At 35.4% G+C, this 137,463-nt stretch overlaps 26 protein-coding genes, 1 long non-coding RNA gene, 2 other non-coding genes and 1 pseudogene across 34 annotated transcripts in view; 10 read left to right on the plus strand and 20 right to left on the minus strand.

Annotated features, from left to right (window-relative positions):
- The first annotated feature begins 6,618 nt into the window (after positions 1–6,618).
- On the plus strand, positions 6,619–7,836 carry LOC147570483 (F-box protein CPR1-like). Its single transcript, XM_086664600.1, has one exon. The coding sequence runs from the start codon at positions 6,619–6,621 to the stop codon at positions 7,834–7,836; it is 1,218 nt and encodes a 405-aa protein (XP_086520726.1).
- A 436-nt stretch (positions 7,837–8,272) lies between these two features.
- LOC147570484 (F-box protein CPR1-like) lies at positions 8,273–9,614 on the plus strand. The gene has a single exon (XM_086672733.1). It carries the CDS (start codon positions 8,306–8,308, stop codon positions 9,545–9,547), a length of 1,242 nt encoding a protein of 413 aa, XP_086528859.1. The 5' UTR covers positions 8,273–8,305; the 3' UTR covers positions 9,548–9,614.
- A 1,578-nt stretch (positions 9,615–11,192) lies between these two features.
- Positions 11,193–11,771, plus strand: LOC147570485 (F-box protein CPR1-like). Its single transcript, XM_086664609.1, has one exon. The coding sequence runs from the start codon at positions 11,193–11,195 to the stop codon at positions 11,769–11,771; it is 579 nt and encodes a 192-aa protein (XP_086520735.1).
- A 1,452-nt stretch (positions 11,772–13,223) lies between these two features.
- LOC147570486 (B-box zinc finger protein 19-like) lies at positions 13,224–13,743 on the minus strand. The gene is made up of 3 exons (XM_086664620.1): positions 13,678–13,743; positions 13,371–13,601; positions 13,224–13,289 (listed from the first exon to the last, which is right to left on the minus strand). The coding sequence occupies exons 1-3, from the start codon at positions 13,741–13,743 to the stop codon at positions 13,224–13,226; spliced, it is 363 nt and encodes a 120-aa protein (XP_086520746.1).
- Positions 13,744–14,220: 477 nt separating this feature from the next.
- LOC147570487 (leucine-rich repeat protein 2-like) lies at positions 14,221–16,040 on the plus strand. 2 transcript variants are annotated; one of them, XM_086657033.1, is made up of 7 exons: positions 14,221–14,532; positions 14,622–14,754; positions 14,846–14,917; positions 15,034–15,177; positions 15,334–15,405; positions 15,518–15,589; positions 15,773–16,040. In XM_086657033.1, the coding sequence occupies exons 1-7, from the start codon at positions 14,457–14,459 to the stop codon at positions 15,840–15,842; spliced, it is 639 nt and encodes a 212-aa protein (XP_086513159.1). In that variant the 5' UTR covers positions 14,221–14,456; the 3' UTR covers positions 15,843–16,040. The 2 variants fall into 2 exon arrangements, with proteins under 2 accessions (XP_086513159.1, XP_086513160.1); XM_086657034.1 differs by lacking the exon at positions 15,334–15,405 and having other exon boundaries at positions 14,276–14,532.
- A 1,175-nt stretch (positions 16,041–17,215) lies between these two features.
- Positions 17,216–22,728, minus strand: LOC147570488 (casein kinase II subunit alpha-2-like). Of its 2 annotated transcripts, XM_086657035.1 has the most exons (11): positions 22,574–22,655; positions 21,916–22,524; positions 21,530–21,659; positions 21,151–21,345; positions 20,817–20,974; positions 20,222–20,312; positions 19,274–19,339; positions 18,364–18,446; positions 18,009–18,072; positions 17,848–17,916; positions 17,216–17,574 (listed from the first exon to the last, which is right to left on the minus strand). In XM_086657035.1, exons 2-11 carry the CDS (start codon positions 22,197–22,199, stop codon positions 17,515–17,517), a joined length of 1,200 nt encoding a protein of 399 aa, XP_086513161.1. In that variant the 5' UTR covers positions 22,200–22,524; positions 22,574–22,655; the 3' UTR covers positions 17,216–17,514. The 2 variants fall into 2 exon arrangements, with proteins under 2 accessions (XP_086513161.1, XP_086513162.1); XM_086657036.1 differs by having other exon boundaries at positions 21,916–22,728.
- A 375-nt stretch (positions 22,729–23,103) lies between these two features.
- LOC147570489 (transcription initiation factor TFIID subunit 4b-like) lies at positions 23,104–30,097 on the minus strand. Of its 3 annotated transcripts, none has more exons than XM_086657039.1 (16): positions 30,051–30,097; positions 28,850–28,930; positions 28,661–28,763; positions 27,539–27,990; positions 27,330–27,425; positions 27,184–27,231; positions 26,435–27,088; positions 26,131–26,249; positions 25,889–25,979; positions 25,624–25,759; positions 25,422–25,477; positions 25,282–25,338; positions 25,031–25,174; positions 24,709–24,774; positions 24,198–24,453; positions 23,104–23,616 (listed from the first exon to the last, which is right to left on the minus strand). In XM_086657039.1, the coding sequence occupies exons 2-16, from the start codon at positions 28,886–28,888 to the stop codon at positions 23,402–23,404; spliced, it is 2,532 nt and encodes an 843-aa protein (XP_086513165.1). In that variant the 5' UTR covers positions 28,889–28,930; positions 30,051–30,097; the 3' UTR covers positions 23,104–23,401. The 3 variants fall into 3 exon arrangements, with proteins under 3 accessions (XP_086513165.1, XP_086513164.1, XP_086513163.1); XM_086657038.1 differs by lacking the exon at positions 30,051–30,097 and adding an exon at positions 28,975–30,030 and having other exon boundaries at positions 28,850–28,904; XM_086657037.1 differs by lacking the exon at positions 30,051–30,097 and having other exon boundaries at positions 28,850–30,030.
- Positions 30,098–40,683: 10,586 nt separating this feature from the next.
- On the minus strand, positions 40,684–42,343 carry LOC147570490 (histone deacetylase-like protein). The gene is made up of 4 exons (XM_086657051.1): positions 42,170–42,343; positions 41,920–42,074; positions 41,238–41,363; positions 40,684–40,985 (listed from the first exon to the last, which is right to left on the minus strand). The coding sequence occupies exons 1-4, from the start codon at positions 42,212–42,214 to the stop codon at positions 40,823–40,825; spliced, it is 489 nt and encodes a 162-aa protein (XP_086513177.1). The 5' UTR covers positions 42,215–42,343; the 3' UTR covers positions 40,684–40,822.
- A 3,328-nt stretch (positions 42,344–45,671) lies between these two features.
- Positions 45,672–47,123, plus strand: LOC147570491 (uncharacterized). The gene is made up of 2 exons (XR_015231434.1): positions 45,672–46,077; positions 46,796–47,123. It is a non-coding gene; the product is annotated as an uncharacterized LOC147570491 (long non-coding RNA).
- A 3,087-nt stretch (positions 47,124–50,210) lies between these two features.
- LOC147570492 (small ribosomal subunit protein uS14z/uS14y/uS14x-like) lies at positions 50,211–51,387 on the plus strand. Its single transcript, XM_086657052.1, has 3 exons — positions 50,211–50,379; positions 51,032–51,131; positions 51,248–51,387. Exons 1-3 carry the CDS (start codon positions 50,318–50,320, stop codon positions 51,254–51,256), a joined length of 171 nt encoding a protein of 56 aa, XP_086513178.1. The 5' UTR covers positions 50,211–50,317; the 3' UTR covers positions 51,257–51,387.
- Positions 51,388–51,732: 345 nt separating this feature from the next.
- On the minus strand, positions 51,733–53,556 carry LOC147570493 (uncharacterized). Its single transcript, XM_086664629.1, has 4 exons — positions 52,669–53,556; positions 52,506–52,571; positions 52,319–52,384; positions 51,733–51,856 (listed from the first exon to the last, which is right to left on the minus strand). The coding sequence occupies exons 1-4, from the start codon at positions 53,554–53,556 to the stop codon at positions 51,764–51,766; spliced, it is 1,113 nt and encodes a 370-aa protein (XP_086520755.1). The 3' UTR covers positions 51,733–51,763.
- Positions 53,557–59,125: 5,569 nt separating this feature from the next.
- LOC147570494 (zinc finger protein ZAT10 pseudogene) lies at positions 59,126–60,076 on the plus strand (annotated as a pseudogene).
- An 85-nt stretch (positions 60,077–60,161) lies between these two features.
- On the minus strand, positions 60,162–64,700 carry LOC147570495 (uncharacterized). 2 transcript variants are annotated; one of them, XM_086657054.1, is made up of 13 exons: positions 64,222–64,700; positions 62,856–62,936; positions 62,609–62,691; positions 62,407–62,525; positions 62,204–62,314; positions 62,015–62,124; positions 61,613–61,934; positions 61,458–61,535; positions 61,326–61,376; positions 61,141–61,227; positions 60,985–61,038; positions 60,670–60,747; positions 60,162–60,474 (listed from the first exon to the last, which is right to left on the minus strand). In XM_086657054.1, exons 3-13 carry the CDS (start codon positions 62,685–62,687, stop codon positions 60,406–60,408), a joined length of 1,158 nt encoding a protein of 385 aa, XP_086513180.1. In that variant the 5' UTR covers positions 62,688–62,691; positions 62,856–62,936; positions 64,222–64,700; the 3' UTR covers positions 60,162–60,405. The 2 variants fall into 2 exon arrangements, with proteins under 2 accessions (XP_086513180.1, XP_086513179.1); XM_086657053.1 differs by having other exon boundaries at positions 63,987–64,343.
- Positions 64,701–65,388: 688 nt separating this feature from the next.
- LOC147570496 (mitochondrial outer membrane protein porin 2-like) lies at positions 65,389–68,262 on the plus strand. Its single transcript, XM_086657055.1, has 6 exons — positions 65,389–65,710; positions 65,812–65,879; positions 66,715–66,825; positions 66,937–67,023; positions 67,122–67,330; positions 67,675–68,262. The coding sequence occupies exons 1-6, from the start codon at positions 65,668–65,670 to the stop codon at positions 67,979–67,981; spliced, it is 825 nt and encodes a 274-aa protein (XP_086513181.1). The 5' UTR covers positions 65,389–65,667; the 3' UTR covers positions 67,982–68,262.
- Positions 68,263–69,017: 755 nt separating this feature from the next.
- TRNAP-UGG (transfer RNA proline (anticodon UGG)) lies at positions 69,018–69,089 on the minus strand. The gene has a single exon. It is a non-coding gene; the product is annotated as a tRNA-Pro (tRNA).
- A 2,458-nt stretch (positions 69,090–71,547) lies between these two features.
- Positions 71,548–71,629, plus strand: TRNAV-AAC (transfer RNA valine (anticodon AAC)). Its single transcript has one exon. It is a non-coding gene; the product is annotated as a tRNA-Val (tRNA).
- A 1,833-nt stretch (positions 71,630–73,462) lies between these two features.
- LOC147570499 (F-box/kelch-repeat protein At3g06240-like) lies at positions 73,463–74,719 on the minus strand. The gene has a single exon (XM_086664632.1). The coding sequence runs from the start codon at positions 74,717–74,719 to the stop codon at positions 73,463–73,465; it is 1,257 nt and encodes a 418-aa protein (XP_086520758.1).
- Positions 74,720–84,620: 9,901 nt separating this feature from the next.
- On the minus strand, positions 84,621–85,247 carry LOC147570500 (F-box/kelch-repeat protein At3g06240-like). Its single transcript, XM_086664633.1, has one exon. It carries the CDS (start codon positions 85,245–85,247, stop codon positions 84,621–84,623), a length of 627 nt encoding a protein of 208 aa, XP_086520759.1.
- Positions 85,248–99,077: 13,830 nt separating this feature from the next.
- Positions 99,078–100,373, minus strand: LOC147570501 (F-box/kelch-repeat protein At3g06240-like). Its single transcript, XM_086664634.1, has one exon. It carries the CDS (start codon positions 100,371–100,373, stop codon positions 99,078–99,080), a length of 1,296 nt encoding a protein of 431 aa, XP_086520760.1.
- Positions 100,374–103,747: 3,374 nt separating this feature from the next.
- LOC147570502 (F-box/kelch-repeat protein At3g06240-like) lies at positions 103,748–105,067 on the minus strand. The gene has a single exon (XM_086664635.1). The coding sequence runs from the start codon at positions 105,065–105,067 to the stop codon at positions 103,748–103,750; it is 1,320 nt and encodes a 439-aa protein (XP_086520761.1).
- A 1,293-nt stretch (positions 105,068–106,360) lies between these two features.
- LOC147570503 (F-box/kelch-repeat protein At3g06240-like) lies at positions 106,361–107,185 on the minus strand. The gene has a single exon (XM_086664636.1). It carries the CDS (start codon positions 107,183–107,185, stop codon positions 106,361–106,363), a length of 825 nt encoding a protein of 274 aa, XP_086520762.1.
- Positions 107,186–112,903: 5,718 nt separating this feature from the next.
- LOC147570504 (F-box/kelch-repeat protein At3g06240-like) lies at positions 112,904–114,019 on the minus strand. The gene has a single exon (XM_086664637.1). The coding sequence runs from the start codon at positions 114,017–114,019 to the stop codon at positions 112,904–112,906; it is 1,116 nt and encodes a 371-aa protein (XP_086520763.1).
- A 1,201-nt stretch (positions 114,020–115,220) lies between these two features.
- On the minus strand, positions 115,221–116,330 carry LOC147570505 (F-box/kelch-repeat protein At3g06240-like). Its single transcript, XM_086664638.1, has one exon. It carries the CDS (start codon positions 116,328–116,330, stop codon positions 115,221–115,223), a length of 1,110 nt encoding a protein of 369 aa, XP_086520764.1.
- Positions 116,331–118,161: 1,831 nt separating this feature from the next.
- Positions 118,162–119,283, minus strand: LOC147570506 (F-box protein CPR1-like). Its single transcript, XM_086664639.1, has one exon. It carries the CDS (start codon positions 119,281–119,283, stop codon positions 118,162–118,164), a length of 1,122 nt encoding a protein of 373 aa, XP_086520765.1.
- A 682-nt stretch (positions 119,284–119,965) lies between these two features.
- LOC147570507 (F-box/kelch-repeat protein At3g06240-like) lies at positions 119,966–121,156 on the minus strand. Its single transcript, XM_086664640.1, has one exon. The coding sequence runs from the start codon at positions 121,154–121,156 to the stop codon at positions 119,966–119,968; it is 1,191 nt and encodes a 396-aa protein (XP_086520766.1).
- Positions 121,157–121,613: 457 nt separating this feature from the next.
- LOC147570508 (putative amino-acid acetyltransferase NAGS1, chloroplastic) lies at positions 121,614–128,510 on the minus strand. Its single transcript, XM_086657056.1, has 10 exons — positions 127,793–128,510; positions 127,513–127,600; positions 126,796–127,004; positions 126,450–126,601; positions 123,522–123,942; positions 123,162–123,259; positions 122,909–123,020; positions 122,555–122,714; positions 122,144–122,216; positions 121,614–122,035 (listed from the first exon to the last, which is right to left on the minus strand). The coding sequence occupies exons 1-10, from the start codon at positions 128,237–128,239 to the stop codon at positions 121,882–121,884; spliced, it is 1,914 nt and encodes a 637-aa protein (XP_086513182.1). The 5' UTR covers positions 128,240–128,510; the 3' UTR covers positions 121,614–121,881.
- An 875-nt stretch (positions 128,511–129,385) lies between these two features.
- LOC147570509 (uncharacterized) lies at positions 129,386–133,546 on the minus strand. The gene is made up of 10 exons (XM_086657057.1): positions 133,157–133,546; positions 132,629–132,851; positions 132,035–132,192; positions 131,781–131,926; positions 131,453–131,515; positions 131,270–131,362; positions 130,616–130,777; positions 130,398–130,504; positions 129,925–130,070; positions 129,386–129,837 (listed from the first exon to the last, which is right to left on the minus strand). The coding sequence occupies exons 1-10, from the start codon at positions 133,263–133,265 to the stop codon at positions 129,584–129,586; spliced, it is 1,461 nt and encodes a 486-aa protein (XP_086513183.1). The 5' UTR covers positions 133,266–133,546; the 3' UTR covers positions 129,386–129,583.
- A 929-nt stretch (positions 133,547–134,475) lies between these two features.
- LOC147570510 (uncharacterized) lies at positions 134,476–135,974 on the plus strand. Its single transcript, XM_086657059.1, has one exon. The coding sequence runs from the start codon at positions 134,615–134,617 to the stop codon at positions 135,824–135,826; it is 1,212 nt and encodes a 403-aa protein (XP_086513185.1). The 5' UTR covers positions 134,476–134,614; the 3' UTR covers positions 135,827–135,974.
- Positions 135,885–136,742, minus strand: LOC147570511 (photosystem I reaction center subunit N). The gene is made up of 3 exons (XM_086657060.1): positions 136,376–136,742; positions 136,238–136,284; positions 135,885–136,153 (listed from the first exon to the last, which is right to left on the minus strand). The coding sequence occupies exons 1-3, from the start codon at positions 136,638–136,640 to the stop codon at positions 136,025–136,027; spliced, it is 441 nt and encodes a 146-aa protein (XP_086513186.1). The 5' UTR covers positions 136,641–136,742; the 3' UTR covers positions 135,885–136,024.
- A 139-nt stretch (positions 136,743–136,881) lies between these two features.
- LOC147570512 (serine carboxypeptidase-like 7) overlaps positions 136,882–137,463 on the minus strand; it is a 3,668-nt gene continuing 3,086 nt past the window's right edge. Inside the window, exons 12-14 of the mRNA XM_086657058.1 lie at positions 137,307–137,420; positions 137,168–137,213; positions 136,882–137,067 (exon numbers count right to left, since the gene is read on the minus strand). Of these exons, the coding sequence (XP_086513184.1) occupies positions 136,984–137,067; positions 137,168–137,213; positions 137,307–137,420 (244 nt within the window). The 3' untranslated portion in view covers positions 136,882–136,983. The remainder of the gene's footprint in view (positions 137,068–137,167; positions 137,214–137,306; positions 137,421–137,463) is intronic.

Below are 137,463 nucleotides of genomic sequence, written 5' to 3' on the forward strand. Positions count from 1 at the left end.
AACCAAAGTAAGCCCAACATGGTCTTCATAAGGTATTTTTTATAAGCAATCGTTTTAAATCAAAAAGTCTTTCATAAGCAATCAAACCCTTCACCGTCTGAGGTAGGCAAGGATTTTGTGTGAGGGACGAAAAATACATATGTAATAGGCTGGCTAGCAGGGCCGTGCGGTGCCCAGTGCGAGCAGGGTGCCCGCACTGGGCCCCCCACTCAAGTAGGCCCAAAATTTAATCCCCGTTCCGAAATTCAAAAGTCTTTTTTTTTGAATCCCCGAAATTCAAAAGTCAAAGGCACTTTTAGGGTAAAATGTTATGGTAAACTCACTTGGGCCCAAGTTTAAAAGTGAAAGGCACTTTTCGAGTAAAGTATCATGGTAAACTTACGTGGGCCCCTGCTTTACAAGTATGGAAGGCAGTTTCTTTTCAAAAAAAATTGTCTCTACTTTGCACTTAGGCCATGTTTGGCACGCGGGAATCGCATGGGAATGGAATATGATTCTTGGGAATCACATTCCCGACTACTGTTTGGCTCACAGGAATGCAGGGGGAATCCTATTCCTGGAGGAATAGGATTCCCCCGAAATGGGGTAATAGCAAACCCAGGGAGGGGGGTGGGTTTGTGATTCCCATTCCCGGGAATGATTTGATTTAATATTTTTGGACAAAATAATCCTTAATAAAATATTAGAATGACTAATATTAAAATCGTCATTCTCATAATACTTTTACTAAAAAAATTAAAAACCCAGGGTTTCAACTACCACCATACCAACACACACTCTCTCCCACCCCCTCTCTCGCTGAACGTAACTCTCTCTCCATATCTCCAAATTTTTTTTTCTTCTCTCTTGCTCTTTGTTCATTAAAAATCGATTTCATAACGTTTAAAAAAAATTAGTCGAGACCTTATTTATTTTAAATAAATCTTTAAATACAACTTAAATTAGTGTATTACGTTATTATTTCATATCTATAAATTTGAATAGACAATGCTATTTAAAATATATATAACAAAATTGACCTATAATTTATGTAGTTTGAGTAAAAGGATACAACAAGACTTTCGTAAAATTTACATCATAATTTATGTAGTTTGAGTAAAAGGATATAACAGGACTTTCGTAAAATTTACATTCCTATTCCTACACAAACCAAACAACAAGTTAGGAACCCATCGGGAATGGAATTCCTATTCCTGGTTGAACCAAACATTAAACCAAAATAATCTGATTCCCGGGAATCGCATTGCGGGAATGTGATTCCCGGGAATGACATTCCATTCCCGCGCGCCAAACATGACCTTAGGGTAAACCACGTGAAATACTTTCGGGAGCGTCTGTAGGCGCCTCCCAAAACTACTGTAGGGGCCTCCCCTCTGTAGGCGCCTCCCAAAACATCTATAGGGGCCTCTTGAGCACCCCCATCTTCTTCTTCTCTTTTTCGTTTTTCTTCTTTCTCTCTCTATTTTCAATCTAACAATCAACCAACTAAAATCCATTAATCTTCAAAAAGATTAAACACAAGATTAAACCCTGAACTCTAAACCCGTTTTTAATCATTTTTGGCTTCCTTCTCTCTCTATTTTCTTTATCTTAAACCAACTTAAAAACATAATAAAACCCCTAGATTTTGCCAGCCAACTTCGAAAGCGTGATGAAGAACCCCTAGATATGTTATCCAATTTCGAAAGTGTGATGAAGAAATCCTAGATCTACTGTCCAATTTCAAGTGTAATGAAGAACCCCACCATTAATGAAGATCCAAACCATTAATGAAGAAACCCTAGATCTACTTTCTCTATCTTCTCTCGGACTGATCAGTCCCTCCCAAGTCTAAAGGATGGCCTCGGCTTGGGCCAGTCCTAAACCTATCGGACTGGACAGTCCGACCTATTTCGGACTGGGCCAGTGCGAGGCAAAACTTTGTGCCTCGGACTGGTCAGTCCGAGTGGGGGGCGCCTATAGGTGTCAGGTGTTGACTACGGTCAAACAGCAATTGGAGGCCCCTATAGCATTTTGGAGAGGCGCCTTTAGACGCGCCCAATACTTTTCTCACTCTATTTTTATGTGGTTATTAAATTTCCCTCTTGTATAAAAAAAAAAATTCCCTTTTGTTTTTTAGCTATTACATTTACTCTCTAGTTACCTTTTTGTGCTCTCTTTATTGATTATATGTTATTCTCTATCTATATTTTTATCATTATACATTATAATATTGCTTTTTATTCTCTCATTTTTTTTATTACAAATCATCTCTTTATCTGAAGATTAAATTTCTTATCAAATTGATTAATCCGTTATAATTCGTATTAATTAATTAACTTTTTCTTTATAAATTGTGAGTGCAACAATTTTTCATTAGCTTTGCTCAACATTAAAAGTTAGTTCTTAGACAAGATTGATTACGAACCATTAATTGATGATTTCGCTTCAAAAAAATACGAGTAAATTTTTTGTTTCGAATGTATTTTAAATACATTTTGACTTGATAAATAAAATCAATTATCTTTTTATAATCAAATTGTTTTGAACGTGTTTATTATTTTATGTATAATTTTTGTATATTTTGATTATGCAAAGGGCCCAAACCAAATTTTGGCACTGGGCCCTCAAATTCTCAGGCACGGCCCTGCTGGCTAGTGCAATATAGTGTGAATGACCCACATTAGGATTGTGGGGGCATGTGCCCCCACAAGCCCCTATGTGGGCCCGCCCCTGCGCGTGTTGCCATAGGTTGTGGTGATCGAGGTGAAGGGAACATGAAGATTATCAGGCAAAACTCAATCTACTAAATTTTGGACTAAAAATAAGTATTGTCACATAAGTCGATTTTTTTTTGTTGAAAAACCCCATAAGTCAATTTTGATTGACTAAATCTTTATGTCCGAGAGATCAAAGCTGCAACTTTTTTTTGCTGCAAAGAGCGTCTATAGGCGTCCATATTTTTACTTAGGTGCTTTCTCTCTTTGCACTCTAAAGACTAGGCAAGTGCGAGGGTACTCGGAGTGAGCCTAATATGTGTTAGATGTATATTTTGAATTACATTTTGAAGTTTGAACCATGGATAATTTTTAGATCATGATAGGTTCAAATGTCATATTAAGAGCATCTGCAATGAGACACTCAAACTCTAACACTCGATTTTTTAGAGTTTTTGTTAAAAAACCTTCTTTAATAGGACACTGATACTTTTATTATATAAAGTCTCAATAGAGACGCTCTAAAATAAGAGTTTCTTTTTGAGACTCACTTGACAACTAGGATTGTTAGATTGTTTCTTAGAGCATCTCCAATGCAACACTCAATCTTAGAAACTCCGAGTGCCACTTAGGATTTTTAGAGTTTTTTCTTAAAAACCATCTCCAATGCAACACTCTATTTGGATCTCTAAGATGACGTGTCGAGGGTGGAATAGAGATACCTCAAGAGGACATTCTATTTCTAGAGTGTCCTCTTGAGATATCTCTAATTGTCCACCTCGTCAATATTTGATTGAGGCCTGATTCATTGAGCTCGAGCTCACACGGTGATTTGTGAGCTCGAGCTCTAACAACCGTTGATCTCCATGCGTCCTAAAAATACAGTTGTATTTTGCTTAAAATAAGGAGCAGTTAAAACCAATAATTAATAAACCCTATTTCACATTTATAATTACAAAAATAACATCCAAAATAAATCTTCTAGGTTTTTTCATATCTTCTTAAGCCAAATTAACCAATTCTAGGGTTTTCCTTTTCACGACTTCTTCACCCAAATAGCCATTCAATCGGCATAACTCTTCTTCCTTCCCCACAAACTTAATCAGAATCTTTTACTTTCTCTTAGAGAGTGGGTTTTTCTTGAGCAATTTTTTCTCTCATTCACTTTTTTGATGCATAGTTTCTAATCAAAGGTTAAATCCAACCTCAAATATGAAATAACCTACAGTTCTATGAGTTAAATAATTCACATATTCAAGTCTAAGTTTTGGTGCCACTTTATCTTATAATTAAAATTTGTTGTTCTTGTTTAGTTTAATCTGGTCAATGTCAAAATTCATGAAAGCATTAGTGTTCTTGGCCCGAATCCAACTAAAATGATGGTACGTTTGGTTGCAGGATTCATGAATCCGTGGATTCATGAGTCCTTGGGATTCATTCCACGGATTCATGAATCCAAATGGTTTATTTTGGTTTGTTTGGTAACCAATAAGAATTCTAGGATTTTTGATTCCTTCATTTAAAATCCTTTGATTTGTTTGTCTATTATATTTGGAATCTTATAAAATAAGATTCTAATTAAAATAATATCCTTTAAATTCATTAATAATATCCCAAAGATATAATCTCATCCAAATATTGTCTTTATGAAACCTATTTTTTTCACGAAAATTTCAAAAATAGTTATTTCTTTCTACAAATAATTATTTTTAAAATATTATTTTTTTCAAAATCATTATTTTTTCGAAAATCATTATTTTTTCGAAAATTATTATTTTTTTCTTCGAAAATTATTATTTTTTTCAAAATCATTAAAATTTCAAAAATAGTTATTTCTTTCTACAAAATAATTATTTTAAAAAATATTATTTTTTTCAAAATCATTATTTTTTCAAAAATCATTATTTTTTTCAAAAATCATTATTTTTTCAAAAACCTTTACTTTTTCAAAAATCATTATTTTCTTCAAAAATCATTATTTTTCATAAAACATTATTTTTCAAAAATCATTATTTTTTTTTTTCAAAAATCACTATTTGTATTTTTGAAAAATAGTGATTTTAGAAAAAAATAATGATTTTTGAATAAAAAATGATTTATGAAAAAAAAGATGATTTTTTCATGGTTTTTAAAAAAATAAATGATTTTTAAAAACAATAATGATTTTTAAAATAATTATTTTGTAGAAAATAAATAAATTTTTGTTGATTTTAAGTTTGAAATTTAGGTTTATTAATCCAAAATCCTAGCAAATCTTAGGGGGTAAGGTAGGATTTTGGTCCAATACAAATTTTGGAATTAGGAATCCTTAGGATTCAAGAGTCCTAGGATTCTTGGTAGCCAAACAGACCAAGGATTCATGATTCCTACCAAATCCCACTTTTGATAGGAATCCTACTTAGGAATCCTGCAACCAAACACACCATGAACTTTTTTTTTGCCAAATCTAATGAGGTTTTATTTAATTAATCAATATTTATTTGAAATAAGGAAAAGAATTTGCACTAAGTGTTGATGTTATCTGCAAGTTTACAGCCTCACTAAAAGTGTTGATGTTTTTTGAGTTTTAGAAAAAGAAATTTTAGAGAGAGAGAGAGAGAGACTGAGAGAGAAGACCGTGAATCAGAGGTCATTGGGGTCTTTTAAAAAGATTTGAATTTTGCACTTCCCTATATTAAGGGAAAGTTCAACCGTGAGAGTCAATCTACCACAATCAACGGTTGTGGTGCTCGAGCTCACAATTCACCGTGTGAGCTCGAGCTCATAGAATCATGCCTCTATTTGATTTTCAACCAATAGAAATCGAGTCTTCTATATTTTCTAAAAGAGTTAATTCCTATATGGCCCCCTACTTTGTGACCAGCTTCCTTTATGGCCCCTTTTTTTCGTAAATTCAAATATGACCCCCTATTTTCATGGAAATGTCTTAACTACCCTTCATTTAAATCTTTTTTCAAAATAAAATAAAAAAAAACAAACATAATTCCACCTCACTTCCCTCTCCACCACTTATCTCTCTCCACCTCACCTCTCTTTCCCAATCATCTCTCTCTCTCTCCACCTCTCCTCTCTCTCTCTCTCCACCTCACTTCCGGCGACCTTCATTGGAGAAGATAGAGTGAGGTGGAGAGAGATAGAGTGAGGTGGAGAGAGATAGAGTGAGGTGGTGAAGAGAGAGAGAGGAGAGGTGGAGAGAGAAAAAGGTGAGTTGGAGAGAGAGAAAGATGATTGGGAAAGAGAGGTGAGGTGGAGAGAGATAAGTGGTGGAGAGGGAAGTGAGGTGGAGAGAGATAAGTGGTGGAGAGGGAAGTGAGGTGGAATTATGTTTGTTTTTTTTTATTTTATTTTGAAAAAAATTTTAAAGGAAGGGTAGTTAGGACATTTCCATGAAAATAGGGGGCCATATTTGAATTTACGAAAAAAAGGGGGCCATAAAGGAAGCTGGTCACAAAGTAGGGGGCCATATAGGAATTAACTCTTTCTAAAATAACTAATTATTTATTTACAAAAATAACTATGACACATAAGTAAATAAGATAAGTTTCGAGTTTTGCATTGGAGACGCAAAAAATTTGAGGATCTCTACTGACGCCACTTAGGAGTGAGAATCTCAATGGGAGATGCTCTAAGATCCCACTCCCTAAACCCATAGTTTGCAATAATATCCCTAATTTAGATTTCCCCATAATAAATAGTTACCAATCCAAATTTCTAGTAGTATTTAGATTTCCTACCCTTAAGTCTTAACTACTTAGATATGTATTTCAACAAAAAGAACAAAACTACTTAACCACGGAAATTTCTATTAGGGCTAAAAATAGTTACCTTGTATAGTATATGATATACAGTATACTATATATCTGTGCTGCCGAACATCTCCCTCTCTCTATGTTCTGTGTGTAGTTCCTGAAAGATTATGATGATGAGGAAGATGAAAAGACAAAGAGTATCTTCAAAGCCGAAGAAGAGCCTATCCGAAGAAATCATCACCAATAATATATTATCAAAGTTACCTGTCAAATCAATCATACGATTCAAGTCAGTATCTAAAACTTGGTGTTCTCTTTTCTCCGAACCTTATTTCACTAAACTTCACCATAATCATGCTATTCAACAAGACAAATTTAGTCTATTTGTCATCGACTACAATTACGGAATATACTCCATAGATTATGATTCATTAGTATCTAATAAATCACTTCAACTAGAAGATCACGCATTCATCTATTTTAAACCCCAACTTCTCTTCTTGGGTTCTTGTAATGGTTTGATTTCTTTCTTTCATCATACCAAGGATGAAGATAATAATATAATTAGTAGAATTTACATATGGAATCCATCAACTGATGAATATAGACTAGTATCTAACCCGCCACCACCACAACAACATATAATATTAAATGATCCCCATGTTATGTCATGTGCTTTCGGTTTCTGTTATGATTCCAAACTCGACGATTACAAGATTTTGATGGTTAATTCCATCTTGGACTACCACCATGGTTTTTATTATAACTATGTACAGCTCTACACTTTAGGCTCCGACTCTTGGAAAGTCAGCTGCGAACACATTCCTCAAAACATTCGTTACATCATTCGTAACGAGTCTGGTGTCTTTGTTAACGGAGCTCTTCATTGGAAGACAATTCCGTATAATTCTAATAAACCATTCGATTATTTTATTGTTTCTTTTGATGCGGTTGAAGAGTGTTTTAAACCAATACCAATACCCCAAGTTTTAAACAACAAAAGTTCAAAGCCATGGGTACATGGATTAGGTGTTTTAGGAGACTGCCTTTGCATATTCGATAATACAATGGATGCTTATACTACTCAAGTATGGATAATGAAGGAGTATGGGGTGAGTGATTCTTGGACTAAACTGTTCACCGTTCCCACATACAATAATGATTATACTCATTCCAATTGTTTCATGAGGCCGATGAACTCTATCAAGAACGGTGACATACTATTACTGGGAGACGAGACGAATGTAGTTTTATATGACAAGAAAACGAAAAGTACAATCCCTAAGGTAAGTATCCCACGTGGGTTTCAAGCAGTGACTTGTGACCGGAGTGTAGTTTCACTAAATTCTAGAATTTATTTGAAGAAAGAACTAGACAAAGAGGATCAATAGATCGAAGAAGTCTTATTACAAAGATAAGTCTATGAAAGAGTTATAGTACTACTTTTTTGAATTATGTATTTAGTTAGCTAGCAATATATCTACTTGGATAAGTATCTTTTGTTATTAGCGATAATAACTTTTGCAATCGTGTATTTTATTCCCGAAATTTTTATTGAGTTTACTTATTTTTAAGAATTTCCATACATTAGTAATAGTACTCAGAGAGTACCAGCAAATTAAGATTGCCAAAGCTCGGTGGGCTTGGGCTTTTGCAACTTCTTGAGTGCCCATAAAACGCATGCAATAAACAAGGAGTAATAATTAGTAATAGTACTTATAGAGTGAACTTCGTATTAGGAATCCTAATCCTAATTAATAGTAACTAGACACCGACAATGCATTAGTATTTGTATTCCTCTTTTTTTTTTTTCTTCTTCCCACATGCATTAGTAATTAACCTCTCTCTTTCTCTCTAACAATGAAGACGAGAAAGAGGATGAAAAAACAACAATCATGTTTAATGGCGAAGACGAGCCTCCCTGACGAAATCATCACCAATGATATACTACCAAAGTTACCAGTCAAATCTATCTTCCGATTCAAGTCAGTATCGAAAACCTGGTATTCTCTTTTTTCCGATCCTTATTTCATTAAACTTCACCATAATCATTCTATTCAACAAAACAAATTCAATCTCATTCTCAATGACTTTAACAATAACAGGTTATACTCTATCGATTATGATTCATTGGCATCTCAACAACCTCTTCGCATTATCGACTACCCATTCATCTCTATTCGATTCGATACTCTTGTCTTTGTGGATTCTTGTAATGGTTTGATTTGCTTCACTAGTCATCCTGGGGATGGTGAATATCAAATTTACCTTTGGAACCCATCTACTGATGAATGTACACCGATACCACCACCACCACCACTAACTATACCAATACTAGATGATCTGGAATCTATTGAATATACCGCAGTTGGGTTCGGTTTCGGGTATGATTTCAAGCTCGATGTTTACAAGATTTTCAATGTTAGAAGCGTGTCGGATGACCATGGTTCGTTTTTTACTACTGTCGAACTCTACACTTTAGGCTCTGATTCGTGGAAAGTCATTAACGACAAGATTCCTTACAAAATCATTGGTTACGTAGCTGGTGTGCTCGTTAACGGAGCTCTTCATTGGACGGCAACAGCGTTAATTGAAGGACCGGAGAAAGCATCCTATAATGCTATAGTTTCTTTTGATGTGGCTGACGAGACATTCAAGGAAGTGTCGATACCAAAAAAATTGATGAATCAGAATATCTTAACACTAAGGATTGGTGTTTTGAGCGAAAATCTTTGCATATTTGATATTAAGTACAAGAATCGTACTGATATATGGATAATGAAGGAGTACGGGGTGAGTGAGTCTTGGACTAAACTATTCACCATTCTCCAATGCGACATTGATATTAAATCCATTCCTTCCATGAGGCTGATAAACTCATTAAAAAATGGTAAAATACTATTACAGAAAGATTCCGATAACATAGTTTTATATGACAAGCAGAAACGAACTACAATTCCTAAACTAAGTGATGTTGGAGATCATTTTGACGTAATAACTTGTGTTGGTAGTTTAGTTTCACTTAGTTCTAAAACTTACTTGAAGCATGAATTAGGAGAAACTCCATTAAGGTCCTTACTCGTCCCTCAACTATTTGTCTGAACTTTATTTCTTTGTAAATTTTACTTATATGAATATATATATGAAGTTGGTCCCAATCTTTCATTGACCTTTTGTTTGTGTAAGTAAGTTTTGAAGAACTGCCCTTTTCGACTGAGGTTTTATCCCAAATCTGATGGGTATTCAGCAGCCGACTGGCCGAGTGGGTTCAGTATTACCAAGTCAGATATCTGATATTGCTCACAAACACTACTTACCCGATTTCGTTCCAGCCTACTAAACGTGATCCCCATATCCGACAACCAAATTGTCTATGGTCTGTTAACAAATTGTATGATACAATTAGCACTTTAGCGAGGGTTCTTCAAGAAAAAAAAAAAAAACAATGCTTGAGAACAAGAAAAACTAGACAAACTCTGGGTAGAAATCTTCTGTGGTTTGGCGTGTTTCGTTATTTAGTGGATCACGAATTGAATCATGACAATCCACATAAGATTTTTACTTAGTTTTTTCTTGTTCTCTAGCATTACTCGAAAAAAAAAATGTCTATAAGTAGTACTTGTCACAGAGAGAAACAGTGTTAAACAACTTCCGACTTGTCTGGTTTGTTTGGTCTCAGTCTGAAATTTCAGTGGCTCTGCAAGACAGTTTCGAACATACTAAGCACATTTTTCTTTCTTACCACTTGACAAGTTTATCAATGTCTTTCTTTCTACTCTCACGCGTCTGAGTCCAAACCCCACCTTTACTCGTGGTTGACTAACCACAATGTTGATTTGTTAGTCCCTTTTTTATATTTTGTGACAAAAAGTTCTTGTATGTACTGTCTTTCAGTAGATTGATATACACAAAAATGTTAGTGAACAAGAAAAACGAAACAGACTTTAGGCAAAAAGTTTTTGTGGGTCGTCTGTATTTTTTTTTGGAGTAAACCATAACTTCATTAATAAGTGATAACGATCACAACATTACATGGTAGATAATTGTTATTCCTTTACGAACTTCATGAGAGTTACATAAGTAAAGTTCACAGAACTATTGAATGTAAAGTGCGTCATGAAGGGAAAGGAATTGACTAGACACAGACTCAAAGAAAAGACCCTGAAGGTCGACAAAGAGATCCTAAAAATCGTGAATGAAAAGACCCTAAAGGTCGACAAAATAATTTTTTTTTTTACTAATAATAGAGAAAATACTAATATACATCCCTCTCGACTGTCATTGTTGTAGTAGATTAATCATCCTTTGTAAAGCCGCAACACACCACCGCCATTAAACACGTCCCTCTTCTTCATTTCTCCACACCTCCACCACCACCGAATCACAGAACACACCACCAGACCCGAACCCACCACCACTAAACGGTTAGGGTTTTATTAGTGCAGGAGGAATTTCAACTTATAGATGGTTATGATTCAATTGGGTAAGGGTTTTGTTTTCTGATTTCAAGGTTCTGATTTCAAGGTTCTGAATTCAGGGAAGGTACAGATCTAGGTTTTCGAATAAATTGGATGTGAAGTAAAAACTTCTGAAAATCAATGGAACCTGAAATGAGTTTTCGGATTTGGTACTTAGATATCACAACCAGATAGATTATGTCAGGAATTTGGGGATTAAGGGTTCCGATTTGTTTGGAAGAGAAAGAAGGAGAAATGGATGAGATTTTGGGGATTGAGGACTTTAGAACATGATTCCTCTCAAAATCCTTAATTGTCGAGCTGGTATGCTCCTTAATGGAGCTCTTCATTGGATGGCAACAACGTTAATTGAAGGACCGAAGAAAGCATCCTATAATGCTATAGTTTCTTTTGATGTGGCTGGCGAGAAATTCAAGGAAGTGTCTATACCAAAAACACTGAATCACAATATCTTAGCATCATCGTTAGGCATTGGTGTTTTGAGCGAAAAGCTTTGCATATTTGATAATAATAATTGCAAGGATCGTACTGATGTATGGGTATTAAAGGAGTACGGGGTGAATGAGTCTTGGACTAAACTATTCACCATTCTCAAATGCAACATTGATATGGAATCCTCCATGAGGCCGATAAACTCTTTCAAAAATGGTAACATACTATTACAGAAAGATGCGAATAAAATAGTTTTATATGACAAGCAGAAAGGAACTACAATTCCTAAACTAAGTGATGTTGGATATGTTGGAGATGTCTTCGAAGTAATGTCTTGTGTCAGTAGTTTAGTTTCTCTTAATTCTAAAACTTATTTGAAGCAAGAATTAGGAGAAACTCCATTAAGGTTCTCTTAATCGTCCCTGAAGACGGTGCAAACCCAAATTATAATAGCTTACATAAATTGTATATGCAATAATAATAAGGCCACTGTTTTGGGGAAAGCTAAAATGTTTCCAGGGAAGACGGTGCAAACCCAAAAAAACTCAAACCAAACACTCCCTCCCCCTCAAGTCGCCGGAATAAAGTTAGCCGGCCAGAATTTTTCTCTCTCTTTTCTCCTCTCTCTCTCGCTTCTCCTATATCTGCCTATCTCTTTATCTCTTCTTCCCATCTCCCTTCTTCTCTTCTCTTTCTTTCTTTTATTGTAGTTCCGGCGAAGGGGTTTCCCTTCGCCATGAACCTTCGTCTGGAAACTAGACGAAGGTGTCTGGATCTTCCAGATCCAGACGAGTTTCCGGCGAAGGGTGTACCCTTTCGCCGGATTTTTCGTGAGAGGGAGACAGGATAAGAGAGAAGAAAAGAGTGAGAAGAAGAGAAAGAAGAAAGAAGAAAGAAGAAAGAAGAAAGAAGAAAGAAGAAAGAAGAAAGAAGAAAGAACTAGTTGAGGTCGTCAGAATCCGGTGGAGGTCGCCGGCATTAATGGTGGAAGTTGTCAGAATTTGGTGGAGGTCGCCAACATTATGGTGGAAGTTGACGGAATTTGGTGGAGGTCGCCGAAGTTTTAGTTGAGGTGAGAGGAGAAGAAGAAAGAAGAACTAGTTGAGGTCATCGGAATCCGGTGGAGGTCGCCGGCATTAATGGTGGAAGTTGCTGGAATTTGGTGGAGGTCGCCGGAGTTTTAGTTGAGGTGAGAGAAGAAGAAAGAATAAAAAATTGAAAGGGTGATGTTTGGAAGAAACAAAAAACGTTTTTTTCCATCCAAAACTTATTGTCCCAGAAACTTTGCTTATTTCTCCAAAACACTGACCTAATAATAATTATATTTTTTTTATTGATAAGGGGTCGTGTTATTATAAGGACACAGTTTTGCGGCATTAATGAAAAATCTCCGAGCAAAAAGACCAAATCAATCAAGATTGGCCTATGCAGCATATTTATTATTTAGCCCAAAAAATCATTTGATGAACTATGCCCCATATTCTTTATCTTCTCTGTCACCTTCACTACCGCAACTTCTGGTCACCGCCATTTCGACCACCATTGCCACTTCTTTTATCTCCTCTCTTCTTCTCTCACTCAATGTTACCCTCTCTCGCTCTCTCTCTCTCTCTCTCTCTCTCTCTCTCTCTCTCTTTCCCTCGATATTCTCCTCTCCCTCTTTCTCTCCCTACGTTTCCTGCTTCATCAAGCCACCAAAATTCGGTCCTTGGTTGGAGTGGTAAGAGGTATAATCTTCCACCTAGAGGTCAAGGGTTCGAGACACACGCTGAACAATTAAAAAAAAAAGACCTTTGAGATTCTTCCCTTAATTTCAAGATTAAGATAAGAAAAAAAACGTGATAACAGTGGCCGAAAATGTTGTTGCTCTAACACGAACCCACAGGACCCATACTCGTAGATTTTTGATTGCTAACACTTCGATCATCCAACCCCTGTGTACACGTACATAAATATAAGATTGATAAAAAGAAGCCAATATACAAATTTGTACTGAATTATGCATACATGGTTACTTGAAGCCTTCCCATTTTTCGGTTGGGCTTGGTATTAAGATCAAACATTTTGATATCCATCTTTCGGTTGCTATCATCTTTAGCATTTGGTGGCACTGGAACAGAGGGGACTCTGTGGTTTTGGTGGTTCTCATTCATTGACATTTTTAGTGGCTGGTTTTGTTTCTTTTCGCTTGAATCCATTGGGTGGAAAGGAACCTCCTCTATCTGAGCCGACTCATCCACCACAAACTACAAAAAGAAAAACACAATCGATACTGAGAACCCGTTCCTCGTAAAGGAATATTTTATACATATGGACTCAAACCTCGGCTCGCTGTCTCAATAAGAGATATCTTGCGTGGGTTCTTTTACCGCCAACATGAACAGCCATATCACATTGCAAGCATAGGGAAGTTTCATCGATCTCACAATAAAAGAAAGCTAAATCGGGTACCAACAAACAACAAGAAGTTCAATTAAAAAAGAATTTGTATATTGGCTTCTTTTTATCAATCTTATATTTATGTATGTGTACACAGGGGTTGGATGATCAAAGTGTTAGCAATCGAGAATATACTAGTGTGGATCTTGTCGGTTCGTGTTATAGAGAGGTGAATAAATGAACAAGGCTAGTACTGTATTTACTTAATAATGCCAAGATCATTCTGAGAAAGTGTATTTACCTAGTGGTGTCGGGCTCCGGCCTGCAGTGCAGTGTCTCAAGCAATGTCATGCTTTTCGTTGAGGGTGGGGGATTGCGATAGTCACACATCGCTCACGAGAGCGTTCAGATCTTGGGTCATAGGTGTACGCTAGCCCTTAGTAAGTGTTGAGGTCTTTTGATAGGTTCGTAGAGACGTGGCCATATGGGGAGATTATTGTAAGTAATTTGACCCACAAAATAAACATTTGTTCTACATTATATGCTTTATGGATAGAAAGCAGCCAATTCCATCTTTTGGTTGACTGACTTAAACATCATCTCTGTTTCAACAAAAAAAAAAGACTTAAACATCTCTCTCTCTCTCTCTTTCCTAATTTTTCTGTTTCTCTGTCTCTAGCACTGCAAAAAGCTATCTCTGGTTCTGTTTCAAGTTTTAAGCCATGGCTTTTCGGTTCTTTCTCTTCCTACTCTCCTTCCTTGCTTCAATTTTTTCCACCCATTCAACCAATTTTGAAGGTAAATAACTCCTTTGATCTCTCTCTCTCTCTATCTCTCTTGTTTGATTTTTCATAATCTGGGTTATACTGATGATGGTGAAATTTCAGGAAATGCCCTTCATACTATGAGAATCAAACTCTCTGATCCTAATAATGTTCTTCAAAGTTGGGATCCTACCCTTGTTAATCCTTGCACCTGGTTTCATGTTACCTGTGACTCTAACGACCATGTCATCCGACTGTAAGAACCAACCCCCCATCTCTCTCTCTCTCTCTCTCTCTCTTTTATTTCTCTCTCTTTCTAAAATTCTTCACATTTTTCTTACTTTCAGGGATTTGGGTAACTCTAATATATCTGGTACTTTGGGTTCTGAACTTGGTAATCTCAAACACCTTCAGTACTTGTAAGTTCTATTTTACTTTCCATACTAACAAGATCGGAAAGATTGTTAATTTTTATGTTTTTCAGTCTTAATTTTGGTAAAATGAAAGTGGGTTATTTATGGATTTGTTTATTCAGGGAGCTTTATAGGAATAATATTCAAGGGAAGATCCCAAATGAATTAAGTAATTTGAAAAATCTTGTTAGTATGGATCTTTATGATAATAATATTCATGGAGAAATCCCTAAATCTTTTGCCAAGTTGAAGTCTCTTAAATTTCTGTAAGTTAATTTCTTATATTCTTCATTTATAAACAGTGTGATTATTATGTGATGGAGTGGTTTTCAGAATTGGGGATTTACAATTCTCTCTGATCTCTCTCTCTCTCTCTCTCTCTCTCTCTCTCTCTCTCTCTCTCTCTCTCTCTCTCTCTATAGGAGATTGAACAATAACAAGCTAACAGGATCAATACCAAGAGAACTAGCTACCCTTTCAAACCTCAAAGTCTTGTAAGAAAAACTTAATAATCTTCAAGGAGAAATCCCTAAACTTTTTGCCGATAAAAAGTTTTTCTGTCATGTGGGACTATTCTCACGCGTTTTTTGTTTTGAATGTTTGTAGTGATGTGTCTAATAATGATCTCTGTGGAACAATTCCAATTGATGGTCCATTTGGAAGTTTGCCCTTTGAAAGGTATTCTTTACTTGTTCTTGTTGCTTTGAGGTATCCTTTTTCCTTATTACTAACAAAAATTGAGGAGATTAACTCCATTACTATGGATGTTGGCTCGCTTTTTCGGGCAGACTATCATTTCCGTTATAAGTTTATGAAATCGAAAATTGAAAAATGGTGTTTTTTTTTGTTTTGGAGTTTCAGTTATGAAAACAACAGCAGACTCAATGGACCTGAGCTACAAGGACTAGTGCCATATGACTTTGGGTGTTAATCAGATACAAGTGCTATACAAAGGAACCTCTAGCTGGTCATGATCCAGAGTTTAAATCATCTCATTTTGATGGAGTAACATATAGGATATATATATATAGAGAGAGAGAGAGAGGGTCTGAAACTTAAAAGAGATCACTTGTAACCTGAACCTGAAAGTAATAAAGCAAGCTCTAATAGCTCATAAGATCAAAAGAAATAATATGTGACACTCTAAAATTTAGAGTTTGAGTGTTGCATTTGGAGATGCTCTAAAGTTGCAGAGTGTCTTTTTGAGGATATCTTTATTTAACTACCACATCATCATCTTAGAGATGTAAATTGAGTTTTTGCATTAGATGAAGTTTTAAAAGAACTCTAAAAATTGTACGAGACATTCAACATCTCTATGATATGTGTTGCACTGGAGATGCTCTGAAGAGTCTCTCTCAGACGAGACTTTTAGAGCTATAAACACACTAACATCTCCAAATACCTCTGGAAATCGAACTTGGGACCTCCGGAATTTTTGGAGTTCATGTCGATATTATCCACCAGTTGATGTTGACGTCTCAGAGTATATTTGAGCTATAAACACCTGACATCTTAGGTGGTATTGTGTTGGACGTACTTACACTCACTACAGGGCTTAGACCCTAAACAATGAATTTGTGAAACACATTCTTTTGATTTCTATGTCATACTTATTCTATCCCACTTTCAGGTGAAAGGAGTGTGTGATTGAACATACTAGTGAGCTTCTCTTTCAAATATGTCTACATACATTATAAATATAATCATTTTGTTCCATATGTTTAAGGAATCAATTTGATCTAAGAAGTTTGTGACCGTGAGAAAAATATGGAAGTTGAGATGTCGGAAAAGTTGAATTTGAGAAATTCACCTACGAGAAAATAAGGAATCATTATCTTTCTCCAATATTAACAACAATAAGAGACTTTCAAAGGAAAATGCAGAACCGACTACTTATTCTCGTAGATTACCAACAATGTACATGAACTAACAAAAATGAAAAATGGTGTGTCTAGGTATTTCATTTATGAAAAAACCAATCGTAAAATCTTTGTACGTCTAAGTTAGAATACCATGTTTAAACAGTTAGTGTACTTCTCTTATTTTCTGAATCCGACTCATCTTGCTCGTCTAAAACTCAACACAAATCAACCATTAAGACAAGTTTGATATTATGGCTCAAACAAAAAGTAACTTTTTACAATCGTAGTCGAATCACTATAGACCCCGACTTAGATTTCAAATAAGACTCGAGAGAAAAACACTACCTAAAGTATAATTTAGGTCTTGCCATCACTCAAGCATTAACTATTTTCTTTTTTTGTAAAAAATGCATTATCTAAAGGCAGAAGAAGGATCACATTTGATACTACATAATACATATAGAAAAAAAACGTAACTTTATAAACAGTAATGCTATTGAACTACATGACTACCACCCCTACTGGACCACCACCACCACCACAGGCACTCTCCGCGACCGCCCCCTTCATATAATATGTCATGTGCGACAATAAGGCTGCAATTACAAGACAGTATACTCACTCTATACGTAGAATATGTAAAATATCGAATTCAGATTTAAGAATATGTAAATTAAGATTGATAGCTTTTCCACAGAAAAGAGGGAATCCATCAGTAGCCCGAGTGCCCGAGACACGTTACTGAGTTCTCATCCTGCTATTCTCTGCAGCTCTTACTTGAGAGAAGTATGGGTGTGCCTGCATCCAGAAAGCAAATTATTAAAGACACTAGTTCGAGAAATATGGGTGTGCCTGCAGGTACTTAAGGAAGGCACTAGATAGACATAAAGGTCGGATGAACTTCTGCACTTCGAAAAAAGGACCAAGTTGTCATCGATGATATATATATATATATATATATATATATATATATATATATATATATATATATATGAAAACAAGAATATCAAAAAAAGGCAATAGAAAACGAGATATTGGAAAATAAACATTAGGTCATAATAGTACTAATACCATTGCTTCTTTTGCAGTAAGTCTATCCTGGTGGTCATAGCGAAGAAGTTTATCGAGAAAATCGATGGCCTGAAATCCCACAAAAGTTACATAAACCCTCATCAATATCAATTATAATGATATAAATCTTAAGTATATACTTGGGAAATAATAAAGCTGACCTCCGGTGACACTAGATGCTGATTATCTGAATTAAAAAATTTGGACCAAGGTTTTCTGCTGTGCCTGCACATATATACATAATCAAACACTAGTTAAGCCGATAATGCTCCCACGACATCGTTTCCATCTACCATTGACCCTTTTTAGTAAGGAACAACAATTGATTTCTTTCTAAAACTAAACAATATATGCTAATTTACTTCTTCCAACTTTTATAACAGAAGAGCGAGAACCTGTTAGAGCTACATCTTAAGGAATTAGTATGGCCTTTGTATTAAGCGAATAAATATTGTGTTAAATGCCGAGATGTTTCATATCAAGTTATAAGGAGATGCGCTTTCATGCTAAGCTTACCTCCCAACAAGAGCATCGAGCTGAGGATCAAGCTCCAAGTCGTATTTGTTTAAATATGTGTTTAACTCATCTGTACCAAGTACCTAAAGGGAAGATGCATAGACATAAACATTAGCTATGCATAGAAACATCACCTTAAAGTTTGAACAGTTGGAAGACAGCATTAGCCTCATCTACTGGCGGCAGTGCTTGGTAACCCAGTTGTTGGTAACCCACCTTGTTAACCAGCACATGTGGAAGGGAATCTGAAAGTTTATCAATTTCTTGCTAGGTATTCTAACAAGTAGGGTCTAATCTGGACAGTTCATTTTGAATGGTCCAGATCAGACCTAGAGGCATTAGTTTCCAAAGAACAACGGTCCAGCTTCCTTTCCACATGTACTGGTTAAGTAGCTGGGCCCAACAACTGGGTTACTAAGCATTTCCGTTCCATCTAAAGGCTCCATCTATATATTTGCGGAAAAGTTAATATCCATCCTGTGGTTCTTATAACTACAGCTGAAGCAAGGATCCCCATAAATGCCTTGGTGCTGGACTGCTGGACAAAATGCTAGTGTCCCAGTCAGTGCCTATCACATAAAACAAAATGCCCGGGCTCTACTGGGACTCTGGGAGGTTACTAGTTTGGAGTTTCGGGCCCTCATTGCACAGATGTATATAGTAATAGTACTTCTCTACTTCCATAAATCTCCTTACGCGTCTAATTTGTTACGAATAAAATAACACAGAAATGGACAATCTTTTATCAATGTTGGCAATACAAATTTCATCTTAATCAAGTGACCCGAAGTTCAAAAGAAAATGATAGAATCACCATCAACATCTTTAGAGCCTCTTTAGTACTTAAAGAAGACCATGTTAAGAATATCGTATAATAACAAAGCAAGATGGAAAAATCAGAACTTAATACCTTGGCAATTTTGACAAGCTGATCATTATTGTCATGACCGTAGAAGAATGGTTCCTTGCGGAATATCTGTAGAAGAATAACGAGACTTTAATGAGCTAAATAAAACAGTAATCCCTATCACATGCTAAATTACCTAGAATTCAGTATATATATAGACACAACCTATGCTTTAAAAGTCCCCGCCTAGGCATCGCCTGGGCCCCGATCACACGCTAGTCCCCATGTGGCCGCTCGACTAGGGTCAAAAGTTCTAGTCCTTTTAGAGAAGCGAGTAATGCGGCGCCTGAAGCCGACTAGAGCCGACTAGCCGACTTGGCTAGGCCCCGAGTTACTCGTTTATGGGTCAGGTAGGTTTTTGTTTTAGAAACGAGATTTTCCTAGATCTAGGTTTCAAGGGTTTTCCCTTCACTCCTTTAACAAGAACTAGCTCCAATCCTCCATTGCAAGTAAAGTTTCTCTCTCTATCATTATGTTTTCTTCTCTTTCTCTCTCTAACTCTCTAAGTATGTTCGACCTTGTTTATTATCTCTCTTTCTCTCTCTATACTCTAATTGTTTCTACATCTTGTTCTTATTTCTTTCTCTAAGTAAGTTCTTACTTCTAACTGGATAAAATTAGTTGATTTATTTTATAACTTCCATAATTAGTTGATTTTATTTATAATTGTGTATTTCTAATGTATAAACCATGTTTATAATGGTAATAATTTATAGTATATAATATAATAATATATGCAATTATATACATACATATATATATATATATATATATATATATATTATATATATATTATATATATATATATATTTTAAGTTTAACCGATGAAACCCGACTGGTCCCGTTGTCATCCCGCCTAGTAGCTAGGCCCGGGTCGACCGACTAGTCCCGATTTCCGACTTTTTGAGCATAGGACACAACATTGGCATTTCCCTCGGAGGAAACTCTCACCATTCCAGCAAACATGCATCCCAGGCTCCACATGTCCAAAGAGTAGTCATAGTCTTGTAAATCAACGAGGAGTTCAGGCCCCTTGAAGTATCTAAAAAGAGTACACAAGAAATTAAACTTGCTGCAAATATTTATATCAAATGACACAATTGGCATGTCTTAGTAATTTAATAGGTGATACCATATCTTCTGAAAGTCTACAAGGAACAAGCGGAAATTTTGAACAATTTATTCTTCACCAACTGTATTACAAAATATCTTAAGTTCGATCCGATTGTTTGTAAGAGAGATGCACCAACGTCTTGAGTTAGCATTATCCATACTCCATCATTTGTTGAGGAAGCATGATTTGTTACTTTAGTAGGCTACCGTTTTCAGGATAGTAGAAACTATCGTGTTTCGTATGTTTAGTAGTCTTATGGATTCATCAATGTTTCAACATTTCAAAGTAAGTCTAAAACCTGCCTTAAATCTCCGAAACTAACAAAGGAGAAATTGAATTACTAATTTATCCGAAAACAATTAAGACTATATTTCCTAGTATTACATAGGAAGGATGCATAATCACTTGAGCTGGTTGTTCATAACAGAATACCTTGAGGCTACACGAACATTATATTCCTTGCCTGGGTGGTAGAATTCAGCAAGCCCCCAGTCTATCAGGCGAAGTTTACGCAGTTCATGGTCTATCATAACATTGTGAGGCTTAACATCTCTATGCATAATTCCTTGTGAGTGGCAGTAATCTAATGCCTGCAATTACAAGACAAGAACGTCAGTTAACTCAAGCGCTGCTCGTTTTTCTTTTAACCATGCAATAAAATCTAGAAACGACACAATATCTTCAAGCATTCATCACTAAAAAAACAATATACAGAAGCTAAGAATGCACTTATTGTTCCATGGTATAATAAGGGTTGAAAGAAAACCTTGAGAAGCTCGTATATGTAGTACCGGATATCATAATCCGTCAGCGTTGGATATAAGACTTTGAAATCTGTACTGTTCACATATTCAAATACCAAGCTAGGAGTTTTTGAATTCTGATCTCTAACAATATCAAGCATCTTAATAATGTTTGGTCCTCCACAAAGGTTTTGAAGAATTAAGATCTCCCTCTTTATCTGCATAAGAGACCAATAGATACTATTCTCCCATGAGATGAATAAATATTAATGCAAATAAATCGAGAGCGTTTCATTTTTCGCAGATAAACAGAACAATACCAAATCGGAAAACGATATCGAAGTTTCTCTCTTGTAAGCAACATAAGAGTCAGTAATTACATCCAAAAAACTAAAAAAATACCTTCTTCTTCTTGACAGGTTTGAGGATCTTGATAACACATTTCTCATTATTGATGGTGTTTCTACCTTCAAAAACTTCACTGTATTTTCCCCTTCCAACTTTTCGAACAACCTCATAGTCATCTTGATTACTAAAAATATCAAAGACAAGATGACTAATTACTAACCAGTAAAATTAGTTCAAATGCAAAATTCAAATAAACTATATGCCCAATTTTTAAGCCCTAATTTGCAGGTTCAAAACAAACTTTTGTGCATGCAAACAGAAATTAACCAGATACCCAAACTTCAAAAACTAAAATCTAAATCATTAACTTGGTCAAAATTTTAAAAACATCAACAAAAAAACAAATAGAAAACAAAAGATAATTAGGGTTTATTAGTTACCCCCAGAGAATGGTGACATTTTCGTAATCCCAGTATTCCTTAGGACGAAGAACATTAACATCTGTATAAACTCGAGATTTCGACATGGAAAACCCTTCGATTCTGAGAAACTTGTTGTTGATGATGGTGGTGGAGGTGGTGGTATTTGTAGAAGAGGTAGAGTAGAAGTTGGTTTTTAGGTTAGGGGTTTGAACAACAACCGGAAAGAAAGCAAAGAGGGTTCCGGCGGAGGCTATAATGAAGAATCGGAGGAGAATTGGATTCTGATTGTGGGCGTGTTTCATGTACCACCACTACCACCACCACCAGCTCACTGATACTCTATAAAAACAACAATTTATGATCTCTTCTTCTATCAGGTGATATTCATGCCATGAGGGGGTAAATTAGAATGTTTATCAAACTAAAGGCGTAACTTGTTCAACAAAAAAAGAATCCACGTGTAAAAAAAATTTCAAAGTACAAAAAAAAAAATTGTTTTCATTTCACTCGGACCCTCCACCACCATTTCTTCTCTATGCCAGTGAGAATCACCGGCAATCTGCTATGGTCGGCGACTTCTAATAACTTTTTTCCGATCTTTCTATCTCCCTTCCTCCCACCACCTCTCTCGAAAACTTATGTTTTCAATCAGATAGAGAGGAAACAAATAATGGGCGATAGTCGGAGGTTGTTGCCAATCTTGTGGTCGGAGATGGGAGAAGACGAGAAAGAAGAAATTTTGTTGTCCCCAGGAGTATGACAAAACCCGCCATTCCCTTTTTTTATTTTGTGTCCGAAATTTTTTTTTGTTTTCTCAAAACACTAGTCTTCCCTTTATATCATTTTTAAGATGGCTTTGCAAACTATTAGTGTGAGAGAATAGGCAAATGCCACGATCACTTGGAGTTTGCCTTACATTTTAATATATTAAGTTAATTTTTACTTGATATAGTAATATCACAACCTAGATCTTTGATTCTCGAAAGCAATCGATAAAACCATTTAGTAAAAAAAGATGTAACACCAACTTACGAGTTAAACATGAATAAGAATACAAGAGAAAGAAACACTTCACAAAACAATAAGGGGTGGAGCAAAAATGAATTGGTGCCAGATGTGAATTAAGATAAATTCTTCACGGCAGAACTTGACTGCAGAGAGAAATGACATGTTTATTACTAAAGCAAAGAAAGCAAATAGAAGAAATACAAGATAACCACATCCACTTTATTGCATAATGAAATGTTTTGAGTTGCAAACTACAAAATCGTTGTGAAACGCCCCGAATAGCAGCTTCTGTTTGATACCTACATTTTGCCACTTAGGTCTAGGCCTTGGATTCAAGCTTGAGCTCGTAAATGTATCCTGGGTTCCAAAAGCCTCTCAAACAATGTGGCACTACCACGATCATATGGATACCTCAATCCTCATTACGGTTTAACCATATAAACCATCCTTTATATGTAGAGGATTTGGGCAGGATAGCCGAAACACAAGACTTGCATTACTGTTTGGAGGAACCTTTCTCGACATGCATCTCTTCTCCTACTTGTTCTGCTACAGTATCAGAACAGGTTCTGTTGTACAGGCGATATATCAAGGTCGATTTCGACATCTGAGGTTCTCTCTCTAATGCTGCAATCACATCCTTGGTGGAGATGCTCCGAGCGATCTTCATTTGTGACATAACTGAGCCCTTCCCAGATTTTCTCATAGCTCCTATAAGAAAAATGAAAAATTTAATAAGTAGTATATCAAGAGGAAACAATATCTTTGACATCCCATGTGGCTACATTAGCTCAATTATGATCAGGAATCACCCAATACAATATCCTCTTCATTCATCAAAAGGCATGACAGGTTTTCGCTCGTCGTCCTGGGAATTTGTGAAATTCTATCAAAATTCTATATTCATTTATGCGCTATGTTAGGAATTGGCGCCCCGCGCCCTGAAAAAACAGGATCCGGATACTGGTTGTTTTACACTTGGCTAGAAATATTTGAAGTTTTTAACCAGAACTTTCGAACTCATGCGACTAACTTCATATTGGTTATACATATGCAGTAAGAAAAATGGTGCCAAAAGTCACAGAATAGCCAAGCGGAGCCAAAGATTAGGTAACTCAATTGCATAACTGATGGATACTTGGAGACAGAAAAGTGTAGTATACGAGAGCCTGAAGAAGGCTTGCGGGCTATCCAAAATTTAAGAGTTAAGCAAATGGTTTTACTTGGAATTCATGCAGCAGATATAAGACGTGAACAAATTATATCAACGAACCGTTTCCTATTGTAATTACCAGATGCTGCAATAGAGGATCTGTTTCCAGCCCCTTCGTCGCTCTTCGACATTCGTCCTGATGTCAACAAAGACTTGGGACTGAAATCTTTAACAGACTGGGCAGTAGATACAATATCTTGTCCTCCTTCACGCTTTTGCCGGGCTTGCTCAGCCATTAGTGTCCACTTTGTAAGCATGTCATCTCCTCCGACAGCTACTCGAGCGGCAACATTTGCAGCTGTTGTTCGCATTTTATCATCTTCCTCTTTGTTAGCCTGCATAGGTAATAGAAAGGTTAATAGTGTAAAACAGGTTGGGTACTCGAGCCAGACCTGTGGACTCGCAAGCCGGCATGGCGATCATGAGGGCAAAACAGGCCAGCCAGAGACCTGCCTTAGGCCCAGCCGGAATAACACTACTAAGAAAGGAGAATTCAATGTTGAGTCGACAATCCAGGAAATTGGAATTTAGTTCCACCATGGATGTTCCGTGTACATCAGGAGATGAAGAACATTTCAAACGATTGATACCTTGGGTGCCTTTGGACAACCATCATCCTTGTCTTTATCACCATCAGCCACATCAGTTCCCTCCGCCTGTAATAAACACATTCCGAAATGAGGTCTTGAATCCCATTTGTGATCTATGAATATACCGAAAGGATTAAGAAGGCAAATTATACAGCTAAATCTAGGGAATCCTATAGATTAAGAAGGAAAATTATGAGATATACGTACACCAAAGCAAGCAATAACTTAAACCTTCAATACATTAGAATGGAAACATAACAAACACCTCTGTTGAACCCTCAATGCATTTAAACTGGCTGAAGTTGAACCTTTATGAACTTACTTTGTTCAGTTTCCGGAGATTCTCTGCATCTTCAGCCTGTTTCTTCTCCCAATCCTCCTTTGCTTTTCTATTCATTAATAAAATTTGTCGTCGAACATCTGACGTAATGATAGTCCGGTGTCTCTGCCTTTCAATATCAACCCTCTACATAAATTTCAGCCAAAACTAACCATCAATTAATAATATTACTAAGTAATTAGATCATATAGAGTACAGAAGCAATGTTATGGCATAAAGAAACATGTACCAACCTGCTTTGATAGTCTTATTAGATTATTTATAAGTCCACGCATTCTCTCCTCCACACACTGTATTCCAATTGCATAAGAATAGATTCAAAAATACTAGCACTTGATAAAAAAAAAAAAAAAAAAAAAAGATAGCCACCCACCAATGATAGGCAGCGCTCTACATCCTTGCTTATATTCTTCATACCAAATTTTGACACTGTCACAAACACAAAGAAAACAGGAGTTCAACCATGAAATTAGTTGTCACGGACTTTTATTACGGTATACTGAAAAAGTATCCTTCAAAACAGAAATTTTGAATAGGCCGTGAATAAAAAGGAGATAGGTAAAGAAAGTTTTAACTGGTCTTTGCCAATTTCCGTTGCAGGGGAGCTTTTTGCAAAATAAGCCTTTCTTCTTCTTCTTGGACAACCCTTCGAGATGCTTCTGAAGCTCGGTTTTCCTCCTTAGGCCCAGATAATAGCTGTTCTTCTTCTTCCTATGACAAATAGAATTGTGAGTTTGGAATTTGAATATCATCAAGAATATGTTCCATAGTTACAAGCAGCAAGCTAGTACAAAATTGCAATCAGGGCAGATTTCGTAAAGGACAAGTAAGATAGTATACCCTGATATTAACTCCACTGACTGCCGTAACATCATTAAGTTGTTCTATGCTCTGATCAAGAAAACCCCCACCAGTTACCTTTTGCTTTTTACTGTGACAAGACATTTAACATTAACATTTAAACAACATGGATTGCAATCAAATATTTGTTACCTAGTCAGACGAGAATTATGATCATGATTCACAATCCTGTATACTTGTAAGAAGGCCTGTACAAATCAATGAAGTAAAAAAGCATTTACCTTGCACCGGGTGATGAAGTTCCAAGTGCATCAAGTGGCTTCTTTTGGCCTATCAAAGGCTTCTTCAGCAGTGTCTTCGCATTAGCTCCAACCCCAAGTGGAGCAGTTGCGGATGGGCCCTGAGAGTGTAGCCATCATTACTTAATACAATAGTAACACCACAGAGAAGTAAACAAAAATTTCATAAATGTTTAATATATATATATATATATATATATATATATATATAATAAATAAAATGCTACCTCAGCAGGTCGGTATTTTTATTTAAGAAAAGTAAAAAATCATTAAGCACATGCAATACCGCCATCATAGGGTCCACTTGTGTTGTCTTGGGAACCAAAGTTGAGTTTGTTTGTGGTGTAGAGTTTGAAAAGGGATTTCTGGAAGACAGCTTGTCCATTGCTTCATCTTTCAAAGTTCTAGGTGATGCTGAATTTATTTCGTTAAGCTGCCTTGCACTAATGGCAGACACTTGCGATTTCTGCTGCTTCTCTTGAATCTGATCGACCATTTCCTGTTTTACACCGGCTGTTGATAAAAGAGCATCAACTTGTTTATCTTTGTTCATCGAAGATTGCCAAGGACCTGTCAGGTTAGTAGCGGAAGCTCTCGTAGCACTTGTAGGTTGATATGTCCCTCCCGACTGAGTCGAGCCCATTCTATGATTGAATGGAACTTGCCGCAAGTGTGAATCTCGAGCTTCAGGGTGTACAGAACTTAATCCAGAACTAACAGGTGGACCAGTATATGGATGGTAATTACTAACATTAGCCCCATAGTTTGGAAATGATGTTTGCGGAAGGAAGGCCTGTTGTTGCTGATTGCTAAATCCACGCAATTGAGTTGCAGAGTGCTCCATTTCTGGGTTGATTGTTGTCGACAAAACTGAACTGGTCTGCAACTGAACTGTTGTATTAGGAACTTGTGATGGGTCTGTAGGAACTCTGTCGTTTTTCTGATGAAATTAACGAAGGAGAGTTTTCAATTGTGGGTCAGTAAGACATGACTTTTTTATCTTCCGGATATGCTGTAATAAGATTGAGATTGTACCTGAAATTGGTTGGGGCCAGCTTGAGATTTCCGTGCAACCAGAACCATCTGCGGGCATAACATTTAGTAGATTTAGTAAGAATAAGATTGTTAAACAAAGGGTCTTCCTTCTCGGAACCATTAAAGAGCCAATATGTTCCACTTGCCTTCCTTTGTACTGTTTGTAAAACCTGTTTCAGCACATTGTCCCCCACAATGGCCCTCATATGCCTCGTAAACTCATTTTTGTCAATCCCATTAGCCTACATACAAAGATTAATGATCATTGGGATAAGATATAGTACAAACAACCAGTCTATTCAAGTGAAACAATGAAAGTTTTTTTGCTAAAACTCTGTATGCGTTAGAGACTCACCCTCAATTTAGTGAAAAGAGTGTTTAGCTGCATGGACTTATCTTTGTCAAGGTGAGGTTGCATTGCTGGAATTAATAAGGCAAATGGGATCTGGTTCCGACCCATTGGATTACTTGATTGTTCTGATGATGGGTTTGGTGCATGTGCCTGTTGATTGTTGATGTTCTGCACTTCTTGATTCAGATGTTGGTTATCCGGAATCTGCATTCTGTTCCGTTCTGGGATACGATCAGTACTTTGTTCACATGTCTGAAATGGATCTATTTGAGAAATCGCGGGTGTATTTTGCTCTTTCTGACGTTGTAGTTGATTTTGTTCCAGTGAATAACTACTCTGTTGCTGTTGCAACTCATTTGGTCTTCTTTGTTGATTTTGACCCATGATAGTATTTTCTCTTATGGAATTTTCCCATTGTGCCAATAGATCACTTGATCTTCCTTCGGACATTTTACCTATGTTTGACGTGTGGCAAGTAACAAATAATAAAAAATTACATGCCACGATTTGAAAATAAAGACTACCAACGGAAGTTGAGTAGAGATAAGAAACGAAACAAGAGAATAGTGAATAGCACGATCTTGAACTACTTGACGAGAAACTTAAGTAGACATATGAACTAGCAAGTAAACCATAAATCTCAATCACTTAAATCTTTCATTTATCATTCAAAACGAATTCACAACGAAAATTCACTTATTGAACATTCTCATTGCAAACTTAATTAAATACTCAGACAGACACTACTCAAGCGATAAAGCACTATAACCTAAGAAAAGGTGTAGTTATGCTTGCAGTTGCAGAGAGCTCTAAAGCGACAACTTAAACACCAAACAGTCTTATAAACAATTACAAACGGTTTGTTTTTGTCCGACTCATCTGAAGTCTGAATGACTGATTTGGGTTGGTTTTGGGTTTATTGGAGCCAGACATGTCAAATTCAGACAATTAAAAAAAACCACCTTATAATCAAGTAGTCACTATGGGGGGTTTTGCTTGAAAAATCAAATTCAATATGCAGTTTCAATACAATTAACCTTCTCTGTTGTCGTATCGAAAATTTAGGGCAGTGCTGTTTATGGGCATCATACATACAATAAACTAAATGAAAGTCTAAATTCTTACCAGAATCAGAATCTAATGGTAAAGAAGATGGTTCCCCTTTAATATCTCTATTTAGTTCAGCAGTGAATGCATCCACATCTGCCCCAGAATGTATAGTTTCGTCCTGGGAAAAAAAGAAGAAGAAGACATGACTAAGAAGTTTCTTGACTAATTAAAGAAATGTTCATAGAGAAGAAAGAAACCACAAACCTCGTCATCATCAAGAAGCTTCATGATTGAAGCGTCCATTTTTATCTTTCCTAACCTTCAGCAACAACAACAATTGAAACCCTAACAAATAACACACGCACAAGATATCGTAATCGATTTGCCACCTGATAATTAGCTCCTAACAGTCTGAAATTTGAGTAAGGTGTAAGCCCTAAGTCCGTATGAGTCAGATAATATCGAGAGGGAAGAGAAGAAAAATAACGAAGACGATTGAAAAACAAGAAACGAAACTGGGTTGCCTTTTAAATCAGAGGGAAATTCCCTGGGAAAATAGAAATTGGAAGTTCTATAGGCGCCCGACAACTAAGGTTGTGTTTGATACCATTTTAGACAACCGATAGAAAAGAGAAAAATTTACTCAGAATTTTTTTTCACGAAGAAATATTTTCTCCATAACACTTTTCATATTTTTTCATAGTTTATTTCGATGAGAGGAAAAAAATTAGTTTTCCATCTTCTCCACTCTCCGCTGTTTAGCTTTCTAATAAATTTCGTAGGAGGGTCGTAATGGACATAACTAGTTTGTTGTCTTTTAAGTAGTTCGCACGTGAAACACACGTCCAACTATGACAAAATGTACCCTTATTTAATCCAACAATCAAATCTTGATAGAAATCAACGCCCCTTGGACATTCTTCTCTCCTCTACTAGTCGTTGGAATGTTTATATCCAATTCACCCTCAACTCCACCGGGAAAAACTCTTTCTCTCTATAAGAAGGTGGATAGGTCACAATCGCTTGAACTAGTCAGGTAATGCTAGTCTAAGTTCAATTCGAATGGAGATCTTTCTCCAAACGCTATATTACAATGACCCTAATGAGACAATCAAAAGATTGAGGTGAAGTAAGTACGTTAGAAAGAGTTTCGGTTAAAGAGATCACAAAGAAAGCGCAATAGAAAAAGAGATGCACAAAGGGATAGTGTGAGAGAAACTGGTTAGAGGGAGGGGGAGATCGAGTACGTGAGAGAAATCCAGTGAGAGAAATATCAAGCTAGAGAGATAGCGTGGATGAGATTAACATAAATTTAGAGATGGTGAGGGAAATAGTTAGTTACGACGCGGAAGAAATTGATCACCCTCGTTATAGAGAGGAAAAGGAAGACTAAAAAATGAAAAGGTAATTTTGTAATATCAAAATCCTACTTAAAAACTTGTGACAAAAAATGAAAGTTACTTACAAGCAGGTCTTATTTGAGAAGTCTTAACTCTTAACCACCTCATAGACGTCAACAGTTGGTAGCCCAAGTGGTTCCAAGGTGTTGACATAAACTCCAGAAATCTGTGGGAAGTTTTTGCTAAATGTCCCTGCATGGGAACAACAAAATTCTTTCAGTGAGATGCAAATGTAATATCATCAAGTTCATCTTTTCTTTTTTTGAAAACATTAAGGTCATGTTGAATTATATACAAAGTCAAGAAATATATTCGTTGTTTCAATGAAATTAGGAATTAGCATGAAGTAAGACTTCGACAAATAAATTTTTGTTTCTTTATCGTAACTTCTTTTCTATCTTCCGAATAGTTTGATTTTTTATTTTTAGATTATTTCAAAAGAATTGGGTGACAACATCGACGTACAAGGGATAGAATGGGATAAAAGATTAGAAATTAATATATTATGTGACTGCTCCAAATTAAGATTGAAAAGCTTTAGGTGATATATAGTTAAACAAATCAGAGATCTATTCAAAATCACCGACGCAACTTCATATACTTCAAGTTTTTTTCTTTTGTTAAAGTTCATATACTTCAAGTTGATTGGTGAGTGAGTAAGTGAGATAGATCAGGTTAAAAAGAAGGTGGCCAATATATGGACCACCAATTTTTTTATATGGACAACTGTTTTCTGGCCCAGTGCGACTCAATTACATTTGACTGAGTTGACTTTGATTTAGTAAGGGGACAACTTCACGAGGCCTTGACGATTAACAATTATTAAATTGTGGACCATTGACAAAAACAATAATTAAAAATAAAAAAAATCTAATTATCATCTTCACCGTCTTCTTCTTCTTCAACGCGGCCGTTATGATGCTAATAGAACAACTTATGGACCAACATGTTAATGAACAGTGTGTCTTTGTTATTTTCGCAAGGTGTAAACTAAATTATCTATTTTGGGGTTCAAAGCCTATAAACCTTCATGGGAGATCGGGTCATCATTGTCATTCAAGAAAACAACAAAGAGTTTACTTAAGGTACAATTTGATGATGATTTGGACTGTATCTATGAATAGTCTATTAATAGAAGAAGACTTCAAGAAACGAGAAGTGCCCCTCTGGTAAGATGACGACCCCTTCCCAAAATTTCTCACTTATCCAAAGCCAAACTCACGTTACAGAGAGAGAGAGAGAGAGATGGCGTCTGAAGATCAATACTCTATTCCTCTCCAATTTTTTCAATTTCTTCATCAATTTCTTCTCTATTTCCTCAAATTCGTTCTCTTTTAATGGATTTGCAGAAATTATATTCAGTTTCGATTAACCAACTTGTTAGAAAATCATTTAAGAACAAACACTTTTATGTATCCGCTTCATCTCTTTAAGCCCTAAGCTTTGACTGATGGAGTATTTCTCGAATCCGAAAACTTACATAGAATTGCTACTGTTTCGGTGAATCCCACGAACAGTAGCAGTTCGTGGGTCTCAACCGAGTAGATCTGCTCGTGTTTTGTGGGTTTCCCAATAGCAGATCTACTTGTTTCTTAGACAGAAAAAATAGTGTTTATGTTCTAAAATTTTCAAATCATTGATTTCTAAGTTTTTCAAGAAGTTTTAGGGTTCATGAAGAAAACATAGATCTTCCCTTTCTCTTTGGGAAGATTGTTCAACAAGTTCCTACCCTTTTTTATGTCATAATCAACAATACCTCCCAAAAACATTTCTCTCCCTAGACATTTGTTGGTGATGATGAAGATGTAGTAGAAGAAGACTAAAGTTAGGATTTATGAAAATAAGAGGGAGGAGTTAAAATAAAGTTCTAATTCTTGGATGACTAGAGTGAAAAATAACAAGTGTTGTCCCCTTAAAAACTATTGTCCATATAAATTTTGTAATATTTCTAGTTGTCCACATTAAATAGTTGTCCATATAAGAAAATTAGTTGTCCATGTATTGGCTACCAAAAAGAAATATCAAGCTGGAAACATGGAGTGGGAGAGATAAAAAAAATTGATATAGAGAAAGAAAGAACACTGGAGAAATAGATGAGAACAAGAAAAGATAAGAAATAATACTACGACAGGTATGTTTTGAAAATCAAAATCTGATTAAGTAGTCTTGTCAGGGATGAAATTAAATGAAAAGAAGACTTATTTGGGAAAGTTACAGGGAATAATCCTTTTTTGTTTACCGAAAGGGATACTCAAGAATTGGCTCCCCAAATATTCATTAATAATAATGATACACCCTCAAAACAACAATTTTGCTGGTGTTAACCCCCAATAATTTATTTTCCAACAACATAAGTAGTTTGGATCCCCTTTTGCGCATTTCCTTTAGATAGTCCGTCCGCACCCTCTCTTTGATTGTTAGAGTAAGCCTAGTTTCTGTCATCTGAATCGCTCGCTTCGCTTCGGAAGGAGGGAAAACACCTGGCTTAAACCCGACCAAACTCACCCGCCAATTATGACAAAAAATGCCTCTTATTTAATCCGCATACTAAATCAACAAACCTTGAATATTAATGATAGAGAAGACATACTTTAGATATATATCTTATGTGGCTTGTTGTGATTCGTGTTTTTGATGATTCTAATTCACTAGACAACGAATTACGACAAGTCCCATAAGATATATGTTTACAGTATGCCTTGATTTTCTTATTCTCTATCATTTTTCTTCTTCTCTAACTCTACTAGTAGTTGGATGTTTATACCCAAACCACACTCACCTTTAACGGTAAAAACTCTTTTTCTCTACAAAAAAGAACATGACCTACAAAAAAAGAACAAGACATTCTTACAAATCTTTGCAAAAAAAGTGTTGGTTTGAGCCAGTAGATTATTGTCAAGAAGATGGGAAGATGGGCAAAATCGGTTCAACTAAGTTAGCTAATGTTATTCAGCAAAAAAATAGCTAACGTTAGACGTTAGTCTAAGTTCGATTTTCGAATGACGATCCTCTTCTGAATATTGAATTTAACTCCATCTCTGAGGTAAATCCATCTCATTTTCTCTCTCTTTCGTGGTTCTGTTATTTACCTTTTTGAATGAATTTAGGGTTTTTCATTGTTTTCTTTACCTATAATAAGTTGGTAATTTTAGGTTTTGAGGTAAATGGTAGATTGTTAGTTTACTTTTAGTCTGTTGAAAATACTAGAACCAAATTGCTTTAGATTAAAATGACGTTGGTACCAATTTGAAGTTGATAAGTTTCTTGTTCAACATACTCTTTTTGGCCTGATTGTAATATTTAAATAAGATTACACCAGATTATGTAGAAAATTAAAAAAAAAATTAGAACACTAATAACTGTTTGGTAGACTGTGGATTTTTTTTTTTTTTTTGTTAAACTAGACTGGGGATATCTTATTTCTCGTAAGTCAAATTATATTTTAACCGCGATTCACATTTTTCTTAGGGTTTATATGTAGTTGTTAATCGATGCATTAGTACATATTCCTTCATCTTTATTGTTTTAACGTTGTTGTCCCGGTTAATGTCAAATTTATTTTTCTGGAATCTGTCAGAATGATAAAACTGCTATTTCGAATCCCGTTTTGCTCCTCACGATTTGGGAGCCGAAACCTGCAAAGAACTAGGAAACCTCTCAGACGCTCAAGACAGTTAGATTGTCCTTTCAGTTAAAATATTGAACATTGGGTGAACTCGTGTTGCATTGAAACTTCTATTTTGTAGTATGAAGATATTAGGAATTCCTCTTTTGGATTTTTTTTCATATGGGGTATTTAGAAGTTACCTTTTCAAGGATACTTGGTAGATTGTGTTTCCAAGTCACTAGATTCTTTAGGAGAAGTTTCACCTTTTCATGACCTTTAAGCCCAAGTTTGATAAATACTTAAGGTCCTTACTTACTGAGCTCTTTGATAGGATTTCGGGATTAAGGCGGTAAAGCATCAGACACGCTTATACTTCCATGTTTCGGGATTGAGATATCGACCCCGCTTTACGCGGTTCCCCTAGTCTTCTTTTAAATCCCAGTGCAAACCTAGTTGTATTTGAGTCAGGGTAGGGTTTAGGCACCTAAATGATCGTACAAACTCTCCATTTCTGGACTTGAGTGGCATATCTCTTTCGAATACAACCTCCCTATGATTTGATACGAGTTGATCTATTGCACTTTTGGTGTTTTATTGGCTATAGTCAATTGATGACTATTTTTTGAATCATTAGTCCTTGATGAGGGTGAGGTAAACACAAAGAGAGAGAGAGAGTAAAAAATTAATAATAGAAAATGAGATGCACAAAGATATAGGGTGAGAGAATCCCAATTAGGGAAGGGGGTAGATCGAGTATTTGAAAGAGATCCAATAATTTAAAGTGATCAGAGTATTTGAAAGATGAAAGGGGAGAGATTAGGAATGATTTAGAGAAAGCTGAGGAAAATAGTTACAACTAGGGATACATATTGAACAGTCTTCATATTGGGGAAAAAGGAGGGTAAAAAAAAAGGAAAAATAATTTTTAAAATCAAAATCAGACTTGACAAATTTGTGGCAAAAAAAAAAAAAAAAGAATGAAAGTCATTTATCCTTGTCACATTTATTGTATGGCATTGGTAAATGAAGTGTGAGGATGAAAGTTAGTTTAGCTTTATATTGATCTATGAGTACCAAATTCAAGTCAAAAGATGAATATTCTGGTCGATATAAATTTGACTATATTTTAGAGTGAATTTTGAGATGATGGAGTAAATTGAATTATGGGAGATTTTATAAGCAATGTACTTTCATGTTAGATGCAATATATTTTGCAGTTCATCGTGATCAAATTCGGTTAAAGGCAATGCTACTTCTGAAATTTAAGTTCACCCACCAGCTAAAAAATCGTTATTAAAAGCAAAAATTCTGCCAAAAAATCGTCGTTTAAGTTACTTGATAGATTTGTAAAAAACATAATCATGTTCAGTGCAATCAAGGTAAGGTAAGATGAAGGTCTCTCACGTTCTTTGATGCTATACGGGGCTATCTCGCTCGCTATGTTTGTGACGCCCCATTTCTCTCTCTCAACACTTACAGATTCGGAGGCAATTATTCTAAGGTTGGTTTTGGATCCGATTTCAATTTGGTAAAATGTTCCAAAGAAGTTTAAGTTAATGTTGATCCATCATCCACCTTATATTTTATTTTAAATCGCAGATCCTTCCTAGTAGGTGTTAATGTTTTCTCAAATTGAAGTAGTTTGCCTTGCTATAATAGTAGTCTTGCAAAGTCTCTAATGAACAAAGTCTCGTTTTTTCATCTTTACACGAATTAAATGAGAGAAACCATTGTTGAAAAATAATGCATCTTACGTGTTTGATTTTATGGGTCATAGGAGAAATTTGTCCCTGCTCTATTTGAATAAGTCTCTGTTTTGAATAAGTCCTTGTTGAATAAGTCTTAGTAGTTACAACAGTAGTGTGTTAGTGGTTAGTTAGAGTATTTGTAGGAGTTTGTTACTAACCAAGTTGCTGTCATTAGAGCATTATAAATAGAGATCATACGATCCATAATAGACACTGAAAATGTACTCACTGATTTCAGCTGCTTGATTAATAAAGTGTTCTTTATTTGATTTGTGTGACTTACAATTTATCATTCAAATCATAGTATTATTTCTGTTATGGTATCAGAGCCAAATTGGTGGTGTTGAAATAGAGTGTTGGTGTTTGAGGTTGGGAAAAAACCAGTTGAGAGAAGTTCAGAAAGAACTAAAATAAAGTGTCAGTGTTGAGGTTGTATAGAAACTGTTTGAGAAAAGTTCAGAAAGAAACTTTGTTAAAAATGAATGGTGGGAGCAGTATGTCTCAAATATGTGTGGAGAAACTTGTAGGTACTAACTACAAGTACTGGCGTTTATGTATGGAAGCGTTTCTCCAAGGACAGGATCTATGGGATCTTGTTAATGGTACTGACTCGAACATTCCTGAAGACATTCCAGAAAATGCTGAATTGCGGAGAAAATGGAAGGTTAAGTGTGGAAAAACCTTATTTGCCTTAAGAACATCAATCAGTAAGGAGTTTATTGATCATGTTCGTGACATGGACTCACCAAAACAATTGTGGGAGACTCTTGAAAGGCTATTTACGCAGAAAAATACCACAAGGCTACAATATCTTGAGAACGAGCTCGCATTATTAACACAGGGAGGTATGTCTGTATCTGAATACTTTTTGAAAGTAAAAAATTTATGTTCTGAAATTTCAGAGTTAGATGAAGAGGAGCCTATCAGCAATGCACGGATGTTGCGGTATATTGTTCGTGGGTTACGAAAGGAGTTTATGCCCTTTATCTCCTCCATTCAAGGGTGGGCAGTTCAACCGTCCATTATCGATTTAGAAAATTTACTCTCCAACCAAGAAGCATTGATAAAGCAAATGACAAGCAAGACTAGTTCAGATGATGTTCTCTTCAGCAAAGACAAACCAGTGTCAAGGTATTCTTCAAATTCATACGCAGATACAGATTCGGCTGAAAACAAGAGACATGTTAAATGCTATAGATGTGGAAGGCTAGGTCACATCAAGCGGAACTGCTATACGAAGTATGAAAAGTGCATCGAGTGTCTTAGGTGTGGAAAACGAGGACACACTAAACAGGATTGTCGCACAAATCTCACAGGTGAGAATGCAAATGTCATTCATGATGATGAAGCTGAAGAAAATCCCAAGTGGGAGAAGTGTTTTTCGCTTGTTGAAACTAACAATAAACAAGAGATTATGCTGCCAAATGACGCAAATGTTGCTATTGACTATGCTAAGGAATGGATTATCGATTCTGGTTGCTCACATCATGCAACTGGAAATGAATGCTTACTTTCGGCTGTTCGTAAACATGATGGAGAAAGAGCTATTGTTACAGCTGATAACACTGTACATCCTGTGGTGAATGAAGGTCAGTTGAAGGTTAAAGATGGCACTAAAAATGGTGACGGATTTGCTCTTAGTGATGTTTACCATGTACCTGGATTAAAGAAAAACCTTGTGTCTGTGTCTCAGATAACCAAATCAGGAAGGTATGTTCTTTTTGGACCATCTGATGTGAAAATACTTGATAATATACAATCATTGAAAGCAGATGTTATTTTCACTGGTAAAAAGAAAGAGTCGTTGTTTGTTATGACGGCTAGTGAGTCTTTTGTTGAAAAGACGAGTAGGAATGATCGTGCATCAACATGGCACGCCAGATTAGGCCATATTGGACATCAGTTATTGCAGCAAATTTCTTCAAAGAAGTTGCTTGATGGTGTTCCTGTTTTGGAAAAACTAAATGAAGATGTTGTTTGCCAAGGCTGTCAATACGGTAAATCTCATCGTCTCCCTTTTAAAAGTTCAGTAAATCAGTCGTCATCTTTATTTGAATTAGTCCATTCAGATGTGATGGGTCCAACAAGAACTCCAAGTTATAATGGTTTTCATTATCTGATGATTATTATTGATGATTGTTCAAGATATACTTGGGTATATTTCATGAAGAATAAAAGCGAAGCATTCTCTAAATTTGTAGAGTTTAAAACAATGGTTGAAAAGGAATTTGGGTCAGTGATAAAATGCTTGCGAACTGATAATGGAGGAGAGTACATGTCAGAACAGTTTATGAACTTTTGCAGCCAACATGGTATTCGTCGTCAGATGACATGCCCGAGTACTCCCCAACAAAATGGGGTGGCTGAACGGAAGATTGCACATCTCACAACAATGACTCTATCATGGCTTCATGATAAATGTCTTCCTAGAGAGCTTTGGGCAGCAGCAATGCAGTGTGCTTGCCACGTAATTAATCGATTGCCACCTTGGCCAGGTATTAAAAAGTCTCCTTTTGAAACTCTACTTAACAAAAGACCAGATGTGAGTTATTTTCGAGTATTTGGCTCAATTTGCTACGTACATGTACCTAAAGGCAGTAGAACCAAACTAGACCCTAAAGCAAAAAAATGTATTTTTGTTGGTTATGACCCTTGTAGAAAGGGTTGGAAATGTATGGACCCCGAAACTAAGAATTGTATTACTTCTCGAGATGTGATATTTGATGAGATATCTATCTATTACTCCATTCCAAATGTTATTACGAGTTTGGTAGATGAAGAAAATGAAGCTGCAATTGTAGATGGAGAAAATTCAGCAGCAACACAAACAACTCTAAGTGACGATATGGTCACTACCGGTGGAAGGGGGAGAGATGATATAGAATATAATCAACCTAGTGAATCAATGATAAGAAGGTCAACAAGAGAGAAGAAACAACCTGATTATTTCAAAGATTATGTGGTCCAAATGAACCCTTGTACTGTTGTATCGTGTTTTCTTGCAGGATCTATGATTGGTGATGAACCTTCATGTTATAATGAAGCTCAAGGAATTCCAGAATGGGAGACAGCAATGCAAGAAGAAATCGCAGCCCTAAGCAAGAACAACACATGGGAGCTTGTGCCAAAGCCAAAGAACAATGAGCTGGTTTCTTGTAAGTGGGTATATAAATTGAAGAAAAAGGTGGACGGATCTGTTGATAGATTCAAAGCACGCCTAGTCGCACGTGGTTTCTCACAAAATTATGGGTTGGATTATGAGGAGACGTTCAGTCCGGTCGCCAAAATGGTAACAGTTCGAACTATTATTTCTTTGGCTGCATTTAATTCCTGGAATATATGGCAGTTTGACGTGAAAAACGCCTTTCTTTACGGCGAGTTGGATCGTGAGATATATATGGAACAGCCTCAAGGCTTTATTTCTAAACAATTTCCTGATTATGTTTGCCGACTCAAGAAGTCGTTGTATGGTCTTAAGCAAGCACCGCGTGCTTGGTATGGTAAGATTGCTCAATATCTTACGTTTTGTGGTTTTAAGCTATCAGACTCAGATTCTAGCCTATTTGTTAAAATGAATTCGAAGATGTATACAATGATTTTGCTATATGTCGACGATATGATAATTACCGGAGACGATGATGCTGAAATTACTCGTCTTCGTGACGATTTAGCTGTCCGTTTTGAAATGAAGAATCTCGGTGAGGTTGGATGCTTTCTTGGCTTAGAAATTGAAAAATCAAATGGCTATTTTGTTTCTCAAAAAGGATATGCCACGAGTCTGCTGAAACGATTTTCCATGATGACGGCAAAACCAATGGCAACACCTATGGAGACTTGTCTTAAACTGAAGAAAGACGAAGGGAAGTATTTTAGTGATGCAACAATTTTTAGACAACTTGTGGGCAGTTTAATTTATTTAACTATCACAAGACCGGACATTTCTTATTGTGTAGGAGTCATTTCTCAATTTATGGAGAAACCTTGTGTTAACCATTGGATTGCAGCAAAGAGGATTCTACGATATGTGAAAGGATCTTTGGAGTATGGGCTAATGTACCGAAAGAGTACAAAATTCTGTCTCAATGGCTTTGTAGACGCAGATTGGGCAGGTGATGTGAATGATAGACGCTCTACAACTGGTTATTGTTTCCATACAGGTTCAGCTGTAGTTTCATGGTGTAGTAAAAAGCAACGTACAGTTGCTCTTTCTACCACCGAGGCGGAATACGTAGCAGCAACTATGGCAACACAAGAATGTGTGTGGCTGAAGAGATTAGTTAACGATATCAGCACCAAGGTGGACTATCCAGTACCTATTAAGTGTGACAACGAAAGTGCAATAAAACTAGCAGCAAACCCAGTGTTTCATGCTCGCAGCAAACATATAGAAATTCAACACCACTTTGTCCGTGAAAAAGTACTTGATCAAGATATTGAATTGGGTAACATTCGAAGTAATGAACAAGTTGCAGATATTTTTACAAAAGCGCTAACAAGAGCCAAATTTGAGAAGTTTAGAGAGGTCCTTGGGTTGGTTGATCGTAAGTATGCACTAAGGGGGAGTGTTGAAAAATAATGCATCTTACGTGTTTGATTTTATGGGTCATAGGAGAAATTTGTCCCTGCTCTATTTGAATAAGTCTCTGTTTTGAATAAGTCCTTGTTGAATAAGTCTTAGTAGTTACAACAGTAGTGTGTTAGTGGTTAGTTAGAGTATTTGTAGGAGTTTGTTACTAACCAAGTTGCTGTCATTAGAGCATTATAAATAGAGATCATACGATCCATAATAGACACTGAAAATGTACTCACTGATTTCAGCTGCTTGATTAATAAAGTGTTCTTTATTTGATTTGTGTGACTTACAATTTATCATTCAAATCATAGTATTATTTCTGTTAACCATCATCCTCAAAATCCGACCTCATATTCATCATCTACTTTCCTTTTCGAAAATCAATCAAGTCCTTTCACAAATAAAATGAAAATGAGAGAACACCGAGAGAAATCAGAGATAATGTGGTTTGTTGATAAAAATCCATGGTCGAGGTCATTAGGTAAGGACTAAGGAGGGACCATTTTTTAAACTATAAGAAATCAAGGATCTCTCTTGATAATGAAAGAAAACCCGATTCATTCTCCAGGCTCCAGCTGAGTAAAATTGCCAACGTGGCTTGCCACGTCAACAATTTGCTAGGGGAGAATCTTTTTTTCTATCATTTCAATTCTCAACTTGAATTTTATAAGGAAGTAATATTTTACGAAAGGGTGCCCTTCAACTACACCATATCGTTTGTATGAAACCAAACTAGAAAACAGAAAAGTGTGCAACACGTTAAAGCATCATTTCAAAGCAACAATCTGCATTTAGGTATAGTAGAAGAAGCTGTACATAGGATTATGATGACACAATGTTAAAAGTATCAACTTCTATGAAACATAACTTGAAAAAGACATGCCAACTATATTACCGATCTGCCTTACTTCAGCTGACAGAAAATGTATTGTTTCCAGAACCTGCTGACATTCGAAGTGGTGGAAGCTCTCCAAATTTCAGACGGTAAGCAGTTTCATATACCGGTCGTAGTTCTACAATTACTTGGGCGTCTAAGTATGCATCACAAGAGAAACACCAAACCGACAAGTCACTGTATCATATGGAAACAAAAACATATCTTAGTTTCATCCGTAGATAAGAACGAAAATCCTATTAGGACCAAGCCAGCCAGACCCAGCTAGCCGGACCCAGATGTGGGTCATCAGTAACGGTTAAGTTTTTAAAACAATGTGACTGCAGATTGAGATTGAGAGTCCTCGGGTCATTGTTCGGGCTGGGTTCAAGCATACAACTTGGGCTCAGTATCTTCTTGAGAAAAAGAAAATTTATGTAAATGGCATACCTGTAGCTTAGAGCAAGGCAATGGTTTGCTTCTCGATAATGCTCGAGCATGTGTTTGTTAACAAAGCGACTGCAAAATACTTCTTTGCAGCACAAACACAACCAGTTCTCTACAAGGTGGTGGCACCTGAAAATCGACCGAGAATCGCTAAGGTTGAAGTCAGGAGTCTGGTTCTAGCATTTTTAGGTTTATGAACAAATGAGCAATATCAACCGAGAATCGCTAAGGTGGTCTTCGTAATTACTAATCAGTAAAATGAAGGGTAACTAAGTTGGCAAACTTGAGGGTTACTTTTGCTTCCCCGAACTCCAAATCCCAAAAGACCAACATTCCCTTTACATCGATAGCCGCCCTTTATAAAACTAGGGTGTGCTACGTTTAGTCATCCAACTCAAAATCAATTGGCTATGAGTGGAGTCTGCAGAGGACCTACACATTATAATTTGGTACTCAATTTACCCTTCTCCCATGTGGGACTATTCTCACACTAATATCAGTAACATTGGAGTTCAAAGTTCAAGCTCTTAAAGATACCATCTTTTCTGTCATCTTTCTCTCTATGTTTCTAATATTTGCATATACGGAGAACATTGACGGGTGATATTAAGATCTAGGGTTTTGGAATACAGAGCATTAAAGATATAGAATTAGGGTTTTTTCAGTTGGGGTAAAAGAAAGTGACCTGTTGCAGGGAGAATCAGGAGTTGGAATCTGAGAAAGATGAGAGGAAATTGATGTCAAATGATCGCATGAAGTTCGAGCTTCAACCCAACCTGAATCAGCTCCATACATCATCATGAGTTGGTCTTCTTCTTCTTCATCTCTTTGATCTTGTTCCTGAAAAAGTGATAATTATAAAAATTCATCTCAGCAATTCAGTGATAATTATAATTATAAAAAAGTCTAATAATTAAGAATGAAGTTGTTATTACCCGTAATCTGAAAGAGGAAGAGGAAGAGCTTCCATGGTTCGCCATTAACGTAACTAAACTTGAATGAGAAGAGAAATCGACTAGTTTTGTTCCTTCAAGTAGGAATTGTGACTCTACTCCATTATTGGGCCTTAGACTTCAAATGGACTTTTCTTTTTAACCAAAATAAAGCCCATTGTGACCCATCGGAAAGGAAGTTATATAAGCGATATTCTTGATTTGGGCCGTTGGGCCACATGAAGGTCTCAACCATCCTACTCACATTTATTTTATTGCAAGTAATTAATGAAGTGTGAGTTGGAAGTTAATTTGCCTATATATTATCACCTTAGTACTTTTAACAAAAAAAAAAATCACCTTAGTACCAATATCATTTCAAGAGAGATGAATATTTCTGTCGTGATAAAAGTGATTCTATTTCTGAGTAAATTTTGAGATGGTGGAGTAAATTGAATTTAGGACTCCTTTGCCCAAACAAAGTGTGGAAAAATTGGCAAGAAGTAGATACTAAGTTAATATTGATCTAGACAAGCTTCATAAACTTTGGAATGTCCTTGAATTTGATCTATCCTTTCAATTAAGGTCTAAATTGATCACATTAACAATGGATTTTGATCTTCTTGGATATTTAACTAATCATAAATATTAATTTAATGAAATATACACAGAGATAGAGTAAAATTTGCATCTCTCTATTCATCGCATTGCGGATTATATAGTGTTCAAATTTCATTTCTGTAATTATTTTGATTGTTCACTCTAATTATGATTTGTTTTTTATTAGATTTAGATTCATTTCTGCAAATATATAATGTTCTCGATTTGTTTTGTTATAATAATTTTGTTCTAATGTAATGTCTAATAAAGAAGTAACGTAGGCTTACAAACCTCACCAATATTTTAAAGAACAAAATTATGAAAATAGAAAAAGAGTTTCCATTCAAGCCCGTTGACACAAATGAACAGATCTTCAGTAGTGGATACAATAGATTTGTCACGTAACTTAGTTACAGATCATACCTAAAAACGCACCTACTTTTCACAAGATCCAACGCCTAACATTCTTGAAAAGGGAGAGTGGAGTCTGAGAGGGGTAAAAAATGGAGCTGGAGAGATAATGCAAAATAAAAACGAAAGAGATATGCACTATGCAGGTCCGAGCGAGAAGAATTGAGTGGGTGAATGAGCAACTGAGCGAGAGAGCTAGATAGAGTTAAATAGACAAAAAAAAAAGAGAAAGAGAGATGCGGACAAGGAAAGAGCGAGATACACTGATTAGGGAAAGAAGGGCATGGAGTAAGTGAGATTTAAGTGTACTTATGAGAACGGAAATGAAAAGAAGACGTATTTGCAAAAGTTAGAGGACTAAGCAGGATTTTGTCATAATTTAGGTGGTCTTATACGAAATAACCACTTTTTTGTTTCTCAAAATGGATATTTAGAGATCCTTCCGCAATTATTTAATATCATTAGAAATTATTGAGTTGGATATTTAGCGACCTTGACTGAATTTTTTTATCTCTCTATCTCTTCTTCGTTCCTTCTTCATCTTCTTTTTCTTCATTAGAAATTAATTCTACTTTCTGTATTCATTAGTTCATTGACGTTTGTAACGGACATCCAGGGTAAGTTTTTGATGGTTTGGGACCTTATGTTTTTAGATGAATTCATTGAGTTGGAAATGGTTAGGATCTGAGTATTGGTATTAGGGTATTTATGTTGGTGGGTTTGTAAGGCGGCTTATCAAGAAGATCTAAAGAAGGGTTATAGAAAGATGCCATTAAGAATTTGGGATTTGTTTATACATCAAGAAAAATGGAAAGTTTGTACCATTACTCCATTAGATTAAGTTCAGAAATCACGTCTACTGTTTCTTTAGGCTATTTATCTCAATTTGGCCATAATAAATTGACCAAGTCAAGCTTGCAAAATACATTGTCTGTAACAACTTTGGGCATTACCTATAAAATCTCCCATGACAAAAATACTTGTTATCTAATTCGACGATCACTAAACCTTGACAGAAGTCAACGACTCTTGAGCATTCTTCTTTCCTCCACTTGTCGCTGGAATATTTATATCCAAATCACCCACAACACCAACAGTAAACACTTTCTATAAGAAAACAAGACATTCTTAGAAGTGTTTGCAAGCAAGTGTTACTCGATGTGATCTTAGTAAGTAGATTATTGCCAAAAAGATGGGACGAGGGGTCAAAATCACGTCAACTAGTCAAGTCACTACAAAGCAGGTGGTCTTTAGCAACACTCCTTTTGCTATGGAATAAATCTTCAGTAGTTATTGGTCACCATTTACTATAGATTTGTTATTGTTGAAGTTTCAAATGGAAACCCTCCTCCAAATACTATATTTACAATAGGATGGTATCCCTAAGAGCATCTCCAATGGTTCTTCTCCAAATGCCCCTCCAAATGAGCATCTTCTCCAAATTTGGGGCCCACTTTTGGAGGGGCTCTCCAATAGTTCCAACTTTATCCACCCCTCCAAAACATTTACTACATTATTTTAACCTAACATTTAAACAAAAACACATTTACTACATACATAGTAAATTAAAAAAGACAAAATAAATATATTAAAAATCACTAATATATTAGAAAAAAATGCAAAAAAATTTGCATGAAAAGAAAATTAAACTAAAAATAGTCTAAAAAAATTACAATACATTGCACTACTTAAACTTAAACTTCTTCATTAATATGGAGGTAAGTCTCCATTTCCGGATCCATCTCCGCATTAATGAAAATTTTTATTAATGAAAATTTGTCTGGTTTTCAGTTTAATTTGTCTTCGTTTCGAGTTTTACTATCTATTTCTATTAATGAAAATTTAGTTATGTTAATCTTTATAAAATAAAATTACAATATATTTTATTTTTATTAATTAAAATATGTTGAAATGAAACTTAATTAGTACAAAAAAATAAAATAAAGCAGGGACTTAAAATGAATAAGTAAGAACTTATACAATAAATTAGGACTAAAAAAATAATTTAAAAGACTTAAATTAAACACATAAAAACAAAAGGACCAAATAAAAAGTCACATCTCATATGGAGAAGGTGAATAGTGCCCCTTCATGTTTGAAGAAGCACTATTCATGGTTCTTCAAATCTTTGGAGATATGGAGAACCATTGGAGAAGGATTGGAGCTCCATCCCTCCAAAAGTTGTACTTTTTGGAGGGATAGAGCTCCCATTGGAGATGCTCTAATAAGGCAACCTAAGGCAAATGGAGGATTGAGAGGGACATAATGAGAGAAACTGACTCGGGAGAAATTGATCAGCCTCAATAGAGATGAAAAGGAGAGTACAAAAAGAAAAGGTAATTTTTGAAAATTAAAATCCAACTTAACAAACTTGTAAAGGCAGATCTTAATTGATTGAGAAGTCTTAACGGCGACATACACAAATTCCGTATAATCTGAAAAATCCATCAAGAAAATAAAATAAAATAAAATAAAATAAATAATTTTTGAGTCTATAGACCAAAAATAGGGTCCTAATAGGAGATTTAATCCTCTATAATCCTAAAAAGGATTTAAAAACCAAATTAATCATCATAAAAGAGATCTAGTCCATTTGTATTCATCTCGAGAGAAATATCAAATCTCTATAATATTTAATCCTTATTAATACCTATTATAACCTTTCCATATATTTTGTAACCGTTTTTGCCAAAATAATCATGTATATATCATTTCCTTAATTGTCTCCATCTTTCTCTCTCCAATCAGAATTATAATGAAAGAAATATTAACAAATCTAATATGTAACCGTAATATAGTATATCTCATTTTCAAGAACATTAACCTAGTTGTTTAACCACTATTAACATCAGAACTCTACATTCATCTCCATTAAACTTATCGAAGATCAATTCTTGAAGGTAATTATTTTTGCTAAAATCATAATGAGAACATTCATTTGTAAGATTTCGTTTTTGTTTTCATGTATTTGATATTACTGTTTTGTATTTAGATTCATTTTTAAGATCTAATAATTAATTTTTTAAACTGTATCAAATTGTTATGTATTATTTCTGAAAAAACGATTCAATTGTAGATCTTTCTCATAATATATATTTCCATCTTTGATAGATCTGAAATGGAAGTCTAAACTTCTCTCTCTCTCTTAAAATTTTAATATCAATAATGAAATCTTTGATCTTTATATCATATTTAATGTTTTAATCTAGGTATGTTCTATATCTTTCAATTTTCGTGGTATGTATCTTAAGATTTTCGTTTATCATTACTGAAGTTTTTTTCAGATCAGATTCATCTTCACTGACGGACTCAGATTTGCGGTATATTCAGATTCATTGTTTTCTCTGGATATAAAGTACATGTACTTTACGCGTACTTTTTTCACAAAACAGTTGCCGTTTATAGTACAATAAATGTTCCAAAAATTATATGTAATTTATTGCACATTATACATATTTTTTCACATAACAGTGACCTTGTGATTCGAATTAACGTTATGTTTGTCTTCTAACACATTATGAAGTTTAACAAACAGTATGCATAATTTATTCCATTATACATGTCGTTTCTAGTAAATTGTTTGTTTTGTTAACAAATGTATATGTTTTCTTTTTGCAGTTTTGTTGTTACTTATGGAATTTGCTACTGAAGTTGGTCATTTGTTTCCTGGTGGTGCAAAATCATTTGGATATGCTCTTCGACAATATAGTGTAAATGTTGTTTGTCCTGCTCAAGACTACATATGCTCTTCGACAATATAGTGTAAACGATTTTTTGGTAACAGAATGTAAACGATGTGTAATGTAAAAGAAATTATGTGTTATGTAATAGAAAGTATGTGTAATTTACTGAACAAGTCCCAAATACATTTGATAAATTACGTTGTATACTTGACTAATGATGGTTTATTCGTCATAAATAATACATAATTTACGTATTTGTTTCATAATTTGTATTCGATTTGTATTTATGTATGAGTAAAAAACGAAAACAAATGCTGCTTTAATGTTCCCAGAAAAATATACTATTTCCAAAACTGAAAGTTAAGTGAGAGAAAGTGATATATATGTTTTGTATATTAACCCCCAAATCACGCTAAATTGATCCTAGATTGATTCAGATAATAGGAAAGAGAAAATTTGATTTCCAAATCTGTTTAGAGGAGAGAGAAATTATGATTTGTTTCTATCTTTTTTTTTTTTCTAATAAATCTCCATATTTTTGGCTAATAAATCTCCATATTAAATTTGTAAAGAAGAGAGAGAAAATTGATTTGGGAAAGTTTAGATTTTGTTTCTAAACAGATTATAGAAGAGAGAGAAATTTTCGTGAGAATCTAACCGTTTTTTCCTAAATTTATCCTAAAATCAAGGTACATTAAACCGATTGAAATCCCAAATGAAGTAGGTTTAGAGAGAGAAAGTGTCTTTATGAAGATTGGTATCCAATCTGTTTCGGCTGAATAAAGATCCCCCACAAATCACGCCCACGTGTTTTGGGAAAGTTTCCTAAAACCCTCGTAAATTCAAAAAATCCGGGGTTTTTTTATTTGGGATACATTTGGTATTACCCAATAAATTAGCCATACTTTATACCCTTCTTGTAAAAGGACCAAAAATCCATAATCTAAGAAGAATGGTCTATAGACCTATTATCAAATTTATTTTGGTCTATATACCCATGGACTCTAAAATAAAAACAGAAAACATGAACCTATTAGTCATTTTTGTCACATTTATTCTATGGCAATTGATAAATAAAGTGTGAGAATGAAAGTTAATTTGGCTATATATTGATCTCTTAATGCCAATATCCAGTCAAAAGAGATGAATGTTTTAGTCATTATAAAACTATCAATATTGTAGTGCGAAATATGAGATGGTGGAGTACATTGAATTTTTGTAAACGATATTCGAGATTGTGAAATTCTTACCCAAAACTTGGTGTTTTAGGACTTCTACGAAATGTTAACAAAATTTCCTTTAGACTCTGTTATTAAGGTAACTGAAGGGTTTGCAAAGATTGTCAATAACTGTATGATAATTTCATGGTGGACCATGATAACAAACCAAAAGCGAAAAAACTTACCGTATATTAGTGGTGCCTTAGGTACCTTACCAATAATTCAAAAACTAAACTTACTAAAATAAAAACGGTATTCCAATTAAAACATATGTTTGGCAAATTACGTGATATCTTTCTGGTTCATGTTTAGTCCTTGATTGTTTGATATTTATGTCTTTCACACAAACTATTAACAAATCTTATTTTAATTTTTTTCTAACTAAATAAAAGACTTAATCGGTTAGTATGAAATTGATTTGGACTAAGTCAATTATGAAACCCACATCTAGAAGCAAACAAACAAAAAAAAAACCAGCAATCAAATGACAAAGGGATAAATAGAGCGAGAGAGTGAAAGTTGGAGATAGGATAAAAATGTGGAGTTTCAGAGAGAGAAAAGACTACAGAAATATGTAAATTGAAAGTGGAAGAGAGGTGCACATCGGGGAATGGAAAAAATTAAGCAGAGTGAGTAACCAAGTGAGAGAGATTTAGAAAAGAAAGAATAAGAGAAAGTGAAATGCATAGAGTGAGAAACGAAGAGAAAATGATATCGGAGAGAGGTAGATCGAGTAAGTGAGAGAGCTCAAGTAATTGAGAAACATCCAGTAAAGAGATTAAGTGAGAGATATAAACATGGATTCAGAGAAAGAAAGAGAGCGAGAGAATATAAATAGATCAACATCACGAGAGAGAAAAAGAAAAGGTAAAAGGAAAATGGAACGGTAATATTTAAAATTCAAAATGGGACTTGGGACAGAGGAAATAAAAAGAAACTTACTTGCGAAATTTAGAAGGCTAACCGTGACCATAATTTTTTTTTGTTGTTGAAAATCATGACCATAATTTAGAAGGCTATATAGAAAATAACCGTGAATTTCATTTTGACCTCAATTTGTGACAAACGAACCCATCTTGGTGTCCAGTTATGTCCAATTGTTCATTTCCGTCTCCTGCTCTGTCACAGTTCGTTCTAGCTCTCATTTTTTTTCCGAAGCTACCCTCTTTGCCTTTAATTGTCTGTTTGTTCGTTTTGGCCTCTATTTCTTTGCCAAAGTTACCTACTTTATCCTTATGACATTTCTTTATTTATTTATTTTTATTTTTTCATCATTTTTAGTTTTTTCATTTTTTTCTCTGTTTCTTTATCTTTCCACTACCACAACCTTCATCTTCATCCACAACCAACGTCATCTTCATCCACTACCATCTATTTTTTCTCACCTTCTTCAGAAAAATTTAAAAAAAGTCAAATCAAACCCCCAAAAGGAATTTTAGTTTTTTTTTTCGATTTCTTTTTATGATTTGTTCTTCTAAGAATAGACCGATAAGATTTTGAAAGAAAATATCATTGACAAGATATTTTAAGAATATCAGTTTGTTCTTTTGAGACATATCAGTTTATTTTTATTGGCATTCACAGATTTCATATCCATCAGTCATATACATTTTCATTGACAATAGAGAGTCCCAAATATATATGTTGGGAGTTCCCAACAGGTTAAATTATTTAACCTTTTTTTTCTTCTTCTTATAATCTATTAATTTAGTTTAAAGTTTAATTGTTAAATCTTTTTTTCAATTTTTCTATTATCCACTTTTTTTTTTAATCTTTTAAAAAAATTTCATCTCTCTCTAAAATAATATCAAATTTAATATTCGAAATTAACAATTTATAGTTGGATATTGAAATCTAAATTCCGCATACGCACATCACACACACGTCGCACGCGTTTATAATTTGGATTGGGGAGCTCCCGTTGAGAGCCCGGAGTTGAGAAAGGTCTCAGGACTCCAAAATTCAGGAGCTCCCAAAATTGGGAGCCCGATCCCCACGTTGGACTTCCCTCTTCCCCCAACTAAATATATGATTACATTTTGTCCATGGATACCTTTTTCCCGCTACCCCTTAGTAAAACTTGTCGTGCCCATAAGACTCGGAAAATTAGGGTTTCTTTTATAAGAACCATAACACCCAACCACCAGCTTCTTACGTCTGAAATATCACTGCCGATTGCGGTTCGTTCTTGCTTGATTACTGTTCTTTCTTGATCGATTCAGGGTTCGTTCGCAAATATGGGACACGCCAATGTGTGGAATAGTCATCCAAAACTCTATGGACCTGGATCTCGGACATGGTATGAATTTTCTTCTTTACCATCTCAAATCTCATATTGTTTATCTTCTGTTTCTTTATGTTTTCTGTTGTTGCATTTAAGAAATTACATAATCAATGAACATAGAAATTAGGGTTTTTTTTTATTTTCCAAAATTTGAATTTTTGAGTTAAATCCATTTCTTTTATGAGCTCAATAGAACTTCTAACAAGTATTTGACTCCTGAAAATATACCCTTAGGGTTTAGGGTTTACCTGTACCAGCCCATTAAATTTCAATTTGGGGGATTCTGATGATATTCCATAAGTTTGATTTGTTAATGGTGTTATCTTTTAGCCCCTAACGTATAATCTATTATTAGCATAATATAACATTTGAAAAACAGAAGAAATGTGAGAAGAAGTAGATAGGACTCAAGGAAACCCTAATTGCTTTATGTTCTGTTTACAAGTGGGTTGTTTATGAAATTTGAATACGGAAATTTCATTCTAATAGGTGGAAGAACTTCAATGTTCATACTGCATAATACTGAAAGAGCTATTAGGAAAATCCTAAAGCTTAAAACTCTATTATGTTAACTAGCAATATATTAGGTTATCTTTGATGTGGAACCCTCGTAAAAAAATTTGTTTTATCTTGATTGTTGAATTTATATCTTGATCATTTTTCACAGCCGTGTGTGTGGAAACCCACACGCCATTATTCGAAAGTACGGGCTAATGTGTTGCAGGCAATGCTTCCGCAGCAACGCCAAGGAAATTGGTTTCATCAAGGTAAATTTTTGAATTCTTGAAGTCATATTTGTGCATTCTTTCGCAATCACAGTTTTTTTCTTTTTGATTTTTGAGATTGGAACCCTTTACTGATTACATGATCTTCGTCATTTCAGTACCGCTGAAGGGCTAAAGAATGGAGACTGGTTTTGTTTTGCTTTAATGCTTTATTGTTTGAGGATTTTGTCTACTTTTTATCCTGAACGGAATTCTATCTAATGTTTGCTTAAAAATACAAATCTTCCAATTCTTGATAGCTTTCTTTCTTGGTATTAATGATGTTTAGAGATTCTGATTGAAAAAAATGTTGCGCCTAATATAAAGTTACCCGACCCGACGAATGAGCTCATTCATGTTTGAGATATGAAACATTAGGCTTGTTGGCAAGTGAAATCTTTTATTGAGATGAGTATAATGATAGCTTCGAATGTTATTCGATTCTTAGTACATAATTACATAAATCTCCTGCGAAAAACATCAAAAGTCTGCTCAAAATAAAGAATACATTAAAATGCAAAAATGATACTTTTTTTTACTGTAATAAAGTAGTGATTGAATGTTCCGTCGACTACTGTTTTAGAATAGGAAATTTAAAGGGTCCTATAAAAGAATTGTTAGGTGTAGTTATAGAATCATCTTGTTGATGGAATTTTGCTTCCTAATCCAATATCCATTCCGTTATAAGCAATCGGAGAGTACATCCAATGATCATCAGAGCTCAAAAGCTGCAAATACCGAAAATAGTCAGACAAATTGTATGTTCTCTATAAGGGTGGAATAGAGTGAGCTTCTTGGGCTTGGCTAGTGGGGCTCTAATTATTTTTTGCTCTTGGGTCTGGCAGGCACAAGATTTGAAAGTCCTCGGTTGGAAAATTTGACATTAAGGTGAGTGTAAGTGCTAGTCCATCAGCATTACCTTGCCGACTCGGGCTTAGGTGAGCGACGGGTACCATTTGTTACCCATGCCAAGCCCTTTGCTTCTGTCTATCTAGGTGGGTGGTGTCCATTTTTGGGTTTGGGCGTCAAAATGCCTCGTTAGACTTGGCCCTTTGCTTCTGTCTATCTAGGCGGGTGGTGCTCTTTCTTGGGCTGTGAGCAAGTTAACATGCCTCGTTTATGTGGGTGAATGTGTTGTTAGTCAGGCTTTTTATCTGCTATAAACGGACCGATTTCTCAATCTTTTTTACCTTGATTTGTAACTGCAAAAACTTCACATATTGGACAGCTTCCTCGAGCATGGTACTGATATCGACCTGTCAAAACCACCAAGAGCTAATCAGTTAATTGGTCTTGTACGTTTTTAACTTTTAGCCCTTAATGAGTCCTACTAACAAGACATTAACGATTAACCAAGGACCTCATTAGACTAGTTACCTTCGTTCCGTTCGGTACCAAGTTCTGCAAAACCCTAAGTCTCTCATTTATTCTTTCTCTTCTCTTCTGCAAGATAGAACAAGTATGTAAATAAATCGAAAATCTATCACAAAATACATCTTATTAGATAGAATCGTGTTTTAGTAGTACTTATAGTACTTACTCTAGCATATAAGCTTTGAGGATCGGTTGCTGATCCTCTGCTAGCCCTTGTTTTTCCCTTCAAACTTTGCTTGTCGTTCTTTCTCGACATTCTTCTTGAAATTGAACCTCCATTTATGTCCTGTTCGGGAGCATTTGATTCATCTTCTTCAGAGCTATAGCTGCAAGAGTTCTTTATATTCATACCACTACTATTTGTATTTATCTTTTTCTCGTCCTCTTCGAGTTTCTGATTCTTCTTTGATTCTCCATTCTTTTTGTTCTTTTCAGCCTGCGTTTTTACTTGACCATCTTCTGAAACTTGAGACTGCTTCTTCCTTTTGGAAGTCTGCAATAAATTTATATCATCTTCTGTAGTGGTATTTGGTTCTGAGCTCATCAATTTTCGTTTTCCAACAAAATTCTCTCGTGGGTCTTCACAGGATTGGTAACTCAAACTACCATTACTCGTTTCTTGTTTGAAGCAAACGGAAACAGGCTCTTCTATTACATTGTCAAGAAACATTTTTATGGATGAACAATCGTTTTGTTGATTCATCAAAAGTAAATTCATTGAAAAAGTATTATCATTGTTAGCCATTATAATTGGACTAGAATGACTAGTATAGTTAACCTCTTGAGGATGGTGATAGTACAGGTTATGGGTAGATGAGTTAGTAATGTCTGAACAATAATAAGAACTATCACCACCACCGCCTCCATAAGCTGTCATGTTCATGGTGGATTCATGAAAAGGCCAAGTCGAAGAAGACGGAGTGCCCAAAGTGAGACACGGGTCTTGCTCGTCTGAATAGTCGTTACAGAGCAATTGCACCATGAAGTCAGCTTCTTCAGATGAATCTCCATTAAACGAGTTCCATTCTCCGGTTGATGTTCCAAAAAGCTCCATTATCAACCAAAATAGTTATGTTTGTACGATTGAAAGTGTTAGGAAATAACTATGTATGGAAGAAATGAAGCTTGTTTCGATCAATTAGCTTCGGTTGAAGAAGGAAGTGTGGATAAAGTAGTTTTATATATAGGGTTGAAAGGAGAAGTTGGTTAAGATTGACTTGCAGTTTTATATGTACAACTAATCAATGAGAGTGACCTCCTTATACTGCGGATTAAAGAAAAAATTGAAACTTTTGGTGGGTATCAAAAAGAAAAAGAGAGATTATTATAACTTAGAATTATTTTGGGAAAGGGTCTAATATCAATCATTCCCAGATGATTTGATTACAAGTGATTAGATTAGTATTTACAAAAGCCAACTTCCTTAATGTGGAAGATCTGCATGAGAGAGAGTATGAGGTCATATTGAGTTGATGTAAAATCAGAGAGAATTTTGTTGAGGAATTATCAGAAACAAAAAAATCTATATTGAACATGGATGTGGGATTTTTCAAAAAATGTATTCATCCATTTTGGTACCTCCCCCAACCCTCCACTGTTGTGACCACATATCGCTGAAGTACATTTTCTCACAATTCTCTCTCCAATTGCTCCACACTCAAATGATATGTCGTCACATCAGCGGAGAGCTGGGGGAAGGACCAAAACAAAAGGATAAATAAAATTTCTCGGGATTTTTATAGATGAGTACCAAAAAAACTGGCTCTTTGGGGAGTACACTTTAGTTTCGAATAACATGGACTTAGGTCAATTGGATTTGACCTCAATTAACTAAGAGGATAACTGAAATTTAATTGTGCCTAAAGATCAACATACTTGATTTTCCCTCTCTGATCTTCCTCTACACCACCACTAAGAGGACAACTGAAATTTAATCGTTCCCTTCGTAGAGAATATATAAAGAGAGAGAGATGGTGGTGGTTGGAAATGGTTATGGCCAGTTGTGATGGTCGAAAGTTATGGTTGTGGTCGGAAGCGGTAGTGAAAATGAAGATTAGGTGGCAAAAGAGATGTTAGTTTTTTTAGCTCAAAAATCATCCAACTGCAATCTAACTCTTCTCTGTGTGATTTCATTTATGCCAATCTGTTAGTTTTTAACTCATTGATTCAGATTAGTGTGGAATTGCAACTAGTTATAATTCAAAGTAGCTCGGTTATGTATTCGACTAGCTGAGAAAACACTTGATGATTTTTCTACCATTTTTTAGCCGAATTCTAAACCTAGATTTTACGCGTGAAATGAAGATATCAAAATTCATTTGCCAGCTATTAGAGGAGAAAATTAAAACCCTAAACTTAAATTAAAATCCTTAAACAAGTGAGAAACAAATCTAAAGCTTCTCAATAATCATAATTTTTAAATTCAATCCTAAATAAGAAAGACTTGTTTGTTTCTTTTCTCACCAAACTGAATGAAGCTTTTGCTCTTTGGCCGGCTTGCACGATTTCTTGATTATTTTTTTCAGTTTATTAGAGCTGGCACACGCTATGGGTATTATGAAGGAATAAAACTAGTAGATTCTCAGTCCCAGACACACCCCAAAAGGTGATCTTGTAGAATGTAGATTTTGTATGTCTTAAGTATATGAGAGAGCACAGCGGCTCGAGAGCTCGGGGCAAAGTTTGTGATGTGGCTCAGGCATGCCAGTAGCTGGTCAGGGTTTAATAACATGGTGTCTTTGGAATTCTTGATTTATTTGACTTGAAAATTGAGATCGACTACACAGACCAAATAGTGATGTAGCCAGATCCAAACCAATTGGTCAGACCATGGGATAGAGAAATTACTCAACCAATTGAAGCTGGCTACATCACCATTCCCCCTGTGGTGTGTCCCAATTGTCAAGTCATTTAGCATTTGTATTATTTTTAAGTCTCTTAAATTTTGTGACACTCCAATACATGTCAAATGATCATTATAATAAGGATAATGCTAATTAGACTCCCAAATTATAGAAGAAGTCAAGAAAGTAGGCAATTTGGTGTCTGGGTTTTATTCATTTCACCCAAAGTAAAAGTGATTTACAAATTTGGTGACTTCTAGTGCCTACTTTCTTGACTTCTTCTGTAGTTTCGGAGTCTGAGTAGCATTATCCAAATAATAACCATTTAAAGAAGAATTTAAGCTACATATTCAATTGTAGTAAATAACAATGTATCATAGTTTGAAGCTAAAGGATATTCTTTGGAGATTGTTCTTCAGTGTAATTTTTGTAACTTAATAACATCTTTGTGTATCATATTATATTGGTACTTTCCATCCAGTTGTAGTGAAGAAAAATTCTAGATTTGCTTTTCAAAATTATCCTTGTCTTTAAACATCCCTAGTTTAAAATAATTGAATTACTAAACAACAAACTCGTTTGTAAACACACGGCCATGGCAGTTAAGACTAGGTAATTTAGATAAATAGATCTCGATTAAAATAAGGGTTAATTCCGTTTTGGCTCCCGATTTGTGACCAACTCGCCGTTTTGGCCCCTATAAGTGTCCGGCAGTTCGTTTTGGCCCCAAAAATTTCCTATTTGGCCCCAAACTTTATCCAGACTCCCAATTCTACCCCGATGGCATTTCTGTAATTTTTTATTTTTTTTTTGTTTGTCCACCTCATCTTATCACTCCTCCACCACACCACCTCCTCTCCACCTCACCCTTCTTCTCCGGCCGAATCTTGCCGGCCGGAATAATAAATTCCGGCCGACCACCTTATTAAAAAAAATAAAAATTATTTCTCTCTCTTCTTCCTCCTTTCTCTCTCTTCTTCTCTCTCATCTTCTTCCTCCTTTCTCTCTCTCCTTTCTCTCTCTTCTTCTCTCTTATCTTCTCTCTCTCCCTCCTTTCTCTATTCCGGCGAAGATATCTTCGCCGGAATAGAGAAAAGAGGGAGAGAGAGAAGAAGAGAGAGAAAGGAGAGAGAAAGGAGGAAGAAGATGAGAGAGAAAGGAGGAAGAAGAGAGAGAAATAATTTTTTTTTTTTTTTTAATAAGGTGGTCGACCGGAATTTTTTATTCCGGCCGGCAAGATTCCGCCGGAGAAGAAGGGTGAGGTGGAGAGGAGGTGGTGTGGTGGAGGAGTGATAAGATGAGGTGGATGATAAAGAATGGTGTGATGTGTTTTTTTTTGTTTTTAACCTTTTTTCACAAATAATTCTGTTTTGGCCCCCGAGGATAATTTCGTCAAAAATTTAGCCCTTGGGGCTAAAACGAACTGTCGGACACAATTGGGGGCCAAAACGGCCAGTTGGTCACAAATTGGGGGCTAAAACGGAATTAACCTTTAAAATAACTTAGTTCTTACCCTCGTTCTGTAGAAAGACGTGTGAGGTATGAACAAATTATACAATTTTGATTGTTATGTTATCTATTTGAGTTAGACGATTCAGACGAGTGTCTGGTTCAAATAACTGAAGAACCCGACAACACCTTAGTAGGAACGAATATCGATTTTAGCTTTGTCAAGTATATAAAAAGTAATGAGTAATAAACAAGGCGGGTTTGAGATGGATCATCTCCTCCCCAGTATCATCTCAAACACACCCTATTTCATATCGTATGGATCATTACCGTCCAATCTATTAATCATGTTTATTAAATCCGACCCATTGAGAACGATGTGGGATGTTAACCGGAGTTAACCGGCATTGCCATCAGTAGACAAGATCACTAAATATAAGAAAGACGTGGGAATATAAACAAAATTTGGAAAAACAATATGAAAAATAATAAATGAGGCTTAGGTAAAGTAGGTGATCAGTCTGATTTCAGTTGACTTTAATTGACCGATCTCCTCTGGTGAAGAGAGGTGATCTAAAGAATCGGTCCATATAACTCAACTGCAGACAGAAGAAGGTCCTCAAATATTCAATGTTTTCTTCTCTCTCTCTCTCTCACTCTCTCTCTCTGTATCTAAAATAGATTTAGTCCCTTGCACGTATTAGTTTGAACCCACCAAAACAGAAGAAGGTCCTTAAATATTCAATTTATCTTGTTCAATAGGCCCAATTTTGATTATTAGAGCCGACGAAAATGGCCCGCTGGGAGCCTTCAACCATAACGAGGTTCGTCTATAGAACTTCCCTTTGGGCTTTGGAGATTGTAGGAGCTTTGTTATTGGGCCGGTCTTAGTAGATGACCCACGAAGTCATTTTGGGCTTTTTGTTGTGGCTTGGGCCCAGAGTTTATGACATGGGTAGTTCAATGGGCATATCCAAAGTTGAAATCCAATCCGGCCCATATGACGCTGCCACATTTCCCTTGACATATGAGTAAGAATTGGCATACGACTGTCGGAAGAGAAGTTTACACCTGCTAAGGTACGAAGCAATTTGTCTTAACGATTCCCTAATTATATCAGAAGAACAACTTGTCAACCAGTTTTAGACCAAAATCAGTAAAGGTCAAGGACATGCATTTTCGCAGTACCTCCATTTGTTATATATTATCATGAAACAAGACATCAATTTAATACAGATAATAATACTTAGTTCTAGAAGAAAGCGTTCGGTTTAGATAATGAAATAGTTATCGTGAAACTTAGAGGACTAAAAGCCTAAAACTTACACTAAAAATAGTAAACTAGTAAGAGGAATTGGAAAATCTTCCTTGTAATTGATTGAAAGTTGGGTGTATAATAATTATTTGGTTAGGAAAGTGATATAGGTGGTGGTGATTGAGTTGCACATTTTACTTGTTTTAATTGGTTCACGTGTTAAACAAGGGCAACCCTCATTTCTTAAACGTGTGAAAAACTTCCCCAAATAGACCAATTCAAAGTTTAGATGGCTAGGTTTTGTAAGGTTTGTAGTTATCATCTACTAGTTAGAAGTCTCATTTCCCTTTCTTTAATACTTTCATTACTTTCTTTTCTAATTGACACATCAAGTGATTTGTTTCACTTACAGAATATTACTAGAAAACTATGGACTCTTTCTCCCCAAAAATATTTTATACAAAACGCTAATACATGATCTACAACTAACTTGTATTCGACATTTATCTTAATATTAAATCTCTTGTGTGATAGAGGTGAAATGTTTAGTGTTAAAACATATATTCTCACTCTAACACTAATTAGTGTCTAAGATTGACACGTAAGACTGCAAGATTAGAGATACTAGTACTATTAAAGATTAAAATGGATTGGTACAAGTGGAGTTTTCTTTTGTAGCAAGTTAGGTGTTTTGGTTTCATAGTTAAGGAATTGAATTTAAAAGGGCGGCATGGTAATGGATAAAACAAGGAACACGTCATGTTTGACTTAGGAATCAATCCTCTTTAATTTTAGTTAGTCACACCACCATTACCACCTCCACCTCTAAATTGAACCACTTCACTCTTATCTTTCCACCCAACTCCTAACACCTACTACTACTACTTACCAAAATCTCTCTTTTGTAACCAAAAAACTAACCACAAACGTGTAAACTCTCCCTTTCTCTCTCTTTCTTTTCCTTTCTTTCTTTAACTTACACCACTCTTCCTCGACACTTCTCACGCAACTTCTATCTCTCTCTCTACTCTTTACTTCCTCCTTAATTATATAAACAATACAAATACTTCATCACAACCACTTACACTATTACTACCAAATTTCCAATTTACTCTCTCTCTCTCTCTCTCAAATTAGAAGCCTACTTCACTCTATACTTTCTCTCTCTCTAGAATTAGATGGCTCTTGAAGCTCTAAATATGAATTCTAATTCTTCTTCTTGTTTTGATAGTCATCCTCACTTTGATGATCTTGATAATAAAACTCCTTGGGCTAAACGTAAACGTTCTAAGCGTCAAATTCACAATTTCACCGTCGCCGATAACTCACTGTCGCCGATACAAACAGAAGAAGAATATTTAGCTCTCTGTCTAATTATGCTTGCCCAAGATGGTGCTTCTTCTTCCACCGCCGCCGCCACCACCACCACCTCTACTAGCAGCGACGAACTGAATTACAAGTGTAGTATTTGTAACAAAGCTTTTTCATCTTACCAAGCTTTAGGAGGACATAAATCTAGTCATCGGATTAAATTACCCGGATCTTCAATCGACGAGCAACCCACTTCCACCACCCCCGCCACCGTAAGTGGTGGTGGAAAGAAGCATGAGTGTTCTATTTGTCACAAGTGTTTTCCGTCTGGACAAGCTTTGGGTGGGCATAAGAGGTGTCACTATGACGGTGGAAATAGTGGTATTACTTCGTCGGAAGGTGGTGGTGGTTCAACTACTACCCATCGTATTAACCACCTTGATTTTGATTTGAATTTACCACTCCAAGTGCCTGATTTGTGGGAGGTATTGCCGCCGGTGAGTTTTATTAGTGCCGCCGAAGATGAAGTAGATAGTCCTCATCCTATCGTGAAGAAGCCACGTCCATTGATCTTTTCTTCACCAGAGATTTGAATGATATTTATATAATTTAAATACTTCAATTTGTTTCTTCTTTTTTACTATTTAGATTTGGGGTTAAATATTTGTACAAAATTAAAGAGATTTTGTTTAAGAAATTTAAGATAATTAGTCTAATTTATTTTTGCTATCTGTGTTTTTTTTTTCTGAAAATCAAAATAATTTAAAGTAATAAATACGAATTATAATCCGGAAGAAGAGCTCGAAAAAAATATCTATACTGAATTTATAAAAATAAATAAATAATGAATGCCTCGAGTGTCCATGGCTACATACTAGTGTTGTTAATCGGGCAAGGCCGGGCTTCAAAGCCCGCAAGCCCCGGGTTAAAACCTGGGCTAGCCTGGCCTGTCATCTGTACAGGCCGGGTCACCGTACCGGGCGGACCTATAAGCCACACTATGTTATAAATAAAGTTACACCAGAAAAAATATTGAAATTGCCTCTCAGACTAGCAAATCTACCTCCTCTTCTCCATCTTCACATCCAACTGCAAAATGACCTGCATTTTTTCCCTGCCAAAAAGAATCGTTTCATAACTCGGAAAAAAGATTTTTTACCCACTTGTGAAAGTACAATTTTTTAAGTATTTGAGTGATCAAAGTCTAAGTGATTGTAGCAACTCGTTCCTCGCTTACCCATAGACTGTATCTATTTTCAAAGTTATAAGATCCTTCCTTGAAAAGAAACCAGCGTTCGAGGAGAATTACCTGAGATGACGTGCGTTTCTTGTTCAATAGCTGACTTCTCGCCTTGCTAAGAGTAGAGTTTGGCGATTTCAACATTCTCTATGAAATAAGAACGAAAAATGAATCAAGAAAGCGTAGAAGTGTCACCATTTTACAGGGTATAAACATGGTAAGAGTAATAATAACGATAGATAACACAAATCATTAACCGTGAAGAGATAGGTTTCGGTTCTGCCAAGCAATTTACAACATTGGAGAATCTTGATATCTCTGGATAGTACATCATTGTTGTGCTACAAAACGTTAAGATATTTATCTACATGTGTTAAACAGTACCTGCGAGCACTTCTCAACTCTTCTTACACTGGGTTGGAAGAAATGATGAACAACCTATAAAATAAAATTAGAGTATATGATATATTTAACATAAACCAAGAAAAAAGAAAAGAAATTAGACCGCGATGTAGTAGAGATCGAAGAAAATATACCAACCTCTTTGCTTGAAAAATGGTTCTCGTCTTCTGATATATGTTTTTTTCTAGGTTGGAATTCAAAAACGTCGTGCAGAAATTCATTTTCCTGATTTAGAAATCAAGAGAATATAATGATACGTATAATCAAATGAAGATCTTAAGCATTCATTTGAAAGAAATTTCTAATGACGAAGATCTACCCACCTGCATGTGCTTCACATATCCGGCTCCTAGAAAGCGCTTCATAAAGTTCGCCTATTTAAAGAGATTTTAAGCTATGACTGTATATGTGAATGTTTGAACCAAGAAAACCAACTACAAGAGTAACCAAAATACCTGAAGCAATTGAGACCATGTAGAAATGTTTAGCACATTGCGACCAATCTTTATTGACGATTTAGGTCGGACCCCATCCTGATATTCGTAATTGGTTAAAATATTGGACGTTTTCAGAAGTTCATAATCAGTTAAGTAGTTACATCAATAAGTACCTCGAGAAATCCCAGACAATCAAGAAAAAAGCTCTTCTCAATTCCTTGTTTTTTCTTGGTTAAATCTAAGTCTTGTTCATCTGCTTTCATGGTTAGGTTCCTTATTTGGTTCAGGATTTTCTCCTTCAATCCTTCTATGTTTAAATAGCTTTTCTGACATTTATTTCCATCAGGAACTGATTCTTCTTCGATAAGACCCTTTGTCTCCCAACAGAATTTCTCTAGAGTTCCTATCTCAAAAATAAGTGATATTGCTTCACCAGCTACTATGCGGACAGATTCATCATCGTGGTCAAGCAGATCAGAGAAGTAAGAAACTGACCTGCATCACAATTCTTCAGAAAATCCTGCAGACCGAAACAAAAAAAAAAAGAGATGGGTAGGAATTTCAAGTGCACTTACTCTTTCCAACTTTTTGGACTAACATTCCAGCCATCCATCGTCGTAAGAAGAAATGACCAAGTTGATATTGCAGTTGTTAATATTGCAGGGGAAGATTTAACCGAAACCATCTGAAAGTAAAATAAATTCAGATAAAGCCATAGAAAACGGATTCCTATTGGTTCTACAAGGAAAGGTAATATTACTTACATTACTACCAGATTTCGGGTAAAAAATGTCCCACATAATGCACATCGATGTTTCAGTCTCATTGAGATCATTTCCTCCCACTAAAGTGATGATGGCCAAGCAGTTCAGTAACTACAAAAACTAAATTCAAGTCAAACAAAGACAATACTTTGCATTAAAATTGTAAAGTTCAGAACTGGCTAGAGTTCTAGTTTCATACGTACAGATGATATGCTCATCGGCTCTGACCCAGATTTAATAACTTCAGAGAGTTGGGGAAATGACTCCTCTAGTATTCCGTGTGCCGTATCATCCTTGCAACCAACAGTGATCGACAAGAGTCCTACAATGAAATACCAAAGTTATACACTCCGATGTTAAAACCAACGTCAAGTAAACGTGCTACTCAAAAGGCGTATGGCGTACCAATGAGACGAGAAGCTAGATATATCTCTTTGTTAGAACCACGCTTCACAGAATTGAGACACTGATAGAGTAAAGTCATAGATCTGTAGGAACAATCACAAAACCATTAAACAAGATAATCTCTATAATATAGATATCTGAGTTGCCTGTTTGCATGTTCAAGCCGGATCTATGATGTCACTGAGCCACCCGGTACAATCCCACTTAATTTTGAATTACAAGTACTAGCTAAGCCCAAATTACTTACTTGTTAGCCAAGAACTCGTGCTGTAACTTCTTGGTAAATCCATTAACAAGCAGCAACAAGGCCTTCTCTCTAGTGGATCTCCTAGAATACATAATCATAAACCGTTAATTTAAGGCACTAACTTTCTTAATCAGAAAATACTAGTCAGAATCAAAACAAAGATCAATAAATAACTCTAAAACGGACAAATGCAAGAAAAGATACACATAAAATTCTTTCTCCAATTATTTTTCGAAACATCAGTAGCGAAGCAGGCTCTCGATAGTAAGTGGAGATAGTCAATGTACTTGTACATCAATGGATGTGAAGATGGAATACGTGTGAAAGAAGACATGTAAGTATGTAACTCTAAACAAATCTACAGTATTAAACACTGACAGCTTCGCAAGGAATTCAACCTAAGTTATCTGGCCATTCAAAAATAAACAACAACTAAAGCTATCAGATCAATAACAACTAGCCTGTTTAGATTTCCAATACAGGTTATAGCTTTTTGTCATCTGATATTTCGTGTTTGGGCAAAGCATTCATCACCAAGTCTAGTGTGTTTTTAAAATATTGGGTTGTCAAAGTTTGGAAACACAGGAAATCATATAATTGGATAAATTATAGTACTGAGACGAACATCCAATTCTTTCCTTTTTCTTCTTTCAAGATCAATTTATAATAACAGGAACACGTTTCGAGGAAGGTAACCAAAAGTTTCGCAGGTCTGCAGACTCGCTTATTTCAATGGACCGGACAGGTACTGTCGGTCACCGGCCCTCGGGCATCCATGGATGGTCTAGTTCAGACGCACGTATTGAGTCTCCAGGCTTTTCCTCAGCCATACCCGGCTATTACCTTCAATCCCAGATAGTCTACCAAAGAAAGCATCACTACATGATTATACTTTTTGTTCTTCTATAATAGCAACTAAACAAGTCACATTCTATCAAAATTATGTTTGAAGATGAACTAGAATTTCAGTATAACCTTTTCTCTGAGTTAACTAAACAACTAATGAAAACCCCAAATAATGCTAATAAACAAATAATCAGTTTTAGCAAATTTAAGTACAGATTGACTCGTAATAGTAATCTAGTTTCAATTTTCATGTTGCTTTTTAGACTTTACCAAAAGAAAAATTACCTCTTGTTGAACAAATCCTCCAAACATTTATCCATTGTTATGTGTTTATCAGTTTCTTCAATATTTAATGCCAGTTCTAGGTCGTTTGACATGTCTACGAACAAAGAACTAGCATCAAACTTTCAACTTCTCTTTTGATGTATCTACCAACCCTCTACCAGTACTAACATTCAAACCCTAACCATCAAAATTAATAGAGTTACAGAAGAAACCCTAATTCCATCAATAAGAATACCTGAGAGTTGGAAATCGATTTGTCAAACCAGAACTGTTTTTCTTCTCTGTGACTCTTCCTCTATATTAGACAGGCTGACTTGTCCACGGGCCCCTCGGTGGTGCACCAAGGGACATCAACTCTTTTAGGCAACTCCTTTTTTTTCAAATTAGTATGTAAAATATCGTATATTGCTTTCAAGGACCTATTTTCGGAAGTTCTTTAAGTGTAACCCCCGAATTTGTTAGATCTTCAAATCCCTCACTCCTATACCAATGACGGAAAACTTCTATCTCGTGGCAAAGGGGTTGCAATTGCCATAAAAAGAAAGTGGAAAAAGGAAAGAGACGTGAATAAGATGGAGATGAAGGTGTGGGAAAGGAGATAGAGAGAACATGTTGGTGGTGATAGAAACAACTTTGGCGACAATGGTGGTCCATATATAAAACAGATTAAATTGAAGAGTGTTTCCAAAAAGAGAGTAAAGCAATGGGATGACTGACTCAGATAGACTGAGATATCCCTCTACCAATAAGTAGAGGTGACATCATTAGGTGCCCCTTAACTCCGGGCAGGGAATCTTGTGTTCTTTTTCCAGGACATCTAGGATTGGGTGGAAAAATCATTTGTCAAATCTTGGGGTGCTCCCAACTCCTACCATTACTTTTCTTTATGCCAGTAAAAGTGTCGCCTGTGTACTATTATGACCAATAATTCTTCAATTATTTTTGTTATTCTTCTTCCTCTCTAACCACCACCAACATCACTGATCGCCCAACGCCACTTATCGACTACTACATCACCTACAGAAGTTGCGAACAAAAAAAAGGAATTTTAGAGAAAGTTTGAGAAGAGAGGGAAAGTTTTGAGTAGAGGGAAGAAAAGAGAGAACTGGCGGTGGCGATGGCGGTTGGAGATGGTAGTGGTCACCCAGTGATGGTAGTGGGAGTAGAGGAGAAATAACCTTTTCCTTGGCGTTGTCGACAGTGACAGTCCATCAACAGTCACAACGTGCGGACAATCCTTCAGTGTAGTGGTGCGGATTTGAGACATCTAAGATTTTTCCATACACGAGCCCTAAAACCAAAATAGGTTCCCCCAAAATATCCACCTACACGGGCTTGGGTACTCTAATTATGTGGCAACTCACTCTTTCGAATAAAAATGATTAGACTTAATCAGTGTTTTATGACCGCTTGATTCAACTGATCAATAAATAGGTAGCGATCTCATCATCACAATGTAGAAAGGAACGTGATTAGTTCTATACGGTACCAGTACCCAAAAGAAGGTACCACGTGGAGTATTAAGAAGGTCGGAGCATCGAAAAAACATTCACCTTGTTTTATTGCATTTCTTCGGGTCGTCGAAACCCTCATTTTGTATCTCCAGCTCTTTTCTTCTTCGCATTTCAGATTCTGCGGAAATCCTCCCTCTCTTTCTCTTTCTCTACTTCGCTGCAAAAAAATGGGACCTGGATTGTTCTCCGACATCGGCAAGAAAGCCAAAGGTAAGAAAAATTAGTTCTATCAACATCTAATCTATGTAGTTAAAAACTAGGGTTTCAATATCACTGACTTTTTGTTCTTTTTTCGTGGATTGATTTTGTAGATCTGCTCAATAAGGATTATAGTTACGATCAGAAATTCACCGTCGGGACCTACACAGATGCCGGAGTTGTATGATTCTCTTCTTTAATTTTTTTTCTATGTTATGACGATTTTTATTTTATTGTTGGCTTTACATTTATTTAGTTTGGGTCCAACTTTTGGTACTTTGTCATATAACTATTTGAAATTACGACGATCGTCAAGCTTGGAATCATGTGTTTTTATCTTTTACTTGGTTTTGTTGCATTGACCTTGCATTCTGGATTCTGTAATATTTTACTCCTATGTCTGTTCTTGACATCTTGGTTTCGAAATTTACTTCCTTGACAAGGCATTGTCAAGAGGAACTTGGTTAAATTTCAGTTTCGATGGAAATTTCGGTAGGCATTGAAATAAAAGACCAAAATATTTCGAAATTTAATTTCTTCAGTGCAAGTAGAGATCTAAAATGATATATATATATATATATATATGTTCAACATTTGATGATTTATATAACATAGGAAGTAAGTACAAAATCTGTTATATTGTAATTTTCCGAATTCCGGTTACTAGCAACCACAAAATTAATGACCTTCGCCAATATAATATTGAGTGTCTTAACAGTCAATTAACTTCGGTAAATAGGTAGGACTTGGGCTAACAATGTCAACTTCCTCTGCTGGTTTACACTTATCAAGTCAATGAATCAATGGTTAGAGAGACTTTGGTACCGTTCAACATTTGATGATTTATAATAACTTCAATAACATTAGATGGTTGGATTGTGTCCTTGTGCATTTTTACATTTTATCCCATGGCTGTGTACCAGAATTAATGTTTTTATGAAGCTTTTTAGTTGTATGTTCCTTCTCTCCAGCAATCCTTGGTTGTTGTCAACTAAATGCTTTCGGCTTATTTTCAGGCCCTCACATCAACTGCAGTGAAGAAGGGAGGCCTCTCCACCGGTGATGTTGCAGCACAATACAAGTATAAGAACACTATCATTGATGTCAAACTTGACACTGAATCAAATGTCTCTTGCTAACTTTCTTTTGCCTAACCCATTTTGTTGTTATACCTTAGAATTTTGGTAGTCAGTCTCTAACAATAATAACACATTTTCCTCTCTTTCTAAATGTACCAGATTGCAACAACCCTTACTTTTGTAGAGATTATGCCATCTACAAAAGCTATTGCTTCATTTAAGCTGCCCAATTATAACTCTGGCAAGGTACCACCCTCATCTCTTTTACTCCGACAGAACAATAGCTGAAGGTACAACTTGTTAACTCGGAGGAAACCACTCATATTTCTACTTTTCTATTGCAGGTGGAGGTGCAATACTTTCATGACCATGCGACTTTGACCACTGCAGTTGCCCTGAACCAGTCGCCGGCAGTCGATCTTTCAGCAACCATTGGTACCCCAACATTTGCCTTTGGTGCAGAGGCTGGTTATGATACAAGTTCAAGTGCTTTTACAAAGTACAATGCCGGCATTAGTGTGACAAACCCCGATTATAATGCTTCTATTATATTGTAAGTTTCCGAATTCCGGTTACTAACAACCACAAAATTAAAGAGTTTTCAGTAACAACTTCGTATCAGTACCTTTCCAAGTTGTCAAAATTCTGTCTATTGCCTGAACTGATATTTCCGTTGTAGAGATCTTTGCCGTTGAAGAACCCTCAAATTTTTTTAAAGCGGAATAACTAAAGAGGGGTGATGGGACGACTGTTTTGACTGTTATTACTTTTTCTGACAACCTGTCATTTCAACGATAAAACCATTACGAAAACTGTCACACCTTTTCTAATTCAACAGTGTTGGCCATTGACCATCACCATTTGTTTTACCATTATTCTAAACATTGTGTTTTCCAGGGCTGACAAGGGAGACACACTGACTGCTTCGTATGCGCACCATTTGGATCTGGCGAAGAGAACTGCTGGTGTTGCAGAGATAGCCCGTAGGTTCTCCACTAACGAGAACACATTCACAGTGGGAGGTTCATTTGCAGTCGATCCTCTAACAACAGTGAAGACAAGGCTCAACAACCACGGGAAACTTGCAGCTCTGATGCAACACGAGCTTAAACTCAAGTCTTTCCTCACTATCTCTGGTGAGTTTGACACTAAGGCGTTGGACAAGACTCCCAGGTTTGGGTTGGCCCTGGCTCTCAAGCCTTGAATTTGAATAGTCTGATTGATGATCCTAGACTTCACTCGGGTTCATCTTTCTCCTTTGTTTTCGACTATTGGTTTGGTTGGTGTTGGAAAAAGTGAAACTGGAAATAAATTCCCACAGGTAGTTGTTTTCATTTCTAGGTCTCAAATGACTGTGGATTCATTGACTGGGCTGTTACGTCTGATACTTTTTTTCCTCTCGTCTGGATAGGATTGACTTTATGACGTTCATTTTGTATTGGCAGAGCTTTGTATCGGCTTATGTGAAAATTGTTATTTTGGTTCCTTTTTATCTGGTTCATATCTTGTTATTATGCTTTTGGAACACTTGAGAGACATTTCATTTTACCCTACTGAAATATTAGGCTGCTTAAGGTGCCAAAACATTTGCTCCATCTACCAAAACTTGGCTTTCTGAGTTTTGTCAGTGAGTTACAGGGAACCGTATTGCAATAATGAAATCGCTGATGTATTGTTTCGAAATGCAATCGCTGGTGTATTGTTTTGAAATGAAGACGATTGATTGAGAGGCCTCAACTAGATCTTCTTCATGCTTTCTCTTGTGATTCTTTCGATGTAACTGATCTTATGTTTTACAATTTGTTGCGGAGTTCCAAGGAGAGAGCTGCCTCATAAGAACGCACTGAACACTTGCGCTGTTGTTTAGGGTTTTTGAGAGGGAAAATAATTAGTGCCCTTGAAGTGTAAGTGAGGCCACCTTCATCTTCTTCATCAATACCACTACTACAACCATCTAAAGCCACCTCTCTTCTACTACCTCTCCACAAACGCCAAACGTGGAGGAAAAAAGCACTCCACGCAAACCTCCAAAGTCCTCCAAAGTCTAAAAGGTGAAAAAAGAGATCGCCTGTGTAATTTGAGGATGCACCACCACCAGCCTGTGGTACAAGCCATATGACTCATAGAGATGGATTTAGGGTTCAATTTATTAGCCAGTCGTGGGGTTGAGTCTCGCACCACCAATCTTGGGGGTTGAAGGTCTCGCACCACCAAAAGATGGCAAAAAAGAAAAAACGTAAGGGGCATTCCGAGAATCGAACTCGGGACCTCTCGCACCCAAAGCGAGAATCATACCACTAGACCAAATGCCCGTTTGATAACCTTGAGTGACAGCTAAATGTATAGTTACGTCAAGAAAACCTTACCCCTCACTTATAATATCCAATTAATTAGTGGCACTCCTTTAAACGAACGGCATTTATTAGACTCTGGTTAGTTTCCAAAATCTTTCGTTCACCCTCACTTCTCTAAATCATACTGTAGAAAGAAGCATATGAAATCTCACTATTATCTTCTCTCTCTCTCTCACTCTCTAAAACACTCTAACCTTAAAAGTTAAATCTAAAACTTTGATGCTCAGTCAGGGGTAGATTTGTCAACTTAATTAATTCAAAATCTAAAATTCCCCATGACAGAATTTTCATAATCTTTCCATATCTTCACTATTAATTAAGACCAGTAATCAATTTAAGTTGAGTTTTAGGAACACCCAAAATTAGAAACTACCAAATCCACATTACTTATTACCCTATAAATACTCACCCAGTTTTTCTTTATTTCTTACAGTTACTATTCTTGTTGGTAATAATAATAAGTAATGCTAGAAAAAAACAACAAGAATTAAGAAAAGATGGGAAGAAAAAAGATTGAAATCAAGAAAATCACAAAAACAAGTTCAAAACAAGTCACTTTTTCCAAACGTCGAAAAGGGTTATTCAATAAAGCTTCTGAACTCTCTGTTCTTTGTGATGCAGAAATTGCCATTATTGTTTTCTCACCAGCTGGTAAAGTTTTCTCATTCAGTAATCACTCTGTCAATTCTGTTATTAATTCTTTTCTTAATGGAAGTGAACCAATTCGAAGTAATGGGTATCTTGATATTGTTAAAAGAAGGTATCATAATTTAATTAATGAATTAGAAATTGAGAAGAAAAGAGAAGAAACAATAAGAAAATTGAAGATGATGAAACAAGAAAGAACAGAGGATGATGATGAGATTTGGTGGGAAAAATCAGTTAATTCTGTTAATGAGTTGGAAGAGATGAAGTTTTTGAGAGAAGGAATGAAGAAAATGGTTGAAAAAAGAGTTGATGAATTAATGAGGATGAATCTTGATGTTACTAATATTATTAGTAATAGTAGTAGAGGATTATTATCATCTCCTTCGTCTTCGATTTTTGTTGAGAATTCATCATGTAAAGAATTGGTTCATGTTCCTCAAGATTTGAACCTTGAAGATTATTATGATGTTCTTGGTGATTTGAATTTTGGTTTTGATCAACAATACAATACAATTAATGAGGATGAATCTTGATGTTAGTACTATTATTATTAGTAGTACAAGAGGATTAACTATCATCATCTTCTTCGTCTTCGAATTTGGTAGAGAATTCATCAGGTGAGAAATTTGGTTCCTTTTCCTCAAGTTATGGACTTCCAAGATTAATGTAATGTTCATGGTGTTTTCAGTTTTGGTTTGATCCACAATACAATCGATTGATGTATCTCTTTAATTAGTGATTTGAAAAATAAAGTTTCTTTTGTTTTGAGGATGTTATTTTTTTTTTTTTTTATCATTTTTCTTAAATAAATGGAATACAGAAATTACTTGTTTTATGGTATAGTTTTTATTTTGTTGAAATTATGGTATAGTTTTTTTTGTTGCATTAGTCTAACACACGGAAATGTTTTAATTCCGATATTTTCTACACTTTCGTGTAAGTGTAGAATGTGTGCAATGATGGAGAGATAGATGATACAAAAAGAGAAGTTTAAGTGGGAAAAAGGACTAGTTACATTGGCTACGGTTCATAGACTTTCGAGAGTGTTTTTAGGGTCACTTGTGGCAATGCCTTTTTGTGTCACTTTTGGTACCATTTGTGTGCCAACATTCCAAGCTTTTGGGACTCTTGACGGCAATATTTGTTTGCAGTCACTTTATTAACACTTTTAAGGTGACACTTTTAGCATCTTCTTGGGGCTACTTCTGGCAACATCACCACATGCAAACACTCTCTTTTTGGCAACACTTTTACTTTTGACAATATATTTTTGGCCTTCTGTAACACTTTGAGGGATCACTGTTATCAAACATTTGGAATGCTTTTATTCTCTCGCTTTGACAGAGTCATAACAAACCTTGACTTATTGACCTTACCTTTGGAGTGCCTATAGACACATAACAGAAATACAAAATATAGTAACACCACAATTACACCATCATCTTCTTCATCTTCTCTAACCGTTACCAACGAAACTGACTTCACAACGTTTAATAACGTCGATATAAACTCCAAAATCCTGGAGGTCGTTCGATTTCCAGAGGAGGTGGGATCCATGGTTTATTGAACTTGGGTTATTAAAAGTATAAATAATACAGTTCTATAGGTTTTGAGTCGTTTATTTCGTTGGACTTTAGACTAGTAGTTTAGTTGGGATTTAGACCCGATTATTTCAAGGTTTAGTTAGGCGGTTATCGTGCTTATCACATTTTTGATGTAGCAAATGTCATAAACGTAAGTTTACACTAAAGAGCACATGCATGTAAATGGTTTCGTGGTGTACTGGTGTAGTTGGTAATCACGTCAGTCTAACACACTGAAGGTCTCCGGTTCGAGTCCGGTCGAAGCCATTCATTTTCTGATAAAATTTTATTATTTGTTAATGGTAACAATTATTTCTTCCTAGATGTATAGTTTCAGTTGTTGTGAAGTCGATGGATTTGTTTCATTGGATCAGAGAAGGGGAGGGGATTATAGCTAACTAGCTAGTAACAGATGTTTATAGTTAAGGGCTAATAACAAGTCGTATACCCATCAATACCCAACGAGCCCTAGTTCCTGAACCTTATTCCCGTCGGTCATGATAGATGCCATTGCTGCATTGTGTGTTCAACAAGAAGCAGATCATAGGACTGGTGTTTTCGCTCAGTCCCTTAATTAGTTATAAAGATCAAAACAAATTTGGTCGGAAATCATCAATTCATATAATTCATGGTTAAGAAAAATTAATGTTGCCAATCAATATACCTGTGGTGCTGAAAATAAAGATTTAAAACTTGTGGTATTGGTAATTGTTCAAATCTCTCTTCAACCACATCAAAAGAAACTATAACTTCACAGAGGAATCCTTCATTAAAGGGAATTTCCATCCAGTGAAGAGCTCCATTAATGAGGACATCAGATCCGTGACGAATGACATTGTTACGAAGGTTGGTGTGAGAGATTTTCCAAGAGTCAGAGCCTAAAGTGTAGAGCTCAGCATTGTTATTAATAGAACCATGGTGGTAGCCAGAGATGGTTTTAATCATCAAAATCTTGTAATCGTCAAGCTTGGAATAATTTTTTTAGTTAAATTTTGGAAGATTAATCAAACAATTATTGATTGATTTGACTTCGACTCGACTCAAAATAACGGCGATCACCTGGAGCTCACCCCCAGGGAAGAGTCGAAACTGGAAAAAATTAAAATTTCTCACAAAGTAGTGAAAAGGACGATTGAAAAGATAGTTGATGAATTAATAGAGATGAATGGTGCTAGAACCATCTCCTTAATTTATGCAAAAAAGTTAAGAGTGATGCTAGAGAACAAAAAAGAACACCGATATTTTAAGCACTAATGTGGTTTGTCGTGAATTCACGCTTCAGTAGATCAAAATCATATGAAAACATGGATCACATATTTCTACAAAGAATTTTTATCTAAAGCGCGTCTGGTATTTCTTGTTACCTAGGATTTCTAAAAGAAATTATTCATTTTCCTTGACATTTGGACCTCAAAAATTATTGTAAGGTTTGGGTGTCCATCTCTTTAGTGGTTAAAAATATTTAGATTTTTTAAATTTCTTGAGGAAGTTAATTCTTTTAATAATGAAAAATATTTAGGTTTTACACTTACAAACACAACAACAAAATACGAACTCAATAAAATCTTGAAAATAACTGAACTCAATTTCGGGCATAAAATACGATCCCAAAAATTACTGCAGAAAAAATAAATATATTAAGGGTATCAACATATTGCTAGCTAATTAAATACAAATGTAAAAAAGTAATAGAATAAAGGTAGATCTGTCTTTGTAATTAAGCTAGCTCTTCTCGCTTTCTACCAGTTTTCAGTGACGTGGCTGAAAAAACGACGGCCAGTGCCTAATTTTATTCTGAGTCCTTCGTTAATATATAACGAAAAATAAGTTTTCATACTTTCATAGTAAACAAACATTTGCACTTTAGTTACATAATTTTTTTTCGTTAAACATTAGATGAATATATTAACTAACTTTGTATTTGATATTTAAAATTACTCACAAAATAATAAATTACTAGTGGATTTTCTTTATTTCAAGAAAACTAGGCACCGAATTTTTTGGAAAAAAAAAAAGAAAAGATAGAGATTTCAAACTCCTGACCTCTTGTTTGTAAAACAATGCACTCCCACTAAGCTACATCTAAGTTAATATAATATTTTAGTAATTCTTGTGTGAGGAGCCCCGAATTCTTCGACTTTTTTTGACGGGCGCCCGAGGGTCCTCTTGGCGAAATTCTTTCTTGAAATAAGTCTTAGAGTTGAGTGAAACTAAACTACTACTGCAAGTCACCACTTCAAGATTATGTAAGATGATCTTAGAAATTGTAGTTCTTGTCTGCTTATCATATAAAACTAACTCCTTCCCATCTCTGAGAAATAATATGTCACCATTACTGAAACACTTCACTGGAAAACTGGTTTCGACATAACTGTTTTTGGGAATGGTTAATAGTTTAGTCCAAGACTTACTCACCCCATACTCATTCATTACCCATACATCAGTACTAACTTTTCGAATACTATCAAATATGCAAAGATTCTCGCTCAAAACACCAATTTCTACGTACTCTAATTTGTCTGATGACAATTTTTTCTTCAACTTTTTCGGCATAGGCACTTCTGTAAACATCTCTTCCGTCACATCAAAAGAAAGTATAGCATTATAGGATGATTCGAAAAAGGGAGTTGCCATCCAATGAAGAGCTCTACTAACAAGAACACCACGATCTGATTGAATGATTTTGTAAGGAATGCTATGAAAGAGTAGTTTCCACGAATTGGAGCCTAAAGTATAAAGTTCAACCTCGCTAAAAGTCTGCTTCGTATGAGTTTTCAATAGCTTGTAATCGTCAACCTTGGAGTCATAATAGAAACCGAACCCATACGAGAAACCACGATTGGGGAAGTGATTCAAATTGAACGCATACGAGCTAGTAGAGCGAGGATTACACATCATAGGTATATTACATGGTGGTGAAGGTAGGAGTTTACATTTACCAGTAGATGGGTTCCAAAAGTAAATTCTATTTGTACCAAATTTAGGATGATGAGTTAAGCAAACCAAACCATTAGAAGAACCAACAAACATAAGATCGGGTTTATAAGAGAATGATGGGCATACGATAACACAAAGAGGTTTTTGAGTTGCACGGAGTGAATCAGAATCGATGGAGTATAATATGTTATTGTTATAGTCATTGAGAATGAGACTGAATTTGTCTTGTTGAATACAAGTATGATGATTACGGTGAAGTTTGATAAAATAAGGATCATGAGAGAATAGATAACCCCAGTTTTTGCACACTAGCTTGAACCTTAAGATAGAATTGGCTGGTAACCTCGCAAGAATGTTGGTGACGATTTCATCAGGGAGGCTCGTCTTCGAAATTGAACTTGTTCGTTGTCTTTTCCTCATCCTCAACTTCATTTATAGAGAGACAGGGAGAGAGAGAGAGAGAGAGAGAGAGAGAGAGAGAGAGAGAGAGAGAGAGAGAGAGAGAGAGAGAGAGAGAGAGAGAGAGAGAGGGGTTGATTAGAGTAGTAGAAGATTGAATGTGAAGAAAAAGAAAAGGAACGAGAGGAATATATATAAGTATAATAAAATGTCGGTGGTGTATAAGTTAGTTAGTTAGGACTTAGGAATTAGGATTCCCTTCCTAATACGAAATTTCAATTCCACCGCCTACAATCTACCGGGCATCTGTTCTAGCACCCTAAGTTTGGGTTTTCAACACTTTACACCCTCTAACAGTTAACTGTTTTACTTTTAGTCCTTATTTCCTTTTTGTGGTTATTTTTGACTTTGCAGTTCTCTTTTCTCTTAATGTTAAGGGTTTCTCTAAAAAAAAAAATTTGTTGCATGCATTCTATGGGAAACCAAAAAGTCGCTAAAGCCCAAGCTCTCTGTGCTTTAGCAATCTTAGGTGCTACTTTGAGGAGAGTGTTCAACAAGAAGAAGAAGATGTCCACACTTGGTTGCCCAAGTGGTTGATAGTGTCGACGTAAACTCCAAAACCGTAGAGGTCTCAAGTTCGATTTCCACAAGAGGTGGAATCTATAGTTATTGAATTTGGGGTATTAAAAATATAAATAATTATAAGTTTGTCTGGCGTTAGGCTCTATGTTGTTGGGCTTTAGACCCCTTTAATTAGGCGGTTATCGTGCTTATCACATCTTGATAATGTATCGATGCTTTGTATTGAATAACGTAGATCGTAATCGATTTCTCAAAGAAAAAGAGAGCAAGAAGAAGAAGATCTTAGCCCACTCAAGACCAATGATATCCGCTCGCTCAGTGCCCAAGTTATAAAGATCAACAAAAGTTTGAAAGGAGATCAATTTATATTATTGATGGTTAAGAAAATATACCAATTCAGAACTTATACATGTAATGATGGAATTCTTGAAAGTAAGTAAACTCAATACAGAACTTATACATGTAATGATGGAATTCTTGAAAGTAAGTAAAACTCAATACACAAAATTGGGAATAGAATACAAACACTAAGTAAAATGTATACGGATTTTGACATTAAAAAGAAATACCACTTCATAAGTTGCACAGGTGATGTATGGAATTCTTGAATGCAAATGAACTTGATAAAGCACTCGTGCATAAATATGCTTTCAAAAGCTATTACTAATAGGATACGTTACATAAGGAGGATCGAAAATAGGAGATCCGGCGGTCAAGATAAGTTGCAGAAATAATATACGTGTATGTACGTGACGGATCGAGAAGACGAGATCCGACGATCAAGAAGAATTCAGAATATTGAAGATATTTGAAGATATATTGAAGATATATTGAAGATATGTGAAGATTTAGTTTCTTATATTCAGAATATCTCTTGTAACTATCTAATGGTAATATTAGATAGATTTTGTATTATTTCCTAGTTTAGTAATCAGAAACTAGGAAACCCTAAATCCTAAGTCATCTATAAATAGGAGAGGGTTCTAGGATTCAAACTCATCGAGTTATGTCTGACCAATGTAACCGATCAAACCCACATACAATTGTATGTGGTGAATTATTAATAAAGAGTTATTTCTCCGTAGATGTAGGTCTTGAGTAATCGACCGAACCACGTTAAATTATCGTGTCATTTCTTTATGTCCATATCTCCGATTATCATATAATCGTGAACTTAACATGGTATCATGAGCAAGTTAATGTTCCTGATTTAAGCTTCCGCAAAATTTCCAACGTTCTTTTTTGTTCGTTGTGACATAATAATCGATCAATTACTTTGACGATTCTTTTTAATTCCCAAGTTATTCTTGTGAATATCATATTCCAATGATTTTTTTATATATCGTTGTGATTAAATAATCGATAAGTTATTTCGTCGATTTCTTTTCCCAAGTTAATCATATTCCAATGATTTTATGCTTCCGCAAAACTCCAACTTTTTTTTTAGTTGTGTTTCCGTTCTTACTCAATCGTCTTGCCGATTTGTTTATATTTTCAAGATTATTCTTGTGCTTATGTTTTCTCTACAAGACGAGAAAATCAAGTGAAAGAAGAATATATTTTTTGTACGAGAATCGGACTTGATTTGCTGGAGTTTATTAAAGTTCATCAAATAATCACCAAGGATTTACTCTTCAACAAAGGTAACTTGTCAATTAATTTTTTGATTTATTTCTGATTTTTTCGATTTTTTAAAATTTTTTAAACCTAAAATAGGTCTGAAAATTGAAAAACATACTTCTGGAACCAAAAATGTCCAGATCTGGTTTCTGTTCGTTCCAGCCGAAACCAAAACTGAGTTCCGGGCAAGACTACCCGGTTCCACCATGACCCGGACTTCATATTATGCATGCTGACTTAGTAAGCCAATTTTGACCACGCTGACCACAGTCAGCGTGCTTTGACCCGGAAACACCATATACCACGCTGACCGAGTCAGCACATGTTGACCCGACCTTCTTCTTCATCTTCCCAGCGACAGAAACCCTAGGGTATGATTTGTTGATTTTCCGGCGACCTTGGCATTTCCATTCGATAAATTCACTCGATTTGGACACACCACCACCGATTTCTTCTGGGTTTGGTGAGAAATTGACCTTCTACTTCTCGGTTTTAGACCGACGAACGACCCTTTCTCTCTCTAGAAATATATCACCATTGCCGGCATATATGGCTCAAATGCATTGGCTTTTGGACATGGTAATTACCTCATGTACATTGATTAGGGTTCTTTCAATACCCTATTCATGTTTATACCTCTAATCGAGAAGATGTTAGTTTCTTCAATGAAAACCCAATTTTTTTGGTAAACTCTAATTTAGGAATTTCTAAATTTTTCCCCAATTTCATTATGCGACAGTTTCTCATACCACTATTTCGTGACAGTCACTTGCCACAGTTTTCAACTGTCGGAACATTTCTTTTGTGATAGACCACTACTGTCACCTATATCCAACTTGTTCTAGTTGTGACACAATTTTTCTGTCACTTTCTCTTCTATTTGTGACACTAAAAATAGATTAATTTCATCTAATTTTCTTTCCGGATATACCCGTGATATTTCCAAAGTCATACTTTCTTTATGACGACTTTATTTCTCTACCAAAATTTTGGATTTCTCTCTTCAACGGAGAAAGAATTTCTATTTTGGATTTTAATTCCGGAATTCAACCCGCGAAATTTTCATAATCATATATTTCTCATGATTATTTTCTTTCTTCCAATTATATTTTGGACTTTTTCTTACCACAAATAGAATATATCAAATTTGGCATATATTTCCGGATTCTCCCGTGACATTTTCCAACTCATACTTTCTCTATGATGACTTGTCTTTCATACCAAATTACATTTTGGACACTTCCTTTCACCTAATAGAATATCTCTTCCACTGATAGAATATCTCTATCTTTAATTCCGGAATTATATTCGCGATCTTGCCTTTTTTGGCAATGAATTTCATGTCGACCATCATTTTGGTTGTTAATTTCCAATATTTTTTGGTAATCCGACAATGATTTCTTGTCGATTTTAAACAAAACAACATTATTTTGTTGTCACTCCTAAAGTTCATACTTGACGTTTTTATACGACAAGATATTTATCATCACAACCTTTTAGTTGTTGACATTTTCTTCATACAATGACCAACTTTACATACATGAGAAAATACATGTAATTTCGTTGTCATTGATTTTCGCTCAATTTTTTGACCGTAATTACCAACTTTTAGTTGTGACTTAATCGTTCAATCATCTTCCAACGCATCCACAATCCAAGAGTTGCAAGAAGACGAATACGACGAATCAAGAAGTATTTCCTTTTTCTCTCTCCAAGTCGGACACTCCAAAATTTACGTGCTCCAACTTGCGGGGGGGTAATAGGATACGTTACATAAGGAGGATCGAAAATAGGAGATCCGGCGGTCAAGATAAGTTGCAGAAATAATATACGTGTATGTACGTGACGGATCGAGAAGACGAGATCCGACGATCAAGAAGAATTCAGAATATTGAAGATATTTGAAGATATATTGAAGATATATTGAAGATATGTGAAGATTTAGTTTCTTATATTCAGAATATCTCTTGTAACTATCTAATGGTAATATTAGATAGATTTTGTATTATTTCCTAGTTTAGTAATCAGAAACTAGGAAACCCTAAATCCTAAGTCATCTATAAATAGGAGAGGGTTCTAGGATTCAAACTCATCGAGTTATGTCTGACCAATGTAACCGATCAAACCCACATACAATTGTATGTGGTGAATTATTAATAAAGAGTTATTTCTCCGTAGATGTAGGTCTTGAGTAATCGACCGAACCACGTTAAATTATCGTGTCATTTCTTTATGTCCATATCTCCGATTATCATATAATCGTGAACTTAACATGGTATCATGAGCAAGTTAATGTTCCTGATTTAAGCTTCCGCAAAATTTCCAACGTTCTTTTTTGTTCGTTGTGACATAATAATCGATCAATTACTTTGACGATTCTTTTTAATTCCCAAGTTATTCTTGTGAATATCATATTCCAATGATTTTTTTATATATCGTTGTGATTAAATAATCGATAAGTTATTTCGTCGATTTCTTTTCCCAAGTTAATCATATTCCAATGATTTTATGCTTCCGCAAAACTCCAACTTTTTTTTTAGTTGTGTTTCCGTTCTTACTCAATCGTCTTGCCGATTTGTTTATATTTTCAAGATTATTCTTGTGCTTATGTTTTCTCTACAAGACGAGAAAATCAAGTGAAAGAAGAATATATTTTTTGTACGAGAATCGGACTTGATTTGCTGGAGTTTATTAAAGTTCATCAAATAATCACCAAGGATTTACTCTTCAACAAAGGTAACTTGTCAATTAATTTTTTGATTTATTTCTGATTTTTTCGATTTTTTAAATTTTTTTAAACCTAAAATAGGTCTGAAAATTGAAAAACATACTTCTGGAACCAAAAATGTCCAGATCTGGTTTCTGTTCGTTCCAGCCGAAACCAAAACTGAGTTCCGGGCAAGACTACCCGGTTCTACCATGACCCGGACTTCATATTATGCATGCTGACTTAGTAAGCCAATTTTGACCACGCTGACCACAGTCAGCGTGCTTTGACCCGGAAACACCATATACCACGCTGACCGAGTCAGCACATGTTGACCCGACCTTCTTCTTCATCTTCCCAGCGACAGAAACCCTAGGGTATGATTTGTTGATTTTCCGGCGACCTTGGCATTTCCATTCGATAAATTCACTCGATTTGGACACACCACCACCGATTTCTTCTGGGTTTGGTGAGAAATTGACCTTCTACTTCTCGGTTTTAGACCGACGAACGACCCTTTCTCTCTCTAGAAATATATCACCATTGCCGGCATATATGGCTCAAATGCATTGGCTTTTGGACATGGTAATTACCTCATGTACATTGATTAGGGTTCTTTCAATACCCTATTCATGTTTATACCTCTAATCGAGAAGATGTTAGTTTCTTCAATGAAAACCCAATTTTTTTGGTAAACTCTAATTTAGGAATTTCTAAATTTTTCCCCAATTTCATTATGCGACAGTTTCTCATACCACTATTTCGTGACAGTCACTTGCCACAGTTTTCAACTGTCGGAACATTTCTTTTGTGATAGACCACTACTGTCACCTATATCCAACTTGTTCTAGTTGTGACACAATTTTTCTGTCACTTTCTCTTCTATTTGTGACACTAAAAATAGATTAATTTCATCTAATTTTCTTTCCGGATATACCCGTGATATTTCCAAAGTCATACTTTCTTTATGACGACTTTATTTCTCTACCAAAATTTTGGATTTCTCTCTTCAACGGAGAAAGAATTTCTATTTTGGATTTTAATTCCGGAATTCAACCCGCGAAATTTTCATAATCATATATTTCTCATGATTATTTTCTTTCTTCCAATTATATTTTGGACTTTTTCTTACCACAAATAGAATATATCAAATTTGGCATATATTTCCGGATTCTCCCGTGACATTTTCCAACTCATACTTTCTCTATGATGACTTGTCTTTCATACCAAATTACATTTTGGACACTTCCTTTCACCTAATAGAATATCTCTTCCACTGATAGAATATCTCTATCTTTAATTCCGGAATTATATTCGCGATCTTGCCTTTTTTGGCAATGAATTTCATGTCGACCATCATTTTGGTTGTTACTTTCCAATATTTTTTGGTAATCCGACAATGATTTCTTGTCGGTTTTAAACAAAACAACATTATTTTGTTGTCACTCCTAAAGTTCATACTTGACGTTTTTATACGACAAGATATTTATCATCACAACCTTTTAGTTGTTGACATTTTCTTCATACAATGACCAACTTTACATACATGAGAAAATACATGTAATTTCGTTGTCATTGATTTTCGCTCAATTTTTTGACCGTAATTACCAACTTTTAGTTGTGACTTAATCGTTCAATCATCTTCCAACGCATCCACAATCCAAGAGTTGCAAGAAGACGAATTCGACGAATCAAGAAGTATTTCCTTTTTCTCTCTCCAAGTCGGACACTCCAAAATTTACGTGCTCCAACTTGCGGGGGGGTAATAGGATACGTTACATAAGGAGGATCGAAAATAGGAGATCCGGCGGTCAAGATAAGTTGCAGAAATAATATACGTGTATGTACGTGACGGATCGAGAAGACGAGATCCGACGATCAAGAAGAATTCAGAATATTGAAGATATTTGAAGATATATTGAAGATATGTGAAGATTTAGTTTCTTATATTCAGAATATCTCTTGTAACTATCTAATGGTAATATTAGATAGATTTTGTATTATTTCCTAGTTTAGTAATCAGAAACTAGGAAACCCTAAATCCTAAGTCATCTATAAATAGGAGAGGGTTCTAGGATTCAAACTCATCGAGTTATGTCTGACCAATGTAACCGATCAAACCCACATACAATTGTATGTGGTGAATTATTAATAAAGAGTTATTTCTCCGTAGATGTAGGTCTTGAGTAATCGACCGAACCACGTTAAATTATCGTGTCATTTCTTTATGTCCATATCTCCGATTATCATATAATCGTGAACTTAACAATTACAAAAAAATAAATATATTAATCTCAAAACATTGCTAGCCAATTAATTAAGGCCAGCGCTTTGAGGAAAGCTAAATAGTTTCCGGGGTGTGAAGACTTGGTAAAAAATTGGTCAATTTTGTTTGACAATTTTATTTAGAGGGAAAGCAAAATACTTCTCCACCTCAACTCTCTCTCTCCACCTCACCTCTATGTCTTCTCCGATTAGGTCGCCGACCGGAAAATTTTCCGGTCGGCGACCATGAAAAAAAAAAATCACACACTCTCTCTCTCTCTTTAGAAACTCCGGCGAAGGGGTTTCCTTCGCCGGAGTTTCTAGAGAGAGAGAGAGTGTTTTTTTTTCCATGGTCGCCGGCCGGAAAATTTTCCAGCCGGCGACCTAATCAGAGAAGATAAAGAGGTGAGGTGGAGAGAGAGTGAGGTGAGGTGGAGTGTTTTTTTATTTCCCCTTAAAATTTATTTCCCCGGAAAGTTTCTAAAATTCTACATATTCCCTTTAAAATTTCACACCTCGGAAACTATTTAGCTTTCCCCAAAGCGCTGGCCTTTTGATTGTGAGAACCCCTTCTTTCTAATTGAGCGAAAGTCAAGGGACCATTCTGTAATTAATCAAACCCCTCATTCCCTTGGGCAGCCACGTGGGATGCTATGCCCGGTTGGCGCGCCAACTCACCCGGCCGGGATTCGGCCGGGATTCCGGCCGGGCATAGCATCATTTTTGATAAGTTAGTCAGGATTACCTTCCTAATACGAATCTAACTAGACTTGCTAATTATGAGTACCAAGTTTATTATTTCTGCAACTTATCTTGACCGCCGGATCTCCTATTTTCGATCCTCCTTATGTAACGTATCCTATTAGGATTGTTCGATTTTTTGGCCGGAGGTGGCCCCAAGGGGCCTACGACGTCCTTCTTTGGTTTTCCATGTTGTGGGTGAAATGGGCAATTCTTGGAAGCTTTCCATTCACCTCCTAACTCCTTTGTCGAGCTTTGTCCTTGGCATGCCCTATGTTGCACGGCAAGGGCCAAGCCACGTGTTTTTTCGAAGTACTTGTTACTTTTTTCAATTTCATACAGCTAGGTTTACACTTTAAGCAGCGCGTGTAGGCAAATGGTTTTGTGGTGTAGTTGATAATCACACACTGAAGGTCTCCTTTTCGAGTCCGGGCCAAGCAAATCATGTTCTTGATAAAATTTTATTATTTGTTAATGGTAACAATCATTTCTTCCCAGATAATGTATAGTTTCAGTTGTTGTGAAGTTGATGGATTTGTTTCATTGAATCAAGAAGGGGAGGGAATTGTAGCATCTGTAGAAACCGGATCTGTTTTTGGTCAATTTGGGCAACCAAACGTTGTCCAAATCAAGATCAGGATGGACCATTGGATTCGTCTCGTCGAGCTCTTGAATTTAGACATAAAGTTTGTCAAAATCCGATTTCATATGAATGAGTTATCATTGATTTACTTGGGGAAAAATATACGGAAAACTAAACGTGTTGTTTTAGTATTAGTACCGTATTGGAAAAATAAGGAAAGTTTTACTTCCTTATATAGACTTTTCCTTATGTTACTAACAATAGATTGGTTGGGATGATGGGATGCTTGGCGTGGTTTGCACCACGCAAACCACGCATCACGCACGCGCGGCGTGGGCGAATGGGCGCATTAGAGGCGCATTAGAGGCGCCCGCACGCACTTTGCACTTCGCACGTGCGCATCGTCGCTAGGAGCGATCGGAGCCATTCGATTTTAAGACCAGAGATTTAATCCGACGGTTGAGATTTAATCAATAAATCTGATATATCCGTGGGGATCTAACGGTAGGCGTTTGTGGCGCTGGATCTAAATAGATCCGTTGAGATCTGACGGTCGAAATTAAATCTGTAACCCAACAGTCAAAGGAAACATCCATTCGTCTATAGGCACCCATACGAAGTGGTGCCAATACCCCTATAAATACCATGAGAATTCAGCAAACAAGAGATCAATTTTTTTAGCATTTCCTGGGCATTCATCTTCATCTTCAAGCATTAGAGTTTAAGAGATCATTGTTCAGAAGTTCATATTACTTACAAAGTTCGTCAGACTATCATAACTAAGAGGTACCATCTTTACTTTGATAGGTAATCCGTTTTATCCTGGGAGACATACACCATTACTGTTGGTACTGATATACAGGGTGTAAATTGTCTTAAGGACAGAGGTATCCTCGACTCGGATATTTTACATTTGATTTTTTTTTATTTTTTTTTATTATCACTGTTGTTATCTTAATTATTAGAAGATAACTCTCTCTCTCTGATTTATCAGATAGAAAGATAAACAGAAAAGTAAGTGTACTCTGTTTTGTGAAATAGAAAGATTAAGAACTATTCTCTCTAAAAGAGAACCAGGGAATCAACAGCATCAACCATTAGCTACTAACAGGTGTTTATAGTTAAGGGTTAATAACAAGTCGTATACGGAACGAGCCCTAGTTCCTGAACCTTACTCTCGTCGGTCATGATAGATGCCATTGCTGCATTGTGTGTTCAACAAGAAGCAGATCATAACCCACTTAGGACTAGTGTTATCGCTCAGTCCCGTAGTTATAAAGATCGCCAGAGATCATCAAGTCATATCATTCATGGTTAAGAAAATACTGATCCCAATCAATATATTGCTAGCTAATTAAAATACATAATTCAAAAAAGTAATGTAACTCTTTGATAGACTTATCTTTGTAATTAGACTTCTTCTATTAATTCTCTTTGTCTAATTCTTGCTTCAAATAAATTCTAGAATTCAGTGAAACTAAACTCTCGACACAGGTCACTGCTTCAAAACCATGTGGGATGCCACTTAGCTTAGGAATTGTAGTTTTCTTTTTCTTGTCATATAAAACTACCTTCTTCCCATCTCCCTGTAATAGTATGTCACCATTCTTGAAAGATGTCATTGGCCTCAAGAAACAAATGGATTGAGGAAAGGTGAACAGTTTAGTCCAAGAATCACTCACCCCGTACTCCTTCATTATCCATACTTGAGTAGTATAAGCATCCACCAATATGCAAAGACAATCTCCCAAAACACCCAGTGTACATGCCCATGGTGTTGAAAAAAAATGATTTAAAACTTGTTGTACCGGTAATTGTTCGAATCTCTCCTCAACCACATCAAAAGAAACTATAATATGATAGAGGAATCCTTCATTAAAAGGAGTTGCCATCCAGTGAAGAGCTCCATTAACGAAGACACCAGATCCGTGACGAATGACATTGTTAGGAAGGTTGTTGTTAGAGATTTTCCAAGAGTCAGACCCTAAAGTGTAGAGCTCACAAGTATTATTAACAGAACCATGGTGGTAGTCTAAGATGGTCTTAATCATTAAAATCTTGTACTCGTCATGCTTGGAATCATAACCGAAACCGAAGGCCCATGATATAACATCGAATTTACCATTCAATATTATAGAAGTATCATGTGGTGGTGGTGGTGGTGGTGGCTGGTAATGTACTACCCTACATTCATCAGTGGATGGATTCCAAAGGTAAATTTTGCTTATATTATTATCTTCATCCTTGGGATGATGAAAGAAGGAAATCAAACCATTACAAGAATCTAAGAAGAGAATTTGGGGTTTTAAATAGATGAATGGGTGGTCATCTAGAGTGAGAGAGTTATTTGATACTAATGAATCATAATTTATGGAGTATATTCCATAACTATAGTTGATAAGAAATAGACTAAATTTGTCTTGTTGAAGAGCATGATTATGATGAAGTTTGATGAAATAAGGATCAGAGAAAAGAGAACACCAGGTTTTGGACACTGACCTAAATCGTTTGATAGATTTGACTGGTAAGTTTGATAGTATATTATTGGTGATGATTTCGTCAGGGAGACTCATCCTCATACTTATGTTGAAATAAAAGAATTTCTTTGAACTACTTACCGTTTAGAAACAAACAACACATCCATCAGATGCGAGAGAGAGACTATAGTGAGAGAGATATTTAATTAGTAGATTCTTTGATAGGGTTTTACTTATAATGTTGTTCCCTAAAATAGAGTTTTGGGTTTATCAACTACCAGTAGTTGGTAAATTTTTTTTTTTTTTTGTTGTTGAAATTGTAAAAACCGCCTCAAATTTGGGGAAGAGTAGGGTTAGAGTAAAACGACCTCAAATTCTAAGTTAAATTTCTTACTTTCCTTTCTATCTACGTCCCACCTTCTTCAACTACTATATCATTTCCATTAATGGTAGGGAACAGAAGATTTTGAGCATTAAACCTACATGGTTTGCTGTGAATTCGCGCCGTAAATCACAAATCTCTACATAGAATTATTATCTAGAGGGTGCCCTGTTTTTCTTGTTACTTAACATTTCTAAAAGAAATGATTCAATTTTCCTCAACATTTGGACTTGGAAGATTATTGTAAGGTCTATGGTAATTCCAAATTTGGTTTTGAATCTCTACACTGATCCGAAAATATTTAACTTTTGAATTTTGTGAGGAAGTTAAATCTTTAGGAAGTTGTATATGCCCCCTCCACTATTGTTAAAAGGATCCTCCTTGTGAATTTGGTACGAGTGCACTGAATTCGCAAAAATAGACTACTGGAGTGAATTTCAGTAGACTCGTATAGAATATTCTCTTGTGAATTCGGTGGGCTCGTACCGAATGTTCTCTTGTAATTTCGGTGGACTTGTATCGAATTCACCAGGAGGGATCCTTTTAACAAGAACGGGGGCCTCTATAAAACTTCCCTAATTCTTTTAAGAATGAAAATATTGTGGTTTTCCGAAGACAACATCAACAAAATTTAAACTAGTGAAATGTAAAGTAAATACGAACTTTGACATTATGAAAACATACTACTTCATAACATAAATAGGTGATGTATGGAAATTTTTGATAAAATTTTCAGGCATAAAATACAACCCAAAAGCTACTAAATATATATATATATATATATCTTTTTTTGTTGAAGGAACTACTAAATATATTAATGTCAACATATTATTAGCTAATTAAATACAAATGTAAAAAATAATACAATAAAGGTAGACCTGTCTTTGTAATTGAGCTCTTCTCACTTTCTATCAGTTGTCAGACGTAGAAACGAAGTCCGGTGCAAAGTTTTATTCGGAACCCTTTAATAATATAAAACGAAAAATAGTTTTTATACTATTATTTTTTTTATGAAATACTTTTTTCTTTTTCTTATACTATCATAATAAACAAACGTTCCACTTTGGTTACATAATTCTTTTTCATTAAATTTTAGATGGATGTGAATGAATATATTAACTAACTATGTATTTGATGTTTCAAATTACTGATGACAAAATAAGGACTTACTTTCTTTCGGGAAACAAAAATTAAAGTCTAGTTCTACGGAACTCCTTTAAAATCAGATTTAGAAAAACAATAATTATTGAATTTCGAATGAATTCTGCAAATCATTAGCCTAGAAGTGTATACTTGTAATTGACAATTTGAAAAAAGAAAAAAAAAAGAAACAGAAAATAGAGATTCAAACTCGACCCCTTGTTTGTAAAACAATGAATTTACCAATTAAGCTACAACTAAGTTCGTGTAATAGTTTAGTCATTCTTGTTTGAGGAGCGCCGAATTCTTCGTTGTTTCTTGTCGCTTGAGAGGACCCCGGTGCCGTTGCACCTGTGGCACTTTCTCTTCAAAGCCTGTGGGTTCTCTTCGCGAAATTCTTGCTTCAAATAAGTCTTAGAGTTGAGTGAAACTAAACTACCACTGCAAGTCACAACTTCAAAATCATCTAAGATGAGCTTAGAAATTGTAGTTCTTTTCTACTTATCATATAGAACTATCTCCTTCCCATCTCTTAGAAATAATATGTCGCCATTACCGAAACACTTTACAGGAAAATTGGTTTCAATATAACTGTTTTTGAGAATGGTTAATAGTTTAGTCCAAGACTTACTCAACCCATGCTCCTTCATTACCCATACATCAGTACTAACTTTGCGAATACTATCAAATATACAAAGATTCTCACTCAACGAAGAAATGGTTAATAGTTTAGTCCAAGACGTGCTAGCACTATACGAAGAAATACATGCACCATAGTGCTAGCACGTCTAGGTTTGGACTCGGTCTGGGTGACGTCAGCCAACGATTTACTTAGACATTGTGTTACATGCACCCGAGAGAATGGTTAAACTCGTTGTGCTCGTGCGATTGAGGTTTTTAATCACGACTGACGTAAACTCGTTGTGCTCGTGCGATGGAGATACCTAGTCATATAACAAATGACATAGGTTTTGGTGCCATGCCATAACTTTGGTTTATAAATCTCGGTCGTCCTCATGACCTTTCATTTTAAACCGTCAAAATAACTACCTACTCCCTAAAAACTCTCTAACTCTTTTTCTCTCTTTCCACTTTTCTCCCTTCAAACAACTCAATATAACAGTTCAAAAAAAAAACTCAATATTATCTCGATTATTATTTTAATTATATTTTTATTACTTCAATATTTGTATAAGATCAAAATATTTGATCATTTTGTATAACATAAATATAAAAAATTCCGTGCCCTACGGGCACAGACTATACCCTAGTATATATATGTAGAAACACACATAGATAAAAAAAATACTCAAAATGCTTGTAAAGGGACTTAGACTCATGTCCTTATGATCACAACTACTATCCAACCTTTACTTTAACCACTAAGCCAATGTCTTCTTTATGGCATCTTAACTCATCAAAAGATATATATTTACATATACATATATATAAAAAAAAAATATTTACCTACTATTAATTTTTTTCGGGAGGATACAAGGGGTGCAGCCGCGCCCCCTCACACCCCTATGGACCCGCCCCTGTTTTGAGTGATTTTCCAAGAGCCAGACCCTAAAGTGTAGAGCTCACAAGTGATATTAACAGAACCACGGTGGTAGTCTACGATGGTTTTTGTCATCAAAATCTTGTAATCGTCAAGTTCGGAATCATAACCGAAACCAAAGGCCCATGATATAACATCGAACTTACCATTTAATATTATATAAGTATCATGTGGTGGTGGTGGGTTGGTGGCGGAGGCGGCTGGTAATGTACTAACCAACATTCATCAGTGGATGGGTTCCAAAGGTAAATTTTGCTTATATTATTATCTTCATCCTTGGGTCATCCTTGGGATGATGAAAGAAGGAAATCAAACCATTACAAGAATCCAAGAAGAGAATTTGGGGTTTTAAATAGATGAATGGGTGATCATCTAGTTGAAGAGATTTATTAGATACTAATGACTCCTAATCTATGGAGTATATTTCGCAACGGTAGTCAATGAGAAATAGACTAAATCGTTTGGATACTGACCTGAATCGTTTGATAGATTTGACCGGTAACTTTGATAGTATATTATTGGTGATGATTTCGTCGGGGAGACTCATCCTCATACTTATGTTGAAATAAAAGAATTTCTTTGATCACTTTTTTTTTTATAGTTCTTTGATCACTTTGAACTACTTATTGTTTAGAAACAAATTATACATCGATCACATGAGAGATATGTTTAATTAGTAGAGTCCTTGATAACGATGTACTTATAATATTGGGCCCTTAAATAGATAAATTTATTTTAGTGACAATTAACCAATTCATAGAGGATATATCTTTTGAGATCATCCTTGGAGATTATTTATTCTAGTAATTCTTTTAAAATTTTCTAGATTTGAAAAAGTATAACATCAAACTTCAGGTTTGGTAACCTCATATCAAAATAGATGCTTTAATCTGATCTTAACCAAATTCTGATGGTTAAATTTCCTCTTCAAAAAATCTTCATTAATATATTAAAATAAGCACTTATCATACAACTTACCTTAATACCAAACTAAACATTAGTTATGAAATAAATACCATTTTATTTCTGAGGCATAACTTACCTTGACCTTACCATAGGATGGAATGCATTACATTCATATTAGTTTGCAATAGTAACTTTTTCGTTATTATCATCTATGTAATTCTCATATCCTTTTGATATAGTTTATTATATCTCAACAAACATAAAATCAATGGTTAGAGATAAATTAAGAATAATAAGTTTGAATATACACAACGAAAAATGCAAATACCTAGTAACTTACCAATTACACTTGAACAAACTTACCAATCTTTTATTTGTTTATATCTTGATCATGGAGGTGGATAATTTCTTCTCCCCTTTTATTATAGAGCAATTCATGCTCATAACGTGTTGTGAAAACTAAGAAATTGAGATAGATTAGAGAAGAGAGAAAACTAATATAAGTAAGAACACGAAATATCTACCTTAAGATTGTAGTAAAATATTCTACCAATTGTTGAGTAAATTACAGTGGGTTAGAACACCTTTTATAGGCTCTAAAAAGTAAGTACATTCATGGAGATTAACACAAGAGGTTATATGCATACACATGAATGTGCCTTTAAGTTATAGTTTACATATGACCACATTGGTGTAGATGTTACACATTATAGTAGTGGAAGACAAAACGTTACAACAGTTTTGACTTTATCAACTACTGATAGTTGGTAGGCGGATGGATGAGAATAATTTAAGGTTAATTCCGTTTTGGCCCCCGATTTGTGACCAACTGGTCGTTTTGGCCCCCAATTGTGTCCGGCAGTTCGTTTTGGCCCCAATTTCCTGTTTGGCCCCAACATATTTTTGTAAGCTTCTCCATTCTACCCTTATGGCAATTTTGTAAATTAAATATATTTTCTTTCTCTTTGTCCACCTCACTAAGCAATTGCCACGTCATATTCGTCTGGAAAATGTCGTCGGCGACATCATTTCCGGCGACCACCATTTTTTTTTTTTTAACTTCTTCTCCAACCATCTCCTTCCTTCTTCTTCTCTCTCTCTTCTTTCCCTTCGCCGGAAACCTAACAGAGAGAGAAGAGAGGGAGAGAGAGAGAAGAGGGAGAGAGAGAGAAGAGGGAGAGAGAGAGAGAAGAGGGAGAGAGAGAGAGAGAAGAGGGAAAGAGAGAGAGAAGGGGAGAGAGAGAAGAAGAAGGAGAGAGAGAGAAGAAGGAGAAAGAGAGAAGAGGAAGGAGAGAGAGAAGAAGAAGGAAGGAGATGGTTGGAGAAGAAGTTAAAAAAAAAAAAAAATGGTGGTCGCCGGAAATGATGTCGCCGGCGACATTTTCCAGACGAATATAACGTGGCAATTGCTTAGTGAGGTGGACAAAGAGAAAGAAAATACATTTAATTTACAAAATTGCCATAAGGGTAGAATGGAAAAAATATGTTAGGGCCAAACAGGAAATTGGGGCCAAAACGAACTGCCGGACACAATTGGGGGCCAAAACTGCCAGTTGGTCACAAATCGGGGGCCAAAACAGAATTAACCCAATAATTTATTTGGGAAAGAGTAGGGTTAAAGTAACAAACAACCTAAATTGTACTGATTAAGTCCGATGAGAATACTTATATTGGCATATTACTTGTTTTTCATTCACGTTTGGCATGTTTGATTGAGTCCGATTAACCCGTCCATCGAGACTCGCTCAACCTAAACTGTACTAAGGGAGCTTCCACAGATTTCTATAAGAATCCGTTTGTTACGTGGGAAAATCAACTGGGAAAATCAATTTTCCGTTATTTGGTAAGGCCAAATGTGACAGAAAGTTGATTTTCTCATGGTAAAATAAGGGTTGGAAAAAGTGTCCAAAATTTTCCGACTAAAAAGGTGGGAAACGTACTTTCCCACCCTCTAACAAAACACGCACTCTCACTCACCTTCTCTTTCAATCTGTGGTATCTCTCTGATTGGTACCTCCAATGATTCACCCCATTCACATCTGCACATTTTTACCTACTCTAACAATAACCACAATTTCAGTCTATTTTGGAAAATCGCAGTCTCTCTCTCTAAAAAGTATCCCCTGGTCATAACCGTTTTCTGGATCCGTGTCATACATGCGGACGGGTATAACTAGTAGGATAGGCAGAAGGGTATGGGCGGGTTCGGTTTGGCGAACCATATGAGCGGGCAGATTCAGTCGGATCACCGGGTAAGGACATATGCCCGTATCCCCTGCTTAAGCTCTTTCGATCGGGCGGTTACGGACCGGTTCGAGCATCGGACGGTCACGGACCCTTCGAATACTTCTATTGACATCTTATTTGTTTTTCGTTCATGCTTGGCTTGGTTAATTGAGTTTGATTGACCCGTCCATCGAGACTCAATCAACCTAACTGAACTGAGGGAGCTTCCTCAGTTTTTATTATTTCAATTTTGGACGATTAATCAAACAGTTATTGATTCGACTCGACTCAAAATAATCGGCGATTGCCCGAAACTCGCCCTTAGGGAAGAGCCGAGATTGAAAGAAATTAAAATATCTCACAGAATAATGAAAAAATCGATTGAAAAGATAGTTGATGAATTAATAGAGATGAATGGTGTTAGAACCATCTCCTTAATTTATGCAAAAAACTAAGAGTAATGGCAGGGAACAAAAAGAAAACCATGAAGATATTGAGCATTAAATCTATGTGGTTTGCCGTGAATTCGCGTTTTAATATATCAGAATCATAAAAACGTGAATTATGAATTTCTGCGTATATTTTTTTTTTGGGTCCGTGGGTATATAGACTAAAATAATATTCAAAAAAGGTTTACGATCCAATCTTCCCAAAACATGGATATTTAGTCCTTTTACATTATGGACATAATAATCCATTCTTTATGAGAGAACTACCGTCCATGTCCCTCCTACAAAAATCACGGGATTTTTAATTTTCCAGGGTGAATTTGAAATGTTTCTAACCTATAAATGTGGACGTGATTTAGGGGATTTAAAGCAACTAACCTATAAATCCGAAATTGATTTTTCTCTATCTTCTAACCGTTTTGGAAAGCAAATCTATTTCCAAATCAATTCAAAACAAAAATCGTAACCAAATCATTTTTCTCTCTCTTTACAGATTTGGAAACCAAATCAATTTTCTCTCTCTTACTATGTAAATTTTTTTCGATTCAAATCAATTTTCTCTCACTTAACTTTCAGATTTGGAAATAGTATATTTTTTAGGATCGCGTGATTTGGGGGTTAATATACAAAACATATATATCACTTAACTTTCAGTTTTGGAAATAGTATATTTTTCTGGGAACATTAAAGCAACATATGTTTTCGTTTTTACTCATACATAAATACACATAGAATACAAATTATGAAACAAATACGTAAATTATGTATTATTTATGACGAGGAAACTATCATTTGTCAAGTATACAACATAATTTATCAAATGTATGTGGGTCTTGTTCAATAAATTACACATAATTTCTTTTACATTACACATCCTTTACATTCTATTACAAAACAAAAGTACAAAATCTTCTTTGGTTCAAAAATGGTGTCCATCCATGTACTCTCCATTAGTTTCGTTGGCTCACTTTGATTTGATGATTCTCTTTGAAATTTCATCTGGTATATCAAATCTACACACATAAATACACATACGTTAAAGAAAAAAAAAATCATATATTGTATTATAAACCACATGTACAGTTTCGTAAAATATATATTATGTTTGTCAAATTTTGACAACATTTGAAGGTTTTGAGTAGTTTGGTGAACTTATCAAGGCTACTGTTTTGGGTGAAAAATATACGTAATGGTAAATAAATAATACAAAATTTATGTGCACTTATACGTAAATTATATACATAATGGTAAGAACATGAAGATATACGTAAATTATATATACTTAATTGCAAAGTATACGAGATTTGATAGTAAAGCGAAGTATTTCTACTAATGAAATGAGTACTGTTTTGGTGTTAAAGCACGGGTACTGTTCTATAAATTACCCATAATTTACTATAAATTGTGGTAGTTTACGATACAGTACATGTACTGTAAATTCTGTTATGAGTAACCGTACAAAAGAACAAATGTTTCATAAATCCGTACGGATTGAAAACCAGATCTGAAGAAAAAAAATGAGGATATCATTAAGCTTAAACTACAAATCTAAAGATATCTGCTATGATGATTGATTGCAATAATGTCAAACTCGAGTTGAAGGATTAAACATCAAGATCAAAAACATAAATGAAATTTTAAGAGAGAGAAAGAAAATAAACATCAAACATTCGATTGATGATTGATAATCTGATCTCACGAAATATCAGAAACAACAGAAGATTAAACATAGATCTAAAGAAATATGATATTATCACTGGATGCAAACATAACATACTAACTATGAAGGAATCATTGAATAAGGAATAAACATAAAGATCTTAAAATGTTATGAAAATTTTAGGGTTTTAGTTATGAATCATTGAATAAGGAATAAACATAAAGATCTTAAACAGTTATGAAAATTTTAGAGAGAGAAAATAAACATCATACATTCGAAGTTAATGAATTAGTAAACAGATCTTATAGATATGTATCATAAATCTGATACGATTTATAATAGAGCGAAATAATTAGGGTTTTAGTTATAAGAAGAAATATTAGATATTAACAATGGTGTTTATAAAGATTTCGAAAGTATTAAACCTGATAAATGATGAATTTGGACAGCAATATAATGTAGAAGAAGAAGATTTTCTGAGTTTAATGAAGGTTTGTACTAAATCGATTTTAGAGAGATCAAATAAAGAGTTTTCGTTACTGAAAATAATGAAGATATCCTTACTTTGAATAGAAACATGATTGGAGAGAAATATGTGAGATAATAATGAAGATATCCTTACTTTGAATAGAAACATGATTGGAGAAAAATATGAGAGATAAATATGGAAAAAGATATGCATAGATTTCGAAGATAAATCAGTTATAAAATATGGAAAGGTTAGATTAGGGATTATGAAATAATATTTATTCTAGAGATTTGTGTTTTCTCTCTAGATGAGACCAAATGGACTAGATATCCATTTATATTATTTTTTTGGTTTTAAAACCCTTTATAGGATTAGAGAGGATTATATCTACTATTATGATCCGTTTTTTGGACTATAAACCCAAAAATTCATTTTTTTTATAGAGGGCGTTGGTATTTCTTGTTACCCAGGATTTCTAAAAGAAATTATTCATTTTCCTCTAACATTTGGACTTCCAAAATTATTGTAAGATCCATGGTAATTCCAAATTTGGTTTTGCATCTCTTTAGTGGTTAAAAATATTTAGCTTTTTAAAATGTTTTGAGGAAGTTAATTCTTTTAAGAATAAAAATATTTTGGTTTTGCACTTACAAAGACAACAGCAGCAAAATTCAAACCAGTAATAAAATGTATACGTAAATACAAACCTTGACATTATGAAAAAATACCACTTCATACTTATACAGGTGATATATGGGAATTCTTGAAAATAAGTGAACTCAATAAAATCTTCGGCCATAAAATACGATTCCAAAAGCTACCGCAGAAAAACTGATGGCGACCATCAACATGGGCATCATGGCCAAGTCATTGGGCCTCACGACCGAACTAGTTAGAGTGCCTCATGGCCGAGTCCATTAGGGTTATAGTTTAGGAGTTTCCATGTTTTAGTATTTCCTGCTAAGTCTAGGTTTAGAAGTTTCTATGTATGAGTATCTTTGATATTTAGGAATCCTAGTTTGAGTCTATCTAGAATTTCTAAGTTCCTATAAAAGGAAGTCAGGCATGTCCTTGTTATTCAGTTCAGAGAATATTATCAATCGAAATTATTATTAATAAGTTTATCGTTTTGTTCTATATTTTATCAGTTTATTTACGTATTTTATCAGTTTAGTTTAATAACAATGGTGGATTCCATTACTTTTACGCTTCCGCAACTGCCTACATTAGTTGGTATTCAGAGCTTTAAGAATCTGGGAACAAATAATTTTTTCTTAAATACTTCTCATCTCGAATGTTGGAATAATCTTCCGCGTTTAGGTTGGGATCCTTTTAGAGATGCACAACAACTCTATGTTGATCGAAAAGATCAAAACAAAATTAATGTCGTTTCTAAAATTCCTATGTTTGATTATCAATATCATATAGATTTTTGGATTCAACAGATGGAGGATTGGTTTATAAACCAAGAAGTCCATGACGAAGATAAGGTTTTTGTCATCGAACAACACTTGTCTAAAAGAGTCTATGAAAAATTCAACGAGATGCAATGGAGACTCATTGATCAAGGCACATCGTTCATAGATGATTGGAATCAAGTGAAAAGTATTTTTCGATATATTTTTCTCCCTTTAGATGAATACTTCTCTTATGAAGAATCTCGAATCAAATCGAGAAAATTTTCTGAAACTCCTTCGCCCACCGTGTCCATTACGGTTAAAGAAAAGATTCTTGATAAAAAAGATATTAGTTTTTCAATGACTGGGGAAGAAAAATCGACAAAAGAAGAAGGAATTCAATTGAATAACACAAGTCCGATTTATTTATTTGATCCACGTATAATCCCGGAAGAAAAAATCGTGGTTTCGAATCATAAAATATTCCCTAGTCCATCTTTATCTCCACCTCTAGAAGAGGTCAATGAAACTATGAGTTTTGTTACGTTATCTTTTGAAAACCAGATCATTGCATCCACCAAGATCAGTTATTTTGATATATTGACTTGGAAAGTAACTAGGTTACCAGTTATTGGTAGATCTTTGGTTAATAAACTCCACGAAGATGAACGTGGGAAGATATTTATAGCTATTTTTGAAAAAGTGACGAATTGGATGCAGAAATTCAAGGTTGATTTTTCCATAGAGAATTATGTGGTATTTGTGGTCTTCTTCGTCAAATTAAAAGATGATGGAAGATATCGCAATTTATTAGACTTTTATGCACTACTACTGCTTTTGCGAGTATCTTGGCATCATACGATTCCGATTATATTTGGTCATATGGTCAATATTTGTCTTCTTCAACTTTTCGGCAAATCACGAGCAAAGTGGGAACTAAGGATTGCCTTCAATGTCGCCGATATCTACCCGTTTTGTCTGGCAGAGCCAATTTACGAAAACACCAATTTGGGGACAAGTTGTTCCACAGCGGGGGAGTATGATGGCGGCCATCCACCTAGTCGGCCTCTCGACCAGACTAATAGTGGGCCTAACGGCCAGGTTACTACATTAGCGTAGTTTCCAGAATTTAGTATTTAGGGTTTCCATGTTTAGAGTCCTAGCAATCAAGGAAAGTATCTTTAATAGTTATCTTATGTCCTTATTTGTGTCTATCTAGGAAAGTCTAATCTCTATAAAAGAGAAGTCCGGTCTGTCTTGTTAGGTATCGAATTGAATTACCAAATACAAAATCTCATAGACTCAAAATCGGGTTAGTCCAACAAGAACCAGCATTATTTGCAACAACTTTTCTTGAAAATATTGATGGTGGTTGGGATATAATTCAAATAGATCAAACTTATTCTGTTAGTGTTATTTCTATTTCTTGGGCACCTTCAATGGCCCCTGGTTCTCTTGTTGGATCTGGTGATTTTGAACTAATTCAGGAACGTATATATTGTGGGCGTGATAATACTGCTAAAGTTTGGGAATTGAACAATAGTTTTTGGAATTTGGATTTCCACCCTGGACTTGAGATGCATACTGATTGGGTTAGGGATGTGGCTTGGGCACCTAATTTGGGTTTGCCAACATCAACATGGGTTAGGGAATTGCTAGTGCTTCTCAAGATGGGAAAGTTATAATTTGGAGTGTGGGGAAAGAAGAAGCGGAACACCTTAGGGTTTATAAATTTCACCAAGATGAACTTGAGAAGATGATTCAAGTTGTTAGTGAAAGGGAAGATACACAGAGAGCGATGAAGTGGCTGCCGATATTCAGAGTTGATTTTTCCATCAAGAAGGATGTGGTATTTTCACTCCTTTTGTTCAAAGATGGTGGATGTCAAGATCTTTACAACTCCGTCTTATACGTTTTGGATGGGAGGACGACATTCAATGTTTTCCAAGAATAACAAAGGTAGTATTTGTGGTATCTTTCATCAAACTAAAAGATGATGGGCGATGTCGTAATTTATTGGACTTTTATGCACTATTACCGCTTTTGCGAGTATCTTGGCATCATTGGATTCCGATTATATTTGGTGTTGTGGTCTTCTTCATCGAACTAAAAGACGACGAGAGATGTCGCAATCTGTTGGAAGTTTCTTTCGTACAATTGCTTTTGCGAGATTCTTGGCCTTATGGGATTTATGCTACTGATTTAGTCCATCATTGTCTTCTTCGAACTTTCAACAAATTTCGTGCAAAGTGGGAATTAAAGATCGCATTGTTGAGTCTCACTTGAGGGCAAGTTCGTTCTCGGACGGGGAGTATGATGGCAACCATCAACATGGGCATCATGGCCAAGTCTTTGGGCCTCACGACCGAACTAGTTAGAGGGCCTCATGGCCGAGTCCATTAGGGTTATAGTTTAGGAGTTTCCATGTTTTAGTATTTCCTGCTAAGTCTAGGTTTAGAAGTTTCTATGTATGAGTATCTTTGATATTTAGGAATCCTAGTTTGAGTCTATCTAGAATTTCTAAGTTCCTATAAAAGGAAGTCAGGCATGTCCTTGTTATTCAGATCAGAGAATATTATCAATCGAAATTATTATTAATCAGTTTATCATTTTGTTCTATATTTTATCAGTTTATTTACGTATTTTATCAGTTTATTTCATTAGTTTAGTTTAATAACAATGGTGGATTCCATTACTTTTACGCTTCCGCAACTGCCTACATCAAAAACTAAGTATTAATATCAACATATTGCTAGCTAAAATATGAATGTTAAAAGTAATAGACTAAATAAAGGTAGATCTGTCTTTGTAATTAAGCTAGTTGTCCTCGTTTTCTGAGTACTTCGTTAATATATAACGAAAAATAAGTTTTTATACTATCATAGTAAACAAACATTTCCACTTTATTTACATAATTCTTTTTTCGTTAAATTTTAGATGTATGTGAATGAATATATTAACTATGTATTTGATATTTCAAATTACTTACGACAAAATAAAGTACCAGTGGACTTACTTTCTTTCAAAAAAAAAATTTAAATTTTAGTTCTATGGAACACATTTTAGAATCATTATTTAAAAAAGAGGATGAAAACAATAATTATTGAATATCGAATTCCATAAAATCATTAGCCTAAAAGCAAGTACTTGTTAATCGACAATTTGGAAAAGAATGCATTTATCATCTAAGCTACAACTAAGTAAATGTAATAGTTTATTTATCTGAGTAGCACCGAATTCTTCGATTTTTCTTGTCGTTGGAGAGGACCCCGGTGCCGTCGCACCTGTGGCACCTCCTCTCCCCTGCCCTAGGGTTCTGTTCGCGAAATTCTTTCTTAAAATTAATCTTAGAGTCGAATGAAACTAAACTATCACTGCAAGTCACAACTTCAAAATCATCTAAGATGAGCTTAGAAATTGTAGTTCTTCTCTGCTTATCATATAAAACTAACTCCTTCCCATCTCTCAGAAATAATATGTCACCATTGCCGAAACACTTTACTGGAAAATTGGTTTCAACGTAACTGTTTTTGAGAATGGTTAATAGTTTAGTCCAAGACTTACTCACCCCATACTCATTCATTACCCATATATCCGTACTAACTTTGCGAATACTGTCAAATATGCAAAGATTCTCACTCAAGACCCCGATCTCTATGTACTTTGATTTGTTTGATGACAATTTTTTCTTCAAAATTTTTGGCATAGGCACTTCTGCATACATCTCTTCAACCGCATCGAAAGAAAGTATAGCATTATAGGATGCTTCGAAAAACGGAGTTGCCATCCAATGAAGAGCTCCATTAACAAGCACACCACGATCCGATTGAATGATTTTGTAAGGAATGCTATGAGAGAGTAGTTTCCACGAATTGGAGCCTAAAGTATAAAGTTGGACCTTGCTATAAGTCTCCTTCCTTTGAATTTTCAATAGCTTGTAATCGCCAAGCTTAGAATCATAATAGAAACCGAATCCAAACAAGATAGTAGTAATATTATCATCGGAATCGTACACATTAGAGCTAGTAATGAAAGGATTAAACACCAATTTATTATTATTAGGTTGTGGTGAAGGTATGAGTTTACACTTACCAGTAGATGGGCTCCAAAAGTAAATTCTATTTAAACCATATTTACGATGATGAGTTAAGAAAACCAAACCATTAGAAGAACCAACAAATATAAGACTGGGTTTATAAGAGATGGATGGGTATTCGATAACACGAAGTGGTTTTTGAGATGCCAATGAATCAGAATCGATAGAGTATAATTTGTTATTGTTAAAGTCATTGAGAATGAGACTGAATTTGTCTTGTTGATGATTATGGTGAAGTTTGATGAAATAAGGATCAAACAAGAACAGATAACGCCAGTTTTTGCACACTAACTTGAATCGTAAGATAGATTTCCTTGGTAATCTCACAAGAATGTTGGTGATGATATCGTCAGGGAGGCTCGTCTTCTTCGGAATTAAACTTGTTCGTTGTCTTTTCCTCATCTTCCTCGTCATTCCTATAGAGAGAGACGTTAATTTGAGTAGTAGTAGCAGCAGCTGGGAGGCTGGTCTTCCGATTAGGGTTCCCTTCCTAATACGAAGGTAACTAGAGTTACAAATTATAAGTAAGGTTGTTTTCCAAATTGCCCCCTAATTTCTGACCAACCTGCCGCGTAACCTTCTAATTTATCGAATGTACTTAAATGGTGCCCTTTTCGCCGTTACTTTCTTCTAAGACTTTTCACAAATATCCTCCTTTACCAACTCTATTTATCTCTCTCTCAAACTTTTTTTCTCTCTCTCATCGCATCTTTCTCTTCCCTATATTTCCTCTCTCTCTCTCTATCTTCAATAAAGTTGGACAACCCGTCCTAAGGGACGGCCCTTTAAACCGTTTTGTCCACTTAGACAAGTGACAACTTTCTAGCTGGAGCAAAGCAAGAGATTTACTTTCTCTCTCTCAACATGGAAGACATCCTTAATTAATAAATCAAAATTCTTTTGAAAACCTAGAATCTCAACATGAACGATTGAAATTAATTGCCAATAAAATAACCTTCCCCAATAAAGTTATTCAGCTCTTCTCTATCATGCCTTATCTTTCTCCCATTTAAGAGCTTCTCTAGCACAAAAATTTTGATTTGGGGATGCTGTGTTCAACACTAATGATGAATGATTATTTTTTGGGATTTCAACCAATAACACTAAAATTTTGATTTCTCTATCATTATGAAAGAAATTTCTGATGTCTTGGATGACAGAATCATGAATTTGTGGATTCATGATTCCACGGATTTTGAGTCAAAGTAATACTTTTCCTCTGAGTTATGGACTTCCAAGATTATTGTAATGTTCATATATAGTGTTTTCAATTTTCGTTTTGATCAACAATACAATTAATGAGGAAGAATGTTGATGTGGATTATTATTACCATCTCCTTCGTCTTCGATTTTGGCGGAGAATTCCTTCATGGTGATTTCAATTTTGATTTTGATCAACAAAACAATTAAGTGATGTATCTTTGTATTGATTTGAAAAATAAAGTTCTTTTTTTTTTTGTTTTTGTTTTGAGGATGTTATATCATTTTTCTTAGATAAATGGAAAAAAAATTATTCCATCTCTTATGGTATAGTTGCTTATCGCGTTAGTCCGACACACTAACATGTTTTGATTCCGATATTTCCTACACTTTCTTGTAAATGATGGAGAGATAGATGATACAAAAAAGAGAAGTTTAAGTGGGAAAAAACTGGTTACATTGGCTACGGTTTCTTACACTTTTGAGAGTGCTTTTAGGGTCACTTCTAGCAATGCCTTTTTGTGTCACTTTTTTGGTATCATTTGTGTGGCAAGATTCCAAGCTTTTAGGACTCCTCACGGCAATGTTTGTTTGCAGTCATTGTATTAACACTTTTTAAGGTGACACTTTAGCGTTTTCTTGGGGCTGCTTCTGGCAACACACTCTCTTTTGACAACATATTTTTGGCCTTAGGTAATGGTTTGAGAGATCACTGTTAACAAGCATTTGGATTGCTTTTATTCTTTCTCACTTTGAACGATAAGTTTGGTTAGATACACATATTACCAACCAAACTGACTTCACAACGTTTAATAGCGGTGGCACAAACTCCAAAACCCTAGAGACTCCTGGTTCGATTTTCAGAGGAAGTGAAATCCGTGGTTTATTAAACTTGGGTTATTAAAAGTATGAATAATGTAGTTAGATAGGCTTAGGCCGTTTATTTCGTTAGACTTTAGACGAGTAGTTTAGTTGGGATTTAGACCCCTGAGTTTCAAGGATTAATTAGGCGGTTATCGTGTTTGTCACATCTTTGATGTATCAAATGATATTATAATTATGACTTTGTAGTCACTTTCCAAAAATAAAAAAACGGTCACTATTTTTTAGAATAGGTGTTATTTGTTTCAATTTCATACGGCTAAGTTTACACTTTAAAGAATGCATCTATGCAAAGGGTTTCGTGGTGTAGTTGGTTAACATGTTCTTTTAACATAAACACACTGAAGGCCCCCGGTTCGAGTCCAGGTGAAGCCATTTATTTTTTTATGACATTTTTATTATTTGTTAATGGTAACAAATATTTCTTCTCTGATAATGTATATAGTTTCGGTTGTTGTGAAGTTGATGGATTTGTTTCATTGGATCAGAGAAGGGAGGGGATTATAGCATATAAAATTAGTTAGTAACAGATGTTTATCGTTAAGGGCTAATAACAAGTCATATACCCATCAATACCGGACGGTCCCTAGTTCCTGAACCTTTCTGGTCATGCAAACACTCACTGTTTTTGGCAACATATTTTTGGCCTCCGGTAACGCTCTGAGGGATCACTGTTATCAACATTTGGATTGCTTTTATTCTTTCTCTCTTTGAATGATAGATAAGTTTGGTTAGATACACATGTAATTACCAACCAAACTGACTTCACAACGTTTAATAGCGTTGACACAATCTCCAAAATTCTAGAGGTCTCTGGTTCGATTTTCAGAGGAAGTGAAATCCATGGTTTATTAAACTTGGGTTATTATAAGTGTGAATAATGTAGTTCGGTATGCTTTAGGTCGTTTATTTCGTTAAACTTTAGACCAGTAGTTTAGTTGGGGTTTAGGCGCCTGAGTTTCAAGATTTAATTAGGCGGTTATCGTGCTCGTAATGTATCAAATGACATTATAATTATGACTTTGTAGTCACTTTCCAAAAATAAAAAAACGGTCACTATTTTTTAGAATAGGTGTTATTTGTTTCAATTTCATACGTCTAAGTTTACACTTCAAAGATTGCATGTATGCAAATGGTTTCGTGGTGTTGTTGGTTATCACGACAGTCTAACACACTGAAGGTCTCCGGTTTGAGTCCGGGCGAAACCATTTATTTCTTACAAAATTTTATTACTATTTGTTAAATGGTAACAATCATTTCTTCCCTGATGATGTATAGTTTCACTTGTTGTGAAGTTGATGGATTTGTTTCATTGGAACGATCAGAGAAGGGGAGGGGATTATAGCATATAAAATTAGGGTTTAGGGTTAAGGGCTAAATAACAAGTCAGTCATATACCCATCAATACCGAAGATCCCTAGTTCCTTTTTTTTGTTGAAAAAGATCCCTAGTTCCTGACCCTTACTCTCGTCGGTCATGATAGATATCATTGCTGCATTGTGTGTTCAACAAGAAGCAGAACCTAGCTCACATAGGACGGGTGTTTTTCGGCCAGACCGGCCCAGTCCCTTAATTAGTTATAAAGATCAAAACAAATTTGGTCGGAAATCATCAATTCATATAATTCATGGTTAAGAAAAATTAATGTTCCCAATCAATATATTGCTAGCTAATTAAATACAAAATTCAAAAAAGTAACATCATAACTAATTCTCGTCTGAGGAGCCCCGTATTCTTCTACTTCTTTTGTCGTCTGAGAGGAACCCGGTGCCGTCGCACATGTGGCATGTCCTGTCCGGTGACATACGGGGCTCTGGGCGAAATTCTTTCTTCAAATAAGTCTTAGAGTTGAGTGAAACTAAACTACTACTGCAAGTCACCACTTCAAAATTATGTAAGATGATCTTAGAAAATGTAGTTCTTGTCTGCTTATCATATAAAACCAACTCCTTCCCATCCTTCCCATCTCTCAGAAATAAGATGTCACCATTACTGAAACACTTAACTGGAAAACTGGTTTCGACATAACTGATTTTGGGAATGGTTAATAGTTTAGTCCAAGACTTTCTCACCCCATACTCATTCATTACCCATACATCAGTACTAACTTTGCGAATACTATCAAATATGCAAAGATTCTCGCTCAAAACACCAATTTCTACGTACTCTAATTTGTCTGATGACAATTTTTTCTTCAATTTTTTCGGCATAGGCACTTCTGTAAACGTCTCTTCAACTACATCAAAAGAAAGTATAACATTATAGGATGCTTCGAAAAAGGGAGTTGCCATCCAATGAAGAGCTCCTCCACTAACAAGAACACCACAATCCGATTGAATGATTTTGTAAGGAATGCTATCAAAGAGTAGCTCCCAGGAATTGGATCCTAAAGTATAAAGTTCCACCTGGCTAAAAGTCTTCTTAGTTTGAGTTTTCAATAGCTTGTAATCGTCAAGCTTAGAATCATAATAGAAACCGAACCCAAACGAGAAATCATCATTGGAATGGAAATCATGCAAATAGAACGCGTACGAGCTAGTAGCGCTAGGACTACACATACTAATTTTATGAAATGGTGGTGTAGGTATCAGTTTACATTTACCAGTAGATGGGTTCCAAAAGTAAAGTCTATTAATATGACTAGCAGGATGATGAGTTAAGCAAACCAAACCATTAGAAGAACCAACAAACATAAGATCGGGCTTATAAGGGAAAGATGGGTATTCTTCTTCGATAAGACGAATTGGTTTTTGAAATGCGTGGAGTGAATCAGAATCGATGGAGTATAATCTGTTGTTGTTATAGTCATTGAGAATGAGACTAAATTTGTCTTGTTGAATACAAGTATGATGATTACGGTGAAGTTTGATGAAATAAGGATCAGACGAGAATAGATAACGCCAATTTTTGCACACTAACTTGAACCGTAAGATAGATTTCATTGGTAACCTCACAAGAATGTTGGTGACGATTTCATCATGGAGGCTAGTCTTCGAAATTGAACTTGTTCGTTGTCTTTTCCTCATCTTCGATTTCATTTTTAGGGAGAGAGAGAGGTTGATTAGAGTAGTAGAAGATTGAATGTGAAGAAAAAGAAAAGGAACGAGAGGAATATATAAATATAATAAAATGTCGGTGTATCAAGTTAGTTAAGTTAGGAATTAGGATTCCCTTCCTAATACGAAGGTAACTAGACCTATTACTAATTATGAGTATCAAGTTTGTTATTTCGGCCTCTACCCCCGAAATTCCAATTCCACCCCCCAAAATCTAGTAGGCCATTTATTCTAGCACCCCTAGTTTGGGTTTTCACAACTTTACACCCTCTAACAAGTTAATTGTTGTACTTTTAGTCCTTGTTTCCTTTTTGTGGTTATTTTGACTTTGCAGTTCTCTTTACTCTTAATGTTATAGGTTTCTCTAAAAAAAAAAATTGTGTTGCCTGCATTCTATGGGCAACCAAGAATTTTAGAGGTCTCAGGTTCGATTTCCAGAAGAGGTGGAATCTATAGTTATTAAATTTGGGTTATTAAAGATATAAATAATTATAATTTTGTCTGGTGTTAGGCTATATGTTGTTGGGCTTTAGGCTCCTTTAATTAGGCGGTTGTCGTGCTTATCACATCTTGATAATGTATCGATGCTTTGTAATGAATAACGTAGGTCGTAATCGATTTCTCAAAAAAAAAAAGCAAGAAGAAGAAGATCATAGCCCACTCAGGACTGATGATATCCAGTCGCTCAGTGCCTCAGTTATAACGATCAACACAAGTTTGAAAGGAGATCAATTTATATTATTCATGGTTAAGAAAATATACCCGTTCAGAACTTATACATGTAATGATGGGAATTCTTGAAAGTAAGTAAACTCAATACAAAAAATAGGGAATAGAATACAAACACTGGTAATATATGTATACGTAAATACGGATTTTGACATTGGTGATGTATGGTATTCTTGAATGCAAATGAACTCGATAGAGCGTTCGTGCATAAATATGCTTTCAACAGCTATTACAAAAAAGTAAATATATTAGGGAAATGCTAAAGTTACAAAAGATTTTTGACAAATGAAAGTTCCCAGCTGATGTGGCGGGTTTGGTTTGAAACTTTAACCAAATCTACACCGTTGAGAGATGAATATCACAACTATCACATCATCGGGGAACTTTCTTTTGTCAAAATCCTTTGTAACTCTAGCATCTCCCAATATATTAATCTCAAAATATTGTTAGCCAATTAATTAAATACAAATGTAAGAAATACTCTAATGATATAATAAAGGTAGATCTACTTTGTAATTAAGCTCTTCTCGTATTCTATCTATTCTCTTTGTAAAATTCTTGCTTCAAATGAGTCTTGGAGTTGAGTGAAACTAAACTATCAGTGCAAATCACTACGTCAAAATCATCTACAATGAGCTTATAAATTTTAGTATTTTTCTCCTTACCGTATAAAACTAGTTCTCCCCAATTATTTTGAGACAATATATCACCATTACCAAAACGCTTTATTGGCAAAATGGTTTCATTATAGCAACTTTCGTCTTTGAGAATGGTCAATAGTTTAGTCCAAGACTCACTCACCCCATACTCCTTCATTACCCATACATGAGCCGTAACCTTGTCACTATTATCAAATACGCAGAGATTGTCGCTTAACACACCTATGTATGGTAATGAACCTAATGGTGGTGAATTGTTTGATGACAATTTTTCTTTCAAAACTTCTGGCATAGGCACTTCGGTGAATATCTCATCAACCCCATTAAAAGAAAGTATAACATCATAAGATGTTGTGGAAAACGGAGTTGCTATCCAATGAAGAGCTCCATTAACGAACACATCACGATGCATTTGAAATTTTTTATTAAGAATGTTGTGAAAGAGTAATTTCCACGAATTAGAGCTTAAACTATAGAGTTGAACTTTAGTACTAGTTGGCATGCTATCAAGTTTCAAAAGCTTGTAATCAAGCTTGGAATCATAATAGAACCTGAAGCCATCCAAGATAGTACTACTATCTTTAGTACATGGTGGTGAGGGTAGTAGTTTAAATTCTCTAGTAGATGGGTTCCAAAGGTAAATTTGATCGATAGCATAAGTAGTGAAGCAAACCAAACCATTACAAGAACCCACCAACATAGGGTGGCGTTTAATAGAGATGAATGGGTAATCGTTAATGTGAATAGGTTCTTTAGTTGCCAATGAATTAGAATCAATAGAGAAATTCCGTCATAGTTAAAGTCATTGCGAATGAGACTGAATTTGTATCTTGTTGAATAGAACGATTATGGTGAAGTTTAATGAATTAAGGGTCGGACAATAGAGAACACCAGTTTTTGCATACTGACTTGAATCGTAAGATAAATTTCTCTTGTAACCTTACAAGAATGTTGGTGATGATATCGTTAGGGAGGTTTCAGGTTTGTCTTGGGAACTAAACATGTTTGTTGTCTTTTCATCTTCTTCATCCTCATTGATTTTAGAGAGGTTAATTAGGAGAGATTGATTGGGAAGAAGAAAAAGAAAGAGGGACCATACAAATAGTACTAATACATTGTCGGTGGTGTATAGTTGGGATTCCTAATTAGGATTTAGGTAGATAACTCGAATACTAATAAGAATTTTTGGGCTTATGGTCCAAAAATCTTCCTTTAAACACACTTTTAATCCTCTCTAAACTTAAAATAGGTTTATAAACCAAAATATCAACATAAATGGATATCTAGTCCATTTGTATCCATCTCTAGAGAAAATGCAAATCCCTAGAATTTATATTAAACCATAGAGTTAATTCCTATATGGCCCCCTACTTTGTGACCAGCTTCCTTTATGGCTCCTTTTTTTTCGTAAATTCAAATATGGCCCCCTTTTCTTAACACCGTCAGTCAAGTTTTATGGTTAATCTTTTTGTTTCCATATTTACTCTTCTTATAAGAATGATTTCAAAATTCAAAATTGACCCCCTTTTAAATTTGGGTCAATTTCCAAGAACTTATAGCTACTTTAGAAAAAACTAGGGGGCCAAAATAGAATACATATAAAAAAAAATTTAAAAACACCTCATCTTTCCCTCTCTCTCCTCCATCTCATCGCCTCTCTCCTCCACATCATGTATCTCGCCACCTCATCATCTTCTCCGATGAAGGTCGCCGGCCGGCCAAATTTTCCGGCAACCTTCAAAATTTTTTTTTTTTAATCTTTCTCTAACTAATCTCTCTCATTTCTCTCTCCCATCTCTCTCTCTCATTTCTCTCTCTCATCTCTCTATATTTCCGGCAAAGGGGAGGAGCCCCTTCGCCGGAATAACCAGACCGAGATCTGGCTTCAACCAGATCTCGGTCTGGTTTGAAACCAGACCGGGATCTGGTTTCAACCAGCCAGACAGATCTGGTTGTCTGGCTGGTTAAAACTAGATCCCGGTCTGGTTTCAAACCAGACCGAGTCTGGTTATTCCGGCCAAGGGGCTCCTCCCCTTCGCCGGAAATATAGAGAGATGAGAGAGAGAAATAAGAGAGAGAGGCGACCTTCATCGGAGAAGATGATGAGGTGGCGAGATACATGATGTGGAGGAGAGAGGCGATGAGATGGAGGAAAGAGAGATGAGGTGTTTTTAAAAAAAATTTATATGTATTCTATTTTGGCCCTCTAGTTTTTTCTAAAGTAGCTATAAGTTCTTGGAAATTGACCCAAATTTAAAAGGGGGTCAATTTTGAATTTTGAAATCATTCTTATAAGAAGGGTAAATATGGAAACAAAAAGATTAACCATAAAAGATGACTGACGGTGTTAAGAAAAGGGGGTCATATTTGAATTTACGAAAAAAAATGGGCCATAAAGAAAGCTGGTCACAAAGTAGGAGGCCATATAGGAATTAACTCTAAATCATAATACCTAATCTAACCTTCTATATAAACAAAATATGATTTTCCTTCAAAATCCCCAAATATCCGTTTTCCATTTTTATCTCTCACTTTCTCTCACAATCACGATCATATTAATAGAAACTTTATCTTCACTCTTCTCCAAAACAGAAACCATTAATGTTCTCTCTCTAAAACCGAATCCTCTTTTCAACCTCCATCATTGAGTCTTGAAATCTGCTTCATCTTCATTAGACTAGCTGAAAACTTCATTCTTTATTTCGATTTCCATCATCAAAGATTCAGGTTCGTACCTTTGTTAAGATCTACAGTTGCTGATGAGGTTAAAGTAACAAGTTTAATCTTATTATAGTTCACTTCAACGAAATAAGTAAATAACAAAGATCGTATTTTATATGTATTCAATAACTAATAATAATTTAATAATTGTACTCCTGATGTAATAGAATTTTTAAAGTTAACATAGAGTTTTCAAAGTTTCCATGAGGCAAAAGACTATTGTTATTTATCTTAGATTGACGGAGATATAATAAGTAGTTTTTTTTTTTTGTTGAAACTATAATAAGTAGTTGAGTAGGTAATAAATAGTAGTATACAATTAGAATTTAAGTGTCAAAAAACTAAAAGTTATTGCTCGCACTCGGGTCTCTACCGACCGAGAGACCAGAGATGTTTGGCCAAATCCTAATTTGATTTTTCAGTAGAGTCTCGTCTCTGAAGAGGGAGGGTCGATACCAAATGGAGACTCGAGATTCTCAGTCATCTCGACAGAGACCAACTACATAGTACAAAGGAGTTCACGAGTAATAAGGGTGCCTAGAGCAATAAAGTAAAGCGCCTATTGAGCGTCCCATTGATTAAGTGAGTCTGTAGGGGTGAGTAAAAAGTTCGGGACCTTTTTGTGGAAAATTGTATATACACTCACCATTTTTACATGCCACACATATATTCGGGTTGATTTTGTCAACTTCCCTTTGACTAATTCAAATTTCTCTCACACTCACCACTAAGTCAATATTTCAAAAGTTGGTTAAAAAACTATCTACAATCTTGTACCACTTTCAAAACCTAGGAATTCTTTTATTAACCACACTCACTATTCCACCACTTAAAGTTTTTTTAGACAACGAAAACATCATGAAACCAATTTGAGATTATATTCAAATTATTGAACCTTTTTACTAGTATTTTAATGGTGAAAGTTATAGAAAAAAAACTTCACATTATGGTTTTGATATAAAACTATAAAGAAAGAAGAAGACCAACTAAAAAGGTACAGAAGAATCCAATGAATATTCGTTCTTAAGTTTTTCATTCAATGGAAGTGGTGTTATTATTGGAAAGCAAAAAAAAATCATAAAGATAACATGTCGGAGGTACTAGTCCGACAGATTGCATTATAGATCGATATGAAACTACAGAGATATGCAAAACATATAGGTTTTATCTTACTTAAAGAAAAACTTATCAATTGTACTGATACCCTTTTTTTACACATAGTTTCATTTTTATAATAGTTTGAGTATATCAACGGTTTTATCTTGCCGACACCTTATGGTATAGCTCGGTTTCTTCTTTCCAATAGTTTGAGTATAAAGTCAGTTTCATCTTATCAAAGAAACTGATCAAGACATTTGACCAACATGTGTATATAGGAAAAATGAGTGTGTGTGTGTGTGTGTTACAGTAAATTTAGGTTTCAACAAAAAGAAGAAGATTAAAGTAGGTTTAAGTGTGAGTTTGAATAACCGTGAATATATTGGGTAAAAACGGTAGGTGTCTATAACATTTTTCTTTGTTCGTCTGTGTCTGTTTGAGTCTGTGAAAGGTCGTGCGCGAGTGTTGGACAAAGCCTGAGCAGTCCGGTCAAGTAGTCAACTCCAACCTACCTAAAATATTGTGAGTAAATCTATTCAGCGCTCCATTTGGTCCCTCTCCAAACCCTCTGCCTGATGTGGCGACGTATCACTTGAGCATAGAATAAATGGGTAGAGAATATGTTCAAGTGATATATCGCCACATCAGGCAGAGGGTTGGAGGAGGGATCAAATAGAAAGATGATTATAATTTTTATATTGTGTCTCTTTTTTTTTGTTGAAATAGGATGCTATATATAAACTAAAGTAAAATAAAAATATCCTTACAGTACTTATTAATAAGAAAATAAGGCACTTGAAATACCCAAATCTGACCGTTTCTACTTTCTATGGTGGTTGGATAGTCCCATTTTGGTGCAGCCGATAGTATCTATTCGCAGGATACTTGTAACACGTAGACCGTTCGATCCCTTAGATATAGGGGTTCCACCAATTCATAAGTTTATTTTTTCTATCTACCTTGTCTAAAAGCATTCTCTCTCTCTCATCACCCGATTTCTCAAACCCTGAGGGGCAACCAGACCCCTTTTTTTACGATCTTATTTACTTTATTAATTGAGTTTGGTTGACCGACCCTTTCATCCTGACTCAATCAACCTAAACTCTACTAAGCGCAGGGGCGGAGCTATAGGTGGGCTAAGCCGGGCTGCAGCCCGGGTCTTCCCACCTATAACCTCTACCTTGTGTTGGCTTTTTTACGACGTAGCCCGAGCCTTCCCACTTGATATATAATTTGCGTTGAGCTTTTTAACCAAAGATTTCAGCAGCCCAGTTGGTAAGCCAAGAGGTTGATAACCGTGAGATCGTGTGTTCAAGTCCCCTTACCAGTTATATTTGTTCTTTTTTTAAACTACATCTTATATTAACATCCACAACTATTAACATCGACAACTATAACATAAATAAAGTTCTTCACTATTTTTAAGGTCTAATTCTCGTGTATCTCCTCTATTTTAAACTAGTTTCCTTACTAGCAATAAAGTTCTTCACTATTTTAAACTAGTTCATATATTAACATCCACAAAGATTTCTATTAGTATTAAATCTAATAATGTCTATTTTGTATAAAAGATAGATATGGATCCAATGATACAATGATGTAGTTTAGCCAAAATTCTAAATTTTTCTAAATATAAATGTTAAAATGTGAACTAGCACTATGATAAGGGGGTGTATAGAAAAATTTTCGCGAACCCTTGATATAAGTTCAGCCCGCCCATACTCAAATTCCTGGCTCCGCCTCTGACTAAGCGAGCTTCTCTAGTTGGCCCTTTGATTATTTCAACATTGGCGGATGATTTAGTCAACTGTTATTGGCTAATCTGCGTTCGACTTGATTCAAAATAGTCGACAATCGACCGAAGCTGGCCCATAGGGAAGAGGCGGACTTGGCAGAGATTAAAGTTCCTCAAAGAATAATAAAGAAGACCGTTGAAATGATAGTTGATGAATTAATGAGATGAATGGTGTTAGAATTATCTCCTTCATTTATGTAAAAATTTGAGAGTAACGATGGGACGATAAAAAACAGTAAGACTTTGTGAAATGTGAGCAGTAATCTTACGTGGCTTGCCGTGATTCCTGCTTCAAAATATCAGCATTATCAGAAATGTGAATCACGAATAGCTACATGAATTTTTTACGGAGGTGCCTCTTATTTTTCTTGTTAGCTAACATTTCTAAGAAAAATGAATAATTTTCCTCACCATTTGACGTTCAAATTTTTTATAAAGCCCATGGTATTTCCAATTTTGGTTTTGCATCTCTTTAGTGTTTTCGAAAACATTTAGTTCATTTTTTGAAGTTTTTGAAGAAGATAATTCTGTAAGGATGAAAATGTTTTGATTTTGCATTTACAAAGACAAATGTATAAGTAAATACGAACTTTAACATTACAAAACACAACTTCATAACTTATGCAAGTGACTGTGAAATTCTTGAAAGTGAAACGAATAAAAAGTTCCTGACATAAAATACCTTTCCAATGGCTATAGCAAAAAAGCTAAACATATTAATTCCAACATATTGCTAGTTAATCATATACAAAAGTAAAATAAAAAATAAAAATAGAATAAAGCTGGTTGATTTGTCCTCGTAATTTAAGTTCCTTCTCGTCTTTTATCGAGAAATTCTTGCTTGAAGTATCTTCTAGATTTCAGTGAAACTAAATTATCGACACAAGTCACTACTTCAAAATCACCTAAGGTGAGCTTAGAAAATGTAGTACCTTTCTCCTTATTGTATAAAGCTAACTCATACCAATCTCTCTGAAACAATATATCGCCATTGTTGAAACACTTTAGCGGGAAAATGGATTCAATACGCTGATCTTTAGGAATGGTTAATAGTTTAGTCCAAGACTCGGTCACCCCGTACTCCTTCATCACCCATAAGCCAGTACTAGCCCTTCTATCATTATCAAATAAGCAAAGATTGTCACTCAGAACACCAATTTCCGTGTAGTCAGATAGATTTTTATTCATAACTTTTGGCCCCGACACTTCCTTGAAAATCTCATCAACTACATCAAAGGAAAGTATAACATTACTTCCTATAGATGTAGTTGCCTCCCAATGAAGAGCTCCATTAACAAACACACCTCGATTGTTGCCAGTGATTTCGTAAGGAAAATCATCATGAAAGACTAGTTCTTTCCACGAATTGGACCCTAAAGTATAAAGTTCAACTGTACTACTAAAAGTCTCTTTCGTTTGAATTTTCAATAACTTGTAATCGTCAAGCTTGGAATCATAATAGAAACCGAACCCACACCCAAAATCATCAACTAAACTGAGTCCATACCAGATATAAGAAGAAGGACATTGGGGTGAAGGTAGCAGTTTACATTCACCAGTAGATGGGTTCCAAAAATAAATTTTATTTATAGCATAACTAGGATTATGAATGAAGCAAACCAAACCGTTACAAGAACCGACAAAAATAAGTTTGTGTTCAAAAGTGAGGAATGGGTAATCATTAATACGAAGAGGGTTTTTAGATGTCAATGAAGCATAATCAATGCAGTATAATTTGTTGCGGTAATTGAGAATGAGACTAAATTTGTCATGTTGAATAGAACGAGTATTGTGAAGTTTAATGAAGTAAGGGTCCGACAATAGAGAACACCAGTTCTTGGATACTGACTTGAATGGCAAGATAGATTTCGCTCGTAACCTTACAAGAATGTTGGTGATGATTTCGTTAGGGAGGCTCATCTTCCGAATTAAGCATGTTCGTCGTCTCTTCATCTTCATCCTTATTCCTTACAGAGACAGAGAGAGAGAGGGGAGGTTAATTAGAGTAGTAGCAGATTGATTGGGAAGAAGAAAGAGAACGAGATGAATACAAATATATTAAGTAGTTATCCGTTTATAGTTAGGATTCCTCGTAGAAAGCTAACTCTATTACTACTAAATATTTGCAAGTAATTGGAAGATTTTATAGGCAATGTCAAAAGTTGTTAAAGGCAATCTCGCTAAACGTAATCTTAATTTTGGTTAAAGGCAATGTGTGTTTAAGAGACAATGTCTCAATTAAATTTGGACTTGCCGCCGACGGACTCCGATCAATGATCTTGACTGACTACTCTCTCTCTCTCTCTTCTTCCTCTTATTATCTCTTCGTCTTCTTCCTCTCAAAATCTAGAGGTCATTATTATGTACTATTTTATAAGGCCGCGGCTTTGGGGAATAAAGAAAATTCTCCGGGGAATAAATTCTCGAGAGAATCCAGATTTTTTTGAAAATTCTCCGGGGAATAAATTTTTATGGGGAATACAGAATACATTTTTTTATTCCTGAAATCGCGACAATCTTCGGCCGGTGATACATTGTCGGATAGATGAAATTAACCTTCAAAAATAGCATTGCCTTTAACCAAACTTGGTCATAAGAAATTGACCAAGTCAAACTTGCAAAATACATTGCCTTTAACAATAAAGGGCATTGCCTATCAAAAGTTGCTAAGGGTCTATTTGATACGTGTGAAAAATGTAAGAAAGTCGTTTTCGCAGGAAATTAGTTTTCCGTTGTTTGGTTGGCCACTTTGAGTAAGAAAATCGATTTCTTAAGAAAAAAAAAGTAGGCAAATGATCTAACTTTTTTTCCCACCTACATCATGAGAAATCGTTTTCTTCCCACCCTCTTGTTGTTTTACGATCTCTCTTCTTGTGGGGGTATTTGCGTAAATTCCCCTCTCTTCTTGTTTTATGCTCTCTCTCTCTCTTCATAACTTATGAAGGTGACGTATGAAATTCTTCAAAGTGAAATCAATAAAATGTTTGGGCATAAAATACCTTTCCGACAGCTATAGCAAAAAAAAGCTAAACATATTAATCCCAACATATTGCTAGCTAATCATATACAAAAAAAAAAAAAAAAAAAATAATGATAGAATAAAGGTTGGTTTATCCTCTAATTAAGTTTTTTCTAGTTCTTGCTTGAAATATCTTCTAGAATTCAGTGAAACTAAATTATCAACACAAGACACTACTTCAAAATCACGGCTTAAGCAAGTGAGCTTAGAAAATGTAGTATTTTTCTTCTTACTGTATAAAACTAACTCATTCCAATCTCTGTGAAACAATATATCACCATTAGTGAAACACTTTAGCGGAAAAATGGTTTCAATACACTTATTATTACGAAAGGTTAATAGTTTAGTCCAAGACTCACTCATCCCGTAATCCTTCATTACCCATAAGCCAGTACTAAACTTGCCACTATTATCAAATAAGCAGAGATTGTCACTCAAAACACCAATTTCCATGTACTCAGACAGATTTTGATTCATAACTACTTCTGGCACTGACACTTGTTTGAAAATTTCATCAACTACATCGAAGGAAAGTATGACATTACTTCCTAGAGATTTTGTTGCCTTCCAGTGAAGAGCTCCATTAACAAACACACCTCCATTGTTGACACTGATTTTGTAAGGAATATCATGAAAGACTAGTTCTTTCCACGAATTGGACCCTAAAGAATAAAGTTCAACGGTACTACGAGTCGACTTGTTGCATTTAATTTTCAATAACTTGTAATCGTCAAGCTTGGAATCATAATAGAAACCGAACCCACACCCGGCCGAATCATCAGAGAAACGGAATCCATACCGGATATAAGAAGAAGGACGTTGGGATGAAGGTAGCCTTTTACATTCACCGGTAGATGGGTTCCAAAAGTAAATTCTATTTATAGCATAACTAAGATTATGAATGAAGCAAACCAAACCGTTACAAGAACCCACAAAGATAAGTTTGCGTTTAAAAGGGAGGGATGGGTAATCGTCAATATGAAGAGGATTTTGAGATGTCAATGAATCAGAATCAATGGAGTATAATTCGTTGCAGTAATTGAGAATGAGACTAAATTTGTCATGTTGAATAGAAAAATTGTTGTGAAGTTTAATGAAGTAAGGGTCAGACAATAGAGAACACCAGTTTTTCGATACTGACTTGAGTCGTGAGATAGATTTCGCTCGTAACCTTACGAGAATGTTGATGATGATTTCGTTAGGGAGGCTCATCTTCGGAATTAAGCATGTTCGTCGTCTCTTCATCTTCATCCTTATTCCTTACAGGGAGAGAGAGAGAAGAGAGAGAAGTTAATTAGAGTAGTAGCAGAAAGAAAAAGAGATGAATACATATAGTAGTACATTGACCGTCTATGGTTAGGGTTCCTAATAAAAAACTAACTGTATTACTACTAATTATTACTCCCTCCGTCCCAAAAAGAATGACCTATTTTGAAAACCCAACTTCTTAAGGGAACATCATTAATTGGTGTTTGACTTTCAAAAATAACATGGTTTTTCCAATTGTATCCTCGTTAACTATTATAATTTACAATGAAAAAGTTGAACTTACCTTTAAATAAAGTTGTCATTAAATTTATAGTAGTGGGTATTATTGGAAATAGCGAAAAATTTCTTTCTTTATTTTTAGAAATAGGACACTAAAATGGGACAATCCAAAATAGAAATTAGGTCATTCTTTTTGGGACTGAGGGAGTATTAGCAAGTTTGTTGCCTGCTTTCTATGGGCAGTCAAAAGTTGCTAAAGTTCAACCCCACCGTGCTTTTGGCAATCTCTTAACATAATAAATTGTCCTTTTTTCTTAAGTTATGTTTCAAATGGCCCCAAGTTTGTGATAAGCTTCTCGCTTAGTCCCTTGATTTATCGAAAATACATAGATCATCTGTTTTTTCGCCGTTACCTTCACAAAGTGACAAAGCCATTAGGGTCAGATTTTATATTGCAAATTTACCCTTTCTTTTAATTCTTTCGCATCAATTATCTTTCTCTATAGAAACTCTCTCATCATCTCTTTCTCTTTTTTTGTTTCTTTGTATTTTCTCTCTAAAAGGTTAAGTCACCATTTTTTCCTTTTTGCGAAATGCATCTATTCGTTTAATTTGTTACTACCCTCTGTAAAGAGAATATAAGGTTTTCAAGTTGTCCAAAAATTCGTATAAGTAACATTTACCAAGACAAATGAGTTCAAATTCGATTACAAGATAGATAAGAACCATGATAAAATATACCACTTGTCCTATTTGTTCGAGTTTGCTTGAGTCAATTGGAGGCTGCACGCATGCGTTGGACAAATCCTGGCCAGCCTGATTAAGTAGGCAGTCCAATCGTCCGTAAAGAAAAAATTGTGTTGGCTGACTGTCCTAATTCCATTTGCAATTTGTTGTTGATACTTGTTGTGTACCTAGTTTTTTGATGAAGGTGTTGTGTACCTAGTTAGTACATCAAAAATAAACAAAAAATCACACAACCTCCTATAGCAAGACTTTGGTACCAATATGCCTTGAGATCAATTTCACATTGTTCATGGCTAAGAATATATATACCTCTGTGTAATTGTGTACACCACTTTATTGCCGAACGTTAATCTTATTCCACTTGATGGAATTTATCCTAGTATCCCCTCTACGAAAAGACATAAGCTTTTCCAAATGTCAAGAAAATATGTAGAAGTAACATTTACAAAAGCAAATGCATTAAAAACTAGTAAAATGTATACGTAAATACGAACTTTGACATTATAAGAAAATACCACTTCATAACTTATACAAGTGATGTATGGAATTCTTGAAAGTAAGTGAAATCAATAAAAAGTTCGGGTGTAAAATACGCTTCCAAAAGCTATTGCAAAAATCTAATATATTAATCTCAACACATTGTTAGCTAATTGAATACAAATGTAAAAAGTAATAGAATAAAGGTAGATTTATCTCTATAATTAAGTTTCTTCTCATCTTCTATTGATTCTCTTGGTAAAATTCTTGCTTCAAATAAATCGAAATAGAATAAAGGTTGATTTATCCTCTAATTAAGTTTCTTCTCGTCTTATATAAGAAATTCTTGCTTGAAATATCTTCTAGAATTCAATGAAACTAAATTATCAACACAAGTCACTACTTCAAAATCACCTAAGGTGAGCTTAGAAAATATAGTACTTTTCTTCTTACTATATAATTCTAACTCATTCCAATCTCTCTGAAACAATATATCACCATTATCGAAACATTTCAGCGGAAAAATGGTTTCATTACACTGCTCTTTACGAAAGGTTAACAGTTTAGTCCAAGACTCACGTACCCCGTACTCCTCTTTCATTACCCATACGGCAGTACCAACCCTGCTGTTATTATCAAATAAGCAAAGATTGTCACTCAAAATACCAATTTCCTTGTACTCAGCCAGATTTTTATTCATAGCTTGTAGCACTGGCACTTCCTTGAAAATCTCATCAACTACATCAAAGGAAAGTATAACATTACTTCCTCGAGATGTAGTTGCCTTCCAGTGAAGAGATCCATTAACAAACACACCTCGATTGGTGCCAGTGATTTCGTAAGGAATATCATTAAAGAGTAGTTTCCACGAATTGGACCCTAAAGTATAAAGTTCAACGGTACTAAAAGTCGACTTGCATTGAATTTTCAATAATTTGTAATCGTCAAGCTTCGAATCATAATAGAAACCGAACCCACACCCAAAATCATCAAAACGGAGTCGATACCACATATAAGGACATTCGGGTGAAGGTAGCAGTTTACATTCACCAGTAGATGGGTTCCAAAAATAAATTTTATTTATAGCATAACTAGGATTATGAATGAAGCAAACCAAACCGTTACAAGAACCCACAAAGATAAGTTTGTGTTTAAAAGGGAGGAATGGGTAATCGTCAATACGAAGAGGTTTTTTAGATGTCAATGAATCAGAATCAATGGAGTATAATTTGTTGCGGTAATTGAGAATAAGACTAAATTTGTCAGGTTGAATCGAACGATTATTGTGAAGTTTAATGAAGTAAGGCTCGGACAATAGAGAATACCAGTTTTTGGTTACTGACTTGAATGGTAAGATAGACTCCGTTGGTAACCTTACAAGAATGTTGGTGATGACTTCGTTAGGGAGGGTGGTCTTCGGAATTGAGCATCTTCGTTGTCTCTTCATCATCATCCTTATTCCTTACAAAGACAGAGAGAGGTTAACTAGAGTAGTAGGAGATTGATTGGGAAGAAGAAACAGAAAGAGATGAATACAAATAGTCATACAGTTAGGATTACCAATAGACAAAGATAAACGTAATACTAATAGAAAACTTTATTAATAACTTCAAGATAGTATCTTAAATACTATGAACTCAGTCATATATATATATATATATATAGACTACAAACAGACAAATTAGACTCTAAGTAGGATTCTTAATCAGACTTTATTAATAGAAAACGTAAAAAACAAACGAAAAAAAACCACACAACCTCCTATAGCAAGACTTTGATACCAATATGCCTGGAGACCAATTCATATTGTTCATGACTAAGAATACATACCTTTGTGTACACCACTTTACTGCCGAAAGATAATCTTTTTCCACTTGATGGAATTTATCTGTATCCCCTCTACTAAGAGACATAAGCTTTTCCAAATGTCACGAAAATCTGTAGAAGTAAAATTTACAAAGACAAATGCATTAAAAACTAGTAAAATGTATACGTAAATACGAACTTTGACATTATAAGAAAATAAGTGAACTCAACAAACTTTTGGGCGTAAAATACGCTTACAGAAGCTATTTCAAAAATCTAAATATATTTATCTCAACACATTGTTAGCTAATTAAGTTTCTTCTCCTCTTCTATCGATTCTCTTCGTAAAATTCTTGCTTCAAGTAAGTCTTAGAGTTGAGTGAAACTAAACTACTACTGCAAGTCACTACTTCAAACTTATGCAAGTTGAGCTTACAGGTTGTAGTTTTTTTCTTCTTTTCATATAAAACTAATTCGTTTCCGTCTCTCTGAAATAATATGTCACCATTATCGAACCACTTTATTGGCAAAATGGTTTCAACATAATTGTTTTTGAGGATCGTTAATAGTTTAGTCCAAGACTTACTCACCCCGTACTCCTTCATTACCCAAACATCAGTACTAAGGTTGCCATTACTATCAAATATGCAAAGCTTCTCCCTTAAAACACCGATTTCTATGTTTCGTGATGATAAAATATAATTCAATTTTTTTGGCAGAGGCACTTCTTTGAACATCTCATCAACCGTATTAAAAGAAAGTATGACAGTATAGAATGGTCTAAGAGTCGGAGTTGCCATCCAATGAAGAGCTCTATTAACAAGAAGACCACGATCCGTGTGAGTGATTTTATAAGGAACGCTATGAAAGAGTAATTTCCACGAATTGGAGCTTAAAGTATAAAGTTCAACCAGATCAAAATCGGGTTTCCTTTGGATTTTCAATAGCTTGTAATCGTCAAGGTTGGAATCATAATAGAAACCGAACCCATACGAACTAGTAGTAGTGGGAGGAATATTGTATGTAGTACTAATTATATCATATAGTGGTGAAGGTAGTAATTTACATTCACAAGTAGATGGGTTCCAAAAGTAAATTTTATTTATAGCATTATCAGGATGATGAGTGAAGCAAACCAAATTATTAGAAGAACCCACAAACAAAATATCAGGTTTATAAGAGATGGATGGGTATTCAATCTTATTATCATTGATAACAGGAAGAGGTTTTTGAGATGATGCCAAGAAGGAACCAGAATCGATACAGTATAATCTGTTAGTTTTGAAGTCATTGAGAATGAGAGTGAATTTGTCTTGTTGAATAGAAAGATTATCATGAAGTTTAATGAAGTAAGGGTCAGACGACAGAGAAAACCAGTTTTTGCATACTGACCTGAATCGTAAGATAGATTTCCATCGTAACCTCACAAGAATGTCAGTGATGATTTCGTTAGGGAGGGTGATCGTCTTCTTCGGAATTGAACTTGTTCGTGATTGTCTTTTCATCTTCTTCATCTTCATTCTTATTCCTTAGAGAGAGAGAGAGAGACTGATTGGGAAGAAGAAAAAGAAAGAGATGAATACAAAACTTAATACATTGTCGGTTTATAGTTAGGATTCCTAATAGGAAGCTAACTCTGTTACTAATTATTAACAAGTTTGTTGCCTGCCTTCTATGGGCACCCGAAAAGTTGCTAAAGTCCAACCTCACTCTGATTTGGCAATCTTTGGTGGTACTTTTAAAACTTGGGGAAATTCAATAGCAACCCCTCGTCTTTAAAAGAGCTAGCAAGTAGTCTGAACTAGTATCTGAGTTTATCCGAACAAAAAATTCGACTTGATGCAAAATATGAAACCCTAATGGTTTCTTTGCTCTCAACTTCAGCACTTTGAACTTCAAATCTGATTAGTATATTTTATTTGGTTTCTGGTTCCGAAACAATGTCAGCGTTCTTCTATCAGAAACTAAGAATCGCCATTGAGGAGAAACCACAACCACATGAACTTTATTGATTGAAAATCAACCTTCTTCATCGATATACAACCATATACCTACTTTTTAATGACCGAATAAATGAATTCAGTTAGTTAAAAAAATCTTTCTTGATCAATACACAACCATATCCCTTCCTAAAATGTACCTAGTCATGGAACGTTTGTTCTTATCAGACAGTCAATCAGAAGCAACAAAAAATGTTTTCATAGACTAAGACACTAATTTGTATCGAACTACATTTAGTATTTTGCTACTTCAAGCTTGTACCATCAACTAAGATACCGCTTCGATCTGGGTGTAGGTGTTTCATATAATACTTGGATCGACGGGAGAGATTGATCCTTTTTCTCCTTGTCTCTGGTATTGACTCAATTGAACACTCTGAGAATCCTCGTCGGACAAACCTGTTTGTTAACTTAACAGCTTTAGTTTTCATCGATTTCTTTGTTGTCATTGTTATAACAGATAAGTGCATAGTAATATAAGATTGTGATAGCATAGAAGATATATACCAATCAGCAGTTCGGGTAGTGAGCAGGAAAAGCTTCTCCAATCCTATAGATGCTGCCTTCTTCTCAATGTAATCTGGAAAGGAGTAAGCAAATGATCATGAAAATACGTCGCTTGATGATTAAAAACACTAAAAAGAAACCGTAAATGTGTTCATATCTGTCATGTCGTTCTAGCTATCAAATTTTGTTACGAAAAAATTCAAAGTACGAGATGTAAAACTGTGTTTGCATGCTTTCCGTTTATACTCCCACAAGAAATCACATGCTGCATTCGAGTCAAGCAGGACAATGACTATATTAGGGGTCAGTCTCATGCTGATCAACAACCTAGTGCAGTTTAATGTATTCAAAAAGTTCTAAAGCATTTAGTTCCGAATTGCAAAAATATAAGAAACCAATAAAAAGGCATACCAAGTAATTTGTCTCCTTGTCCATGACCCCGGCATTCAGGAGACACGGCAATAGCAGCAACTTCTCCACACTTCTCTTCAAAGAAAGGGAAAAGTGCAGAACAAGCTATGATGCAACCATCTCTCTCCACTACGATGAATGAATCTAATGCTTCAGTTAGCTGAGAACACACATAATATGACAATCACAACAGCACCTTAGTTTAAGAAAATAGAAAGATATGACTACCATTGGAATTAGTCTTCCCATTATTATTTCATTATATACACATAGGGAATTAGAAAATAACTAAGAAACAGTATGTAAATCATTCTGATGATTCAGGGAGTTATGAAAGTAAAAAAAGAAGGAAACCTCTTCATCAGTTCTTCTAATCAATGTGCCGGATTCTTCTAAAGGCTGTATAAGTTGCTTAATTCCAGGGAGATCCATCTTCTTAGCCATTCGTGTTCCCTCATACACATCACTAGAATTTTGTAAGAGATAAAGGTAATGATCAGAAGAGTGAGGACACACACAAAATTATCTTGAGAATTGGGACTGGGATATAACTTAAAAAGGTTATATGTACACAAAAATGAGAGAGATGTTGAGAAACGGCACATACCTAGCCACCATGGTACCCACTCCATCTCTTTTAAATAATTCCAACAATAAAGCACCACCAATGGTTCCATCTAATAGATGAACTCTTTGAACACCTCCCTGTAAGAAGACAAAATCTCGAAACTTATGCTTCAAGAAGAGGAATCACATTTACAAAAACATAAATGAAGAGAAGCGAAAAACCATAATGTTCCTCAAAATACCAACCTTAAATATGGTTGGGGAAATACACACAAAAAAAATATGAAAAGAGAGATAACAATAAGTTCACAAGAGCTAATATTGAAATGATTTAATTAATGAAAACATGAATAATTTCAGAAAAGAGAGACTTGTGATTTGTTATGTATAGAGAACTTACCCTGCAAACAAAAGCTGCAGCGGCCAATTCTGAAAGGTAGCCATTCAATCTGCTCAGTCGTTCCTCGCCTCCAATAGCAAATCCTTGTCCACCAGATAGTCCATTTCCGTTGTCAAAACCAACACCATTCTGAAATGTTGCATTATAAGTTTCTTCGAAACCTCTAACATCCTGAAGAGACTGACTAGATCCATTAGCCTTTAAATATTCTTGAGAAGAGGCATCTTCTTCGTCAACAGCCTTGACATAGTTTGCTGCTATTTCACTTTGCTTAGCCCGCTGCCGAATCAACAAGTCAGCATCTTGTAGAGTCATGAAACGGATAAGACGCCCACATTCATCTAGAATTGGACCATCTACAATGCAAATAAGTTTCTCTGCTCCAACAGCTAAAGCGCAAGCAGTAGCAACCTCATATGTACTGCACAGTATATGATACATCAGAGTTTTCCACCAATATCTATTAGTAATAACAATCATATTTAACATGATTAGTGAAAATCAAATTTTCGAAAGTAAAAATATTATAGAAATAATACAAGATTTTGAAACGCCTATAAGCATTAATACAAAGATACCAACTCAAATTCATGACTATATACACTCATGAACCTATGAACCTAGAGTATAGAGAATTAGAGATAGGACAATAAACCCAAATAAATGAAGTGGATGAAATAATGTCGATGAAATTGAACACGTTAACTATTGGGGGCCTGGGTTATCAGGCATTGACTGGCTTCACTTGTGTAATCAACCCGTGTTCCGAAGGATCTCAACCCCTTCAACAAAATCTAACTCAGAGTCATCAAGGATTTTATGCATTAAAAAGTGTAGTGGAAATTGAACATCCATGAATTCTACCTAATCTACAACTTGAGGTAGAACGATACTTCTAATGGTGGTATGATATGAATATAACAGCCATGATGCTCTGACAGCGACATATTTCGACCTAATCCCGGTCGGGGTATGTGTGCGGGCAGGATTTAGAGAGAGAAAGTAAATCACTTCTCTCTCTAAATCCTGTCCGGACGCATACCTCGGCCAGGATTCAGTCGGGATATGTCCGGGCAGAGAGTCATTTTTCTTGACTTTAATGGGGTTAAAAGCTAAACATCCTGAAATAGTAAGACTGAGCAGGAGATTGTTTAACAAGAAAACCAGGCACTAAATCATTTCTATGTGAATCTTCTAAGTAGAGCAAGAGGGAAACAATAAATTTGGTGTTAATACGAAAAAGAAAGTGGCATGCAAGTAAAATTTTGAGAATTCTACTTTACAATGTTGTTTCTCTTCCTACAAACGTATTGTTTACACACTGCTTACACTAGACTATCAGCCACATGGAGATGATCTAAAAACTAATTTTTATGAAAAAAACTCCTCGTTCTTATTTAGTAGATCATACCATAAAAAAGTGTATCATTCTTAAACTTGCTTACCGTATACAAGTTAGGTAACAAATACAAAAGAGACAAGTTAAAATTCAATAAAAAATTATGAGGTTAAAATTTTTAGAACGATGTGATTGTGAAGATGATCTTCGTCATTGAGAGGGGAAGAATAATACTCATCTTAAGAACACAGCCCTATGAGGGCCCATAAGTTGGTGTAAACAAGATGCTTGCAGTATGTGCCATTTACAAAACATAACATGACTGCAATCCGTTCAAATCTTGCTTTTCTAGGGTTTTGAAGAGGAAGTGAGACAAAACAGCTCATATCAGCTGGAAAACTAGCTCGAAATGGGCCAGATTCAAGTCATGTTAGCTTCAACTTTGATCTTCCAAACTTAAATTTTCTCAACCTAATAAGGCTTATCATGGAAATGGAACTACACTACAATTCCAATGGAAAAAGGACAATGGTTAACTTGTTCTTTCCATTTTCGTCTTAACATACAGCCTATTAAACCGTGCTTACACACTTACCAATCCGCGTGGAAACACTCCAAGGACTGGCTAATTTTAAAAGACGGTCTATCCAAATCATACATCATCCTCACAAAAAATTACATCATTCTAAAACTTTTAACCTCGTCAAAAATTGATTATATTTTTAACTAACTACACCATCCAATTGATGACTGGACTTTGAAGGTATCCGAGCCATCCATCTTATCATTAATGCTCGACCCAAATTTTAGTTCGAGTTAGAACTTTCATAATGATTGCACCAATAAATAATCTAGAAACTTAATGTTAGGAAAATCATCATAAAAGTCTTGGTCCTAGGTTAATCACCATGGAAGTTTCAACTATAGAGTATCAATTGGTATTGTATTAAGTTACTATACTTCAATGTAACTAACGAAACATACCTCGTCCAACTATTTTGCATTTATGATATCTTCATAGACAATAGAGAAAACATGGAGTTTAATTGGAATTAAGACACTTCATCAAAAGATGGTAATGGATCGCCAGTTTAACAAATTGTTTGCTTCGTTGACCTCTTTTCCCTAGGGAAAGAGAAAGTTCTTTAAATTTGATGTTTTCATGTGTGTGATGACTTATAAGGGAAAGAAAAATTCTCCGAGCAAATCGGGGAAAGGGTCAACCAGATCCCACGAGGAAAAACTTCCCGTACTTGAGAATAACTGAAGCAGCAGGTGTAATCTGTCATTCTGTCTAAATGGTACTATGCTAGGTATGACGAATTTAGAACACAATATGTGGAAGCCACCTCCTTCTCTCTCTCGACCACTCTTTTTTAATCACAGATAAAAATGGTCAACCTGTTTTTAAGCCTCTGCAACTTGTAAACAACTTTCTGGGTGGTAGTTACCGACAATATGGTTAAATAGTGAAAGCCTCTTTTGTTTTCACCTTTGGGGCGAATTACTCTCGTCGGTGTAACTTTAAGACCAGTGAGAACAACAACAAAAAAACAAGTCAAATGTACCTAAGGAACTAGATGGCATACTTGCAGTTTAGAACTTCTCCTGAACTGGAATAGCCGAGATTGCTTAATATTACTATACTATCTCCATCCAGCCTTTCACGCATGCGGGAGACATCTATCTTCTTGACCTCACCTGTGGCTCCATAATCAATACCTTCGACGACCCCTCTTTTCTGTGGCCAAAAAGAAAATCTCGATCTCAGTAAGTCAATGAAATTAAGACGTAATAAGAACAGAATAACCAACTACTCAGCCTGAGTAGGAGTTCTGGAAGCGCCATCTAAGGATCATGTTTAAAACTTAAACAGAAAAACGGAAATTGTAAATGAACAAAAATACAGTATTAATTAAGTAGTAAGAAGTTCACCTTCGCAGCAAGAAAATTACCACTTGCAACAGTAACACCAACATCATGCCAACGACTATTCTCACCATGACGACGAATACTCCAGATAGACGGCCCAGGAGAAAGCTTTGATTCAATCATAATTCGGATTCTCCCAGCAGCTTCCATTGCAGCCTCTAGAGAATCCGAGTCTGTGATTCGATATTGACCAACATACTTGGCCTTACTTCCTAAAGAGAAGAAATGAAATTGGGTAAATAACTGGATAAATAATAACGGGTGTAACATGTAGTGGAACATCAAATACAGCAACGTGGACGAAGAATTAAGGAAAGCAAATCCAACAACTGACAATACCCAGTGAAGTTACTTTACAACCATACTTATAAATAGAGACCCTCATCGCCTATATACTGTATAGGCATATCAAATAACTAACTAAACGAGCGAGTAAATGGTCTAGTTACAGCTTGATGCTAGAATTTTTGTGGAAGACCACTATTTACTACTACTACTACTACCTATCACCTCTCCGGAAGTGAATTTAAAGAGAATATGTTGTATTCATAGAATATTCTCCAAGGAACATCGTTCCCGAAATCATGAAAAAGTGGGGCAAAAAGTTTATCCTTAACCATACAGTCGGCACACTATGTTAGCACCATTAGGTTCAGTCCTTCAAGATTTTTATTAAGAAAAATTCTTGTGAAATGTGAAGAACAAAACAGATTTCCTCACCTCTCTCATTCAAGAGCTTGTCAATTTGCACATGTGTCCCTGGAACAAGAATGAATCTGATTCCCAAACCATGAAGAAGAGAAATATCCTGCATATCAATGCCTAAATTGTTGAACTAGGACAATAAAATAAGATTTTCACAACTTAAAATCTTAAACCCTAAAACCTGACTGATTAAGTTGTCCACAAACTAATTACCATCTAATCAAACCAAATCCATATAGAAAGAAAAACCTAAAAGGAGATTGAAACTGAAATTTTGTACTCCGTATGTATATACCTTGAGAATTGCATCTAAATGAGGACTAGATACAATTTCACCAGAAATAATAACAACGAAAGTACTACCACGATGAGCTCGAAAATAAGGCCAAGCTTCACGAAACCACCTGACAAATTGTTCATCATCTTCTTCTTCTTGAACATTAGCTGAATCAGTATCGTCATCCGTACCAGAAGAAGAACTCATATCGTGATGATTATTAAGAAATTTGCAATTAGAGGAAAACTGTTTGTTTCTCTTCAACTCATTATTACCTATTAAAGAACGGAAAGAAGAATATTTCAACGGAAGCATCTCTATCCTCTTCTTGTGAACTGATCGAGTATTGGCGAACCATCTCAAACTACTACTGGTTTTAATCTGTTTCTTCTCCCGCGAATCTGAGATTTCTCTTGAAGTTCTTATTGAAATCAATCTCCCTGAGGAGCTTGAATAAGCCGCCATTTTTTTATATGACGAACTTGACTCTCGAGGGAGAAAGAATCAATATATAGAGAGAGAGAAGAGAAAAAGGAATAAGGCTTGGCGTCTTTGAGAGTGATTTTTTCGGGAACAAGAAGGCTACAAAACCGGCCTCCTTTTGGACTCCCACATCCGATTCAAGTAGGAGTCTCACGAGGGGTGTCGAGTATATTTTTTGTTTCCACTTCAAATCTTTTGTTATAGGTTGATGCAGAGGCTATATTAGCACGATTCGCTTTATTGCAATGTGGTCCTGAGGGAGGGTGTTGTAAAGCAATCCCACATCGGTAGTGAGACGGTGTGTGGTGCTCTCTTAAGAAGTTAAACACCCTTCCCTAATGACGTCTTTTAAAATCGCGAGACTCAAGTGTCCAGAGTGGACAGTACTAGCAGCCTGGAAGGTTGATCTGCACCATACTATAATATATTCTTCTTTTTTTGTTGCAACACTTCAAATCTTCTTAGTTTGATTCCATGGTAATCAGTTTGTAAACCTTAAAACTGATATTTTTTGTCCACCACTTGTAGGTGAAGTGGTTGGGAAATTCCAAATTTAATCTCATGAAAGTGGGAAATTCAATTTTTATTGAACATGGATATGGTCGATTTCGTGAAAGTGGAAATCCAAATTTTATTGAACCTGAATATATTCGATCTCATGAAAGTGGAATCAAGATTTTATTGAACCTCGATATAAATAAAGTAGAACTAGATTAATTGGACACTAAAGATAGCATAACCATTTAAGAACAGATAAAGTTATAGTGATCATTCAACCTATCTTTGTATTATCTATTCACGGCGCACGTAACCTAGTTCCAAAAAAAAAAGTGATTTTCCACCGTTCAACTAGCTTAGGTAGCTCAATGTGAGCCATCAGATCCTGAATATTTTGTGCAAAATCAGAGATTGATATTTGTTGACTTGAGATTTGCAAATAAAAGTTAATGATTAGATCAGACAGTTGTCCTTGGGCGAACTAATTTTTTGTCTGGTCAGCCCACATAGATATTTTTCTGTAATATACCAAAAGCTATCAGTACAGAAAGACTCCAAAAGAATTCAAAATTAAATATGTACTACTAATTATTGACCATCCAAATCTTTACGCAATTTGTTAAGAACTAATTGCTAAGAAACTAAAGATCCAAATTGATGTTCAAAATGAGGTTACAAAACAACAGGTTCGTAATTGTCAACAAAATTTACAAATTCCGAAACGAAAGTTGGAAACTCTCCCAGACATCAATTATGCGACTGGCTTTCCAAATTAGTATAGTCGCTAAACTGTCTGAAGATGGTACAGGGTTTACTCATAGAAGATGGTTACCAAAAGACCCACCTCCGGTGTTGCTTAGCCTGGTCATTCGTGGGAGTAAGCGTGATCCTTTCAGCATTAGCAACAGCCCATTTGTTGAAGTCAGGAGAAGACACTAACCCTTCCAAAGCTTTTCTCGTTGAGTCTTTCGTGAAACTTTCCCACTCTTCCTTTGAGAATTTTTTCCGATCAGGTGTTTTGTGGAAGGTTGAATAGTAAGTTCCTTTGTCATGAGAAGGTGGTGTTTTCATTAAATGTCGAGCTAAAACAAGAGAAGAAAAACATAAAACAAGAGAAAAGTGGAAAAATTCAACGAGAGTAAATAATCCAACGATGTGTGTAAACAAACCCGTGAGTGGAGAACTGCAGGAGGATAAATTGAAGGTCCCGGCTCGATGTCTCCTCTCTTCAGAGCTCTGAAACTTGTTTACATACTCATCATCCAGAGAATCTTCAGTTGGTGAATCTGATCTTCTTCGGTTGCTCTTGCTCGTTCTGAACAAATGCCAGCAAATAGTAGTATACATTATCTCATTGATGGGAATAAAAGATAACCTAGATAACAAACACGACAGATATGGAGATGCAAAATCAAGCATGTTTCTCTAGCACAAAAAAGGGTTTTGAAACTAAGCAGACGGATGTTCCTTAAAAGACAGAGTAGAAAGAAGGGGGAAAGATTACATGATCTAAAGTTCTTATGAGTATTAACCAATCATTCAAGTTTCCTAGAGGAACCTCCATCCCTAGCAAACAAATCAAGACTCCGATACCAAATTAACGAAGCATGAAAGATGATTTCCAGTCATGGGAAGAACTTACTTCAGCAGGCGACGCAAGGATCTCGACCTGATTACCCTCCTCGCTATCATTGACAGCAGTATCCCAGACAACAAGGCCTCTGCAGCCAATAGGGGATCCAGGGAACTCTAAATACAAAGAGAAATTTATGAGATTTTCAATTTGGGAACTAAATCATCACAAGATAAGGAAAATTTGACAAACTGACAATATCAAGGCGAAAAGACAGCTACGTTTACCTGAATAATCATGACAGCAGATAAAATACGAATAGACCATGCAACAAATAGGGATACACTTGAATCAACGGATCCATCTTCTGACAAGACAAGTCTACGAACAACCCAGAAACCCAACCATGCTCCAGCCAGAATAATGCAAACCAAGAGGACCGTTACCAACTGCAAGTTAATGATTAAGACAAAACGCAAGAATCAATCAACACGGCTATTTAAATAATACTAATAGACCATGAAAACAATAGGATTATTCATGGGTCAGGTATTTTATTTGCATATTAATGTAGTATATAACTACACCGTAATTGAGCGAACATAAGAAGAGAAAATTTTAATTCTAACAGATTTGCTTCCAACTATATCAGAATCTTCAATTATCTTTTCCTTTAATTCTTTTTCAGACCCAAAGTAAATTAAACAAAAAGGCATAATCCCCCACACATGCACAAATAGAAAAGTGGAAAATGAGAAGGGAATAACTTAATAGCAAGCAGCTAGCGAATCTTTAAAAATGACTGGCATTGGCCTTTTCACTTACAAGATTGGGTTGGCCAAAGTTTTTTACAACTAAAGTGAACCTTTCATGTTTAAGAACCATCAGAAATAAACAGAGAAATTAATTGATAGTACAAGCCCAAGGAAGAACTTACATACAGGATTGTACATATCTTCACTGATCCCAATCTCCACTAGTGCTGATCGTAACAATCCAGGCAAGTAGCGGAGGAGGAAAGATCCCATACCAACCTGAGAGATGGGTTTACATAAAGTTCACTAGCTCAGAAATGAAATAAAATGTACAAAGCCTAAGAAAACTGACATAAGGTGAAGACTTACAACAGACGAGTATAGAAAAATTGCAAGAGAATTTTTTCGACCAGTTGGGAGCAGCTTCATCCCCTGTTAATAACCCTTTTAGTACATAAAGCAGATGATTGCTACGGAGTAATGATTCTAAAGATGACAATAATTTAAAATAATGTGAAGATAGTAATAAAATTTCTTTTAAAAAAAAAAAGTAATAAAATTTCCATTTAAAACCTTAGACTACGTTATAGCACTATAAACAATAAATTGCAAACTTTTCACATGAAAATGTGATTAAAACTTTAAAAGATAACACATCAATCATTATTCATTACAATTAGTTGATGTACTGCTTTACCTGAAAAAGAACCATCAGTATAACAAGGATGATCCCAACAGTCATGGCACCACTGTAATAAAAGGTTACACATTTGCTCAAAGTCGGGGCCAGTGGTAACAACACAATGCCGAGCACCAAAAATACTATACGATACAGATAGAATTCTGCAAGAAAGTAGTTTGTGATGTCAAAGTCTACAGAAGAAAGCAAGGGAACTAATAACAGTTTATTGCGCTTATAAGACTCACAAATGATTGACCATTAAAACAAACCTTCTTCAACTGATACCTCAACATTAGTAAAGTATGGGCCAGGCATCCGTAAATCTAGAAGCTTGCTATCAAAAGGTGACATTGATCGACTCCATGATCCCTTTACGACCTTCTCCCACTGATTTTGAGGACACATGGCCGTCCCAAGAGATGAATTTCTGTTAATGAAATATTTGAAAGTTGGACCATATTATTTCACAACCAACAAATGGACTCTGAATTGGTAATAAACTTACAGGAGGTCACCAGTTGTGCACGAAACATTAAGTACTTACTTTCTTATTGTTCAACTTGAAAAACTCTAATCAATTGCATTCACGTAATGACAATTATAAATTTGAGACAAATAACCAGATGATTCTCCGTTTCATCAAGTTTTGTGGCCTTGAAACATACTAATTGTTCCAAAAAAGTTTCGACAACTATTTCGAACTTAACGAACAAAGAAAAGTTCACAACCCAAAAAAATTATTAAATATGCCAAGCTCAACACGAATTCAGGTTCCGAATATTGAAACTTATCTGTAAGTTCCTGCAATTTATAAACCAAGAATACACATTTAAGGTGTGGTCATGCAGGAACTTAATACTTACCTATGGAAACAGACGTCAACATTGTTCAGACGAGCTTTTACACTAGTATCATTAACGCTCACTTTTACTCGAATTGAATGAGCATACTTCCTCAAGTTATGAACCCTTGATAGACCATAAATCTGAACTCTCTGACCAACCATCTTAACCCCGGTTTTTGAACCAGGAGATTTTTCCACAGACGAGCCAGAAGATACCGATAATGTAGTGGGTTGAGCAACAACTGCAAGAACAAAGAATAATTTTATCTTGAAGAAGCTACAAAAATTTGCATCACTATACGGAAATTAGTCATGAATGTCTTTCCAGATTTTGTGTTAAAAAACAAACCATCCCGCCAAACTAGGGTTTCAAACCTCACAATAACTCTCTATGTGACTTATCTTCCTATCAAACCTAATAACTGCTTTCTCCATCTATTCTAAGTTCTAACCCTATATTTGGATCACTCTTTGAGTTCTAACCCTAGATTTTAAGCAATTTCTTGATGTTGAAGACGAATTTATAAACTGGAAAAAGAAAACTTACAAATCGTGAGATTATCGTCGGCATGAACGTCAATGCAATAACAAGTCGAAATCAGAAGCAGTAAAGTTAACCGGAGAAATGAAAATCGAAGATATTTTAAGGTTCCCATTGTTTCTTCGGCACGATCAACACCAATCTTGGGTTGGTGTGATAACAGAAAGAACAAGAAGGCGCCGAAATGTTATTTAGCGGTAATTTCAGGGACTCGATTCAAAATTGGTTTCGACGCGCCTCTTAGGCGCAAACCAAAATCTTACCCGCTCCTCACACCCCCGGTTCCAAGACTCGTTTGGTCGTAACTTAGGTGCGGCTTGGAGCACGTTCGGTTCTTTTATAACAGGGAGAGGTTGTGAAATGTGAAATGAGGTTGGCTAATCATCAATTGGCTCTATCTCTTTTTTCCAAATGAAAAGTGGTTGTCGCCTTTTATTAATCAATAGGACTGTCGATTGGTTTTATCAAACCTTAATGGGCTAACAATGCAGGTGGTACCTCTGTGTCCCTCTATTGTTTACAAAATGGTGAATTCTAAAGCATTCTTAACTAGAGTATGAGCTGCATCTATATGCGTTTCTCTGTTGGAATACAATTGCTTCAATTTTTGTTGTTCCCTCTTAATCTCAGTAATCAGGTTTCTTATTTTCCAAGGGTCCAAAGCCCCCTTGAGAAATGCTTGGGCTTATGTTTCTATGGGATGATTAATATTGAACCACGTAGCTTTTGCTGCTACAAATTCACCAGTATCATCTCGAATAGCAACAGTTGCATCCCCTATAAACTATTTGTATAATTCGTCAATGTTGATCTTTAGTTTATCAGATTGTGGTTTCTTGGCCTACTCATCTTTGGTTTCATTCTTTATATTAGGAGGAATCATATTAAACATAGGTGATCATTACATAGGATGTGCGACTTATGATTAGTAGGTAATTATAAAGCATGTAAATTGCTCCTCGTCCATTGCAAATAAGTAAATAAAAAGTTAAACATTGGCTGGCATATAAGCAGTCAAATAAATCAATGCTCTGGATATAGAAAACTTTTTGTAGAAGGCGATATGAATAATGTTATTTACAGTTTGATAGCAGTTGTCCAGTTTATCAATCTTCATCAACCACTTCTCAAACGTTGGAGGAAGGGCACAGTAAGAAATGAAAATAAGAACTACAATATTAAATTTGACTGGCGGTAAAAAGAAATCGAATCACATTCTGATCAATAAATGTTAGGGGCACAAAAGAAACTGTTCACAAACAAAGGGGTCGAAATAGAAATAACACTTGTTTTTAACACACGAAACAAGTGGTCAAAATGTTGCAGAATGCAATTTCAGGGTCAGTAAATACTCCACAGAGTTTTCTAAAAAAAAAAAAAATACTCCACAGAGTGACTGTGAACACGTTTCTCTCTCCCCCTCAGTCCTCTGCAACTTGGAGAGTTCTTCAGAAAACGCCATTAATGGAAGACTTCAACAGAAATCTCATGGTAATTTATTCAAATGAAGAACTAAAAATGGAGGAGACGAAGAGGAAAGCTTTCTCTATACCTAAAAACTATGTAACGCTTCAGCAACTCAAGGAACGGAAGATGAGAGAGAAAGAACAAAAACAAGAAGAAGAAGAAGCACAAAGAAGGATTGAAGAACAGAGAGTAAAGGAAGAAGAGCAAGAGAAGAAGAAACTTAAGGAAGAAGAAGATAATCTAAAGTTTCAACGGAACATCAAAACCGGAGTTTCTTCCGATCATCGTCCGTACAGAAGCAACTTCCAGAAAATTTCTGACAAATGTTATGTTGTGAAAGAGAAGAATGATCAGATTGATGATAAGCTTGATGAAATGAAGGAGAAAACGAAGAAGAAGAAGTCAAGAAAGAACAAAAATAAGATACTTCGGGTGGAAGAAAACCTAATCGGAGAACTTGAAGATTCAAAGGCATTAGAAAACAGTTCCGACGAAGGAAAGAAAGGCAAAGTCACCGGAATCAAGCAATTCGAGAAAAAACCACCGTCTAAGTCAGGTGCTGTTCCGGTGAATCCGACGGTGGAGATCGGAGTTGTTGTAGAAGTCAATCCGGAAGTAAAAATGCAAGACAAAAACACAGGTAAGATTAGAACTCGAAATCGATCCTTGCGATGGGAAAAAACATCCTCAGCTAAACAAGCTGAAGTTCCTATAAGCACATCCATGGAGGTTGATCGAAAACCTAAAGAAAACGGAAAATGTCAGTCATCAGAAGTCAATCCAATTCCTGAGAAAACCGCCGGAAAGATTATCACTCGAAATGGACTTAACCACTGGGAGAAAAAGGCACCATCTGAAGAAGTTGAGATTCCGATGAATCTAACGGTGGAAATCGAACAAAAAACTGGAGATGACATCGTAAAATCAGCTCCGTTAGAAGTGAATCCTGGAAAGAAGACCACTCAAAGTAGATCCAAGCGATGGGAGAAAAAGCCACCATCTGAACAAATTGATGTTCCGATGACTTCAACGGTGGAGATTGAGAAACAAATTGGGGATCTTACATTTGATAATGAAGGAGACCAAAAGATCTCAACATCTAAAAATCGTGGTGTTTATCCAAAAATGAAGTATTCTGGTTCGAGAAGATCTGGTTATGGAACGAAATATTCTGGTTCTACTTTAGTTTGGATCAGGAAAGATGAGTGAGAAATCAAAGAGACTTTATCCAGTAAAGTTGTTTCTAGGTCACCAGTGATTTGAAAGGTTAGTAAATGATTTACCCATTAATGTTTATAATGAAACTCAGTGTTATTGAACAATCATCATTATCAATTAAACAAACAAATTTATATCATCTTACTACTAATTGCTTGATACTAGTTGTAGTAAAATAGAGTATTTTATCTATCTATTAGATTTAAGCCAATCAAGAATTTTCTTCTCTGATTCAGAGAGTTGATCTTTATCCTTGAATGACCCTTCCAAGAATTCAAAGTAATCTTTGTAATTACGCTTGTAATAATCATCCAATCTCTGAAACAATATAATCAAGTTTCAGAAAAGCTCATATGCACCAATAAATTGATCAGAAACTCCACAGAAATAAAGGGTATATACCTCTTTGTCATTTTTGGCTTTGTTTTCCTCTGATTTCTTCAGATACTCTGTCAAATTTTCAACATTGAAGTAGGTTAGAGGGAGAAAGAAACCAAGACAGAGAGAGATAACCCACAGGGAGAAAGAGAGAGAAGTTACTCTGAATGAGGGAATCCTTTGAGTTTTCAGCTTTGGCTTCGAGTATTAGAGATGATGAAAAAGCAATCGAAAGAAGGACCCATCTTCTTCTTCCAAGTTCTGTTCTTCCATTGACTGAGGATGTTGTTGTTCTTGTTATTGGCTTTTGAACTCCATGAACAGGTAATAGAGATGAAACTAGGGTTACCCTCTCATTTACAGCAACAGATGACACAATCAAAGCCATCAACTCTTCAACTGATTGGGTTTTTAATTTTGAGGTCATTTCTCATTCTCTCCTTTTCAAGTCCTACTTCCAAAAAGTAGGACCACAAGTCTTGATATGAAATAAATGGTTGAAGATGGTGTTCGAAATATTGCAATAGTTATAACAGAAGTAACCGTCATTCTTTTTTATACGATAATTGGATTTTTCATTTTATAATCACTAATGAAGTATAATCTAAGCATAGAAAGAGAAAATTTACGACAAGAACACAATGTTTAAGTCAACATTAACATCACTATAACACAAAGACATTTTATTCAATGGGCAAAAGCCGAACGGTTACATAAGTGCCTCAAAACGAAGATGATAAACTCCGTTGGAGATTGAAGATGCCTCCCATTTATAGAGGTTTCAGAGAGGTCCATCTCTCAAACATGGCTAATGATTCCTCGGGTCTAGACTCTTGAGCTGTGTGACCTCCTCCCTGCCAAACAAGAAATATGTGTATCAATACTAACTTCCGTTCTTCTTCAACAATTTCGAGCTGACATCGCTGAGAAATGAGTAGACTATGGTTCTCTTACCTTAATAGTAGCATAAGTCATGCCATTAGAATAGCTCGTCGTATACCTAGACAACCCAAACCAAAATGTACATTTATAAGGGAGCATTTTTAACATCGAAGTATTATAAAACAACAAAGTAATGTTTTCCTATACAAACCCTGCAACTTGAAGGTTGACGAACCATGGACGCCAGTCGTCCACAATTGGAGCGTTTAGTGATTGTATCCATGCTTCAGTTGATATATGTGGAACCCATATATCATGATCACCACTGCGTAAAAATATTGATATCTCAGAAGGTTCGCTTCGACAAT

Source organism: Eschscholzia californica, unplaced genomic scaffold (assembly GCF_041429995.1).
Source record: "Eschscholzia californica isolate CP2 unplaced genomic scaffold, dmEscCali1.0.p SCAF_1, whole genome shotgun sequence".
Classification (NCBI taxonomy): domain Eukaryota; kingdom Viridiplantae; phylum Streptophyta; class Magnoliopsida; order Ranunculales; family Papaveraceae; genus Eschscholzia; species Eschscholzia californica.

Coding starts and splice junctions, on each gene's coding strand:
- LOC147570506 (XM_086664639.1), bottom strand. CDS start 119,283: ATGATGATGAAGAGACAACGAAGATGCTCAATTCCGAAGACCACCCTC.
- LOC147570503 (XM_086664636.1), bottom strand. CDS start 107,185: ATGTTGGTGGGTTCTTGTAATGGTTTGGTTTGCTTCACTACTTATGCT.
- LOC147570484 (XM_086672733.1), top strand. CDS start 8,306: ATGAAGACGAGAAAGAGGATGAAAAAACAACAATCATGTTTAATGGCG.
- LOC147570505 (XM_086664638.1), bottom strand. CDS start 116,330: ATGAGCCTCCCTAACGAAATCATCATCAACATTCTCGTAAGGTTACGA.
- LOC147570492 (XM_086657052.1), top strand. CDS start 50,318: ATGGGACACGCCAATGTGTGGAATAGTCATCCAAAACTCTATGGACCT. Junction 50,380..51,031: donor GGACCTGGATCTCGGACATG/GTATGAATTTTC, acceptor CATTTTTCACAG/CCGTGTGTGTGGAAACCCAC.
- LOC147570502 (XM_086664635.1), bottom strand. CDS start 105,067: ATGAGGAAAAGACAACGAACAAGTTCAATTTCGAAGACTAGCCTCCAT.
- LOC147570510 (XM_086657059.1), top strand. CDS start 134,615: ATGGAAGACTTCAACAGAAATCTCATGGTAATTTATTCAAATGAAGAA.
- LOC147570490 (XM_086657051.1), bottom strand. CDS start 42,214: ATGGCGAACCATGGAAGCTCTTCCTCTTCCTCTTTCAGATTACGG. Junction 42,075..42,169: donor CTTCCTCTTTCAGATTACGG/GTAATAACAACT, acceptor TCACTTTTTCAG/GAACAAGATCAAAGAGATGA. Junction 40,986..41,237: donor TGCCTTGCTCTAAGCTACAG/GTATGCCATTTA, acceptor CATATGATACAG/TGACTTGTCGGTTTGGTGTT.
- LOC147570493 (XM_086664629.1), bottom strand. CDS start 53,556: ATGGAGCTTTTTGGAACATCAACCGGAGAATGGAACTCGTTTAATGGA. Junction 52,385..52,505: donor TGGTACCGAACGGAACGAAG/GTAACTAGTCTA, acceptor TGGTTTTGACAG/GTCGATATCAGTACCATGCT. Junction 51,857..52,318: donor TTTTGCAGTTACAAATCAAG/GTAAAAAAGATT, acceptor CGGTATTTGCAG/CTTTTGAGCTCTGATGATCA.
- LOC147570508 (XM_086657056.1), bottom strand. CDS start 128,239: ATGGCGGCTTATTCAAGCTCCTCAGGGAGATTGATTTCAATAAGAACT. Junction 123,021..123,161: donor GTGGGTACCATGGTGGCTAG/GTATGTGCCGTT, acceptor ACAAAATTCTAG/TGATGTGTATGAGGGAACAC. Junction 122,036..122,143: donor ACTACCCGAACTGCTGATTG/GTATATATCTTC, acceptor GTTAACAAACAG/GTTTGTCCGACGAGGATTCT.
- LOC147570501 (XM_086664634.1), bottom strand. CDS start 100,373: ATGACGAGGAAGATGAGGAAAAGACAACGAACAAGTTTAATTCCGAAG.
- LOC147570507 (XM_086664640.1), bottom strand. CDS start 121,156: ATGAAGATGAAGAAGATGAAAAGACAATCACGAACAAGTTCAATTCCG.
- LOC147570504 (XM_086664637.1), bottom strand. CDS start 114,019: ATGAGCCTCCCTAACGAAATCATCACCAACATTCTTGTAAGGTTACGA.
- LOC147570486 (XM_086664620.1), bottom strand. CDS start 13,743: ATGGCTGTTCATGTTGGCGGTAAAAGAACCCACGCAAGATATCTCTTA. Junction 13,602..13,677: donor TATTGAGACAGCGAGCCGAG/GTTTGAGTCCAT, acceptor TTCTTTTTGTAG/TTTGTGGTGGATGAGTCGGC. Junction 13,290..13,370: donor GAAAAATGGGAAGGCTTCAA/GTAACCATGTAT, acceptor ACGTGTACACAG/GGGTTGGATGATCGAAGTGT.
- LOC147570509 (XM_086657057.1), bottom strand. CDS start 133,265: ATGGGAACCTTAAAATATCTTCGATTTTCATTTCTCCGGTTAACTTTA. Junction 132,193..132,628: donor GTTGACGTCTGTTTCCATAG/GTAAGTATTAAG, acceptor TTTCATTAACAG/AAATTCATCTCTTGGGACGG. Junction 130,071..130,397: donor TCCTTGCGTCGCCTGCTGAA/GTAAGTTCTTCC, acceptor GCATTTGTTCAG/AACGAGCAAGAGCAACCGAA.
- LOC147570495 (XM_086657053.1), bottom strand. CDS start 64,078: ATGTCAAACGACCTAGAACTGGCATTAAATATTGAAGAAACTGATAAA. Junction 61,039..61,140: donor ACCATTTTTCAAGCAAAGAG/GTTGGTATATTT, acceptor TTTATTTTATAG/GTTGTTCATCATTTCTTCCA. Junction 60,475..60,669: donor AGAAACGCACGTCATCTCAG/GTAATTCTCCTC, acceptor TCTTTTTGGCAG/GGAAAAAATGCAGGTCATTT.
- LOC147570511 (XM_086657060.1), bottom strand. CDS start 136,640: ATGACCTCAAAATTAAAAACCCAATCAGTTGAAGAGTTGATGGCTTTG. Junction 136,285..136,375: donor AAAGGATTCCCTCATTCAGA/GTAACTTCTCTC, acceptor AAAATTTGACAG/AGTATCTGAAGAAATCAGAG. Junction 136,154..136,237: donor AAGCCAAAAATGACAAAGAG/GTATATACCCTT, acceptor ATATTGTTTCAG/AGATTGGATGATTATTACAA.
- LOC147570500 (XM_086664633.1), bottom strand. CDS start 85,247: ATGATTAAGACCATCTTAGACTACCACCATGGTTCTGTTAATAATACT.
- LOC147570488 (XM_086657036.1), bottom strand. CDS start 22,199: ATGAAACACGCCCACAATCAGAATCCAATTCTCCTCCGATTCTTCATT. Junction 20,313..20,816: donor AATGTTCGTGTAGCCTCAAG/GTATTCTGTTAT, acceptor TACTCTTTTTAG/ATACTTCAAGGGGCCTGAAC. Junction 18,073..18,363: donor CTCGATGCTCTTGTTGGGAG/GTAAGCTTAGCA, acceptor ATATATGTGCAG/GCACAGCAGAAAACCTTGGT.
- LOC147570489 (XM_086657039.1), bottom strand. CDS start 28,888: ATGGACGCTTCAATCATGAAGCTTCTTGATGATGACGAG. Junction 27,426..27,538: donor CTCTTTTCACTAAATTGAGG/GTGAGTCTCTAA, acceptor CTTTGTATGTAG/GCTAATGGGATTGACAAAAA. Junction 25,980..26,130: donor ACTTCATCACCCGGTGCAAG/GTAAATGCTTTT, acceptor GTCTTGTCACAG/TAAAAAGCAAAAGGTAACTG.
- LOC147570499 (XM_086664632.1), bottom strand. CDS start 74,719: ATGAGGAAAAGACAACGAACAAGTTCAATTTCGAAGACGAGCCTCCCT.
- LOC147570496 (XM_086657055.1), top strand. CDS start 65,668: ATGGGACCTGGATTGTTCTCCGACATCGGCAAGAAAGCCAAAG. Junction 66,826..66,936: donor AACTTGACACTGAATCAAAT/GTCTCTTGCTAA, acceptor TAAATGTACCAG/ATTGCAACAACCCTTACTTT. Junction 67,331..67,674: donor TATAATGCTTCTATTATATT/GTAAGTTTCCGA, acceptor TGTGTTTTCCAG/GGCTGACAAGGGAGACACAC.
- LOC147570485 (XM_086664609.1), top strand. CDS start 11,193: ATGATTCCTCTCAAAATCCTTAATTGTCGAGCTGGTATGCTCCTTAAT.
- LOC147570487 (XM_086657033.1), top strand. CDS start 14,457: ATGGCTTTTCGGTTCTTTCTCTTCCTACTCTCCTTCCTTGCTTCAATT. Junction 14,533..14,621: donor CCATTCAACCAATTTTGAAG/GTAAATAACTCC, acceptor GTGAAATTTCAG/GAAATGCCCTTCATACTATG. Junction 15,590..15,772: donor GGAAGTTTGCCCTTTGAAAG/GTATTCTTTACT, acceptor TTGGAGTTTCAG/TTATGAAAACAACAGCAGAC.
- LOC147570483 (XM_086664600.1), top strand. CDS start 6,619: ATGAGGAAGATGAAAAGACAAAGAGTATCTTCAAAGCCGAAGAAGAGC.